This window comes from Hirundo rustica, chromosome 24 (genome assembly GCF_015227805.2).
Source record: "Hirundo rustica isolate bHirRus1 chromosome 24, bHirRus1.pri.v3, whole genome shotgun sequence".
Taxonomy (NCBI): Eukaryota; Metazoa; Chordata; class Aves; order Passeriformes; family Hirundinidae; genus Hirundo; species Hirundo rustica.
The window spans coordinates 3,872,510-4,010,480 of NC_053473.1; the positions used below are offsets into that span (position 1 = coordinate 3,872,510).

Here is a 137,971-nt window from a genome sequence, read left to right on the forward strand (position 1 = left end):
GAGGTGTAAATCTGTCACAAGAGGGGAAAGGCAGGGCTGTGCTGGTGAAGCCTTTGCAGAGCGTTCCCAGGGCTGTTCCCTGCTCCAGCACGTGTCCAGGGCAGGAGGATCCCCAAGGGCACAGCACACATCCCTTGGGGATGGATTTGTGCCACAGAAACCCACTGATGGTGCCACCAAAGTCTCCCCAAATCGGATCCTGCTCTTTCCCGAGCCCGGGGATGGACAGGGCTCCACTGCGGAGCAGCCTCATCTCGTCCTGGGTGACTGTGAAATGATCCAACACAGAAATATCAAAGGGGAAAGGCAGGGCTGTGCTGGTGAAGCCTTTCCAGGGCATTCCCAGGGCTGTTCCCTGCTCCAGCAGGAGGATCCCCAAAGGCACAGCACACATCCCTTGGGGATGGATCTGTGCCACAGAAACCCACTGATGGTGCCGCCAAAGTCTCCCCAAATCGGATCCTGCTCTTTCCCGAGCTCTTCCCATTTTCCCGAGTGGGAAGGACATGGGAGGGGGACGTGCAGGACAGAGCAGCCTCGGCTCAGCCTGGGCGACTGACAAATGATCCGACACAGAAATATCGAGGTGCAAATCCGTGGGAAGAGGGGAAAGGCAGGGCTGTGCTGGAGGAAACCTTTCCAGGGCATTCCCAGAGCTGTTCCCTGCTCCAGCAGGGCAGGAGGGAGCCGAGGGCACACCACACATCCCTTGGGGCGGCCGTGCATGGATTCGTGCCACAGGTGAATCCAGGCTGGCCCCAGCACTGGTGGTGCCCCCAAAGACCTCCCAAACCTGATCCTGCTCTTTCTGCCTCCCTCTCGCTGTCTCCTGCCAAATTTCAGCTTCATCACCACCCAACAAACACCGGGACAGAGAAAGGCTCTTCCCAGCTCCAGGGCAGCCAGGTCCCACAGCCTCGTGCCCAGGAGGGAATGGAAACCTGCTGGGAACCACCTGGGGCAAATCTCACCCCATTTTTTCTCACCTCAGGTCTCCATGTGGATGAATCAGGAAGGAATTGTTGGCTGTGAGGGTGTTGAGGCCCTGGCACAGAGTGCCCAGAGCAGCTGTGGCTGCCCCTGGATCCCTGGAAGTGCCCAGGGATGGGGTTTGGAGCAGCCTGGGATGGTGGAAGGGTCCCTGCCCATGGCAGGGGGTGGCACTGGGTGATCCTCAAGATCCCTTCCCCCCCAAACCATTCCGTGACTCCCTGATCCCTTTCTTTGCCCTAAAGATCAGCAAAGACACAACTTTGAGCCCCAGAACTGCCCCCGTTATTTTTTCCCCTCTTCCCATTTCCTATTCCCCCATCACCAGCAGCATTCCCAGCGTCACACATTCCCAGACCCTCGGGGTTTGACCCTCAGCTTCTCATTCTTCCAGCACATTCGATTCCAAACCATTCCGGGCACACTCCTGCCAAGACATCCAATAACCACGGGATTGGGCTGAAGCCTGGGGGGAGAAACCTCTCCAGCTGAAAATTGTCAAATTTTGTGCTTTTTGCCGGAGCTGCCGGGGGCTGGTGGAGGCAGCAGGAGCTGAGCTCTGCAGCACAGCAGGGCCTGACTCCGATGGAAACCATTCGGGCTCTTTTAGGAGCTGCATCATTCCATGACACAAATTTCCAGTCGCAAATAGCAACAGGCTCAGGGAGAAGATGCAGGTGGCTGGGGCGTGATTAACGAGCGCCGCATCTGTCGCTGGAAACGGGAATTCCGCTGGACCGGGATCCAGGCTGGCTGAAAATCTGCCTCTTGACAGCATTTCCCCCCTCCTCTTTCTTTCTCATCCCACAAAAAATATAATTTCCTTGGGAGCCCAGTAAAAAGAGGAGATTTTCCTGGTTCCTGTTGCAGCAGCGAAATCCCAGCGTGTGAGGAGCCCGCCCTGCTCCTGCCTCCGTGAAATCCAGGTAATGATCCAGAACTGCTGGGAATTAGTGTTTCATTTTTGCCAGCCCTGGCAGACAGCTCCCTAATGGAAATTGATTTCTGGCTTTTCCCTCTGCCATTTCACACGCCCGCGGAACAGCTTCGTGTCACCTGCCAGGGGATTTGGGCCAAAGGGCAGCACAGGCGGCCCCGGGAAGCGCCTGGTTAATTACTGGGGTGTTAATGAGCGCCTGGGGGGCACGGGGACAGGGGGACACCCCATGAGTGTGGCAGGGACACCCATGAGTGTGACAGGGACACCCGTGAGTGCGACAGGGACACTTGTGAGTGTGACAGGGGCACACGGTGATTGTGACAGGGACACCCTGTGGATGTGGCAGGGACACACCATGAATGTGACAGTGACACCCCATGAGTGTGACAGGGACACCCGTGAGTGTGACAGGGACACCATGGGAGGGACACCCTATAATTGTGACAGTGACACCCATGAGTGTGACAGGGACACTTGTGAGTATGACAGGGGCACACGGTGAGTGTGACAGGGACACCCGTGAGTGTGACAGTGACACCCGTGAGTGTGACAGTGACACCATGGGAGGGACACCCTATAATTGTGACAGTGACACCCCAGGAGTGTGACAGGGACACCCGTGAGTGTGGCAGGAGCACATGGTGAGTTTCACAGGGACACCCTGTGGATGTGGCAGGGACACTCGTGAATGTGACAGTGACATCCCATGAGTGTGACAGTGACATCCCATGAGTGTGACAGTGACATCCCATGAGTGTGACAGGGACACCCGTGAGTGTGACAGTGACACCCCATGAGTGTGACAGAGACACTCGTGAGTGTGACAGTGACACCATGGGAGGGACACCCTATAATTGTGACAGTGACACCCATGAGTGTGACAGTGACATCCCATGAGTGTGACAGGGACACCCCATGAGTGTGGCAGTGACATCCCATAAGTGTGACAGTGACATCCCATGAGTGTGACAGTGACACCCCATGAGTGTGACAGTGACATCCCATAAGTGTGACAGTGACACCCCGTGACTGTGCCAGGGACACCCCTGCCCACACCAGGGCCAGGCTCTGGGAAGTTCCCTCAGCTGGGAGCAGCCAGGGCTGGATCCGGGTCCATCCCAGTGGTGACAGCCCCAAAGCCACCGGGCCCTTGCTGGGCCCCACCACCCCAAATTCCCAGGAATTGTCCCAGGGCTCCACCATCCCGAATTCCTGGGGATTGTCCCCAGGTTCTACCGTCCCAAACTCCTGAGATTGTCCCCAGGTTCCACCACCCTGAATTCCCAGCGATTGTCCCCGGGCTGCAGCACCCCAAACTTCCCGTGATTGTCCCTGGGTTCCAGAACCCCAAATTCCTGGTGATTGTCCCAGGTTCCACCACCCCTAATTCCCAGTGATTGTCCCAGGCTCCACCACCCCAAATTCCCAGCATTTGTCCCAGGCTCCACCATTCCGAATTCCCAGCGTTTGTCCCAGGCTCCACCATCCCGAATTCCCAGTGACTGTCCCAGGCTCCACCACCCCTAATTCCCAGCGATTGTCCCAGAGCTCCACCATCCCGAATTCCCAGCGATTCTCCCCAAGTTCCACCATTCCGAATTCCCAGTGATTGTCCCAGGCTCCACCACCCCTAATTCCCAGTGATTGTCCCAAGCTCCACCATTCCGAATTCCCAGCGTTTGCCCCAAGTTCCACCACCCCTAATTCCCAGTGATTGCCCCAGGCTCCACCATCCCGAATTCCCAGCGATTCTCCCCAAGTTCCACCATTCCGAATTCCCAGTGATTGTCCCAGGCTCCACCACCCCTAATTCCCAGTGGTTGTCCCCAAGCTCCACCATCCCAAATTCCCAGCATTTGTCCCAGGCTCCACCATCCCAAATTCCCAGCGTTTGCCCCAGGCTCCACCATCCCAAATTCCCAGTGATTCTCCCCAAGTTCCACCATCCCGAATTCCCAGTGACTGTCCCAGGCTCCTCCACCCCACACTCGGGGGATTGTCCCCAGCGGGAGCTCCCGGTTTAATCTGATCCAGCCCCTCTGCGCCGCCCAGTTTGGGGCTCTTTGGGTAAAACCCGGGAGCCAAGCGCGGCACTCGGGCTTCGCCGCTCCTCCTGGATGTCCCAGCGCTTCCCTCGGCCCGGCGGAGCGCGGCGCTGACCCAGGTAAGACCCGGGAGCGGCAGCTGCCAGGCAAAAGAAGGTTTTTTCAACCCCCCTTCACTTCTGCAGCCGCAAAGGAATTGGGGAAAACCCGCTTTTCCCTCATTCCGTTCCTGTGGGGTGCGTGGGAAGCAGAACTTGGCGGGGCCGGGTGGTGTTTAAAGCAGAACTGGATTTGTCTCGGTTTTCCCGGTTCCGTGGGTGCTTTGAGAGCGCCATAAATCATTTAATTTGTTTCCTGGTTCCATGGGTGCTTTGAGAGCGCCATAAATTGTCAGGTGAGGGAGTTGTTGGTTGAGGGGGTGTGCGGGGTGTTTGCTCCGTGCTGAGGTGGGAATTGGCTCTCACCGCATTCCCAAACACGTTGTGGTGGGGTAACAACAATAACAATTAGCTGAGCGTGCAGCAGAGTGTTAATTGCGGACTGAGACCCCAAGCAGAGCGTGCTCAGGTCAGTCCCATCCTCTGCTCCCGGTTTCCCTGGGCAGTGCTCCGGGCTCCGGGACATTTCCCTGGCTCGGGGACTGCTCCTCCTGCATTCCTGAATCCCAAACTTTCCCAGGTGAATTTGTGCTCGTGCTGACAGCTCAGAACCGCGCGTTCCTGAGGAATGTTAATGGGGGTGTAATTCCTGGATGGATCTGGAGGGAAGGGGAATTTGGGGACATCGGAAGAGTGGCAGGTTCGGAGCTCTGCAGGGGAAGATGCAGGACAGACACTGAATTCTGGATATGTCCTGCTGTTACCCTGCTTTGTGCGGGAGCATTTTTATTATTAAAGCAAATTTCCCTTGGTTTTATACAAAAGGAAATCCGTGAACAAATTGAGAGCCTCAAACTGTGCCTCAGCTCCCCTCTCTGCCGTGGGTTCCTGCAACGCTTCCAGCTGCTGGAAGGATTTTTCTGTCACAGACCTCTTTTAAAATAGAAATTAAAGTAGAAATCCACGGAAGGGATTTCAGGGAAGCCTGAATGGAGTTTGGGTTTTCATCCTCAGGGCAGCAGAAGAGGGGGAGCAGCTCCAGGAGGCAGCTCGGAGCCTGCCAGCCCCAGGAGCAGGGATGGGGACAGCCCTCAGAACCCTCCCACCTGGCAGGAATATTGCAGGGAGCTGGGAAAGGGTGGGAAAATCAGGGGGAAAAACGTCCCAGGCAGGAATAATCCCGATTTCAGAGAGGGGCAGAGAGGGCTGAACACATTAAATCCTTTCCATCTGCAGTGCAACAGGGACTGAGGTGGAGCACGGAATCAGAAGACGGGAGCGGGGAAAGAAACGTCCTTTAAAAGTGATGCCATGATTTCCTTTTTCAACTTAGAGCAGGGAAAAAAAAAAGCGATTCCAAGCCCCCGAGGGAGGATGTGGGCTTACGCCGTGGGCTTCACCGTCCTGCCCCATGTCGGAGGGTTCCTCGGCTGGTTCCTCAACAGGAAGGAAATCCCAGCCTGGTACGAGAAGCTGAAGAAACCTTCGTGGTGCCCGTCCCGGAGAATGTTCCCCGTGGCCTGGACCATGCTGTACACGGGCATGGGGTGAGTGCTGGCACCGCTGCCTCCCGTCCTGCCGCGCCAGGGCTGAGCCTGGCACGGTGCTGGCAGGGACACAGCCAGCCCTGGCACCGGGCACTCAGCTGTGGGCAGGGGAGGTTTGGGATGTGGAATCGTGGAACAGCCCGAGCTGGAAGGGGATCGTCCAATCCAGCTCCTGGCCCTGCAATATCCCACCCTGTGCATCCCTGGCAGCGCTGTCCAAACGCTCCAAGCCGGACTCGGGGCTGTGCCCGTTCCCTGGGGAGCCTGGGCAGTGCCCAGGAGCCTCTGGGGGAAGAACCTTTCCCAAAATCCAACCTAACCCTCCCCAGAGCTGTCACCTTGGCCCTGTCCCTGCTCCCAGAGAGCAGCTCAGCTCCTGGGCTGCGCCGAGAAAAATTTTGTTCACTTTTTGAGTGCGGAGACACGAGAGCACGCAAAACTCGTGAGCCTGCTCCCACTGCCTCAAAGGCCGTCACTAATGGTGTAATTGGCAAAAAGCCCCAGGCAGAACCCGGCAGGTGCAGTGCAAGTGCCTCACCCTGGAGCGTTCCCGTGCCGTTATTAATCAGGAAAGGTTAAAAATAACGGGAATTCCAAAGGATCCTGCCGTGGCACAAAGGGAAAACACTCATGCAGCAGAGACGCTGTCCCTCCCGAGGGTGGGCGCGGGCACTAACGCGTCTCCTTCCTCCCAGCTACGCCTCCTACCTGGTGTGGAACGACCTCGGTGGCTGCAGCAGCAAGGCCATCGTCCCCCTGGGGCTCTACGGGGCTCAGCTGGCGCTCAACTGGGCATGGCCCCCCCTGTTCTTCGGTGCCCGCAACCTCAACATGGTAACGGGGGCTTCCCTGACGGCTTTGGGGCGCTTTGGGGCAGCGCCCAGGGGGTGACGTGGCTGCGCGGGGAGCTGGAGCCCAGCCGCACGCAGACAATGGTATCGGCGCCCCGCAGCCTCGCCCCGCTCCGATAGCCGGGGTGGGGATCCGGGGCTGGGCAGAGCCAGGGCTGCACCCCCCAGTTAAGGGTCCTGCTGGGAGATAAAGCCTTTTGTGGGGTCACACCCTGCGTGACAACAGCGCTGCGGCACCCCTGGGGGGGTGAGCAGCTCCCGGGGCGTTTATCGGGCACAGGCAGGGCGGGGCTGGGGCGCTGCCACACCCGGGCTGGGCCACCCGGCTCTGCCGCAGGTGCCAGGGCCCGAGGTGACGGAGGCACGGACGGGGATTCGCGATGCCACGTGAATTTTGTCACTCTGGGGGTGAGAGGTGTCGTCGGAGAGTTTGTTCAGTGGCCGGGAGCAGGTTGTGTGTCAGCAAAGGGAAAGATCGCCACGAGCAAGGAGCACATTAATTAGTGTCAGCTCGGGGTGTGACACACTCAGATGTCACCGATGGAGCCCAGGGACAACATACTTGGGGTTGGGGTGGCTCCAGTGCCAACAGCCCCATCCCTGCCCCGGATGCCCACCTGCACTGGGATATTTTGGCTGTTGGAGGGTTTGTTCAGTGGCCACGGCCATGAGCAGGTTGTGTGGCAGCAAAGGGAAAGCTCATCACAAGCAAAGAGCACATCAATTAGTGTTGGCGCAGGGTGTGACACAGATGTCACCGATGGAGCCCAGGGACAACGTCCCGGGGGCTGGGGTGGCTCCAGTGCCAACAGCCCCATCCCTGCCCCGGGTCCCCTCTGGTACCACGATATTTTGGCTGTTGAAGGGTTTGTTCAGTGGCCACGGGCGGGAGCAGGTTGCGTGGCAGCAGAGGGGACACTCACCATGAGTAAAGAGCACATTAATTAGTGTTGGCGCAGGGTGTGACACACTCAGATGTCACCGATGGAGCCCAGGGATAACATACTTGCGGCTGGGGTGGCTCCAGTGCCAACAGCCCCATCCCTGCCCCGGGTCCCCTCCGGTACCGGGATATTTTGGCTGTTGGGGAGCTTTGTTCAGTGGCCATGACCATAAACAGGTTCTTGTGTCAGCAGAGGGGACACTCACCAGGAGCAGGGATTCCATAATGAGTAAAGAGCACATTAATTAGTGTCAGCTTGGGGTGTGACACAGATGTCACTGATAGAGGTCGGGGTTGTTTCGGTGCCAACAGCCCCATCCCTGCCCCGGGTCCCCTCCGGTACCGGGATATTTTGGCTGTTGGGGAGCTTTGTTCAGTGGCCACCACCATGAGCAGGTTCTTGTGTCAGCAGAGGGGACACTCGCCAGGAGCAGGGATTCGATAACGAGCAACGAGCACATTAATTAGTGACATTAATTAGTGACACGAACACGGGACACACTCAGATGTCGCCGATGGAGCCCAGGGACAGTGTCCCGAGTGTCGGGGTGTCTCCAGCGCGGACAGCCCCGGGTCCCCGGCTGCACCGGGATATTTTGGCAGCTCGGGGCGGGGCCGTGCCCCTTTCCCGAGCCGGGAGTGACCGAGCTGTGTCTGCCACAGGCGCTGATCGACATCCTGTGCCTGGACGGGCTGGCCGTGGGCACGCTGTGCTCCTGGTACCGCATCAACCGGCTGGCAGCGCTGCTGCTGCTGCCCTACCTGGGCTGGCTGGCCATGGCCACCTGCCTCACCATCCGCATCTGGAAGGACAACCCCGAGCACAAGAGCGACTAAACCGAGGCGTTGGGTGCAGCTAAAGCGTCCCGAGGTGAAGCAAAAGTGTAAAAATTTAGGGGGGGTTCATTTTGGGATTTGCTTCCTCCTCCTCTTCCTCCTCCTCTCACTCTCCGCCGTGAGAGGTTGGCACCGTTCCCCTCCTTTAACCAGGTTTGGGGGGCTCCAGCTGTTCCCTGGCCTTAATGCCACCGGGTCGAATTCCAAATGATCCGGAATAATCCACGCTGGGAACCCCGGGCACCCCTCGCCACTGCCGCCATCCCCCCGGAGCAGAGCTTGGTCACACACGTGGCAAATCCCATCTCCTCTGCTGGGACCGAACCGAAACGGCCTTCACCTCTGCACTGCCAGTTTTTAAAGAACTTACCTGATTTTTTTTTTTTTTAAATAAATGGATATTTTTAAAAGAAATGACTTATTTTTTAAAAGGGATTACTTGTGGTTTTTTAAATTAATTTCTTGATTTTTTTAGAAGAAATTACTTGATTTTTTTAAAAAAGAAATTAATTGATTTTTTTAACAACCTGATTTTTTTTTTTTTGAGATTACTTGATTTTTCAAAAGAAATTACTTGATTTTTTTTTAAAACAAATGACTCGATTTTTTTAAATTTTTTTTTTTTTTTTTTTTTCTTTGTGCTGTTGCTTCGTGTTCCTGTATGCCCTGGTTTGTGCTTTAGCTCTTTATCTGCCGGCAGAGATGGGTTTTGCTCTGCTGGTGGATGCAGATTGGGCTCTGCCTCCTGTTTGGGGAGCATCCCGCTCCTTCCCCTCCCTGCTCCGGGATAAAGCAGCAAATAAACGCTTCTCCCAAAGGGAAATTCCTCTCTTCCACCTCCGTGTGCCATTCCTCAGCAGAACTGAAAAACTCACACCGGCGCCTTTTGAAGAAAACTCTTAATTTTGCTCATTTTTTTTCTCGAGCGCAGAGACACGAGAGCACGTAAAACTCGTGAGCCTGCTCCCACTGCCTGGAATTCCGTAATTAATGGTGTAATTAGCAAAAAGCCCCAGGCAGAACCCGGCAGGCGCAGTGCAAGTGCCTCATCCTGGAGGTTAAAATAACGGGAATTCCAAAGGGGTGGGATGGAGTCAGACACAAGGGGTGCATGGACTCATCCTGGTCTATCCCTTTTCCTAAGAACTTGAGCTCTGGTGTCTCCAGACAGAATTTACGTTACTTTTCATCGCTAAAAGCGTTAAATGTAAAAGAAGGGGCACGTGGATCTTCTTCCTGGCACGGGCTGCAATCGGGGCTGTAATTAATTGGGGTTGTAATTGGGGGTGGGAGGGCTCAGCTGGGGCTGTAACATAAGTTGTATTTGCTTTGAATGAAACAAGCCATTGTGGGGTTTTCTGAGAACAAATAAATAAATCTGAGTTATTCTCGCTGTTCCGGTTGGGGGTGAGGTTCCCAAAAGGGATCGAGGGAAGGGATTTGGGAAGGGCCCAGAGCTGGATTCACTCCTGGGGCAGGCTGGGAGCTCATGGCCGGGTGGGTTTGGAACCCCAAAGGTCCCCAAGGTCCCTCCTTGGGGACATCCCTGGGACGAGCTCCTCTGCCCCACCAGCCCAGCTCCAAGGGGAGCAGGACAATTCCTGGCGCTGGGATCCTCAGACTCACACGCAGCTGGGTTTTGGGAGATGCTGAACGCCCCTGGATCCCGGCTGGGCAGAGCTGGGGGCTCAGCACCACTGAGAAACGGGAGCTGGGAGCAGCTGGAATTCGTAGCTCCTCGTCAAATTGGGTGATTCTGTCATTCTGATCCATCATTTTCCCCCCCTGGCTCAGGACTTCTTTCCCCAGGGCTGTGCTGCCCCCAGGAAAAGCTGCAGGAAAAGGCCTTGGAGCAGCAGCAGCCCCACAGATCCCCGCCAGCGGCACTGGGGACATCAAAAGCTGCTGGGAAAATAAAAATAAAGATAAAAAAAGAGACCCTATAACACTTCAGGGCTTTTTATCCGTGATACCACTGCATTTATTTACAGCTCCTGTGTCGCCCAGGAAGCCCTGAATGCCAATGGACAGGGAAATGTGAATTATTTCTGCCTCAAAGGAAGGTGGGGTCTGGCTGATCTGGGGGAGTTCAGGCTGATTTAGGCTCTGCCCATCCTCTCCTGAGGGGACAGGGATGAGCAGGGCCAGGCAGAGAGGCCAGGAAGGATTAAAGGAGCTTTTATCTCCTTTTGGAAAGGGGAGAGAATTATTTAAATCACATTTAAATTGGTGGCTCTGGATCTGGCTCATACCTGCAACCCTTTAATAACATTTCCAATTAAATAGATGAATGCATATTTGATCAGCTTTCATAAATTGGGTCTATTTCCTCTTCCCACTTTTTTTTTTTTTTTCCTGCAGGCAAAGGAAAATCTGAAATTAAGATTAATAGATTTATTTTTTTTTCCATGTTTGCCCTCCCCATTTTCCCAGCTGCTGGGACTGGCTGCCTCGTTCTTATTTTCTTTCCAATTTCTCCTCCTCCCAAGCAAACCTGTAAGTGCAGAAGGACCTTTTCTTTGCCTCCTGCCTTTTCTCACAGGCAGCAAAAATAGCAAATAATCCTCCCTGTCCTATCCAGAGCAGCTTGAAATCAATTGGGAAAATTAAATTCAGTGAGACACGCTCCTGTATTAATATTTAAAGCATCATTTGGCGCATTTGCTGTTCAAACAGATACACTGAAGCCCCTTGCATAAAAATAACTTTAATGACATTCCAAAGTCATCTGGAGGGTTTCTTGGCCAGGCTGTGCAGGCAGCCCCAAACCAGCCTTGGGTTTACAGAATCCTGGAATGGTTTGGGATGGAAGGGAACTTGAGGATCATCCCACTGTCCCAGGAGGGTCCCAGCCCTGTCCAAGCTCGCGTTTGTCCAGCCCCAACCCCAGATTCGCCTTTGGAATGGGCGCAGTGTCCCAGCCCAGGGTGTGCCCTGACCCCGATGGCTCCCAGGAATGAATCCACTCGGAGCCCAGGGCTGCCTCTGGGGATGCCCCTCACCCCAAACTCCAGCCTCCAGGAGGTGGAGGAATTTCCATTAAACTGAGGGTGCCCCTTGGGCCCAGCGGTCACTCCCTGGCTGCTGCAGCCGCAGGATTTGTGCACAACCAACCCCTTCCCTTCCCTTCCCTTCCCTTCCCTTCCCTTCCCTTCCCTTCCCTTCCCTTCCCTTCCCTTCCCTTCCCTTCCCTTCCCTTCCCTTCCCTTCCCTTCCCTTCCCTTCCCTTCCCTTCCCTTCCCTTCCCTTCCCTTCCCTTCCCTTCCCTTCCCTTCCCTTCCCTTCCCTTCCCTTCCCTTCCCTTCCCTTCCCTTCCCTTCCCTTCCCTTCCCTTCCCTTCCCTTCCCTTCCCTCCTTTTTTTTTTTTTTTTTTCTTTCCCCTTTTTTCCCTTCTCCTTTTTTTCCTTTCCCCCGTTCCCCCGGGTTTTTTCCTTTCCCCTTTTTTCCCTTTCCCCCTTTCTCCCCTTCCCCTCCTCTCACCCCCTGACCCGCAGCAGGACAGAGCTTTCCCTGGCTGCTGCTGCCTGCAGCCCTGTTAAAGCCCCCACAGAGGTGCCAGCCAGGGTTTGTCACCTCCCTGCAGGTGACACGGGTGACACGGGTGACACGGGTGACACGGGTGACACAGGTGACACGGGTGACACAGGTGACACGGGTGACACGGGTGACACAGGTGACACAGGTGACACGGGTGACACGGGTGACACAGGTGACACGGGTGACACGGGTGACACAGGTGACACGGGTGACACGGGTGACACAGGTGTCACAGCCGCTCTGCCAGGCCCTGCCCCAGCTCCGGGTGCTGCAGGACAGGAATTCCTGTGCTTGGAGCAGGGCTGGAGCTCTCTTTTCCCCCAGAGCTGCTTCAGGAAGCCGCAGCAGGAGCTCCAGCCCTACTGGGAGCTGTCGTTAACTCCCAGTTGGGCTCGGAATTAACCGGGGAGGCAGCAGCGCCTGCCAAGGCTCCTCATGTGCCAGGCTGGGAACTGGGCGCCAGGGAGGCTCTGGCTGGGAGGATGAGGCAGGTACAGAGGTGAGAACATCCCTCAGCTGGGGCTCAGCGCAGCTGGAGCATCCCTCAGCAGGATTTGGGCTGGAGCATCTCTCGGCAGGATTTGGGCTGGAGAAGTCTCAGCAGGATTTGGGCTGGAGCATCCCTCAGCCGGATTTGGGCTGGAGCATCTCTCGGCAGGATTTGGGCTGGAGCATCCCTCAGCCGGATTTGGGCTGGAGCATCCCTCGGCAGGATTTGGGCTGGAGCATGTCTCAGAAGGATTTGGGCTGGAGCATCCCTCAGCAGGATTTGGGCTGGAGCATCCCTTGGCAGGATTTGGGCTGGAGCATCTCTCGGCAGGATTTGGGCTGGAGCATCCCTCAGCAGGATTTGGGCTGGAGCATCCCTCAGCAGGATTTGGGCTGGAGCATCCCTTGGCAGGATTTGGGCTGGAGCATCCCTCAGCAGGATTTGGGCTGGAGCACGTCTCAGCAGGATTTGGGCTGGAGCATCCCTCAGCTGGATTTGGGCTGGAGCATCCCTCGGCAGGATTTGGGCTGGAGAATGTCTCAGCTGGATTTGGGCTGGAGCACGTCTCAGCAGGATTTGGGCTGGAGCATCTCTCGGCAGGATTTGGGCGCTGCCCAGCTCGATCCCCTGGCACGGGAGGGTTTCCAGCTCTCCTTGAAACATTTCTGGTCCTGAGGCAGGAGGAGAGGGACAGGTGGGAAGCCCGGGAGGAAGGAAGGGAAGCTGTCAGTGTTTATTTATTTGGATTCGTCCCGTGGTTACAGCTGGAAAAAGCAGGAGGGGGCTGGCTGGCAGGCGGCGTCTCTCGGGAGACGTTTGTTAGTGCCACCAGCTGTCCCCTCGGCATCAGAGCCGTGACTCACCCGGCCAGGCTCTTATTTCACTCTCGCATCTCTCCCAAAATGTTCCTCCGGCCCCACGATGCCATAAAAGCTCCCTTTTCCTGGCACGGCCCGCGGCAGGCAGGTGTGGGTGACAGGAAAGGGAGCAGCCAGGTTAACTCCACGAATTCCTGCCGCAAGGAGAGGGACAGCGCAGGGGACACTGCAGAGATCCCTGTTCGCGGATAAAAGTCATCAGAGGCACCTCTGAAGTCGCTGAAGAAGCTGCTCTGGACTTGGATGGATGCAGAAGCCTCAATATCCAAAATTCCAGCACAGCCTGGAAGCTTCTCCCAGCCCTGGCTGTCCCTCAGCCCTGCCCTGTGTGTCCCCTGTGAGACCACGGACAGGCTCTGAGCGAGGGGCTCAGGGAGCTGGGGAAGGGTCTGGAGAATCCTGAGGGAGCTGGGGAAGGGTCTGGAGAATCCTGAGGGAGCTGGGGAAGGGTCTGGAGAATCCTGAGGGAGCTGGGGAAGGGGCTCAGCCTGGAGAAAAGGAGGCTCAGGGGGAATTCCTGGCTCTGCACAACTCCCTGACAGGAGGGGACAGCCGGGGGGGATTTGGGATCTCATCCCAGGGCACAGGGACAGGAGGAGAGGGAACGGCCTCAGGCTGTGCCAGGGGAGGCTCCGGGGGGACAGCAGCAGGAATTTCCTCATGGAGCCTTGGAAGAGCCCAGGGAGGTTTGGAGTGTCCATCCCTGGAGGTGTCACCTGGAGGTGGCACTAAGTGCTCAGGGTGGGGACAGGGTGGGGGTCAGGCACAGCTTGGACTCGATGATCCCAGAGGGATTTTCCATCCTCAGCAATCCTGGGATTTGATGGACAAATTCAGAGCCAGCTGGATAAAAGATGAAATCCCTGGGGACAGGGACAGGTGGAGGGGGAACCTCAGGACAAACTCTGGTTTGTTATTTTCAAATTCAAAAAGGTGCACAGTCTGGGGACACATTTGGGGCCACCAAAGCCACCAGAGCCCTCACCCAGCCCCAGCTCCAGCGCAGCAGCCCCGTGGTGCCCTTTTATATTTTTGTGGCTGTTCCAAGCACTGCCCTAGAAGGAGCTGGGCAGCAGCTGGGAAAGGCTGGAGAGAGGGGGAACCTCGGTGCCACATTCCCCAGATTAGATTAGAGCTCAGCCCTCGGAGGGGCCAGGCTAAAGCTGCAGCAAAATTGGGACCCCAGCCATGAAGAGCTTCCAAAAATAAAGCAGAGTGGGTCAGAGGGACTGGAGAGGGGCTGAGATGCTGCTTGAAAATATCAGGATTAGGAGGAAATGAGCTGTCAGTCATCGGGAGAGGATTCCCAACCCAAAAGCAGCCCCTGAAATGTCAGAGGTGACAGCAATTGGACAGGGGAGGTGGAATTTGAGTGTTGTCACCACGCAGGAGGCAAAACACCACCCCTGCCCGGCAGGAAAGTATTTTAGGCTTAAAAATAAATAAAATCCTGCACCGTGGAAGGCGTATGTTCCATGGATAGGATGTCTCGGAATTTGTCAAATCCCTGGTTGGGCTGTCACCACTGCCAGCCCTGTCACCTAAACAACACCACCGAAACAACAACTCATCACAGGGGGGCTCTGCCCCCCAAATCTGCTCCAGAGGATATCCAGCACAGCAAGGCAAGGGGGCTGGGAAGAGCAGCCAGAATTAATTATCTGTGATCATTTGTTATTAGTTTTCTCTGATAACAAATTACCTGCCCGATTGTGTGGATTTATTTTGCTTGGTGATGGCGCAGCCTCATCCCATGGCTCCAAAGAGCTGGGTCTGACAGGATACAGAGGCTGGCTCCAGAGCAGATATTCCCACTGATTTGATTTTTATGGAATACCTCTTCTCTTCATCAAACCAAGAGCAGGGTTTTTTCCACTAATACTGACTGAATACTCCATCAAATACAGCTCAATATCCCACATTTCCTCAAAGGCTGCTGCTGGTGGGTTCTGAGCTAAGTGCAGAGCCCACAGTACTGGAGCTTTGATTTCCAGTGTGTTTTGATTCCAAAATCCTGCCCAGCCGTGTTTTTCCCACTTCCTTTGCCCCATGGCATGGCCAGGATTGCTCCCTGGGAAAAGCCTCACCCAGGTTTTTGTTAAACTCGGCTCAGGCAGGATTGATACAAACTGTAAATTATTGAAATGGGGAGTGAGGTGCTGGGATAGTCTCATATAATCCTGAAAGGAACCAAAAATAGAGGAAAAAAACCCCTCCAACCCAGATATATCCCAGTGCCCTGGGAACTTGTGGAACGCTCAGGCAACGGGGAAGAAAATGCAGAACAACGGGAGAAGCAGCGCTGCTTCCCACTGGGAATTCCAGCCGGACTTTCAAATATCTGGGAGAAGGTTCTGGCCTGGATTTCCAGCTCCAACGAGGAGATTTCCCCCTCAGAGCCCTGCATGAGCAGGGTGGGATGAAGAACAGGTCTTCTGCTGGGTTGCTCCAGGTGATCCAGGAAACCAAACGCACCAAACGCAGGGATTTTCCAGCAAAACACCCACGAGCCCTTCCCCTGAGCCAGGCCAGGCCGAGCTGGTCCTTCAAGGTCAGCCATGGAATCCCCTGGCAGAGGAGGCTGTGAGAGCAGGGAGCTGCCCCGTGCCAGCCGCCCGTCAGCCCAGAGGATAAATACACGCTCCAGCTTCCAGGGTTTTCCATCAGGGAAAATGAGGGGCTCATCCCGCCCACCGCCAAGTTGTCACTTGGTTTGAAATTAAAAGGGGAGCAAGAGGGACCGCTGAAAGGGGTTGGAGAGAGCAGGGGAAGGAGGTGACACCCGAGAGCCCTGGGTCACCCAACCCCGTCCAGCCCCTGCGGCCGCTTTGTTCCATATTTAGTTCCCGACAACTGTGCCTGGGGCAGGAGCTCCCAGCTCTGTTTTCCCTCCTCCCTCGGCTCTCAGAGCTCTCAGAAATCGCTCTTTCTCTCTCCCAGTGGCCACGGCTCGGTCCCGGTGTCCTGGGGAAGATGGCAGAGAAGCAGGAGGAGCCCAGCAACGCCCAGAACGGGGAACCCGACAACGCCGAGGAGGGCGAGGGGAAGAAGAAGAAGGTGAAGAGGGAGGACCTGCCACCCTTTGAGATTGTGACAGGGTAAGAGACTGGGATTCACATCTGGGACTGGGCGAGTTCAGAGAGCTCTGTCTCGGCTTTTAGGTCGGGCAGCACAAGCGGCATCTTCTGCCGGCGCGTTTCTGAAGAGTCTGAAATGGTTTGGATTTATTGTGGAGCTTTGCTTTAAGTTTTGCTGACTTTTAGGGGATGGACTCCCAGCAGGCAGGCACAGAAGTGAGCTCGTTTTATAGGAACAGCTCTGTTTCTGCAGCGCTGGTTCCCTCCCAGCCCCGCTGGTGGGATGGGGATGGAGGCGCTGGCTTTGATGAGAGCCCGCTATCGATTTCTTGCTGTGATCAATGGCTCTTGTCCGAGAGTTTCTCCACCTGTGGATCAGGAAAAACACCCCTGCTATGGCTGATTGGCTTGATGGGCCTGAGGGACAGATTTTTCAAGAGACCTAAAGGTTCACATTTTCAAGAGCTCCACAGCCACAGCTGGAGCCTGACTTTCATAAGGAAACCAAAAAGCCCGACTTGCAGGAAGGCTCCAAAACAAGAGGCGGTTTTGAAGGCAGCAGGGCAGCAGGGAGCCTGGCCTTTGGAAAAGAAGGATATCACAGGGATCTGGTGGAAGCTGAACTCAGCCATAATTGACAGCTGCAAGTAGGAAAAGCCCTGGGTGTCTGCTCCCCCCAAAGCTCCCTGTAGGAGCAGCAGGATGAGTCCTTCTCCCATTTCCCTTATCAGCCACCACAGGAGTGTCCCCGCAAATTAACCAAACCCAGGATTTCTTCCAGCTACTTAAAAGTAAAGCTCAGGCCCCCAAAATATCCCCTGGAATCCTTCTGCCTGTGCCACGGGCTCTGCAGGTGGATTTTGGCTGCTTGTTCCCACCAGGATGACTGAGGCAGGACAAGCACCTCTGTCACAAAATTGGGTTCCATTCCTGCCCAGGGGAGGAAAAATCTCCATTTTCTTCTGAAAATGTGACTGGTGTGAAAAAAAGTCCCTTCTTGGGGCAGTCTCTGTCAGGTATAATCATCGAAATCAATGATTGGCTGTGGCTTTTAAGGAAAGAACATCCCTCTGCTAGGAATGGAGCTAAGGCACCTAAAATTGTGGATACGAACCACTGAACATTTAACACGTGTCCTAAAATGGACTTTGATGAGCAAATCGGGCATTCCAGCCTTGGAGCACTCGGCCTGCGGTTGGAAATGCTGAGCAGGATTCCCAAACTTCCCTGCTAAGCCCAAGGCCCTGTGCTGAAAAATTTCCTTAGCACCGTCCTGCAATTAAATCCTTCATTGGAATGCCACGGGTGCTCCGGGATTTGGCAGGATTTCCCACCCTGCAAAGGGGACAGCGAGGAAGTGAAGCACAAAACCTAAAGGACCCCCCAGAGAGGTAAAGAAACCCCAGGGAAATTTTTAACTTTCATTTTAAGGAGGACGCCGGGAGATCAGGCCAGGCCTTGACCTGGGATCACCGCGCGGGTTTTTGCAGCGATTTCCAAATTCCCAGCCAATCAAGGCAGCTTTGGGAGTGATGAGGGAGCGCAACTGCAGCCAGGGAAGAAGCACTTAAACCCAATTATGTTGCATTTCAGCCTTAGCCCTCGGATTAGGGGCATCTCAGGACTCCCAGCCAAGTTCTCACTCTGCTGTTTACAGCTCCAGGAGGAGTCTGGCTTCCAGGAATCACTGGGAAGCCAATTACTCTCTTTAAGAATATTATCCCATTTTTTTCTGGCTGAACACAGCCTGTAATCCCAATCTGGGAGCATTTCCTGCCACATTTATTTCCACTTTCCCTGGGGATAAATGAGGCTCCTTGTAGGAATAATTCCTTGTTACTCTTTTAGATAATCTGCATTTTTATTCCCTCATTAGATGTTTTCCTTCTCTCCTGTGTGACAGTGCCAGGATCACACTGGGTAGCTGCCCTTTGCTCCAGCCCACCTGATTTCAGCAACTTCAACCCCAGAATGAAAATTCTGCCTGAAAATTTCGATATTTTATTTTTTCTTTTAGTCTCAATACGATCTATCACTTTGCTACCCCGGGGAAAAGTGATAAATTAGGTTGGAGCGTTTAGAAATCCCTAAAAAATGCCATTTAAATGATGCTTTTCAGGGAAGGTTTCAATTTTGATCTTTCGTATCCTTAGGTGCTGCCCCAGCCTAGTGTCAGAGCAGGGGTTTATATCAAGAATATTGGGGAATTCAGTGCCTGTGAACAGTTTTTAACTGATTTCCATGAACATTTTCACTCTCCACAACCCCCTGGAGCCAGGTAGGGATCAGCCTCTTCTCCCAGAAAAGAGAGTGAGGAGAAATGGCCTCAAATTGTGCCAGGGGAGGACATCAGGGGGAATTCCTTTACAGAAAGGGTTCCCAGGCATTGGAATGGGCTCTGAGTGTTGTTTCTACTGCTTATTGGATCATTATTAATTGAACAAATGCAGATTCCAAATGGCTGGGAGCAGAGTCGAGGTGAACATCCCAGCTAAGCTCGGGCGCACGCCGAGATAAGCAATAAAATCCATCTGGAAGGGCTGGCTGAATGGAGCTCCCAGTCAATCCATCCTGGAGCAGGTTGCTGCTGCTTCAGCTGTTCCACAAAAACCCAGAGCCAACCTCGTCACCGCTGTGACCCCTCTGCTGTCGGGCAGTTAAATCAGGGATGAAATTCCCTGCGCCTCTGATGTATTTAAAAACCTGATGTTACCGTGAAACCACTCACTGCAGACATCGCTCTGGAATGGGTGTCTCATGTCTGCCCTTCAAAAAATCATCAATTAAAGAATCCTCAGCCAAAGAAGCACTCATTATCCAGGAGACCAAGCAGGAAAAGTGCAGTTCTTGGAAGCACGTGTATTTTTTCCCCACTCTTTTCCATCCCTTTTCCCTTCCCATCTCCAGAGCCATCCCGTGAGATGTTCCATCACGAGGTGATCTTGGAGCCACAGAAGGGAAGACATGGACAATAAATTAAAAGAGAAGGTGAAGTTCATCAGTAGGGACTCCAGCAGGAAATCCACATTTTCACAGCAAAGCTGGATTTGATCCTGGGTGTTTTAGAACCTAAACCTTGGAACAAAGAGAAATCAGGGGAGATGCAGTGATTTGTCCACGGCCCCACACAGGGATGACCCAAGAGGGTGACCAAAGCTTTTTTATTTTTTCTGTTAGAGTTGGGGTTAAATGCTCGAGAGATGGTGTTCATGTTCAGACTCAGATGTTTATTCATTCTTATCTATGCTACAGTCCCACAAGCTGTGAGTTCTGGCTAACAAAGTAGAAAACAGCGCTGTCTCTATCCCTCTGTCAGGCCTTTTAAGAATGAATTGTCCAGTTATGAAATGACACCTGAATTATTTTTACTTTTAACCCAATAACCAACCACCTGTGGCTGGCAATACTGGTTATTGGGTTAAAATAACTTTTCTATCCAATTATAAAACACCACCCAGAGCCATAAGAAGAAGGTGAAAAAGAAGGGCTGGTCTATGCCCTAATTCCTCCACCTTGCTTTATATATATTACTATATATTAAACATTAAAACTCTAAGTTTTGCACCCTGTGATATCACACACTTCTATCCAAACCCCACACCCACAATCCCAGTGCTGTCACTCAATTTTGGGAGCTGTTCCACGGCCTCAGGTCAATGCAGTGTTTGGCTGGGGGTCAGCGGCTCTCAGCACAGAAAGGCTGGAATTCTCAGCGCCCGGGATTCCAGCAGTGACCCTCACCTAAACCCGCCTCTGAGCTTCTTCTCCGCTCTTTCCTCTCCTCTCCCCTCTCAGGGAACGCCTCCCAGCCAACTTCTTCAAATTCCAGTTCAGGAACGTGGAGTACAGCTCGGGCAGGAACAAAACCTTCCTGTGCTACGTGGTGGAGACGCAGGGCAAGGAGGCGGCCACCAGCCGCGGCTACCTGGAGGACGAGCACGCGGCCGCCCACGCCGAGATGGCCTTCTTCAACACCATCCTGCCCACGTGCCAGGCGGGCGCCCGCCACGACGTCACCTGGTACGTGTCCTCCAGCCCCTGCGTCACCTGCGCCCAGAGGATCTGCGAGGCGCTGCGCAAGAACAAGGCGCTGCGCCTCACCATCATGGTGGGCAGGCTCTTCATGTGGGAGGAACCCGAGATGCAGGCGGCCCTCAGGAGCATGAAGGAGGCCGGCTGCAAGCTGAGGATTATGAAGCCTCAAGACTTTGAGTATGTCTGGAAGAACTTTGTGGAGCAGGAGGAAGGGGAGGAGGCCAAGTCCTTCGTGCCCTGGGAGGATATTCAGGAGAATTTCCAGTACTACGAGGAGAAGCTGGCTGAGATCTTGCACTGAGGCTCGGGTGAGTGAGGGGGTCGCTCATTAACTCTCTTAATTGGGGTTCCAGTTTCTCTGTCAGCTGAATATTGGTAACAATCCCAGCCCCTTCCAGGGGCTCCCCCACAGCACATTCCCATGGGATTTAGTGCTTTTCTGTCTTCCCCTCCAGGAATAAAGAATAAAAAAGTTCCAGGGCCACCAGAACACCTCCCTGTCCCCCACAGGGATGATGTTCAGGACAACAGGGAGAGGAATGGAGGTTGAAAGGGATTTTACTCACACCCCAAAGTCTAACCCTAAAAAACACCATTAAAGGAAATCCCAGCTGTTGCAGAACTCCCTTTTCTATGGGGTACTGAAGAGTCACCTCTGAGTCTCTTTTTCCCTCCCCAGGACGAGAAAGGATCCATGAAGAGATGTGACAGACCTGGACACCTGGGACAGTCCCAAAGCTTTGATTCCAGCAGGATGGAGAACCAGCCTCTGGGAGACAAGGCCCTGTGGGACTCTGAACACACACAAACAACACAGACCTCTGGTGTTTGGGGTTTCTTTGGGTGTTTTTTTGTTCCTCCCCCTCCCTGCCCCAACCAAACCCACGCTGTGGTGAAAGGGATGGCAGTGATCCACAGGCAGGCTGTGGGATCACATTCTGGGAATATTTCATGGGAAGAGACCTTAGAACAAAGCTGCTGGTTAAACGCATTAGAAAGGGGAAAAGAAAGGGATTTAAGGTGAAAAATAAATTTTCTCCCTCTGTTCTCCTCAATAGTCAGAGCTGTGATTTAATTCAGGGCCAACAGCTCTCTTCCAAATCATGACGGAGCCCAAGAACTCGATGTCAAACAATGATGTTTGGGATATAAACCTGGGAAAAGCAAAGTGAAATAAAATGGGACGCCACTGCAACAGCCAAAGCACTGTTTATTCCTTCTTCTCTACTTGCAAGAAGTCCTAAATTGAACCTGACAAGTCTGAGTTCAAGGACATCCAGGGACAGCCACACAGGGAATATTTTGTAGCTGGGAAGGGAGAACTAAATGCCTAAAAAATTTCCAGAGTACACACAAGTGTTGGAGAGCAGGATCATTTTCCATGTAAAACAAAGCTCACGGGGATGCCGTAAGGAACCAGAACAAAAACCCAGACACAAATAAGGGGAAGGACTGAATCCATGAGCAGCATCAATGCCTGTTCTGGATCAGCCCTCTGCTCCAAACTCCTCTTTGTCCAAGGTTGGTTTTCCCAGCTACAGCAATCCCCCACCAAACAGGTTTACAAAATACAGGCAAGGGACAGGGAGAGTAAGGATAGGGAAACCTTAAAGACAAACAAGATTTGCAGCAGCAAAAAGCCCCACAGAACCGAGTAACCCAGTCCCTTCACAAGGAAATCCAACTGGGAACCTGCTACAAAATTCCCAACTCTTATGTCCTATTTTTATATTTCTTCAACACACCTGGCACTTTTCTGGGCATTCAGAATGAGAGAAGTAAAAAAAAAAATAAAATAAAACAATTATTGTGGGAGGGTGGGAAACCAAACACAAAGGAAATTCCTGTGGCAGTTCCTCAGTTCTGGAACAAACTCTCCCAAATCAGTTTTCCTGGATCTCAGGAACCACAGGGGTGGTATTTATCTGCCTTTATCTTGGGTGACAAACACCAACCTCTGTGTAACACCTGGCCTACAAATGCAACAAAAAAGTGAAAATCCCACCTTTAACTGCATCCTGTGAGTTTTTAGAGCACATCAGCCCGTTTGGAACCTCACCAAGCGGAGCTCTGCAGACCATGAATTACAGAGCTGCCGTATACAGCACACCCACCAGGTGCATGCACTGCCCTCCAGCACTCCCAGCCTGTCCCCAGAACAGCCACAGGTACCAGTCCAGCAGCAGGGCAGAGTTTATTTAACACCACAGCATGATCCTGAGCGAGCACGACCTCAGCAAACCTAATTAGCGGCCCAAGGGAGAAATGAAACCGTTTCACCTGCGAGGACTGGTGAATGACCCCAGTGCCCGGGGCAAACACAACAAAGCAGAGGCGCCTGGGGCAGCTCAGCAGCACCGAGGCAAACAGAAACCCCGAGGCCCCACGAGGCAGCGGCTCGGTTTCGCTGCGTGGAGCCCCAGTGACACCTGGCGGCTGCAGGGACGCGCTGGGAGGGGTCTGACAGCGCCGCTGCCTCCTGCTAATTAACGGCCCAAATGAACTTCTCTGGAGCTTGCTGCTGCTGGAAACCCCTGTCACTGTCACACGAGTGAGTGACACCCGAGTGCAGGATGTGCTCCCCACACAGGCCCCCCCTCAGTTCACAGGTTCTGCTCCCAAAACTGGGGGGAAGGGGGATCTTTACAGGCTGTAAACTGTGATCTTGATGTCAGTGTTGTCAAACACTTCCTCAAGGATGGCTGACACCTTTTCCCACTGCAGGCCGTCGAGTCCACATCCAATCCTGGAAGATAAAGCACGAAAAGAGCTGTGGGGCCTTGTGCTGCGCCCAAGCAGCCGCCGGCTGAGGCGGCCCTGCCTCAGCTCTCCATAAACCCACAGAACATGAGGAGAACAAGGAAACAACTCAAATGCACTCTGCTATTATTGAAATGCAAATTAGATTTTCCCAGTTGAACAGAGGAGTTGGATAGATGCTTGAATTCTTCTCTTACAGCAGTGCGTCATGCCTCAGACATCCTTCTAGAAACTGAACACCCAAGGATTGGCATCCCAGCTCCTGAGCCCCTCACCTGGGCATGGAGATGTCGGTGACTCCGTTGTTGAGGCAGTGAGCTTTCATGGCTTCCAAACTCTTCTGCATGTTCTCATACGTGGGCTTGTGAGAAACCTTCTGCTTTGTAATCTACAGCAAAACAGAAAAGCTCAGCTGTGCCTCGGGTGTGACCCCTACAAACTTTGTTATAAATAATGTTACAAAACACACATTCCGCAATATCCCAAACTCTGCACCCAGACCTGCCTCTGTGGAAAGACCCCAGCACAGAACTGACATTTCACAGCTTAAAACACAAAATTTAGCTGCCGGTTCTGTCCATGTAAAGGTGAAACGCAGATGCACAGAACAGCTCGGCTGCTCCTCACCAGCAAGGTTTGAGGGCACATCTCTTACTGAGAGGAACATTCCAGAAACTCTCCTCCAGTGCCCAAAATGAGCCAACAAGACAGAGACTATCTGCAAGGGCCTGGAGAGACAGAACAACAGGAACAGCGTCACACTGCTAGAGGGCAGGGTCAGATGGGATACTGGGAAGGAATTGTTCCCTGTAAGGGTGGTGAAGCTCTGGAACAGATTGCCCAAAGCAGCTGTGGCTGTCTCATCCCTGGAAGTGTCCAAGGCCAGGCTGGACATGGCTTGGAACACCCTGGGATAGCAAGTGTTCCTGCTCAGGATGAGACTTAAGGTCCCTTCCCACACAAACCACTCTGTGATTCCCTGATTCCATGAACTTGACCAAACCCACCCAGCTGTTAATGCCTGAAATGTGACAGTTTAGCTCCAGGGAGGTGTCCCAGCGCCACCCCAGCCCTTACCAGGTAGTAAATGTACCGCTCATCCCTCTGCAGAACCGCCACCTCCCCCGTCTTCTTCTCTAAAGCACAAAAATCAAGGCGTTTTATAAAAAACAGCCACACTCCAAAACCCCAATCAGCTCCACCACCCTCCCTGCCGGAAATCAGGAGCTCCTTCAGGCAGCACTCACTTTGATCCAGGAGCTCCTGGACGCCTCCAAACTTCTTCTTGAAGAGCACGGCGATGCCGGCGCCCATGCGGCAATCCTCGCTGATGCAGTGAGCCAGGGCGTCCGTGGCCGGGCACGAGAACAGGTCCCCCTTCACACACCTGATCTGCAGAGCAGGGCAACAAAACCTCCTCAGAGGGCACACAGGGCTCTGGTGAGCGGGGACTGGGCAGCAGGAGGGGCAGGGTTTGAGTTTGCTGTGCAGGGACCAAGTGGTTTGAGTTTACAAACCCAGAGGGAGGGAATTACAAACTCCACACGTGGAATTACAAACCCCGTAGACAGAATTACAAACCACATTGACAGCGTTACAACCCGAACTCACAGAATGACAAACCCAATATAAATAATTACAAACCCACTAGAGAGAACTGCAAACCCACCAGAGAGAATTACACGCCCCATACACAGAATTACAAACCCACTACACATTCTCAACAAGAACATTCATGAGCATCACGTGCCAGCTCAGCAGGTAATCTTACAAAAACAAAATTTAGGAGGGTAATTATGTGACGGAGAGCGCAGCTGGATGAGTGAAACCCCTCCAGCAGCACCAGTCTCGAGGTGCTCAGGCAGGCAGGTGAGCTCTGTGCTGCTGCACAGCACCTGCCCCACTGACATTACACACAACAGGCACACAGAATTCTGGCAGCCCCTCTGCTCCCAAAAGTCGCAGGATGCGGTCAGCACCGTGCTGTCAGGGCTGTAAAGAGGGGACGGCCTCTTGGCACAGACAATAATATCCCACGTAACCCATTTCCTACGCACTCTCTCCTCCTGATCCTTGGAGAAGTGGGTGGCCATGGTAACGTGGGGTATGGAGAAGGCTCCTTTGGCTGGAAAGATGAGAGAAAAACAATTGTTAGGAACCTCAAACTAGGCAAGTAGGAGTGTGTTAGGGGGGGCGAGGATAAGCCTAACTGATTAGTTACAGCGGGACAACCCTGAAGATACCGGTGCCCCTGACCCGGTCCCGTTGTACCTACAGCTCCGGCCCGGGAGGAGGCCCCAGCCCCGGGTCACCGCACAACCGGCACCCGCAGGCTGCCGCCCTCCTCCGCATCACCATTATCGCCCTCCTCGTCCTCCTCCTCCTCCCCCCACCCCTCTGGGCCACTCAGCCGCCGCACCCAAGGGGCGCACAGCGATCAACGGGGCCAGGCCCACGGCCTGCGCCACGCCGAGCCTGCCCAGCACCGCCCACATCGCTCCGGCCGAGCCGCAAGGGCGGCCCCGCCTCACGGCCACACGGTACCGCCTCTGCCGGCACGGCGGCTCCGCCTCAGGGGGACATTGGCGATACCGCCTCAGCCTCAGCGGCCCCGCCTCGCGGCGAAATGGCGGACCCGCCTGGCGGGGAATCGGCGGATCGTCCTCAGCCCACACGGCGGTGTGGCCTCACACAACATGGCGGTACGGCCCCACACAACATGGCGGTAACGGCCCCACACAACATGGCGGTACGGCCCCACACAACATGGCGGTACGGCCCCACACAACATGGCGGCGGCGCCGCTCCGCGCGCGCGGGCGGACCCTCTCCACGGTCCCGGCCCAGAACATTCCGGGCAGGGGGCGGACCCTGGGGCTGGGCGCGTCCCGTCCCGCGCGCGCGCGCCACGGCTCCCGCGCAGGCGCAGCGGCGCCGGGCAGGGCGAGGCGCGCGGTTGGGCGGCCGCGGCCGGGCGGGGCCCCGCCCCTCGCCCCCTTTGTCCGCGGTTGGGCGCCATTTTGCGCGGCGGGCGAGTGCGGGCGCTGATTGGGCTTCGGGGCCCCGCGGCGGAGCCAATCAGCGCGGGGCGCGGACCGGGCAGCGCGGCACGGTGAGCGCGAGCGGCCAATATGGAGCCCCCGCGCGCCGGGATTGGCGGGGCCGCGGCCACTCAGGGGCTGAGGGGGGAACCGGGGCCGGGGCCGCGGGGCGAGCGGGGCCGAGCCGGGCTGCGAGCGGCGGGGTCGGGTGCTCCGCGGCCGGGCCGGGGAGCGGCGCCGAGCGCCGCAGCGGGGCCCGGTCTCTTCCCCCGGTGGAGCCCGCGGCGCCCCGCCCTCCCCGGGAGCCTCCCCGCTGGCAGAGGGGCTCGGGCTGCCCCGTCCGGTCCCGCCGTGCGCGGTGCCGCCTCCCCAGATGTCGCTGCTCGGGGCGGCCAGCGGCTCGAGCGCACCGAGACCCCGGGGCCGGGGCTTCCCGCAGTGAAACGACAGCCCCGGGTCACGCCTAGGCTCCACGAGGAGTCCGCAGCTAAAGCTGCGCTCCACATGTCGCGCTCTGACCGCCCCCGAGTTAAATCCCGCTCGGCGTGTGGGCGGGCGGCTCCGCCGTGTCCTTGGAGCGGCGGGATCCCACGGGAACCGCACCGGCTCTGCCCGTTCAGGGGCTCTGCTCCGGGCTGGGACGCGGTACAAGGGATGCTCTGGGGCTCCCGGGTTGTTCATGGCACTGGTTTGCTCTCGGTGTGGGTTGGTTGTTGAGGAAATTGTTCCTGGTGCAGATACATTTATATAAATTATGTATGCATATATATAAGTATTTGTATATGTTTTTGGAGCTGTCTTGTGCAGGGCTAGGAGTTTGATGAGTCCCGTACAACTCAGTATATTTTTAATATATGTAGTCTTTATATAAATATCTGCTGCTGGAACTGGAACTCCCTCGTTTCCCAGAGCATTCCCGGTGAGGAGGAGCTGCCCATGAGCTCCCTGGGGGAGGAGCTGCCATCCTCTGCCACTGATTGATCCCTGAGCTTTAATGTTTAACTTTGTGTTTAATGAAGGGGGTGAGATAATCCTTTGGAGGGTGCGGATCCAGCACTGGTAGAACCTTGTCCAGAACTTTGGGCAGCTGCTGCAGAGTGTTGGGATTACAGAGCTGTTAATGTTTTAATTAAAGATTTTAATATTAGACAGAAATGAAGTATCCAGTGTAAAATTGAAATGAGAACCTGACAGCAGCATTTTCAGAAAGAATTTTTTTTTTTTTTTTTTTTTTATTCTGGCTGTGAAAAAGTCTCAGGAAGTGGGCAAAGGATGGAGCTCAAACAGCAGCAGTAACCACAGCAACGGGTACAGGGAGTCCATGACTTAATCCAGCCAGCATTCCTTAAAAAATTGACGGAGCCGGAAGTTTTGTTACTTTAGACTTGGAAAATAAAAGTTCCAGGCTGTGTTTTCTTTCAGCAGTGTAACAGGAACTTGTTCAGTCGTGGCATAAATCGAACACCTCACTGCAGTAGGAATTGTGCTGTTGTTGGGCCAGTGAGGAGAGGAGCAGTGGCCGGGAAAAGATGTTTTTATTTCAGCACGGTGCTGTTGATGTGTGCAGGGAAAGGGCCAAGCAGTGAGAGGCAGCGAGAGGGTGGGGGTGCTGGGAAATCTGCTGGTGGTTCCCAAAATACATGAAGGGTATATTTGAGTATATAAATACTTAGAGACCAGATTCCTCCCTGTGAGGGTGGGGAGGCTCTGGATGAGGGTTAGAATTAGCAGCTGTGGCTGCCCCTGGATCCCTGGAAGTGTCCAAGGCCAGGTTGGAGCAGCCTGGGATGGTTGAAGATGTCGCTGCCCATGGCAGGGGGTGGCACTGGATGATCCTCGATGTCCCTTCCCGCCCAAACCATTCCATGAGAGTAGGAGGAGAGGGAAGGAAAGCGAGGAGAGCGTGGTGTGTAGTGGGGGAAGGAGAGAAGCCTTCACGGCTCGGCTGAGTTCTTGAAGTGCAGTTTGGTTTCACACCTAAAGGTTGCATTTCCTGAGGTTTTCCAGCAGTGACATTCCCATGTGTGGGCACCTGGCTGGAGCCCAGCATGTGCAGACTCAGAGAACTGGTGGAGGCTGTGAAATTTGGGACAGAATTGAGGTGGATGTGCTGCTCATTCAGGCTGGATGTGCCTGAAGTGCCAACTCTTTATTGCTGAGATGGAGCAGCTCTGGGAGAGCTCTGCCCTGGGGCAGCTCCAGCTTTGCTGCTGCTGGGGGAGAATGGGAATTCCCCAGCCTGGGGACAGCAGATCGCCTGATTTTTGCTTGTCTTGCAGGGGCTGAGGCACCATGGAGCAGTACACGGCCAACAGCAGCAGCTCCACGGAGCAGATCGTGGTGCAGGCGGGGCAGATCCAGCAGCAGGTACGGAATGGGGGGATGTGGGAGCCCTTTGCACCCCTCAGAGGGGCACAGCAGCACAATCCTGATCCTCCTGGGTACCTGGTCACCTGATTTCTGTCACCTGGGCGCTGGTGGCACCTGCCTGGAAGTCAGAGGAAATGTGGTTTTTAAAATACATTTACTATATCTTAAAAATAAAATTTATAAATTTTTATATAAAATACAGAAAATTACATAAAATTAAATTGCAGGTGTACAAGTGACCAAATTTCGGTGTAGCAGGGAGTTTGCAAAATGGTGGTGACATGGGGAAAGTAAAATGTAAAGATACGTAAAAATATATTTACACATCTCTGAAAATGGAGGAAACAGGATATTAACAGGAACAATCAGCTGTCCACAAGGAAAATTCCCCCAGAGCTGAAATAGGTTTTGTTCAAGCCCATAGAGGTTTCCTCCAGCTTTATCAAATGAACTTTTATAGAGGTTCTTTGTTTCAGGACAACAGGTGGAGCAAAACAAACACACAGAGCAGGAATTAAACCAACTGTGGAGCTTTGGACGAACTCATCCATCCCACAACAAAGTTCATGCTTCCATGTGCAAAATACCAAGGCTGAGTTTTGAGTCCTTACTGATTTTGGCTGTTAAACTTTCCACATTCAGATTTGGGGGATGTGTTTTTCAGCTGCTGCTGAATTTTTGTGGCATCTTCTAGTTCAAGGAGGGTTGATGGTTTGCCGTGCTGAGCCACTGGGTGATGTTTTCAGGGAGATCTACTTTGCTTTCCCTACTTTTCCCTCAGTAGGGACCAAATCCTTCCACTGGGTTTATCTGAAGTTGACTTTTTCAGCCAGAACAAGATTGCACTCGAGATTAAAACATTTTATATTGAGGATTATCCGTATTACCTGTTTGCAGCAGATAACCAAAGATGTCGTTGGTTTATTGACATTTTCTAGGTGAAAAGGAGATAAAACCATCTCTTGGCTTTCATTTGCAGTACAGCTTCTTAAAGCCTGTGTCTGACATGAAACGTTTTGCTAAAATAAGTTGTTTTACCAGGCTGTTGCAGCACTTGGGAGGGAGCTGTCCTTCATCTCCCCATGCTAACACAGTTACTGGGAGTATTTTGGGACTCTTAGCAAAGAGCCTAAAGATAGAAAAGGCTCTGCCTGCTCCTGCAGCTTCTCCAGACTGTCCCTCAGGGTCACTGGTGGGCAGACAGTGACACAGGGGTGGCAGGGATGAGCTCAGACTGTGCTGCAGGAAGGATTTGTTGGGACAAACCATTGTGCCCAAAATCTGGAACCCTTCACATTGCCAAACCTGGGCAGTGAACAGACTAAAACCCTGAAACTGAGCTTGAAAAATTTCCCTCCTGTTCCCTTTGAGTTGGATTATTGAAGCCTGAAATTTCAAAATATAAACCCCTGAAACTTGAGCTTGAAATCCTGCGGAATTTTCCCTCCTGCTCCCTGTGAGTTGGGATATTGAAGCCTGAAATTTCAAAATATAAACCCCTGAAACTTGAGCTTGAAATCCTGCAACATTTTTCCTCCTGTTCCCTGTGAGTTGGGATATTGAAGCCTGAAACTTCAAAATCTAAACCCCTGAAACTTGAGCTTGAAATCCTGCAAAATTTTCCCTCCCGTTCCCTGTGAGTTGGGATATTGAAGCCTGAAATTTCAAAATATAAACCCCTGAAACTTGAGCTTGAAATCCTGCAACATTTTTCCTCCTGTTCCCTGTGAGTTGGGATATTGAAGCCTGAAATTTCAAATATAAACCCCTGAAACTTGAGCTTGAAATCCTGCGAAATGTCCCATCCTGTTCCCTGTGGGTTTGGATGTTGGAGCCTGGCAGTGCCACGTGCAGTTCCAGGGAACTCCATCCTTGGGTTTGCTAAAATTCCCGTTCCTGGAGCAGCGTGTATGAACCCCACCCCCTGTCCCAGCAGTGTGTTGTGCGTTTCCGTGTTTCAAGCTCTCCCTGTTCCTGTTCCCAGCAGCAGGGAGGTGTCACAGCTGTCCAGCTGCAGACTGAGGCCCAGGTGGCATCGGCCTCAGGCCAGCAAGTCCAGACCCTCCAGGTAGTGGTGACCTCTCTGATTGTGTTTCTGAGCACTGCATGACCCTCCCCAGCACCACATATCTAATGCTGTGTTTTCCCAGGGTTCCCAGGAGGAGCAGGGGGATGTGGAGCAGGAATCTCTGCGGGGTGCTGCCTGTAGGGTTTGCCGTGGCGTTGGAGCTGTTCCCAGGCGCATGCCAGGAGTTCTGGAAGGGAATTGGGGGTTCAGTGCGACTTCAAAGTTAAAAGCACCAAAATGAGGAAGTGACAGTTGAGATAAACCCCAAAGATTTCCTGTAATTCTGAGGAAATGAGGGTTCTGAGCTCCTCCTTGAGGAGGGCTCTGCCTTCGCTGCATGAGACAGACCGAGGTGGTGCCAGAGCCTGAGCTTGGACAGTGGAACCTTCTCACCTGGGGCTGAGAGGGCACCTGGGGACAACTGTTGGCCTCTGTGGCACTGAGAGATCCAATTTCTTATTTTACATGTGAACAACACAGGGAAACCCAGGAGCCACGTGAATCCAAGCAGCAAGTACATCCCAGTTTGGAGAGAATCTTGTTTCTGTGTGAAATATTCCCTGTCTTGCAGCCTCCACTTCCTCAACTCAGCCAGGCTTTCCAGGCTGTAGAGCAGTTTTGCACTCAGAATTCTGGTTTGGTTTGGTTTGTAATTCTTCAGAGCAGAGTGGTTCCAGGGGGCTGGGATGGCCCTGCCAGGTGCAGGATTAACACAGCATTTTTTATGTTCCGAGTTCAAATCTCAAACACTTCCTGACTTGGATTGCTGGGCTCACTGGGGCCTCTGGTTGTTGTTATGTTCTACCCACCCTTTATTTCTTTTTTTTTTCCTTCTGTTTTGCCTTGCTCTGATTCATTAACAAAAATCCTGGAATGTCTTGTTTTCCTTTCTGCTTCTTGGATATTGTGCTGCTGCCTGTGCATCTCTGTGCTGACCTGAGCATGCTCCTCCCTGTGTGATCCAGGGGCTGAGGGACAGAGTGGGGACCTGGAAACTCAAATTCCCAGGGCAGGATTTGGCTCCTCGCGCCTCTGGGGTGTGAAACCCAGGAACTGGGTGACTTTAGCACATTGTGATGTTCTTGTTCCTAAACAAATCAGATCGTGTGATTCCCGAGTTCATGAGACTCATTTTGCATTTAGGCCTTGAAGGCAGAGCATTTTCCAAGATGTGTTTGGGGAATTTGGGGACGTGGCAGGTGAGGGGGTTCAGACAGAGAGGTTTTCCTCTTTTTCTTTTCATGGACCTTTTTCCCAGTAACCAGAGAAATATCAGGTCCAAGAGTCCAGGGGTTCTCAGGCCAAAGTTACCACAGAATTCCAGAGTGGTTTGGGTGGGAAGGGACCTTAAAGCTCACCCAGTTCCAATCCCAACACTTTCCACTATCCCAGGGTGCTCCAAGCCCCATCCAGCCTGGCCTTGGACATTTGCAGGGATCCAGGGGCAGCCATAGCTTCTCTGGGCACCCTGTGCCATATTTATATTTATATTTATATTTATATTTATATTTATATTTATATTTATATTTATATTTATATTTCTGGGCTTTTTGGGCCCAGAAGTGGGTGCTGCTCATCCACTTTTGACTTTTCCTCCCTTTTGTGTTGCTCCAGTTACAATTTCCCTTGATAACCATGGAGGGTTTATCTCAGCACATCCCATACTCCGTGTCAGTTTGGAAATGGGAAATGTTGTAGGCATGAAATTGGAGAGAGCTGAAGCCACCTCAGAAACCTCCCTGTCAGGACAGAGCTCTCAGTAGGAACCTCAATTAAAAATCAGTAATTGCGAGGTGAATCCTGAAGGTTTTTATCCCACTTTGCTCTCGGGCTGTGCATGAAGGCAGTTGGCTGGAAAACGTGGTTTTCACGCTTTATAACAACCAGACTGCAAGAGAAGCAGGTCATTCACTAAACCCACGGCACATCCCGGACCCCGGAGCTGGCGCCCGTTTCCCAGCTCCTCTGCCCGCACAGGTGAGCTCCGGGGCTGCTCTGGCGGCGCTTTCATTGTTGCCTTGTTGTTCCCAGGTGCAGGGGCAGCCTCTGATGGTGCAGGTGAGCGGGGGCCAGCTGATCACCTCCACGGGCCAGCCCATCATGGTGCAGGCCGTGCCCGGGGGCCAGGGCCAGACCATCATGCAGGTGCCCGTGTCCGGCACGCAGGGCCTGCAGCAGGTGAGACACCGCGGGGACCCTGCCACTGCCGCCAGCGCTCTGCTCGGCGCCCCGAAACCGGGCAGAGGCGTGGGGCTCGGTGGCTCTGGCGGGCTGGGAATGAGGGAAAGTCCTTTGTGGACTCGGGTTTTGTGTTTTATGGCCTGGTGGGAGACTTTTAGGTCGGTGCTAAAACACGGCTGGGTTGGTTCGGGGTTTTTCATCGTGGAATTGTTTGGGTTGGACGAGACCTTAAAGCTCATCCAGTCGCCCCAGCCCTGCCATAGGCAGGGATGCCTTCCCCTAGAGCAGGATTTCTGTTTGTTGGGATGTTTTATCTGGCCCTTGCAGTGTAGTTGGGGATCTGGTGCCTGTTTAATTTTATGGCTCGGAAAGAGGATTTAAAAAAAAAAAAAAATTATTTAAGAAAGCTTGCGAGTAACTTGTGCTTGAGCCCCTCTAATATGTGATGGCTGAAGGGGAATTTAAACATCCCTGTTGCACAGAAGGCAATAGTGAAGGAGGTATAGAAGATGGATTTTTTTGGAAGTAATTACATGTTTAAAAGACAGTTGGTAAATTTAAGGAGGTGGTTGAAGTGTTCCTGAAAAACAAAGAACTGTAACCATGGCATAATGAAAGTGTCCTGATGATTTAGGATGGGATTTAGGAACCCAGCACAGTCCAGGAAGGCAAATGATGTCTTGGTGTTTTGAGAGGTTTATTTAATATTTCCTTTGTTGAAAACCACTGTAATTTGTATGAGTTTCTTCTTGGTCTGGTTGGTGGAGGGAAATCCATAACTGTGTTATTAAACACAAACTTCAAACCATATTCCAGCTCTTCTTTTTTTAACCTAAGAATGTTCCACAGTGGTGGAAAGACTCTGCAAAGCTGAGGACAACTTTATATATCCCAGAAGTGCTTCTGAGTGCTGGATAATTAACACCCCACAGACGTCTTAAATCTTAGTCCTCCTCTTCCACCTGACTTATCTGTTCCCAGTGGATGTGAATAATTGATTTCTCCTGAGTGATTTATTGTGTAAGCAGTGCAGAACTGCTGGAGCACAGTGACACAGCACGCTGGTCCCTCTGCCCCGTGTGGCTGTGTCACAGGGAGCAACCCATTAAAAAACTCCTCATTTTCAACTGGAAAAAGAGAAGACTCGCTGCTTCCTTTTTCCGTGCAACAGTAAATCACCCTCAGAGATGACTTGGTCATGCTGAGGCCGAGGAGGGAGAAATCAGAGGCATAGTTAATGTTCCTTTCTGACTCTTTCTTCCACAGATTCAGTTGGTCCAGCCAGGTCAGATTCAGATTCAAGGTGGGCAGGCTGTGCAGGTACAGGGGCAGCAGGGCCAGACCCAGCAGATCATTATACAGCAGCCCCAGACTGCAGTTACTGCTGGCCAGACACAGGTAACTGCACCAGCATGAAAGGCTTTTCTGCAGAGGAGCAGGAAGAGAAACTTGACAAATGACTTAAGATGTGGTTAAGTAAAAATAATTTAAAAAAAAAAAAAAAGGAATTATTAATGTTGAGGAGAACTCGAGAATAAGTGTCATGTTTTTGTAGTTTTCCATACATGACTCTGGGGCAGAAAAATTAGATTGCATGTTTTTCTCCATCGTGTTTCTGTATTTTATTGGTTCGTGGTTGTTTTTTGTCTCTTTGTTGAATTTTGAAAACATGAAGCATTGCTAATTCCATACTTGGGCCATTGTGTGCAGTAGTCCAGTCACACCTGGGGTTTCTGCTGATGCTTTTGGTTAGGGCCAAAATTGAATTTTGGAGCAGACCAGTTCTTTCACATCTTCATAGTGAGACAGGAAACCTAGAAATTGGGTTATTTTCATTATTGAACTGTTAGAAAAAGCATCTTACATGTGCTTCAGGTGTTTGATCTCCAGGTATTTGCTCTGTGCTCCAGCCTATTTCTTACCGCTGCTAATGAGGCAGCAGAAATAGACACCTGGAACACCTCAAGCACCATGTGTTCATTCAGGAATTGTAAACGCTGGAAAAAAGAGGCAATTTGTAACGTTTTTGTGCTCTTTGTTTTGTTCAGACCCAGCAGCAGATAGCAGTGCAAGGCCAGCAGGTTGCCCAGGCTGCTGAGGGCCAGACCATCGTGTACCAGCCTGTGAATGCTGATGGCACCATCCTGCAGCAAGGTAGGAGGGCTGGCAGGAGCCAGGGCACCTCTTGGAGAGGCTTTTTATTTATTGAGGTGTTTGTGTGCTCTGCAGGAATTCACTCTCCGGGCTTCTTTCCCCAGAAAAAGAAAAATCTCCTTGTCTCTGGCAAGGGCTGGTAGAATAAAACCCCTTAATTTTGCTTTTTCCACCTCAGGAGTACGTGGTTACTCACAGTGAGGTTACAAATGCAAAAACTAGGAATTCTGATGGAATTTAGTCCCTCACTTCAACACTTTTCCTGACTCTCTGCATGTTTTGGAAGGATGAATGAGTAAAACACAGAAGTGGGACTAATGCTGTTCCCTTCTTTTTGTGTGCGTGTTTTTCTTTCTTTTTTTCTTTTCTTTTCCTTTTTCTTTTTTTTTTTTTTCCCTTTCCTTTCGTGTTCTACCTTCCTTAAAGTTACAGTCCCTGTTACAGGCATGATCACCATTCCTGCAGCCAGCCTGGCTGGAGCCCAGATTGTCCAAACAGGAGCCAACACCAACACCACCAGCAGTGGCCAGGGGACGGTCACGGTGACACTGCCAGTGGCTGGGAACGTGGTCAATTCGGGGGGAATGGTCATGGTAGGTGTGAGATTCCCACTGCAGCCTCTGGAGGCTGAGCTTTAAGGTGTTTGTACTCAAATCCAGCAGGATTTTTCACAAGGGTAGGGATGGGATGGTGGGAATGGCTTTAAGTCGAAGGAAGGGCAGGGTTGGGTGGGATATTGGGAAGGAATTCCTCCCTGGAGGGTGGGGAGGCTCTGGCACAGGTTGCCCAGGGAAGCTGTGGTTGCTCCATCCCTGGAAGTGTCCAAGGCCAGGCTGGAGCAGCCTGGGATGGTGGAAATTGTCCCTGCCCATGGTTGGAATTGGGTGATCCTTAAGATCCCTTCCAACCCAAACCATCCTGTGATTCCATGATAAACTCATCTGAGATTCAGAACCTTGGTCAGGCATCTCTGTAAGTTCCGGTAGTTTATCGTTTAAACAACACGAATTTTCAGCTTCAGAGGTCTGGATCCTGCTGTGATCTTTGCTCTGGATTTTCTCTCTCCCACAGCAGCTCAGAAATCTAGAAACTGAAATTCAAACTGAGATGTGAGCTGATGAGCAACAGTTTGAATAGGTTGAGTCACCTCTGGTTTTCATGAGGATCCCCCCTTAGGATTTGTGTCCATCATTTATAGAGGTTTTCCTGCCAATTCCTATTTCTTTTGAATGTTCTTTTGAGTGTTGTTGGTCCCCACTAGATGTCAGCAGCTCTGCAATGCTGGCTTAGAGATGCTCTGAAATGAACTAATTGAAATAAAAGATAACCCAAAAGAAAGGGAAGCACCAGCCACATCCTGTTTGTTTAATTGTCCGAGAAACAGCAAGGAATTGTATTGAAATTTTACCTTTTATCAGGAAAACCCAGCAGGACTGATAGGGAATTGATTTGTTTGAATTGGTTCTGCAGTTTGAGAACGGCTATATGGCTCCTTTTCATTTAAGTAGCTGCATTACCTGAACAAAGCCCACTTTCTGTTTCAACACTGGGGTTTTTAATGACATTTTTGCGTTCAGTTTGTGTGCTGAGCTGTGAGAACTAAAGCCAGGTTCTCTGCACAGATGGTGCCTGGAGCTGGCTCAGTCCCAGCCATCCAGAGGATCCCTTTGCCTGGAGCAGAGATGCTGGAGGAGGAGCCCCTCTATGTCAATGCCAAGCAGTACCACCGCATCCTGAAGAGGAGGCAGGCACGGGCCAAGCTGGAAGCAGAGGGAAAAATCCCCAAAGAGAGAAGGGTGAGAATAAAACTGGGATCTAACACAGGGTTGCTCTCTGACAAAGGCACGGAATCCCACCTGGGCTGGAAAATAAGGGTTAGAATCTCGGCGTTCCTCAGTTTTACAATGTTTTTCTTCATGAGCTACAATTTTTTAAAGTCCTTTGAGGTTAATTCTACTTCTTTTGTGGTTTTGGGAGTGTCTGGAGCTGTGTGAGTGTGCCCTGACTGTCAGCACGGTGTCTGTGGGGCAGGGGGTGGATGGGGACTGGGAATCACCCCAGGGAAGGCAGTGAGTGGGAAGAGTGGCTGCTCCCTCACCTGCTCCTTCCCTCGCTGCAGAAATACCTGCACGAGTCCCGGCACCGGCACGCCATGGCCAGGAAACGGGGAGAGGGGGGCCGCTTCTTCTCCCCCAAGGAAAAGGACAGCCCTCACATGCAGGTGAGTGGGGTTGGGGGCAAATCCCCTTTGATTTTCCCACCTCAATCCCTTCAGGACACACATCAGAGGTGTCTGTGCTGCTTTGTTTGGGTTTGTGGGCTTGGCTGCTGACCCTTGTCCCTCCCTGCCTTTACATATATTGCAAGCATTGGGAATAAAACCTCCTGGCACTGCTTGTGGAGAGCAGGGGATGTTTGCCCTGAGGAATTAAATGACAGTAATATGGATAGAAGTGTGTTCACTTTGTAGTTTTCAAGATAAATGCACACAAATGTTCTCTGTTTGTAAACCAGCCTTTCTGGCTGGGTACTGGGGTGTTCTTTCAGGATGTGAATTAAAGGTTTATCTTTATCTTTACATCTGATGGAAAATTTGAAAAATGGGAATATCTGATTCTTAGCTGCATCTTGATTTGCATAAAAGGTGCAAGGCATTTTTCAAAGGAAGGGACACAATGGAGTAGAATGAACAGGTTCTGTGGTTGCTCAGTGCTTTAGAGCAGTCCTGTGCCTTTAGGGAGTGTTTCTTATGTTGAGCTAAGATCATTCCTGAATATGAGACCAGTCCTAAGTCTTCCTAAATACCAGAAACAAAAATTTTCTTTGAGGTATTAGGATTTTTGTGTCCCCAGCCTGTAAAACGCAGGAAAAATAGGACATTTTTGGAGATCAAGGAAAGTGCCAGGAGTGTCCTGATAGTTGTGTGTGGTTCTCTCTGCTTCATGGAAAAATGTGGAATTTCCTTTTGCATCTGCAGGATCCAAGTCAAACCAACGAAGAGGCGATGACACAGATGATCAGGGTCTCCTAACCCCTGCTTCCAGGGAAAAACACCTGAAGGGAATTCCCATCCCTCCTGCCAGCCTGTCCTGCCTGCCCAGAGTGTCCAGTGAATCCTGGAGTGGGACAATCTCCATGCCACAGCCTGTCCTTTTCCACAGAGCAAGCACCACGTGTCGAGGACGTGCTTGAGGTTTTAACTCTACAAACAGAACCTTTCAGATTTCCTTGGTGCCCTCTCCTGATCCAGCACAGGGAATCTGGAGTCTGAGCGCTCGTCCCTTTGGTTTTTCCTTCATTTTCCCACCTCAGTCCCTGTAGCTGGTGCAGCTCAGCCCTGTCCAGGGACAGATTCCAGCTCCTCCAGGCAGCTCTGAATGGCTGCACCACAGGGCTGTGTTGCCCAGCAGAGATTTGTTATTCCATCCACTCCTCACCCCTTTGGACTTGGTTTTCCCTGAGCTGGGCACTGCTGTTGCACTTCCGACCCTGGCAGAAACTGAAGGGGATTCTTTTCAATTCCACCTTGTAAATGTGTAAAGAAGCTCTTCTCTGGGAAAGGTTCAGCCATCCAGCCAATGCTAGAAATAGTCAAGATTAATGCAGGACTTGATGTGTTGTGTCTCTGTTACAAGTGGGGTGGGAGATGTGTGGGGAGGGATTGGGTCAGTAAATCGGTCTCTGGGTGATTTTGGATGTTCCTTGCCAGTACTTGTTGCTTTGGAAGAAAACTGGATGCGAGTATAAAAAGGATTGAAACTTTTGAGTGAGTCTCTTCCAAAGGATTTTTTTTTGTTTTTGTTAAGTCTTTCTCACCTGCCAGTGAAGTCCGTGGTTCCTCCAAGAGACGTGGAACCCTCGGTGTCAGAGTGGTGGCACTTGTCCGTTGTTGGGATGGAGTTTCTGATGCCTGAATCAGTTCTGCAGTTCCAGAGTGAGGGACAGCAGCAGCTGGGGCAGTGCAACCTGAGGTACCTGAAGGACTCAGCAGATGAAGGCAGATACTGATGAACCTTTCATGCTTTTTATAAATTAAGCTCTTAAAAACAAAAGTGGCACTTAGTGAAGGAGCAATATTTACATTACGAAAAAACAGGATTTTTCCATGATCTGCAGCTGGCTTTGGGCTGAGCATCTCCACAGAATGGAGCTTTAATTTAGATTGTAATACTGCCCTATTATAATTTGAATTTTGGTGATGGGAGCAGTAGTTGAAAGCATTTAACAGGTGATTTCTCACCATTCCACTCCTGTCCTGTCCCACCTTGATGACTTACACAGCTGCTCTGGGGATCACCCTGATTTTCCAGTTTTTGTGTCCTGTAGTTCAAACTGGATCGCAGCAGTGAAGTTTGGAGTTGGGAATGTTGCTAGGTGAATGTGAACCTGGCCTGGTGAAGCTGAAGAATGAGGAGTTTTTGAGGAAATGCAGCCCAGGATGGGTGAGACAGGGTTAAATTCAGTGAATGCTGATTTCAAGTGACACAAAAATGCAGCTTGAAAATTACCTTTCCCTTCTCCCATGTTTTCCCATTTACACTGGAAGCTTATGGCTAAAGACAAACCAGCAAGTTTTTGAAGACTGGAAGGATACAAAAGAACAGAGCCTGGAAATTTCTATTTCCTTTGGATGGAAGAAAAATACTAACCCTGAAGAGTATGAGAGAGAGAGGAGAGAGAAGTGTCAGATCCTTGTTGTGAGCAGGCAGTCCTGAAGGAAGAAGAAGCTTGTCCAGCTGTAAGGATGCCCTGGGGAGGCAGTGGAAGGACGAGGAGGAGCTGCAGAGGGGGTTTGGATTTGGCAGCTGCATCTCTAAATGCAGCTCAGCTCCTTGGTGTGAATCCCGGTTCCGTGTCCCTCCCCACAGCTGGAGCTGGGAAGGAAACCCAGGGACACCTGCAGGAGGAGCTGGCCTGGCTCCTGGCAGGCAAATAAAGTTACTTTCTTTCAATTTTTGTCCTAAGTTAGACCAGTAATCTGACACTCTGCTCGCAACTCTTAATTAGGATTTATTTCTAATGATTTCAAGGGCATTTTTAACATTCATTGCACCGTCAGGGCCTCTGGTTGCTTCTGCCTTAAATCCTTGCCTGTTCCAGCTGTTTTCCTCACACAGCATTTCCTGGGGTCTCCCCCAGTTCAGGAACTCTCCTTAAGGGATTTTAGTTGGATTTGCAGCATTACTGTAAATAGGGTTTTTTGCAGCATCTGTACATTTTGTTGGTGGAATATTTGTGTGCTGGAGTAAGAGCCTCTCCAGGATGTTTTTTGCTTTTCAGTTGATGGTAAATCTCTGTCCTGCAACACCTTTTTGAGAGCTGGAAGTTTGGGAAGCAAGATTATTGCTCTAACATACTGTTTCATTATTTTTTTTTTTTTTTTAATGAGTAATTAGTTTTCTTAAAGAACTTGTAGAGTTTTTCCCAATATCCCTTCATATCTAGGTTCTCTGATCCACTGTTGTAGGTTGTGTGTGAAGAAATACGGATTTGTGTTCTAGAAAGTCTTATTGTTAATATTTTAAATAGTGATGTGAAAGCCCGAGTGCTCCTGTCATATTTTTATTTGTTTTGTGTTCTGTGTATCACTGCTGAAGGTTTTGTTTATTTGGTGAGGTTGGAGCCAGCAGTCAACACCATGGTACCAAAAATATCTGATTTCTTTTCCCAGGAAATTGTTAAAATTGGAGACATGTCCAGTTCAAACCTCCCTAGTAATTAAATGAGAATTCTTTGTAGATTGGCTACACTTGAGCAAAAACTTGACTTTAGGAGTGAGTTAAAGAGTGGGTGAGGATGAAAGAAGAGGCTTGGGGAGAAATGTGTTTGATTGACCCAGAGCCATGAAGCATCAAACCCATCAAAGCCCAGATTTATAGGAGTGTAAAGAACAGGATTTGGAAAAAAAATGGTCCTCAAGTGATGCTAAATGGCTTTAAGGCCCTGCATGTTAAAAAGAGGGGAAAAATAAACTTGGTGAAGGGGCATGGGAGGGTCCTGAGCTTAACATAATGTCAGGCAAAGTTTGTACATAGTTCAAAGTTTTTAATTTTTTTTATATGATGCATTTTTTCAAGTGTATTTTGGTCTTTAATAGATGCAATTGTAAGTACTGTGTACACTCTCCAGCTAATAAAATTTATAAACTGAGAAGCTTTTGCTCTGTGTTGGGATGTTGTGATGGGGTTTGGGGAGGCCGGGGGGGACTTCGGGTTAGCCAAAGAGCTCCTGCCCCAGGGATGGCCGGAGAGCTCCTGTCCTGACCCAGGGACGGCCGGAGAGCTCCTGTCCTGACCCGGAATGGCCAGAGAGCTCCTGTCCTGACCCAGAGATGGCCGGAGAGCTCCTGTCCTGTCCCAGGGATGGCCGGAGAGCTCCTGTCCTGACCCAGAGATGGCCGGAGAGCTCCTGTCCTGACCCAGAGATGGCCGGAGAGCTCCTGTCCTGACCCAGAGATGGCCAGAGAGCTCCTGTCCTGACCCAGGGATGGCCGGAGAGCTCCTGTCCTGACCCAGGGATGGCCGGAGAGCTCCTGTCCTGACCTGGGATGGCCGGAGAGCTCCTGTCCTGACCCAGGGATGGCCGGAGAGCTCCTGTCCTGACCTAGGGATGGCTGAAGAGCTCCTGTCCTGACCCAGGGACGGCCAGAGAGCTCCTGTCCTGTCCCAGGGATGGCCGGAGAGCTCCTGTCCTGACCCAGAGATGGCCGGAGAGCTCCTGTCCTGTCCCAGGGATGGCCGGAGAGCTCCTGTCCTGACCCAGAGATGGCCGGAGAGCTCCTGTCCTGACCCAGAGATGGCCGGAGAGCTCCTGTCCTGTCCCAGGGATGGCCGGAGAGCTCCTGTCCTGACCCAGAGATGGCCGGAGAGCTCCTGTCCTGACCCAGAGATGGCCGGAGAGCTCCTGTCCTGACCCAGGGACGGCCGGAGAGCTCCTGTCCTGACCCAGGGACGGCCGGAGAGCTCCTGTCCTGACCCAGGGACGGCCGGAGAGCTCCTGTCCTGACCCAGGGACGGCCGGAGAGCTCCTGTCCTGACCCTGGGATGGCTGAAGAGCTCCTGTCCTGACCCAGGGACGGCCGGAGAGCTCCTGTCCTGACCCAGGGACGGCCGGAGTGCTCCTGTCCTGACCCAGGGATGGCTGAAGAGCTCCTGTCCTGACCCAGGGACGGCCGGAGAGCTCCTGTCCTGACCCTCTGCCCTGACCTGATGTGGCTGGACACTCCTTGTCCTTGACCAACATGGCCTGTCCTGGACAGCCCTGTTCTGACCGCAGGGATGGCCGGACAGCCCTTGCCCTGACCTGGTGTGGCCAAACAAAACCCCTGCACCTCCACACCCTAAAAGAGTCGAAACAGCCCCTGCCCTCACCCAGCATGGCTGGACAATCCCTGTCCCTTTCAAGGTGGCCGGACAATCCCTGTCCCGTTCAAGGTGGCCGGACCCCCCCTGCCCTCACCCCATGCCCTGTGGGACCAGCACGGCCATTTTGCCTCCCCTCAGCCCCATCGCACCCTATTGCTGCCCACGGGTGCTGCTCCTGCGGCCCCAGGGTCGGGCTGTGGGTGCTGAGGGGATGGAGGGACAGCGGGGTGTCCCCTCGGAGGTGCTCCTGCTGTGGGGGTTCCCTGGGAGCAGGATCCTCCGTCCTGGCCTGCGGTTCTGCCTTGGGGATGAGGCGGTGCCTCAAGATGGCGGCGTGTGGGGAGAGGGGAGGGCTCAGAGCAAGGCCCTCAGAGAGCTGGGGAAGGAAGAAAATAGAAAGGAAAGAAAGAAAAGAGGGAGAAAGAAAAGGAAGACAGAAGATAAATAAGATGGGCTTGAAGGGAGGTGGGAAGAAGAGAAAAGATGGGAAGGTGAGGCTGCACCTCAAGCGCTGTGTCCAGTTCTGTCCCCTCAGTTTAGGGAGGACTTTGAGACGCTTGAGCGCGTCCAGAGGAGGGAACGAGGCTGGTGAGGGGCTGGGAACACAAACCCTGTGAGGAACAGCTGAGGGAGCTGGGGGTGTTCAGCCTGGAGAAAAGGAGATTCAGAGACCTTATCACTCTCTACAGCCTCCTGGAAAGTGGTTGTGGTCAGCTGGGGTTGGTCTCTTTCACCAGGCAGCACTGACAGAACGAGAGGACACAGTCTTTAGCTGCAGCAAGGAAAATATAGGTTGGATATTGGGAAAAAGTTTTTACAGAAAGGGTGATAAAGTACTGGAGTTTTCTGCCCCGGGAGGTGGTGGAGTCACCATCCCTGGATTGTTTAAAGAAAGACTGAATGTGACGCTCGGTGCCGTGGTTTAGTTGAGGTGTTAGGGTTGGGTTGGACTCGATCTTGAAGGCCTCTTCCAACCTGGTGATTCTGTGAAAAGAGGAAGGAAGGAAGGAAGGAAGGAAGGAAGGAAGGAAGGAAGGAAGGAAGGAAGGAAGGAAGGAAGGAAGGAAGGAAGGAAGGAAGGAAGGAAGGAAGGAAGGAAGGAAGGAAGGAAGGAAGGAAGGAAGGAAGGAAGGAAGGAAGGAAGGAAGGAAGGAAGGAAGGAAGGAAGGAAAGGAAGGAAAGAAAGGAAAGGAAGGCAGGAAAGAAGGAAAGGAAGGCCAGTGTAGCTCCATGTGTCCCTTGAGAGTGGGACAAACACCTGCTGGGTGTGGGATGGGCAGGAAGAAGCTGTGCCACTATTCCCACTTGGAAGAGAACCGGAATTGTGACTGGCAGTGGCTCCATGTCCTGGCAGAGCTGTGGGCACAGCACTCATGGAGATGCTCCATTACCTCCTGCAGGATTTGTTGTGCTCTGTAATTATCCCTGAAGTCACCTGGAAGCTGTGCCAGAGCACCAGGAGTGTCCATGGAAGTGGTGTTGGAATCTCTACCTGTACTACTCCATCCTCATGTGCCCAACTGCCCTTCTCTCCAAGATTTAATTCCCTTATATTCCAAGTTAGCTCCCAGGAAGGTGATTCCTCCTCATCCCCAACTCACAGGGATCCTGTCATTATCTTTTTTAGCCCAAACACGGCTGAATGAAGACCCTCAGAATTAATTTCTGTGTTTTGGCACAAAAAGAGATTTCCTCTTAGGAGGACTGGGTGGGCTTTGAAAGCTTTAAGACACAGCAAATTTCCCAGTTTCCTGTAATCCCTCTGGGTGTGCTGCTCTTCCCAGGATTGGAACTGCACACTCACTGCAATATCAGAAGTAATTAATGGTACAAACTCCACGCCACCATTTCGGCATTTCAAAACCCCCAGAGTATAAAGCTGGCAGTCATGAATTCTTTCCGGAATTGGTCAATACAGTGACGATCACCAAAAAAACCCCAAACCAACCAAACAAACAAAAAAAGAAGGAAATGACCGTATGTAAGGTTGGAGAGTGGGAAGCTGGGCCAGAAAATGAGGAGAACAATCATGCGAGCCTGCTTAGGAAGTCAGAAATCAGCTATTATGATGTCATTTTCTAGCTTTTTTCTCCCCCCCAGACAATTTGCAGTAGAATAATAAAATCATCTCAGATATAATGGTAAAATAACAGGTATTGCGTAGCCACATCAAAGCAGTCAACAGAATTTACTTTTCTCTCTCACCCTCACCTTCAGAACTGCGTAAGCACTCACAGAGCAGAGTTTATCCAATCCATGGATGTATTCCTTGCTTTTCCACCTTCCTGCCCTCCCCTGCCACCCAGAATCCAGGCTGGAGTCTTCCTGCAATCCTGATATCCAAAAATTTAACCCATTTCTGTTTCCTGTTCAGCATCCTCGGTCTCCAGCTCACGGAATTAAGAGGAAAATCTCAGTCAGCTGAATTTGGGGGTTTATCCACAATCCCTGAGGGATGCTTGCTCATATCACCTCGATCCCAGGATTCTGTAGTTGGATCAACAGGGGTGTAATTTGTAATAAAGTCAAGCTAGATTTATCCGGGAGCACGGGTGTGTGTTAATAAACAACAAACAGGGAAATACAGAGTTATTTCTTTGTAAAACAAATCCATGCCTTGGAGTGTAAATTCCAGCTCAGCAGCTCAAGCTGATGACAGTTTATACTATAAAGCAGACAAATATTTTCCAAGAAGCGCCTTGTTTATCAGAACACGTCAAGTGCATTGCTTGTCTCTCTGAAGCCCAGGAAAAAGCTCATAGGTTTAAAATAAAGCAGATTTTTAGCACTTTGCTGCATCTTATCAGACTGGGCAGTAATTAATACTTTTTTTTTTTGGTGAATATTTAAGTCCAGAGGAAGCAGCTCACTTGGCCTGGCTGTGGTGCTGTATCAGCTGCTGCCAGACACAACCAGTTTCCTGTATTTGGGGTTAAAAGCAAATGCAGCACAGCTTTCCTCTGGCTTTGCCCACCAAGGTGCTGTGCTGTTAGAAAAGTGCAGTTATTTTTCAGGGAAATTGTGCATCCAGGTGTGCCCGTTCCCTCACCCCACCACCACCCTCAGCAGCCGGGTTCAAACGGAGCTGGGTGGTTTTAAATGCAGCGGTTTTGGCTTCTGAATCAGCCTCGGTTTATGTACAGCTGCAAATATTTCCTCCTTTCTCGTGAAATTGGGGAAGAGCAGAGTGGTTGTGTGGCAAAAGGGAGTGTGAGCTCAGAGATGTTTAGCAAACTTGCACAAACCACACTTCCTAAGGGGCAGAGTCAGCACATGGAGTATTTGGGGTGATTGCAGGTAGCAAAGTTTTCCTTCAATGAAGATTTGATGTTGTTCCTGCAGATTCAAGGGCAGTTAAGGACCCACATTGTGTGTTTTTGTGATTACCGCGAGCAGAAAGAAGCAGAAGGGCTGGGACTTCCTCAAACCAATGAAGTGGTTTGTGTCTGCCTTGCAAGAAAGTGTGAGACAACCAACAAATCCAGGGAGCTCGAGGAGAGAACCCCACTAGGGTTCAGGGACATCCCTCAGGAGCTTGGATTCCCATCCTGAGCACCACCAGGGGTCACAGACATCCCTCAGGAGCTTGGATTCCCTTCCTGAGCACCACCAGGGTTCACAGACATCCCTCAGGAGCTTGGATTCCCTTCCTGAGCACCACCAGGGTTCACAGACATCCCTCAGGAGCTCGGATTCCCTTCCTGCAGTGCCACCAGAGTTCAAGGACATCCCTCAGGAGCTTGGACTCCCTTCCTGAGCACCACCAAGGTTCACAGACATCCCTCACTGGGATGCACTGGCCCTCCTCAGGGTCTGTCTTTGATCTTCCCCTTGGAAAACAACAACAGTGACAAAGAGCAGGTGATTTTCCCACATAAATCCATCCCTGGGGACTTCTCCTACTGAAAAATCAGTGACTTTTCCTCCTGCAAAGATTCAGATTGTTCAGAGCCTGTTCCATCTGCTGGTGTAAATATAAAATTTCATTTGTCAATGAAGCCAAGCCAGGTCCCTCCCTCCACGAGTCGGCTCCAATTTGTTTATCCCATTAGCACGTATCAAAAATCTACTAAAAAAAAGAAAAAAGAAAAAATTCAAGGATTATCTGTGTCTCAGGAAATTTCCAGACTCTGAAGAGAGTTCTTTAGCACTGACCTATAATCTTTCTTGTCAAGTGGTAAGAAATTGCTGACTTTTAAAAGACCATTAATTCTTTGATTAACTCACCCCAAACTTCCAGCTTGATGCTGTTCCTTAGTTTGTTTCTCCCCTGGAAATGGCTCCCGAGATGATCTTCTCCCGAGTCATTAAGCTGGAGCTTTCTCAGCTGCACTCTAATCATATTCCATGAGAACTCATTCATCATCCCAGTCCCTCCTGCTTTAATGAGACTTTGATCAGAGTTACCTTGAATTTGGGGCAGCATTTTGCACCAAACACAGGGCTGGAGTTTCCTGTTGGCTCTCACAGGATGGGAGCACTGGGGGACAGGGAGTTCCTTTATTTTTATTTTTTTTTTTTTGCAAACAGCCTCAAAAATTCTGATGAACCTCGAGCCGTGATTCATTTTGGGGGAAAACAGGAAAAAACAATGCCTGTGGTGTGTCTGGGTCACCCAGCACAGGAACAGAGCCAACGTCAGCACCGAGGGAACGGGGAAGAGAAGGACAGAACCAGCCCCTGAAATATTTCTGTCCCAAACCCATTTGGTTTTGATTAATAAAATCCTACCAAAGTACATTCATTGTTTTTGATGGTAATCAGTAAATTATTGATTGATTTCTTTGTGTTTCCTTGGAGGCATTTTATTTCAGATGGCAGATTCCTCTCTGTGGATGCAGTCAGACAGCAGGTCGCCTGTCTGGACCAGGAGAGAGCAGCAAACACAGATTTTCTTCCCCAAAAGTTGCTGATTTAAGATTGAGAACCTCACAGTGGCAGGAGGACAAAGGTTGCCAGATGTCTCACCATGGACTTCAATTTCTGGACAAAACAGAGAACTACTCTAAAAATGAGAACCCAGAAGGGTAATTAAAATAAGCAAATTTCAGTCATTGCTCCTGTGGGCAGTGATGGGTTGGGCTCTGAGCTGCTGTTCCTGCACGGAGCTGGCTCTGGATGTTCCAGCCTGTCTCGCTGGTTCTGAGTGTTCCTGGATGTTCTGAACACTCCCGGGTGTCCCAAGCACCACCTCTGCTCTGGGACACGGCTGTGACCTGGCGTCCTGCAGGAATCCACACCAAGCCAGAGAATCAGCTGGGGTTTATTTAGTTTTGCAGGGAGAAAGAAATGTGAGTGCCCATGGGTTTGGAGCCTGGGAGAGCTGAGTGCAGCCTCACAGTGGGGAGGGATGAGCAACCATCACATGGGAGAGAAAACACAGGGAGAACAACAGAGAGGCACTTCCTGTGCTCACAAAGTCCCTCCAGAGAGGAAGAAGCTGGCTCAGAGCTGCAAGAAGACCACATCCCTTTCCTGGCATGTCCTGCAGTTCCTTACGCCTTTCCACAGGGATTTTCTCCAAGCATCCCCACTGTCCAAAGCAGCTTTTGGGAGCTGCTCTTCCTCACCTTGGAGAGGCAGAATCTGTCACCTGGCTGTACCCTGAGGTGACAGGAATTTGATGGGTGCAAGTTCAGACTGTGATGGAGTGGTCCCGGGAATAATGTCTGGAATAACTGCCTGGGGATCAGGTGCCAAGGGGAAGAGGTGATGCAGAAGATGGGAATGTTCCCTCTCCAGAGTGACAGGTTCTTCCAGACCTGTGTTTAGTAGCGATCCTTTTCTTATGGCAGGCGGCAAACGGCTGATTTTCCTTTTCCATGGATTCCCTTAGGCTTGGCTCACGCAGAGCTCTCCCAGGAGAGGCCGATTCCATCATGTCCAAGGTCAGCAGGGAACGGGAGCACCTGCTGCTCACCCAGGCCTGGGTTCTGCCCTCTGTCCCTGTTCTTCCTGCTGAGGGCAACACCACAAACCAGCACAGCCACCAGGAACTTGGCCACCAGGAATCCAGCGAGGATGTAGAAAACAGTGAAATCCACATCAGGAGGAGACCTGTGGGGAACCAGAAACGCAACCATGAAGGAGATGGTCCAACCTTGAAAAAAATCTCTTGTAGTGCTGCCTTAGTCCTAGGAATATTAGAGATCTCAGCATGAGGAGTTTTGGGCTCACCTGGAGATGCTCTGCACAGCTCTGGGCTCCTCTGGCACGTGGGTCACCAGGTCAGCTGCTGATGGAAACACAACAGTTTAGTCTGTAGATGTTTCTGGGTGAAGTTCAGCTGGGCAGGTAACCCAGGTGAGACTGGGAGCAATAAGGGGGTGACACGTCAGATACCCTCTGACACTGAGGTCACACCGCTGTCAATCAGGAATAAAAACAGGCAGTGAAGCACAGAACCTCCTGAGAGTGAGACAAAAGGAGATGTTGACTCAAGTGGGCCCTTGGCAGCTGCAGACACCCATGAAATTCCAAGAGGAACCTGTGAAATTCCAAGAGGAACCCGTGAAATTCCAAGAGGAACCCGTGAAATTCCAAGAGGAACCTGTGAAATTCCAAGAGGAACCCATGAAATTCCAATAGGAACCTGTGAAATTCCAAGAGGAACCTGTGAAATTCCAATAGGAACCTGTGAAATTCCAATAGCAGCCCATGAAATTCCATCGGGAACCCTCGAAATTCCAGCAGGAACCCTCCAAACTCGGAGGCCCCCAGGACGTACCTGCCAGCACTGTTCCACCCGCACCTTCCTCAGGCTCTTTGTTTGTCCCGGAAATCCGTTCTGCACTGGTACAAAGCCCCCGCGTCCTCCTTGCGGAGGTGCCTCAGGGGTACCGTCAGGAGCCCGGCGCGGGCGTCGTCCCTGATGGAGGTGCTGCCTCTCCTGTTCCTGGGCAAGGGCAGCCACACGGGCGGGGCGCTCACCACGTGCTGGCACCGGCTCTGGTCCAGCTGCCGGCACCAGCTCTTCTCCCGCCACCACTGCCGCGGGTCGTAGGAGCAGTTGACAGAAATGGTGTCCCCCTCCATGGCGACCACCACGGTGACGTTCTCCGCAGCACAGGACACTGCGAGGGACACAGGGACAGAGGGACACAGGGACAGAGGGACACAGGGACAGAGGGACACAGGGACAGAGGGAGGCGTGAGCCAAGGCTCTTCCAGGTCTGTCCTTCATTGTGGGGATGCTGAACGTCATTTTCATCCTCTGGTGATGTCACCCGTAGGGCTGTCACCCACAGGGCTGACACCTATAGGACTGTTACCCGTAGGGCTGTCACCCATAGGGTTATCACTATGGGACTGTCATCCGTAGGGCTGTCACCCACGGGATGTCACCTGTCCAATTCCCCCATGACCAACCCAGTGTTCTCGGATCTTCTGGATATTCTGGGATTTGTCCCAGTGACACCTCCAAACCAGTGCCCTGCTCACGGGTTCCTTCTGAATCTCACTCCCAGTTTTCCAATCTGGTTTAACTTTTTTTTTTTTCCCCCACCCTATATTTTAATATCGTACTAATTTTAACCATGTTGACAACTGGTCTTTGTCTGCTTGGCTTTTTTTTTTGTATTGTCTTGGTTCCTCATTTCTAATTTCCATTCCTCTTTGTGACAGGCAGAGGCAGAGGGGACAGTCTGAGCTATTAATACTTCCAGGAGAAATGCAGTGTGGTATTTGTGGAAATCTCTATTTCTAGTGAAAAAAAAGTCACAGGAAAAGGCTTCTGCGAGACCATAAGTAATAATAAAACAAAAGTAAATTTAAAAATAGGCTCTTGTGAGGACTTTGTGCTAGCTGGGCTTTTTAATAACACTTCTTACAAACATTTCAACAATTCTAAGTGAATTGTAAACTAAAAAATATGAAGTTCTTTCAGGTTGACTAGAAGAAGACCTAAAATGGATCTGTGCTCTGCCCGTATCCAACACCTAAAGGGCTCCACTTGGGTGCTCCAGTCAGGGTTTACCCCAGGGAATGTGCAGTCCAGTCCTGTTCAATCCCTCCAAAACTCTTTAACTGCTTCTCCTGTTTCCCCTTCCTTCCTCCAGCTCTGCCCCCTCAGCCCCAGAATTCCCACAGCATCGCAAAGAATCTCTCAAACAGAATCATTGAAAGATTCCCTGATGTCCCTCTGGAAAATGTTGTGTCATTCTCTTTTCAACCAATTCTGCTGATGGATCGTAAACTATTGGTGCTCCTTCTCCCTTCCTAGGTGCCAGTGAGCAAAGTACACTGAACTTTTTCCAAACTCATCCCAATTTTTGGGATAGGTTCCTGTGCTCCCACAGCCTGAGTCTGTTACCTTTCCCTGCACTGCTGTGAGGATCTGGGATCCTCAAAGCGCTGCAGAGAGCCCCAGCCCTGTACCTCGGTTCTCATTTCAGATGGACATTCCTTTCCAAGCGGGAAAACCCAGGTGTCTGGGATTTCCGAGCTGGGCCTTTCACTGGGTTTTACTTCCCTCCCCCTGAGCCCCACCTGTGGTCATTTGCATCTATGTAAATCCCATTTGCTAATGCAAACAACCCAGGATTTTGCAATTTCACATTGCACTTCTCTCATCAGTGGTTCCTGTTCTGACTCAAAAGGGTCCCTGTGAGGAAATCTGGGAGCACTGGGATCACCCTTTGACGGGTAGCTCTTTGGGAAATGAAGGGAAAAGCGAAAACTCTGAGGATGGGGCCTTCAGACAGAGACAAAGCTTTGCCCCAAACCTTCACCCTTTACTTGACCCCAAAGCCACCACATGTGGTTCTTACCTGACAGGAAGACCAAGGTGAGGTGCAGGAGCTTCTCCATGGAGCTGAGCAGAGAAGGGAGGGGAGAGGAGGCTGGAGAGGAGCGACGCTGGCACTGCCCATGGGCAGCTCCTCTCCCCCTCCTTGCTGTGCCGGAAGGAAGGAGCACGGGAACTTGGCATCTTTTTTCATCCCGCACATTGAGCAATTCTCCAGGGACAGGCGTTGCTCTCGTGGGCTGAAAATTCAGGCATCAGCATTGCCCAGTCCCAGTCCCAGCTCAGTCAGCTTGGAAGGGAGCAGCACGTGGTGTCCTGAAGCCACAGGCCTGGGTGTCTGCTCCCACTGGAGCAGGAATTCACGGAATCATGGAATCACAGAATGGTTTGGATTGGAGGGACCTTAAAGCTCATCCAGCTCCATCCCTGCCATGGGCAGGGACACCTTCCCCTACCCCAGGCTGCTCCAATCCTCATCCAGCCTGGCCTTGGACACTTCCAGGGATCCAGAGGCAGCCACAGCTTCTCTGGGAGCCCTGTGCCAACGCCTCACCACCCTCACAGGGAAGAATTCCTTCCCAGTATCCCTGTGGAAGTGGGAAGCCATCCCCTTGTGCTGGCACTCCAAGCACAATGGTGATAAATTATGATAAATTATTTACAGGAGCTGTGCATGGGGAAATTTCTGGAAAGCTGAAAGGGAGGCTCTCATGGTAGCTCCAGCAGCACCCCGAGGGTGAAGGAGGACAAGGACATCATGCCCTGGGTTTTCAGGAGAAAGAAGAGCCTCTGAATGGAGAATCTTTGTCTGGAATCCAACCACACACAGCAGGGCAGGGGCACTGCTCTGGGAGAAGCTGTGGGTGCTTTAAACAAGCCCAACACCCACCTGTGTTCTGTCCCTGGCCCAAAGGACACAGGATCTCTGCTGGGGACACTGATTCCGAGCCAGCCAATGCCAGAGTGCTGGAGGGGCTCAGGAATGCAGCCATGGACCCCTCAGAACATCAGCAAACTGCTGGGAGTGGGCTGCTGGCTTTTCATTTTTGAGCTGATTTATTTACTTGGAGGTTTTCCATGAAAGTACAAATAGACCCGGGCTTCTAAAACGGTGTGGTGCCAAACCTGCAGGCCTGGCCATTCCTAAATGTGCATTTCCTCGAGTTAGTGGTTAAGAAAATGGTCCCTCATAGTGAACAGAAATTCTCTATCAGGTGGCTGATTGCAGTTCTTGTTCCTTCTTGTTCCAGTGAGCACAAATCTGGATTCTCTTTGAGAATCTTCCTGAAAATGCCTCTCTTCCACTCCATTGGTTTTTTTGCTATTACTCTTCCACAGCTTGACCCAGTGCAATTGCACGAAGAGCAAATTGTTAGGGGAATGTTGGGCTGAATGAACCATTTCCAGAACCATTTTCTTTTTCTTTCTGTCAGGTCAAGTCTGAAAATCTCAAAAAATTTCCATCAGCCCCCCTGCTGCAGCCCTGGCAAGAGGAGCCTGTAGGATGTGACGGGCCTGGGAATGAGGGCTGGTTCAGGCCCCTTCGGTCTGTCACCTCCAGCAGAGCTTGGGGCAAGGAAATCAGGAGCCAGAGCTCCTGGAGAAATGGAACTGAACTCCATAAACTCATTTCATGTTACTCCTCACATGACTGCTAAATAAAACATGTCATTTGCAGCGTTTCCAACAGAGACAGGGAAGTGCAGGAGTTGGTTCTGCTTCTTCTCAGAACCCAGCACTGGCATGCCCAACCCGTTCCATGAAAAATGAACCCAGCCACAGCAAGGCTCCAGTTTGATCCCTGCAGCAATGGAATGAGTTTGCTTGGCCACAGCAGCTGAATTCTTGGGATTGGGGCAGGATTTGTACGGGGACACAGCTGGAATACCACACCCAGCCATGTCCAGAGTGCTGCTTTGCACAAGGCCAGGCCTCTCCACACTCTGCACTTTAATGGAATTGGAAAAGCAGATGCACAAGAGATCCTGGGAATTCCCCCACAGCTCTGCCTGACCCGAGGGAATGTGCCACAAGTGTGGCAAAACCTCTGCTTGGCCCTAAAACAGGAGGGAGGGCTGAAAATGCTCAGGCAACGCCACACACACGGCAGCAAAACTCAGCTTATCCGTCCACACACCCCCCACACCTCATTCCCACTCTGTATTCCAGTTCCTTTCTCCCATTTCGGGTTGTTTGGGATTCTGTGCCTCATTCCCTGACGCTCCTTGGGGACTGGTTGAAGGCGATGATGGCGTATTCCACATGTTGGGGGTTCCTGTGAGCCTGACTCGGCTCCACGTTGCAGTAAAGAGGATCCTCGGGGCTGGGGTGGGATTGCTCATCCAGGTGGATGTATGCTGGCCCTTTGCTGTCTTCCTGAGAGCCTTCCCTCCTCCCAGTGCTGCCAGGCTGGGAAAAGAAAGGGAAAGCACTCCTTAGCATGAGTCAGTGCCAGGCGACAGCTGCTGCCAAGGAGAACGAGATTTTCCCACAAGGAAAGGAGAAACCATGTCAAAATTTGCCTTTGGTCCTGACAGAGGTGAAAGAACAGAGAATTCTTTTCGTCACCACCTCTCCTGGATACAGGTGACAACCTCATGCTCTGACCCTGCTTGCTGCTCCTTCTCAGGGGTTCCTAGAATTCGCTCCACTGGGTTTGTTCCTACTGGAGCTTTCTTGCATTAATTACCCCCCTCTCTCTCCAGCTAGGAATATTCCTCTCTCTGCTGACATTAAACACCATTTCTCTCCTGTTTATAACCAAACTGAGCTCCAAAGTCCTCACCAGCTGGGTCTGACAGCTCCTCCCAGACTGTTGGTCAGGGATTTGGCACCGTGTGGGAAATGTTTCACTTTCCTTACCTGTGCTGTGCCCTCTGGTCTGTCACTGGTGTCCTCTGCTTCTCTGTTACCTTTGGAATGAGGCAAAATCAGAGGGTTTAGATGTAGAGGAACCCATGAAAGCTCTGTGCCTGAGGAGGTTTGGCAGGGCTGTGGGACTGCCCAGTGATGGGATGTGCCTCTGTCTGGGCCTGGGGAACGCTTTGCTCTCTTTACTCCTGCTCTGAGGTGTTTGCACCCCTGTGCAGGCTCTGGAGGAACCTGGGCTCGATTTATGGTGAGGGGAGGCAGAGAGCAGCCTGCCTTGAGGCCTCCCTGACCTCCCCAGGGCACTGGCAAGGAGCTCCCCTGCTGGAACCAGGGCACTGAGAATTCCAGCCTTTCTGTGCTGAGAGCCGCTGACCCCCAGCCAAACACTGCACTGACCTGAGGCCATGGAGCAGCTCCCAAAATTGAGTGACAGCACTGGGATTGTGGGTGTGGGGTTTGGATAGAAGTGTGTGATATCACAGGGCGCATAACTGAGAGTTTAAGGGTTTAGAATATAGTAATATATATAAAGCAAGATGGAGGAATTAGGGAGGAGGCCAGTCCTTCCTTTAATGCCTTTCTTCTGATCTCTGCCCAGCTGGTAAGATTTGGCATGTCTCCTGAAGGATCTTTTGTACTATTATTTGAGATGACTCCTAGAACAGGAGGAAACAGGACTAACTCTCTGTTTGTATTCTGCGGGTTTGTGTCCTGCACAGATGCTCCTTCTTCAGGCTTCGAGGCTGCATCCCCTCACCTGGGGAAGGCCCTGCCTGGGACAACCCCAGCCCCACGTACCTGTCCTCCCCAGGAGCTTGTAGTGCCTGACACCCAGCGCTGCGGAGGTGACGAGGGCCAGGAGGAGCAGGATGAGCAGCACCACGGTCAGGACGAGGAAGGTGTTCCCACCGGAGCTGGAGGAGAGGGAGGAGTTGCCAGTGTGGGATGGTTCAAACAGCGACCAAAAGAGGGACAGGAGCAGGTTTTATGTGCTCAGTTCAAGCACTTGGGAGAAGGGTCTGGTTCTCCTGTAAGATCTCCTGCAAGATCTCCTGCAGATCCTGCAGGATCCTCCCTCTATGAGGCTGGGCAAGTCCCTGCTGATCCAGAAGGGAATAAGAAGCACTGGGGACCTTCCCTGGTTCCTGATTTTGATTTTTATACTTGGTTGTATCTTCTGAGCTTTTCCTAAACCTTACTCCAGGCTTTAGAAGCAAGCCACTGTTCAAAGCTCCGAGCACAATTCCAGGCTCTCTGGAGCAGGGATGGTTCTGCTCTTAGGTGCTGCTGTAGCATTGATGACAGCAGATGTACAGAGAGGGGAAAATCCTTTACATTTAACTAGTAAATGGGAATAATAGCAGCCAAGGACTGTCCCATTGTTAAATACTCAGGCAGGAGGGAGCAGAGTCGAGGCTGAGGGGCAGAATCTGGGGGTTCTGTTCATGTGAATTGCAGAGCCCAAAGAGAGAAGGATAAAGAAGTAGAGAGGCACCTGCAGAAGGCTGCGACATGATTTTAACAATCTTCCTCTTCCTTTGGAATTGGGTTTGGGGCAGGAGCTGGAGGAGGAGAGGCCACCTTTGGTGAGGATCCCGTCATATCCAATTCCTCTACAGGCAGGAGCCAGAGTTCCCAGGGCCCGCCTGCCCCAGGTGTACAACACAAATAACTTGTGTGTGCTCGGGCTCAGAGACTTTCTTAGGCCTTACCTGGGTTCTGGGCTGTCTCCGAAAAGAATTTCATTACTTCTGCTTTCAGGGTCTGAAAAACCTCCTGGAGGCAATGCTGCAATCACAGACATGAGGAGAGGAATGGTCGCTGTGGGGCTGCTCTGCATTCAGCAGTGAAACCTCTGCCCCTGCTGCTCCCGTGCCCAGGGCCCTGATCCCGTGAGTTCGTCCAGAGCATCCCAATGTCCCCTCTCATCGTCTGCACTGCTTGTTCTCAGTTCTGCAAGGGCCAGGCTGCAGCCTGGTGCCACTCTGCCATGACCAGGGGCCTCAGTGCCTTCCCTTACCATTAAAACATTGTCTGAAAGAGAACCCAGAAGTCACAGATCTGTAAAATCCAAGTCTAAAGTTGTCCCCTTGACAACCCAACGGAAGGCCTTTGAAAGCCAAAGGACGAATCACTCTAAAGGGGCTAAAAAGTCACTCTAAAGAACTGATATCAAACACTGAGTGACAGAAACCCTTCTCAGGACAGCCAAAGCTGCTCCCAGGTTAAGGAGGAGCAGCACAGCACCGCCGTGGATCTGCTCCCATCCCTGCTGCTATTCCACAGCACAAGAAGATGCCGAGCTGTGGGGTTTGGGCAGGCAAACACAGGCAAGGTGAGAAGTGGGGTAAGCTGAGCAGTACAGAAAGAGAGAACAGGGCAGGGAGTCTGGAATGTACAAACGTGTCCCGGCAGATCCATACCCACCCTTGGAAACCTTGAGCGTGATCTCCTCCATGCGGGACAGACCGGAGCTCTCCTGCAGCGCGCACCAGTACACGCCCGAGTCCTGCACCTGCAGCTGCTCCATGGTGACGGTGACAATGCCCTGCTGGGTGTCATCCTGGATCCTGACGCCTTCCTGAGCCGGGCTGTGTCCCACTGGAGGCTTTGTGCTGGTGGTGACCAGCACCTTACACATTTCCCCCTCTTCCTTTTTGCACCAGGCTTTGCTGACAGCCCTGTAGTTTTTGATCTTATAGTGACACTGGACAGAGACGTTGCCTGACTCCTCGGCTGTGCGCTGCTGGGTCTCTGGAAAACACCCGGGATGTGTGCTGAGACCCCAGAGTGGGATCCCACAGCACTGGAACACCCTGGAGCTGCATCCTCCACACATCCACCTTCACCTCCACCTCCCCAAGCAGAAGGGGACTGCACCCAGATTCTCCACACAGAGGTGTCATAAATTTGGGGGTCCTGCCCGCCTCCTCTGGTTCCCTCAGGGTGGGACACTCAGCCCATAGGGTCAGGAAGGGTTGGTGGCTGTGGGGTCAGAGCAAGAGCAGTGCCTGGCATTGGGGAGGCTCCCAGCAGCACCCAGTGGGAACCAGAGCAGGAGCGACCTGTCTGGCCCTGTGGGAATCAGTTGGGATGAACACGTGGGACTCACAGGAGCCTCCCCTGAGCCTCTGCTGGGAGCAGACACAGCACCAAGGGCCAAAGATCCTATGGATAAGTTGCCACTGTGTGTGCTGGAGGGATGGGCAGGGGGAGAGACGGGTGTCACCTGGGCTGAGACCTGCCCACATCCACACCTGGCTGCCAGGAGGGGGGCTCACTCTTGGGCAGTGAGAGTGCAGCAGGAACTCACTCTTGGACGCTGAGTGCAGCAGGAACCCACCCCTGGACGCTGAGAACATGGCAGGTACTCACTCTTGGACACAGAGAGCATGACGTCTGTTATCCGCTCAGAGCCCAGTGCACACCAGTACACACCAGAGTCCCAGCTCTGCAGCTTCTCCATGGTGACAGCGAGAATCCCTTCACTATTGTACTTGACCGATGCTCTGTCTTGCAGGGATTCCATCGCACTCTGCGTTGAAGATGTTTGTCTCTGCACCGGGACTACGCAGTCAGTCTGCTCCCTCCGGCACCAGGCCATGCCGTTCCTGTTCGGGCACTGCACTGACACAGTGTCCAGCTCCCACTTGAGCAGCTCTGTGAAACACCAAAGGTGGGCACTGCCCGGTCAGTGCTGGGCACACGGGCACCTGGGACAGACCATGCCCTGGGACAACTCCCACTCATCAGGGCAGGGGGGAGCTGGGAGCCAGCAGAACCAGCCAGGTCTGTGGGGCTCCTTCACGCCCTGTGGGGCAGGGAAAGCAGGGAGCGAGGCTGGGGAGGGGGCTGGGGGGATCAGGAATGATGTCGCTTCCTGACAAGTCTTGGCTTTGGGTGGGGTACAGGTACTCACCCTTGAAAACATTCAGTGAGATCGTCCTTCGAGGTACATGGGCATTTGGGTAAATAGCATAGATATATGTGCCTGAGTCCTCTGCCTTGAGGTCAGTCATGGTGATGGACACAGTCTTTTTAGTGGGGTCATCCTTTATTGTAGTTCTCCTGTCACTGGACTGCGAGCTGCGTCCGTGGGATGTTTGCGCTACTGTCTCATATCCTCTGTCTGTCAGGAGGCGCCAGTATTTTGTGTGCCAGTATTCAGTCTGTGCTGTATAAGGACACACGATATGCAGAGTGTTCCCTTCCAGTAGTTTCTGGGCTTCAGGGGTTTGGCCTTGGAGACCTGGAAGGATCAGATGAGGGAGAGGGGAGCTGATCACAGAACCACAGAACCACAGAACCACAGAATCACAGCATGACAGAATAACAGAATCAAAGAATCACACAAGCACAGAATCAAAGAATCACACAAGCACAGAATCAACAAGGTTGGAAAAGACTTTTGAGATCACCAAGTCCAACCCATGTCCTAACATCACCCTGTCACCCAGACCACGGCACTCAGTGCCACATCCAGTCTTTCCTTAAACACCTCCGGGGACGGTGACTCCATCACCCCCCAGGGCAGCCCCTTCCAGTGCCCAGTCACACTTTCTGTGAAGGTGCAGGGCTGCCCACAGCCTCTCGAGGGACGCAGGGAAACTCTGCCTCCAGCCTTTCCCCTGGTGGCTGGAAGAACTCCAAACCCCCAACCCCCTTCCCCGTGCTGAATTCACCTGCTTGGAAATGGGAAGGGCAGTGTTGGGATTTGGGCTGGGGGCTGCAGCTGTGGATTGAAGCCCACAGACAAGCACAGGGTGCGCCAGGTGCTGAGCCTCCCAGCCATGTGTGGCACGGTGTCTGCAGCTGTCCCCTCGTCCCTGCCGGGAGATGAGGGCCATCCCCTGCCCACACCAGAGCCAGGGGCTCTGTTGGGGTGCTGGGAAGGGGCAGAGGGAAGCAGCCAGGGCAGGGAAGCAGCTCCCTCGTGCCACGTCCCCAGCGATGCCAGCGGCTCCTGGCTGCGCTGGCTGCGGGTTCCTTCCCCAGCTCGCCACGTGCTGGGAGCTTTGTTCTCTCTGCAGGGCTGCTGAGGGACAGGAGGTGCCCTGGACACTGCCCTGAGCCAGCACTGCCATCAGAAGAGCTGAGCAGGGCCGGCGTGCTGGGAAAGGCCGACTGGGAGAGGCTCTGTGCTCCCAGCACGGATCATCCCGGCAACCCGGCGGAGCCGGGGCTGTGCGGTGGGAACTGGGGTGTGCGGTGGGAATTGGGGCTGCCCTTCCCTCCCACCCTGCAGCTGCCCAGGTCACAGCCCAGCTGGTGCTGGAGGAGCTCCCCGGGCAGCAGGAAGTGGGGAAGGTTGTCCCTGTCCCCAGGGACGCGCCGAGCCCTTCTCCTACCTGGGAAGCAGAGTGGCAGCAGGAACAGGGCTCTCAGCTCCATGGCCATGGTCAGGCCCCGGGAAGGGGCATCGCTGGGGGCTGCCCGGCGTGTCCTGTGCCAGTGTGGGTGCCCCGTGACCCCTTCTGCCTGGCAGTGACACAGCTGGGGGAAGTGCCAAGCTCTTGCCTCAAGCGGAAACACCTCCCCACGTTTTGTTATAACATGAATATGAAGATACTCTCAGGGTGCTTTTGGGGAAGTGGCTGAGCTCAGAGCACGGCCTGTCCTGGTGACAAAGGCTGTCACTGTTCTTGCCTGGCTGGTGGCATTTGTTTTGTCACCTTCCTGTCCGCCCAGCCTGTGGGGAGGTCGACCCACCTGGCTCCTCTTCCTTCTGGTAGGTAGGAGAGAAATGTCTCAGGTTTTGGTGTCACATAAACTTCCCCGTAGCTGATTCTGCACCCAGGTTCTCTGCAGGGCTAACAGAGGGAATGGGGAACGGCTTCTGTCTCTTTTGCCCTCCTTTCCCTCAGCCTCTCTGAGGGACTCTGCCTCCTGCAGATCCACACGATGCCAGTGCTCCAGGCAAATCCTCCCGTGGAATCCTCCAGGTCGGTCCTGGAGCTGCTGTGAGTGCACCCCACAACCTAATTCCCCTTTGGTGACAGCTGTCCCAGCTCCGGGGGGGACTCCCTCGTGATCTTCCGCACCTGGGGCTGTCCCAAACAGCTGCTCTGGGAAGCAGCAGCAGGGTCAGGCCTCGAGGCCAATCCTCTCCGGCCTTTCTCTGGGTGCTGTAAGGATGCTGGAGAAACCCGTGCTCCGCTCTGCTCCCAGACACCGCGTGCTGCCCGCGCTGGGAATGGTGTCCCTCATCAGCAGGACTTGGCTGAGCCCCTTCTGCCTCCCCCTCACCTCCCCGTGTCCTTCCCTGCCCTTGAAGGCAGCGAGAGCAGAGCAGGGAGCTGCAGTGCCAGCACGACGTCCCCTGGGCCGCTACCTGCCCCGCTCCAGCAGAGCGGCACACACACACTCCACCGACACCCCGGCTTGCAAATAATTTCCAATTATATGAATAAGCAGCTTATTAACAATACATTCTGGCTAATCATTTTGTGCTAGATATCTCCGCATTGTCTTGTCCCCAAATCCCTCTCTCATCAGGCACTTGATGCGCGGTAACGAGAAGGGGGAACACGCTCGGGCTCCGGCGAACAAATCCCAGGAGTCTGCAATTAGTTCGGTTGCTGCAACCGGTTGCCTCCAAACTGAGCCAAGAGCTGCTCCTCAGCCCTTCCCACGGCGTTTGCTGCACCCGTGGGAGGTCCTGGCCGAGGGGAGAGGCTCTGTGGGGCAGGACAGGCCGCGAGGAGACGCCTGCCCAGGGCCTGGCATCTCGCAGCAGCGGGAATGTAATGAAGTTGGTCCTTCTGCCGCATCTCCGACAGAGGATCGATATGATTTTAATTATAGAATCGCAGGAAAGAAGATGAATGTTCTCTCAGGAGGTCGCTTAATCCGGGCCAGTGACACAGCAGGATCAGGCCTGTCCGTGGCATTGCTAGAGACCTCTTTAACCAGTTGAGGTTGCAGCGTTCTCCTGTTCCAGTGCTGCACCAGCCCCACCTGAACGCTCCTCCCAGCTCTGCTTCTCCCTGCTCTTTATTACCCTGCTCCACTTTAATGCCGTTGTACCTGCTGTGACCTCGCAGATCAGATCATTCCCATTCTCCATTCCCATTCTCCATTCCTCCCTTCAGTCCTCGCACTCCAGACCGACTCCAGACTCTAGCATCCCAAATATTCTGATTTTCCCTCCTCAGCTGTGTTCCTCAGATCATCTCCCCCCCTTTCTCTGAACTGTATTATCAATCCACCTCTTCCCTGACTGTCTCCTTGGATTCCCCAAAGCTCCGTTGGAGCTCAAGGATGGAGCCATCCCCTTCCTGCTGCCTTCCTGGAAACCCTGCAATTACAGCTGATTGCCGTTGATTGGCTCTGGCTGCTGTCGCACCCACAGAAGTTTCTCTGCGTTAGACTTTATGAAAATATCGGGGTTTGGGCGGGGGGGCGTTAGGGGTTTGGGGCGGTTTTAGGGTTTTGGGGGGATTTTGAGGTTTTGGGAGGATTTTGAGGTTTTTGGAGCAGATGAGGCTGCAGTTGCGAGGCGAGGCCGCCAGGGGGCGCAGGAGGCTCAGGAATGAGCCCAGGTGACACCGAGCCCCCAGTGCCACCCTGCCATGGGAGGGACACCTGCCACCGCCCCCAGTGCCACCCTGCCATGGGAGGGACACCTGCCACCGCCCCCAGTGCCACCCTGCCATGGGAGGGACACCTGCCACAGCCCCCAGTGCCACCCTGCCATGGGAGGGACACCTGCCACAGCCCCCAGTGCCACCCTGCCATGGGAGGGACACCTGCCACCGCCCCCAGTGCCACCCTGCCACAGCCCCCAGTGCCACCCTGCCATGGGAGGGACACCTGCCACAGCCCCCAGTGCCACCCTGCCATGGGAGGGACACCTGCCACAGCCCCCAGTGCCACCCTGCCATGGGAGGGACATCTGCCACAGCCCCCAGTGCCACCCTGCCATGGGAGGGACACCTGCCACAGCACCCAGTGCCACCCTGCCACAGCCCCCAGTGCCACCCTGCCATGGGAGGGACACCTGCCACAGCGCCCAGTGCCACCCGTGCCACGGCAGGGACATCTCCCACAGCCCAGGTGGCTCCAAGCTTTGTCCAGCGTGGCCTGGGACACCTCCAGGGCTCCAGGGGCGGCCCCAGCCCCTGTCACACTCTCAGTGTCGGTGTGACACTCATGTGGCTTTGCGACACTCCCCGTGCTCCACGTGAGCACGAGCGGCTCTGTCCCTGTCACCTGCTCCCTGCAGGGAGGTCCCCAGACACCGCAGCTGCCCACCTGAGCCCGGCTCATCCACGCTGCAAAGTTCGGAGAGGAGGTGGATGGGAATCCCTGTGGGACACCAGAGCAGCTGTGGCTGCCCCTGGATCCCTGGAAATGCCCGAGGCCAGGTTGGACGGGGCTTGGAGCGCCCTGGGATGGTGGAAGTGTCCCTGCTCACGGCAGGGGTGGCACTGGGTGATCTTTCACATCCCTTCCAACCCAAACCTTCCCACGATTCAAAGATATCCTTGCCTCACCTGCAGCAGGTTTCAACAAACGCTTCTTCCCAAAAGACTGCAGGCTCAACACCTGACTGCTCAGCTGGTGGAGCCCACCAGGCCGTCCCTGACACATCACCACGAGCTGCAGCCTCAGCACACCGACACAGAGCAGCCCCTCGCCCTCAGCCAGGGACCAGAGGCCGCGGGGAATCCATCCCAAACAACCCCAGGAACGGAGGATGGGGGAGAAGGGAGGGACTCTGGGAATGAAGTGGTAAAAGATGGCTCAGGAAAGAGCAGGAGCAGTGAGAGGGAAGCAGGGCAGGGGGAGGCCGGCAAAGCTGGGACCCCCAGGCTGGGTGTGGAGGAGCTGCCGGACCCTCGGAGAGCCGGACACGGGCTGAGGGCTCGGCTCTGGAGGAGAAGAGGCCCCACAGCAGCAGCTTAGTGAGAGGCCTGGTGTTTGGTCTGTTCCACATCAATGGGGCGTCCAGCTGCGGCTGAGGATGAAAGCAAGCGAGAGAGAGAGGATTAAAGGCTCCCAGGGTCTCCTCTAACCCGCCTAAGACTCGCCAAGAGGGCAGTGTGCGGCTTCGGGAAGGCTTCTTCATATGGAAAATATTATGGGAGGGAGAGAAAGAGGAGGGGGAAGGGAGCAGGGAGAGAGGGAGATTGTCCAGAGAGCGCTGGGGCAGGACTGACCACTGAAAGGTTTTGGAGGCTCGGCCCGAGCCACAAGAGAAAGTGCTGAGCGCTGCTGGTGGGGCACAGGTGAGATGAGTTTGGGAGGCCTGGAGGAGGGAGAGACACGAAAAGAAAGGGATGAAAGGAGAGGGAAAGTGGAGAACGGGAGCCAAAGGGAGGAGAGAGGGGAGAGCTGGCGAAAGGGAAGGCGGTGAAAGGCGGGCTGGGGGCTGGCAGGGGGTCACAGGCGGCTCCCTGCTGCGGTGGCCAGGTGGCCACCTCATTCCATTCCTCATGGAACGAGTGATTTTAACGGGAGAAATCACTTCTCCCTCCTCCCTAGAAATTCTTTCCCGGACCAGTTGAGGAAGGGCTGCTTGAGTTTGCTTTCCAGAGGAAAGCACCCCATTCGGATGCTTTCTCCCAAATTTCCCCCAAACCGCCGCCTGCTGCTCTGCTCCCAGGAACATTCCGAGGATGGGGAACAAATTTCCACCAGGAGCCAATGGTTCTGCGCCGAGCACCAGCGGGTTTGCAGCGCGAGGTTTCCTGCAGCCGGGCCGGGGGGGTGTGGAGCCCTCCCGGGAGTTAACACCCGGCCCTGCTCATGGCCACGACGAGTGACCTTTCCTGCCTCCTGTTCTGCCTGCCACCGTTTCCCTGCTCCCGTCCCTGGGATTTTCTGCTTCCCCCACATGTGGCATCGCCGGCCTCCTCCCCCAGCACCTCCCACGGCTGAGATCTCCCTGGCATCCACGGGCTCCCACCGCACTCCCCTCCTTGATTTATCCCGAATGACCTTCCTCGCCCTCACTCCCAGGAGTGTGAGCACGCAGGGGGAGGGCAGGCTGCCCCTCCCTCGCTGTCCTGCTCTGCCCACACCAGCCTGCGTGTCCAGCACCCCAACCTGCGGCCGTTCCCTGCACACCGGGGTCTGGGATATTGCAAGATTTGGGTTGGAAAACACAGCTTTTCCAGTTCCATCCCACCATCCCCGACTGCTCCAGCCTGGCCTTGGACACTTCCAGGGATCCAAGGGCAGCCAGAGCCGCTCTGGGCACCCTGTGCCAGGGTCTGCCCACCCTCACAAGGAGAAATTTCCAGCCTGGCCTGGGTTGCCGTGTTCTTGGCCATCGCTGCAGGAGCAGAAGACAATCCAGATGATCCAAAAATTCAAAATGCAGAGCTGGGAGCTGTGCCTTGACCCCCCAGCATGGATACACCTGCCAGGTGAGGGGATTTCTATGACCACAAATGTCCTGGTGCCTTGTGACTCCTCACGGAACGAGTGATTTATAACAGGGGAGAAATCGTTTCTCCCTCCTCCCTAGAAAACACTTCTCAATCTCTGCTCCAGGGTCTGAGGAGTTTCAGATGAAAGTCTCAAGGTCTGAAGTGTCAGGGGAGCAGCCAACCCCAAAGGTGCTGCGGGATTTTGGGACAGCAGCTCAGCTCTGATCCCGTTCGGGCACTCGGCTGGACCCACCCCCGCTCCCCGACATCCCAAAGCTGAGTCCCTTCCACACTTTCCCTAAATCGTTGGCAAAGCGTTTTGCCCCCTTCCCTCGCCCAGCAGGGAAGAAATCCCTTTGCCCCCAGTCTGGAAATCTGCCTTCCTGTCCCTCCCTTCCTGGGGAGCCGGCGTGGATGCGGTGCTGCCGGCTTGCCTGTCTGAGCTGCTTAGTTAAGAATAATAAACAAATTCCTAAATGGAAGGATATTCTTTAAACCTGCCTTGTGCTGCCTGCCAGGGAATGCAGAGCCCACCTCCTGTCCCCCTGCAGCCCCGGCTCCAGGCTCTCCTGAAACCTGAGCTGCTCTGCTTGGAGCTGCACCGTGGCCTCTGCGTGCACCTTCCCCCCTGACCCCGTCTGGATTCTCCTGTCCTTTTCCTGACACGCTCCCAGCCAGCTCCTGGCTCACACTCACAGCTGGGCACACCATGGGTTCACACGGGGAATCACGGAATCGTGGAAGGGGTTGGGTTGGAGGGACCTCAAAGCCCATCCAGTGCCACCCCTGCCGTGGCAGCGACACCTTCCACCATCCCAGGGTGATCCAAGCCTGTCCAGCCTGGCCTTGGACACTTCCAGGGAGCTAGGGGCATCCAGAGCTTCTCTGGGAATTCTGTGCCAGGGCCTCCCCAGCCTCACAGGGAACAATTCCTTCCCAACATCCCATGTGACCCTGCCCTCTGTCCCACTGTCCCACTGTCCCACTGTCCCACTGTCCCACTGTCCCACTGTCCCACTGTCCCATTGTCCTTTTCCCTTGTCAGAAGTCCCTCTGAAGCACAGCCCTTTCCCGAGCTCCCCTCTTCTCCTTCCCCACTCCGCTCCCTGCAGCTCCTCCGACACAGGGATGTCTTTCCCTTCCTCCCCGTGTTGCCCCTGCACCTTTTACTGATGAAAAGATCTCTTTTATTGGGATATTTTTCCACCTTGTCCTGCTCCTTCCCCCACCCAGCCCTCACAGCTTCCCGTCTCTCCTTCTTGGTGGCCCATTTTCCTCATCCCGGCACTCCCAGCCTGCAGGAAGCCGATGTCAGTTGGAGGCTGAGCAGTCCCCGGGACCCTCTGGCCCTGCCACACTTTTCAACCCACTTCTCATTTTTCTTCTTCTCCTCCTGTAATTTATTGTTTTCGGCTCTCCTCCTCCTCAGTTCCAGCTGAAGGGAACTCATCCCCTGCCTCTTCCCTCTGTTTTCATCTTGAGAAACGGGGAAAAACCCATTTTGCTCTTTCCCCAGCTCCAATTCCCCTTCCACCCCCACAGCCTCCCACCTCCCTTCCCAGCCCTGAAACCTTTCCCTGGTAGTGTTGCTGTAACTGTTCAATTAAAGGAGCAATTACAAAATCAATCAAACCAAACCAGAGCCGAGCACCGAGGGGGGCCTGGCTGGGGACAGGGACGGTGCCAGAGCCCGGGGGCAGCTCTGCTCCACTGCTGGGGACACCGAGGACAGGGTGGCCCTGGCACCACCAGCTTCAGAATTCCCCTCCTGAGAAAATCCTGGAAAAGCTGCTGGTTTGGATCAGCCGTTCCACGATTTTAGCAGGATAAATCCACACGTGAGCGGGTTTATCTGCGATTTCTCGGGGTTTCTCCTGCTGATTCCCTTTCCCCTTTGGATGGGTGTTCCCGGAATCAGTGTCCCCTTTGTCACACGCCGTCCTCTCCCCAGGTGACACTCACAGTGTCTCACTCCCCGCTGTCCCAGTCTCCTCGGAGCTCCATCCGGGATTTTCACTGCTGGAATTCCCTCCCAGCACCTGCAGCCCTCTTGGTGCTGTCACAGCCAGTCTGTCCCTGGCAGAGAGGGACAAATCCTCCCAAACTCACCCCAAACAAGGCAAGATGAGCTGGAAAATGGCTTGGATTAAGAGGAAGTTGTACAAAGCAGATGAGTTTGGGCTCATGTGTGGGCACAATCCTGGCAGCTTTCCCCAGAGAATCCAGCTTTGGCACAAGGATTTTTCCAAGGAGACTCAGATCCTGCTCCTGGCTACGCCAGGGAAACCCCCATCAGCTCCTCATCCCTGGAAAGGATTTTTAGGGATTTTTGGGATTTCCATTTGGGATGGAAAGGATGGGAAAGGCTTTGTTGTCTTCTTGGGAAGACATCCGTGAAAGGAACAGCTCCTGGGAGCCCTCTGCCTTGGGATGATCCATCAGGAGCACGCCTCGGTCTCACTGCTGGGTCCTGGCTCCGGATGCGAGGGAAGCGGGACTGGAGCCATTTAATGAGGAGCTCTGACCCCACACTCGGCCCTGATCCCGCACAGTCAGAGAAGCAGCATCCCAAAGGTTTATCATTCCTCTCAGAGCAGGAATCTGGCAGAATTCCTGGGGCAGGAGTCCAGTTTGGCTTGAGTAATCCCAAAAGCCCAATCACCCTGCGGGTCCCAGGGCTGTGCTGACTCTTCCCAGTGTGCCACGAGGGACAAATCCATTTGCCAGGATGCTTTAAGGAGATCCCCATCCCTGTTTTGGGGGGCTTTTTTTAAAGTTTGGTCACCCCTCCAGCTCACCAGAGGTTGGTATCTATTAAATATTGAAGATAAGCACACACCTTCCCCCCGTTCCCAAGCTCCCATATCTGACGTTCAGCGATGCTCCGAAACTCCTCGATTTCCCCACCCACCTGGAAACTCGGGATGAGGAGGGCTGGAAAGGCAGGAATTCGGCACAGGGGTGGGTTGGTTTTCCTGCCCCTTATCAGGCTGGTGCCAGGTTATCTTGGATTGTGCTGACACCATTCAGGGTGGATTTACTGGGCGTGCCCGCGGCCTTGGGGTTTGTATAAATCCAAGGAAATCAGGGGCTGTTTCCAAGCACTTTAAAGCCTGAAACATCAGCCCAGCTGTGCAGGTGATACAAGTCTGCAGGTGCTGCTGGATTGGCACTGTTTGATCTTCAACAAATTTGGGAAAATCCCCAAGGTTCTGCCCTTTGTCTCTCAGTCCTAAATAGATTTTAACTTTCACACAGGTCCCATCCCTGGCAGCCTTTGGTTGGAAGGATCAGCTGAGAGCCTGGATGAGATTCCCGTTTCTCCTGGGAGAGGAATCATTCTGGGGATGATCTCCAATGCCAGGTGGGACAGGGAGGGATGTTATTTCTCAAGCCTCTTGTCCCAAAGCCACAAATCCGTCACCCTCCCCTGGCTGTGCATTGAGGCACGGCTGGGAAGGAGCAGATCCCAGTTTAGGAGGGAGGAAAAACCCACGTGGCTCTTTGAACAAGCAGCAGACAAAGGCTCCAAACACTCTGCTGGGCTGGGAGATCCCAATTCCCATTCCCACTTTGCTGGGCTGGGCTGGAGGTGGATAATGGACCTGAGCACGCTCCCACTCCGTTTCTGGCAGGTGGGAAAACGCCGTCTCCAGGGAATTGACTCATGATCTGTGGGGGTCTCGCTCCTGACTCGCAGCAGGATGAATAATGGGAATTTTTTTTACAGTGAGGCCCTGGCACGGGTTGTCCCTGGAAGCTGTGGCTGCCCCTGGATCCCTGGGAGTGCCCAAGGCCGGGTTGGACATTGGGGCTTGGAGCACCCTGGGATGGTGGAAGTGTCCCTGCCCATGGGATAAAATGATTTTTAAGGTGCCAACCCATCCTGTGATCCCCAAAACACCCAAATCCTGTGCTCCCAGATCCCAGCACTCCCGGCTTTGCTCCCAGCCCGTGTCCCTGTGGAGTGACAGGGGTGTGTGGGGACACGGCCACGTGCCCGGGTGGTGGCACCGTGGCCGAGCCTCTGGCCATGTCCAGCCGCCCGTTTGCCATCTATATTTGGTCAAAAAATGACTGGGAATTGTTTGTTTGTGGCTCCTTGGAAACACCCCCCGTGGAAATGGCTCCTTTTGTTTGGTTACTTGGGAAAAATATTTTCCTCTCCTTCTTTTCTCTGTTTTGAAACACGAAGAAAGCCAAGCTTTAAAAAGCCCAGGAATATCCTGGAGTGTCACCAGGCTCCGGCTCTGCCCGTGGCCCCGCGGGCTCTGTCTGTCCCTGACGCTCTGCTCCACCTTCCTGCACATCCTGACAATGGAAACACCATTTAAATGTCCTCCAAGTTTCTCTTCCCATTGAAAGAGGGGATTTATTCTCCTTTTTTTTTTTTTTTTTTTAAATCAGAATTAATGTGATTCTAATGTGTTCCTTTTGATCTTCAGGGGATTTTTTACACTGATGATCCCTAATTTCGAAATTTTTTTTTTCCTCCCTCTCTCTCCTTTTTTTTTTTTTTTTTTTTTTTTTTGGGTTTTAATTGTTTTAAAAAGCTTCAGCGAAAAGGGGGAGAGAGAGAGAAAAAAAAAAAAAAAAGAAATCCATCCTCCTTCTTTGGCACATCTTTAACCTTTAAGTACCTCTGGAAAAAAAAAAATGTTTAAAATATATTATACATTTTTAAAGAGGGCGCGTTTGACAGGTCAGTCTCAAACCTCTCTCTCTTTCCTTGCGCTGTGTTGGAATAAGACAATTTTGCAGCTTGGATTTTTCTGACAGTTAAATTGCAATGTAGGCAGAGGGTGGAATAGGGATCCTGTCTCTTTAACTCTCGAACTAGACAAAGACTTTTCCCCTCTGAGAGCTGAGCCCGGGATCAGAACTGTCAGATGATCTCGTAGCACTTGGGAGAGTTTGCAAAGTCATAATTATATCTTTTAACCTGTCTTGCTCTTTGCAAAAGAAAGGTCCTATTATATTGAAATGAGATTATTAGCCATCAAATACTTTCTTTCTTGGGATTCTTCTTTCCTTAAAAAAAAAAAAATACATATATATATATTAAAAATTCAAATACCTTAACTACTTTGCAATTGAATTTTCATAAGATTTACTTTTTGCTAAATAAATGTTCGTGAGCAGCTGATTTTTTTTTCTGAAAGTGTTTTTAAAAGAGTGTTTTCAATATGCAGATGCAAAAAAAAAAAAAAAAAATCAGACTCAATGTCTGAAATGTCACCTGGATAATTAAAGGAAGGTAAAGTTTCAGAGCTCAGTTCAGGTTTTTTTTTGCTAACCCTGGTGCTTTTACTCATTTCAATGCCAAAAATATATTTTCCTCCAAAACCCAATCATTTTCACCCTTCCATTTTCTCTTTATTACTTTTTTTTTTCCCCCCTGTATTTTTTCTTCCTGAAAAAAACCCATGAAAATGAAACCCCAAATAACTGGAAAGGTTTGGTTTTTTTCTCAATCCCCACAGTTAAAATCCCCACACTTGCAGTGTCAGTGTGGGCTGGAACAAAAGAGGATGAGGGCTTTAAAGGAATCAAGGTGTCACCAAAATCGCAGGAAAATCCCATCCCGAATTCGAGGAAAAGCCTCTTCGAGGAGCTCATCCAGCTCCAGCTGGCACAACAGTTACACCCAGGCAAAATTCGAAATTTGACATTGGGAAGCGGCAGATACCTGGCCCATTTTAAAATAACTGGCTGAATAAGGATCGAAAGGACATAAAGCAGTTGAGATCCGTAGAAAATCTGATCCCAAGATCCCTGAAGCCAACGAGGATCCTTCCACCTGCTCCAGCACCCTTTGCTGGGAGGGACTGGTGGCTTTAATGGGGCGATTAAAGCGCTGTCATTCATGGCTGTGTAATTTAGATTGTGTCACCCTGTCCTTTATAAACTCCTTTTTCAGGCCTGGGTGCTGTTGTGGTTATAAAATCCCATCCTGAGATTAAATTCGGATCTAACAAAGAGCTCGTTCCTGGTGCAAGCTCCCGGGGCGACAGGAGCTCACTGCTGCTTTATGGGGATTTTTAAGGCATCACAAAATTAAATTTTTTTTAAAATGCTCTGTAGGGTCCTGCAGGTCTCCATCACTTCAGCAGTGTTGAGTAGTTTAAGACGAGGGGAACTGCTACCATGAGTAAAGTTACTCCCAGGTTATGTCTTTGCTCCTAGTCTGGTGTGTGTTTGGTGCACACCTCAGTTTGGAGTCTCCTTTTCTGTTGACCAAATTCTGCTTTTTTTAAATCCCAAAACCTAAGAACAAAGCCCATTCTTTAACCCCTGATTAACCAGAGAGGTGTCCTCACACACAGCCCAGGCGAGTGACAGACCAATCCCACCAAGCCCGTGTCACACCAGGCCCCGATTCGGAACCAAACCACCTCAGGAAAGGTTTTCTTCATGGAAAGAACATTTTTCAGGACAGGAAAGTTTGGGATTCACTGAGCTGCACATCAGCATCTGCTGAATATTCCAGAAACCAGGGCACCTGCTCAGGGTTTCTCTGTCTCCAGAGCTCCCTCCTGCTCCTTTGCTATTGAAACCTCTCCCGCCTCACCTGCTTTTAATACTCACAAACTAAACCTACTTGAGCCGGTTTCAAACTGAAACCACATATTTTTCCCTGGTTTATAGAACAAAACATCCAAGGAAATTACTGGACACACTCAGCAGGTGTTCTCTGTCCCTCCAGCTTTTGGTTTTCCTGCCGAAGCTGCAGCTCCGAGTTCAAGGCAGGAGCAAATGTCTGCTTTCACTCCTGCATTTTTTCCCTTCTATTTCTTTTCCAAGGGGATGACTTCAGAGCAGAGAGTGGCAGATATTCATGGAGTGCCTGCCTGAGCTGCCTTTAATTGTCCCTGCGTGCCGGGGAGCCAGGAGATAAGAGCAGAGAGCCACTTCAACCTGTGTGAATTGGCACTGGCCCCCTGGCTCACTGGAGCAGCCTCGGTTTGCGCCACCGAGGATCTGACTTGGAATTTCAAGGCTTTTCCAGTTGCTATCATAAATATCTCTTCTTTTTCTTGGCAATGGAGTAATCTAGAGATCGGTTCCAAAATATTAAAAGAAGCTGTTGGCAGATGTGTCTATTAGTTTGAGCTGGAGGATTTTGGCTTTTTTGGAGGTTCAGACGTGGTGTAGCCTGGAGGCTCCTGGACGTCCACAGTAGCTTTACCTTTGGCTGGGCTGTTGTTCCTGGAGGAATGGGATTTGTTGAGGTAGAGGAGAGCTTTAAATGAGAGATCTGGGAAATGGGGAACGGGAAGAATTCCAGAGCTGCTGCCTTGTCTCACGGATGACCCCAGTGGAGGCCTGAGTCCCGGGGATGAACGTGTGTCAGGCCATGTAAGCACGAGGTGATATCCAACTCCGCCTGGTTAAAACACAAACCCCAGCGCCTTTCCCAAGGGCAGACTCCTCTTTCTTCCAGCAGAAAACGCTCTCAGCTTCCTGGGAGCAGAATTCCTCGGCGTGGTTGTGCTGGAGAAGCCGGGCAGAGCCAGGCCTGTCGCTGCCGTGGCGTGGGGCTGGCACCGCTGTGTGTGTGGGTATAAACATGAGCCAGGTGTGCCCAAATCATCCAGGTGTGCCCAAACCAGCCAGGTGTGCCCAAACCATCCACGTGTGCCCAAACCAGCCAGGAGTACCCAAACCATCCACGTGTGCCCAAACCAGCCAGGTGTGCCAAACCAACCAGGTGTGCCAAAACCAGCCAGGTGTGCCAAAACCAGTCAAGTGTGCCCAAACCAGCCAGGTGTGCCCAAACCAGCCAGGTGTGCCAAAACCAGCCAGGAGTGCCCAAACCAACCAGGAGTGCCCAAACCAGCCAGGTGTGCCCAAACCAGCCAGGAGTGCCCAAACCATCCACGTGTGCCCAAACCAGCCAGGTGTGCCCAAACCAGCCAGGAGTGCCCAAACCAGCCAGGTGTGCCCAAACCAGCCACGTGTGCCCAAACCAGCCAGGTGTGCCCAAAACCAGCCAGGTGTGCCCAAACCAGCCAGGAGTGCCAAAACCAGCCACGTGTGCCCAAACCATCCAGGTGTGCCAAGCCCAGCACACCCTGGCTGTGCTGTGCCGGGGCCGTGCTCCTCCGCAGCCTCTCCAGAGTGATCCGTGATCCCCTCCTGCTTCCAGGGGGATGTGGAAGCTGCCGTGTTTGCTCTCCTTTGGCAGCCCTTGAGGGCTTCCTCGAAGTTGAGAGTGGCTTTGCAGAGCAGGGCTGGGAAAAAAAACGAGGCTGTGTTTTGGAGAAAGGAGGTCTCGGTTGGTGGAGCTCACCCCAGAGGGGCCCACGCGTGTCCTGCTGATCCTGTCTTCAGCCTGGGCTCACATCACCGACACAAATCAAGGTGACACTCTGTATGAATTCCCAGCTGGAGCTGAAATTGCCTGGATTTTATAATTCGGCGCTGGGACTCATCCAGGAAAAACATCAAAGCCTTGTGCTCCATCACTGGTGCTGAGTTACAGTGACTTTGGGGGCTCAGCTGACCACGCTCCCTGGAAAGCAGAGCAGGGCACGAACGCCCACGTGCTGCTCTCTTGGATTGTGCCAGCCAGGAACCAAAGCCAAAATCCCAGTGCTCCTTGTGGTGTCACCTTTCCTGATGGGAATCACTGTGTGTGGGAGCAGCAGCTCCTGTGAGGGGAGCAAGGACCGCCTGTGGGCATCATTCCCCTTGTCACATCTCCGTGGTGGCCCGGTGTGGGCCCAGAGAGCAGCACAGGCAGGATTTGCGTTGGTGTGGCCTTTTTGGGCAATACCAGCTCCCCAAACTTTGCTAAGTGGAGCATTTTTCCGAAAGCAGCTCCGTTTCTTGCTGCCAAGACAGTCCTATCACCTCCAGATACTCAGCACTTTCCGGGCTGGATCAATGGGCAATTGTTCCAGAAGCACATGGAACTCCCCCAGCCAGCCTCTCTCCTTCTGTTGTCTCGTGTTTTCGTTGGGGTTTTTTTTTGGTTTTTTTTCCCCCGAAAATTTTATTTCAACCTTTAACAAAACCCCCAGAGATCCCAGCAAAAAATAGCACGAATAAGAAAACAAATTCTATCATAATTTTTCTCCAGGCCAGGGAAATAATTGCCCGGCGTGCTCTGCTCCTCCTTCCCAGCCCCAGGAAGGTTTTACGAGCTGGAGCAGCCGCTCTCTCAGGAGGTGCTTGAGAGGGAAAGGAGCCCGCGAAGCCGGGGCCGTGTTTTCCATCTGCTGTTTCCCTGTGGAAGCCAGGCCGCGGCTCAGCCCAGCCCAGGCGGTGACAAACCCCTCGGATCGTGGTCAGGGAGCTGAGCTGACGCCTGGTCCCGCCGCAGTGACCGTTCCAGGGGGGCTGGACGCGCCTCCATCCCGCGGTTCGGTTTTCCAGGCCCCGCACAATAATCACCTCTTAACTCCCCCCCTCCCTCCTCGGCTCTCGGCGCTGAGCAACAGCAGACGGGAGATTTCATGTGCCATAAATATTTAGATTGTGCCTGTGTGTTTATAACACTTGCTCGGGGTGGGACTGGAGCAGCTCACACTCTGCAGCAACACCTGATGCCGGGGAAAGTTTTCCATCACCTCACGGGGACCGCGTTACCCAGATCCGCGGGGAGCTGGGTTGTCCTCCCCTGTCCTGCTGCTGGAAAACAGCAACAGGAACGACGTGAGGGGGATTTCATGGAGCTGCTGCCCCAGAGGAGCCGGGGGGGGGGAAAAGAAACGGTTGTGGCTGGGATGGAATAGGGAAATTTTTGCAGTGTTACCAGGGGAAACAGGCCCCAGCGGTTCCAGGCCTCGCCAACACGGAAGGGATCTTAAAGGGGATGGAATTGGGACAATTTGCAGTGTTATCGGGGAAACAGGTCCCCGTGTGCCCCAGAGGTTCCAACATGGAATCCCAACCTGGTCTGGGTTGGAAGGGACCTTCAATCCCATCTCATTCCACCCCCTGCCATGGGCACGGACCCCTTCCGCTATCCCAGCTTGCTCCAAGCCCCTCCGACCCGTCCCACGGCACGGCTCCCTGTAAAAGGTGGAATGACTAAAGGGATAACCTGAGGGCAGGTTCGAGGACGTGAAAGGGGATTTTTGGGAGCGCAGGAACAGCCCAGCTCCTCCATAAGGATGGGGCCAGGCTGCGCTGTGCTGGTGGCCCTGGGTGGGTTGGACTGGGCAGACTGGGCAGGTCCCGTGCCCAGCCCCGCACTCCCCAGCACCGGGGCTCTGAAGTGTGATGGAATTTTTGGGGCTTTAATAAATGTGTTCTTACGAATGTTTCTTTTGGGGAAAATATTTTTCTTTTGTTTCTCTGCGTAGCCTCTTTAGGACTTGCTGTGGAAATGCAGCCAATACTTTGAGCTCTGGCTCTTTTTTTCCCCCCTGTCCTGTGCTTTTTTTTTTTTTTTCCCTCTCTTTTTTGGTGGATTTTTTTGTTTTTTGGGTTTTGGGGTTTTTTGGGGTTTTTTTTTTTGAGAAGAAATAAATCTCAGGTTTTAGTCCCTTCCCTTGCTGCTATTCCATCTACCTGGATTCTGTTCTGTGGATTTAGAAACAGGAAAAATGACTCCATGGCAAACCTGGGAAGGGTTTTCCTCCCTGGGCAGGAGGTTTGGTTTTCAGTCTTTGCTCCAACCTTTTTCCTGGAGCCTTTAATGCTTATCATGGTCAGAGATAAGACATCACCTAAGATGGATAATAAGGGATGCCCAGTTTAGAGACTGTTGGTCCCTCTTTAAATTTTGAGTTTGGTGCAGTGAGGACTGGAATGAAGAAGGAAAAAAAAAAAAACCAATCAGAGAAAAAGAGTGAGAAAACCCTTCCTCATCTTGTTTTAGAATCAGCAGATGGAAAGGAAACATAAACTCAATTTTATGTGGATTATAAGGCACCTATAAAGAGTCATATGAACTGAGACACTTGGCTCTGGTACCCCAGTGATACCTATGGAACAATATGTGAAACCTATTACACTCTCCTGGCCGCATGCGTGTGTATATATTTATATATATGGACAGAGAATGAGCGAGGGGGACGGAATATGGGGCCTTTATTTTTATTGGCTTCTGCGAAGAATAAATTACACAGCGAGGGCAAGGTTAAATTATTGTAAATGTCTGTATGAAAGGCATCACTTAATTATTAACAGTCTGCTACAAATAAAAGGTACAGATGCTAAAATGGCCTGACCTGCTGGACTGGGGGGGGTTGTTTAAAGTTGGTGCTGAGGCCCGCAGCTGACTTGTTCTGTCAGACAGGCTGGAAAAAGAGGCAGGGTAAGGTTTCACTGCAGGGTGGCTTCGAGCCCTCTTTGCCAGATGGCAAGAGAAGGCTTGGAAAATGGGGCAGGGGGAGGTGGGAGCATTCTGAAATCAAGGGGAGACCCCTGCGAGGAGAGACGATGCTTGGAACCACCTGGATGGGGAAAAGATGGAAGCTCCAGGATTGGAACCCCCTGTAAATCTTGTCTCGCAGTTCCTCTCCCTCAGAGGGGAAATCCGCAGTGGGTATGAGTTTCTTAGAGTGGAATTAGGAAACTCACCCCTGTCCCAGGTAGGAAAAGGTCAGAACCCCTTTAAAGAGGGGGCTGCACCTCCCTGAGCAGTCTGCAAAAGACAAAACCATTCCAGCACGGAATTTTCACAGGGAAACTTGGAGGCTGCACCAAGTTGGGAGGGAAAAAAAAAAAATCAAACCTGAAACTCCACCAGTCTATAGGAATGAAAGAACTCTGTGGAAAGCTCTCCTTTGCACTCACCAAATTAAAGCTGCTTTTGGCAGGGAATGTCCGTGATTCCATGTTCAGCCTTGGGGCCAGACGGAATCCCCCGGAGCAGCTGGGCTCACCCCCTGTCCTCCTAGAGAGAGACATCCAGCCTTGTTTTAAGATCCCCAAATCCCTGAGAATTTGCTGCCTCCCCCCTCGCTAAGCCCTTCCAAAGGCTCCATGTGCCAACACCACCGTCTGCTCATGTGGAAAAGCAGGATGCCGAAGGAAACACTTGGTGTGAGCTCGATCCCGATGGATTTTGAAGCAGGTAGACACCTGAGGGGATGGGACAAAGAGGAGGAACCCAGATAATCTCCCTCCAGCGGTCTCTACACCCAGGTTTAGGTGCAGGGCATCCCCACCTCTGTCTTTGACACAGGGTTGTATAAAGCCACATCCCGTTATTGCCCTGAGCTTTCACCTCCTGACTTCCATAACACGAAGACACAACCAAAAATACGCCAATTTCATCTTCCATGTCACTGAAATTCCCATCAGTGGCTGTGTCTCTGCTTCCTCTTCATCCCCTTGGCTCTGGCTGCTCCCTGCAGGAACAGGCCTGGGGGCTCCTCAATGGGAGCGGGACGTCCTCGCCCTTGTTCGGGTTTGTGGAGAAGGTGTTGAAGAAATTACCCCAAAAAAGGGAATTTAGGTGTGGTTTCCCATCACCTCAGACTTCTCCATGAAGATTTGGAAATATGAGCCTTGAGCTGGGGAAATTTGAAGTCCAGGTGGAGACTGGTTGGATGGAATTAGTGACAGGTAAATTCTCCTCTCCGCAGGATCCCTCCCATCTCTGTGGATGTTTTCCCACAAAGCCCTCGATGACAGCAGAGCAGGAAAACACTTAACCCACTGCTTCTTTGACTTGTGGTGCTGTAGGAAAGAGGAGCAGAGGGTTTTCCCTGCTCCTGGCAGACAGGGATGGAATTCCTGCCGGGAAAAAGCCGCCTCCACAGGAGGTACATCTCGAACAAGGGGGAAGCGTGTCGTGACCAGGCTCCAACAGTAGCGCAGCCTGCTCCAGACCCCATGGGCTGCTGAGAATCCCGATCCCTCACATCTCATGGACTGCCTTGGCCCCTCTCCAAAGGCCCTTGGCAGCCGTTCAAGGCCTCGCAAGGTGCTGAACACGCCGACGTTCCTTTTGTCTCCGGCGTGTTCGTGTGTGGGGATGGATTACCCCAGCTTCCCTGCCGGAATGGGGCTGGGATTTGGCTGGAATAGCCGGCTAGAGCTGCAGGTGAAGGGTTTGTAAGGTGCCTTCACCTTGCCTGGGAGCTCCAGCTGTTTCCCCGAAGGTTTCTGATGGGCGATCTCGGCGGCTGTGGCGCGGCAGGGCTCTGGGGAGAGTTTTGGCAAAGCCTCAGGAATGTTGCTGAGATCAATCCAGAGCAGGACAGGGACGGAGATGTTGTTGGAAGCTCCTTTTGTGCAGCTGCCGAGTGGCCACTGCTTGGGGCTGTAGTTGCAAAAGGGATCCGTGGTGGTTGGCTGAATGGGGCGGAGGAATTTTTATTGTTGGGATTCAGTGGGAAGGGTGGGGAACAGCAGAACTGCCACCAGGAGCTGGGATGGGAAGGAGTCCTGGGAGATTCCGAGCTCTCCAAAGGTTTTGGAGCAGGGCAAGGACAGGGACAGGTGTGTGGGGAGGGGGGGCTGCTGTCCCATTCCCACACCCCCTTCTCCCAACCAGTCCTGAGGGGAGCAGTGGCTGGGGGTGAAGCTTCCAGAGGCTGTAAAACCCGGGATCTCCACGGAAAGGGAAAAAGTGACAGGGGGAAAAGCCAGGCTGGCCCCACCTCGCTCGCAGGGTCCGGCTGGAATGTGTTTGCTCTGGGGGGGGAGCGGTGCCGGTGTTGGGTTTGTAACGTGAACCCTCTGCAAATACCTCCGGGGCAGACAGGTCCCTTTCGGGCTGTGTTTATTTAATAAAGAGCCAGTGAAGTAACTGCAATTTCATTGTCAATTTACTAATGCGTTACAGTTATGTTTCTGAACCTCATTGTTTGGGCTCAGGAGCTCGCAGTGCCTGGCCAAAACTTTCCTTTTTTTTCTCCCCCTTATTCCTCCCCTCAAGTGTAAAACACGTTTTATTATGACTAGAATGTCTTCTATTTATCAAAAACTAGGATTAAAACCCTTGACTCCCCCCTTCCACGCACATATCCAACTTGGCAGCAGGTCGGTGATTAACCTCCTGAAAGCCTCACTTGCTCGCTCATTTTTTTTTTAAAGCCTTCTTTTATTATTTATAAGAGAGGTAAAACCACGCACGTTTGCGCACACACTGACACATAACGCACACATGCACACGTTTTAAAAGTTCATCTGGGAAGAATACAATGGAAACTCTGGCTGGAAAAGCCACGGAGCCGTGCGTCTTTGTGGTCTGGGAAGTCTGACTACGGCCTCCTACTCTTTTGGATGGAAATCTGGGGTTTGAAACATGATTGCACGTTCTCAATACTAATAATAAAAAAAACCCCAACAGCCACCCAGCCTTCCCCAACAGGGAGTGGAAAAGAGAAATGAGGTTTTTGGATGGAGAGGGGGAGAAGGTGGCAGAACAGCTGCTGAGCTGTTTTGGGTTTGAGCCTCAGCAGGTCCTTCCTGCAGTGGGAAGGGGTGGAGAGCAGCGGGGTCGCTCTCAGCTGAGGTTGGGTCCATCCCCTGCCCCACACTGATTTATTTTCACCGAGGATCCTTGTAGGACAGGACTTCCCTCCTCTCAAAGCTGTGGGAAGAGCTTTGGGTTCACCAAGTCTGACTTCAGGGCTGCTGTGGTGCAGGGGGATGTGGGAGCAGGGTGGGACATTTGGTTCCAGACAGGACACCGGGACCTTTTTGGGTTCCACCCAGGTGATGTTTTTGCTCTGGAACATTGCAAACTTCCCTATCCCACATTCCCAGGCACTTGAGGAGTTTGGGAGCAGCTCTGCCTGTGTGTCCACATCCCCATCAGCAATGGGGGACATCCACAGGCAAAGCTCCAGCCTGTTTGATATTTTGTCAAAGGATTTGGGGTTTCATTCTGCCCAGGACACTCCAGGTGTTGCTCCTTGGGACAGAGCTGCACCAAGGCTGTCCCACTCAGATGATGGAGCTGCCCAAGGATGTCTCAGAGTTGTTGGAGCTGGGTTTGTCTCTCTCTCGGAGCCATTTGAGCCGGGGTTTCTCTCTCCCTTTTGGGACTGAGCTGCATTTGTCTCTTCCTTTTGAAGCCCTCTGAGCACATTTTGTCTCTCCCTCTCAGGGCTGTTTTAGCAATGTCTTTTCTCTCCCTTTTGGGGCTGTTCGAGCCAAGTTTTGTCTCTCCCTTCTGAGGCTGTTTGAGCCGGGTCTGCCTCTCCCTTTTGGGGCTGTTTGAGCTGGGTTTGTCCCTCCCTTTTGGGGCTGTTTGAGCTGGGTTTGTCCCTCCCTTTTGGGACTTTAGAGCAGATTTGGTCTCTCTCTCTCGGAACTGTTTGAGCTGGGTTTGTCCCTCACTTTTAGGGCTGTTGGAGCCAGGTTTGTCTCCCCATTCAGGGCTGTTCAAGATGGGTTCCTCTTTCCCTTTTGAGGCTGTTTGAGCAGATTTTGTCACTCCCTTTTGAGGCTGTTTGAGCAGATTTTGTCACTCCCTCTCGGAACCGTTTGAGCTGTGCTCATCTCTCCTCTCGGGGCTGTTCGAGCCAGTTCTCTCTCTCTTTCGGGATGATTTGAGCAGAGTTTCTCCCTCCCCGCTGCTCACAGCACCGCTGGAGCCCAGCGCTTTCCCCGGAGCCCGTCAGACGCTGCCCAGGCTCCGGCAGCTGCGGCGCAGCCCGGGGCCGTGACCCTGCGGCGGCTCCGGGCTCTGCCCTCAAAGGCTCCCACCGACCCCTTCACGCCGGATCAGCTCTCGGGGCCCTCCGCAACACAGTCGTGACAAATTACATGGGGTGGCTTCAGCGGGGACCCCTCGGGCTCCCCGGGCTTTGAAGCGGCGCTGGGAGCGCGGCTCGGAGCGGGGGCTCTTTGTGCGCCCGGGCGCGGCGCAGCGAGCGCGGCGCGCTCCGTAATGAGAGCGAGGGTTTCTGCTAATCTCCTCCTAAATGAGGGGCTAATTCCTCCAGCAGAAACTTGTCAGCTGCTTGTTAACAGCCTCTCGGACCGCGCTCACGTGGCCTTCATTATTTTTAGGAGCTTTTTTTTTTTTTTTTTTTTTTTTTTTTTTTTTTTTTTTTTTCTGGTTTGGAGCAGAAGCCTGAACTTTGCTTAAACGGAGCTCGTTTAACAACCCCCGGCTTAAATCCGATGCTTTGGGAGAGAAATCCGGCAAGAAATCCAGCAGCACTGCTGGTGGGGGACTTTTCATATTGAATTTTCCTCCTTTTTTTTTTTTTTTTTCCCCTTTCTTTTTCCTTTCTTCCTTTTTTTTTTTTTTCGTTTTGAAATGTGGAAACTTTTAGGCACAATCCCGGCCCTGTGTTTAAGTCATTAAAACATCTTTAAGCATTTTCTGGTTTGAGTTTTCTTAGCAGCAGTCCTTTTTCCTGGAATGTATTTTATTTTTCTTTTAAGTTGACGAAAAAAAAAAAGTAAAAAAAAAAAATAAAATAAAAATAAAATAAAAACCCGCCCCTTGTATTTCCAGGCAATTTTTATTTTTTTTTTTAAGGGGAGTGAGGAGAGGGGGGCGGGGGAGGTTGTGGGATGAGGAAAGTGAGAGAACAGGGCCCTTTCTGTGCTTTATTTCTAATCCGCAGGAATCCATTTTAGCCTTTTACGGCTGTTGCACTTGCTGACAGGATTTACATTCTCCGTATGTTATCTGAAACATCACAATCTGCGGCTCTGGGATTGTTTCATGCCTGGGTTAAAAACACGCTGGTGCTTCTGGGAGGCTGCGGGGAGGGAGAGGGAAAGCTTTTAGAAAAGGGGGAAAAAGAGAGGGGGAAAGGGAGAGCCGAGCACTCGGCGGCAGAGTTCACGGCCCAGACAAACTGATGTTCAAGGGAAGCAGGGAGGGTTTTAGATCCCTTTGATTCCGGCCCTGTTGGAGCCGGGAAAGCAGCGATGGAAAAATCCGCCCTGAGCTGTCTCTGTCTGAAGCCCCTCCGTGTTGAGCTGGGCTGGAATCACTGAAAAGTTCTTCCAGTCCCACCCCCCAAAATATTCCCCTGTCCCAGGCTGTTTCACGCCGCTTCCAGCCTGGCCTTGGACGCTTCCAGGGATGGGGCAGCCGCAGCTCGTTTGGATAACCAGTGCCAGGTCCTCCCCACCCTCACGGGGACATCCGTGCATTTAAATTCCCCTTTTTTCAGTTTGTCAGTCATTCCCCGCTGTCCTGTCACCACAGCACCCTGGGGATGGATGGATGGATGGATGGATGGATGGATGGATGGATGGATGGATGGATGGATGGACAACCCCCATACAAAAATTTTCTTCTGGCCTGCTCATCAAGAGCTCCTGGGAATAAAACTTAATTTTGGTAGAAACCGAACTAAATGCCATTAAAACCCAATTTTGCCAAGTGTTTGTTGAGAAAGGAGCGAACGCTGAGGACGTGGTAACAACTTTCCAACAGCCTCGAATGTTGCTGTGCCCATCCAGGGTCTCCATCAGTGATCCCAAACACTCATCTCTCCCTCTGCCTCAGCCTGGAGACCCCAAAACTCCCCAGGCTGGGCTGTTCTCTGCATCCCCTGCTCTTCCCCAGCAAGTCTGGGCTGTGTCCCTGAATGCACAAGGAGGTGCCACTCCACGGCGTTGGTTTTCTGCTCCTGACCAAGCTCTAAGCTCTTAAGGTAGGGACTTCAGCTTTTTAATAAGTCACAGGAGAACCCAGGGAAAACGTAAGTTTTATGGAGTCTAGAGAATATTTTTAAAGGATTTAGATGTCTGGAAAAAGTGTCTTAGGAGGTTTAACTGCTTTGCAGTGGGGAAAAAAAAAAAATTAACAAATATTCTTATTTCTTTGTTAGTCCCTTTTGGGGCAGAGCAGCCGCCACATGTTCCGGGCAGGGCTGTGATCCCAAGGCTCTGGGCCAAATCCCAAATCCGTGCGAGGCAGCACAGTCCAGGTAGGGTGGGCTGGAGCTTGGTCCCGTGTGTGTTTGCAGGGTGAAAGCTCTGTAATCACTGGGGATCTGAGAGATGATTACATTTGGGGTGGTGTAAAACTCTCTGGGCTGTGAAAAGCTCCGTGTTGGAGAATCAAGGCAACGTTATCCGGGATCCTAATTCAAACAAAGGGGGATTTGGGCTCGCCAGGCTCTTCTTGTGCCCCCCTCTCTGTGCTCCATGCTGGTTTATCCTCTTAGCTGGGATGGAGCCGCCTCTCCAGGAGCTGGATCTCAGCTGGGCACCAGCTGGGGCTTTGTGCCAAAGCAGGAGGTGGTTTCAGGTCGGTCTGTGGCACTCGGGAAAAGTGAATTTCCCAGCGTGGCACTGGCACAGCCCGCTCCACACACCGCTGATCCTGTTTGGGGTGGGCTCCACCTGGGATAAATGCACAATTTCCTCATGGAAAGCGTGGTCAGGTAACGGCAGGGGCTGCCCAGGGAGGTTTGGAGTCCCCATCCCTGGAGGTGTCCAAGGAAGGACTGAGTGTCACACTCAGAGCTCTGGGCTGGTGACAATGTAGGGTCAGGCACAGCTTGGTCAGCCTTGAAGAGCTTTTCCAGCCTCGGGGTTTGGGATTCAGTGGGACACACCGTGAGCCTTGGTGTCCCTGCTTGTGTGTGTTGCCAGTGCCCTACACACTGATCCCTCCCCGGATTTGACCTGGAACTCAGCTCCTCCCAGATAAGGAGAGCAGGTTTGGATCAGATATAGGGAAGGAATTCCTCCCTGTGAGGGTGGTGAGGCCCTGGGATTGCCCAGGGGAGCTGTGGCTGCCCCTGGATCCCGGGAAGTGCCCAAGGCCAGGTTGGACAGGGCTTGGAGCAGCCTGGAATGGTGGAAGGTGGACAGGGAATGGAATGGGATGATCCAGCTCCCTTCCAACCAACCCATTCCACGATTCTGTGAACTTCAGCACCCTGCCTGGCCATTCCCGTCCCCCCAACAGCCACGTGGAGATCCTGGTGTCACTTCCACCCCTCTCCCGGTGACCCACCCGTGGGGCACCCCCAGCCCGGGGCCGAGCAGGAGCTGCGTTCCTCCCCCCGATCCCGGCGAGTGAAAGAACCCACCTGTGTCTGCGGGGCCTGTTTGGGATTCCTGGGAAACTTTAACCTCTATTAATACCGCTGAATTATTCCTTCATATGGCAAAGCACTTATGTAAACCGATCTCCTCCCGCCTCGGAGGAGGCAGGCGCTGCTCAGATGGATCTACCTGCTCTCAGGGGGCTCCCAAACCCTCCACATTCCTCCACGGCGCTGCTTTTTTTCCCCCCCCCTCCTTGCAGGAGGACGTGCGTGTGCTGGGAGCGGGCACGTGATGGGAAAAGGGGGAGAGAGGAGAAGGAAGGGAGAAGTGAGATCACCGGGATAATTGGCTCCGAGGCCTCCGGAACGGCGGCAGGTTGGGGAGCACATTTGTCTGTCTCTCCGTCAAGTTTTTGCCGTGCCGGTGTCTGGGTCAGACCTCCCCAGAGCTGGAGTAAATTAGGAGGAGGCTGGCTGGGGTCAAGTGGGCTTAGCTGTCATTTACACCGACACCTTTTTATGTCGCAGCGGCTCGCGGCGTGGCCGGAGCGCCGGGAAGGGAATCCATGGAAATGAGAACCAGGCCCAGGAGGTTCCTTTGAGCAGTGGCAGCACCAGGGATTCCCAGCCACCGGCGCTCGGCAGCTGTGGAGTCACGGGGCTGTCCTGAAATTCCTCCGTCTGATCGTTTCGCTTTATTTCTTGGGGTTTACGGCTTCTGCCCTTGGCTGCAAAGGATCGGAGGGGGACTTTTGGAACAGGAACAAATGAGGGAAAGATCAAACGTGTCACCAAATTGTGGGACTCCAGCAGATGGGGCTCAAAGAAAAGAATGCCAAAATAGCTCTGGCCTGGCAGTGCTGCTGGGTGTCCCTGGGGCAGAATCAGACCTGTCCTGGGGGACAGGAGTTCCAGGGGGAAAGGTTTCTGCCTTCCTCCTGTAGGGAACTCCCAAAATCACGGAATGGTTTGGGTTGGGAGAGACCTTAAAGTTCCTCTTGTTCCATGGCAGGGACATGGGGACACCTTCCCCTATCCCAGTGCTCCCAGCCCTGTCCAGCCTGGCCTTGGGCACTTCCAGGGATCCAGGGGCAGCCACAGCTCGTCTGGGCACCCTGTGCCAGGGCCTGCCCACCCTCACAATTCCATCCCAATATCCCATCAAACTGCCTCTGGCAGTTTGAAGCCATTCCCTGTGTCCTGTCCCTCCAGGCCCTTGTAAATATTCCCTCTCTGTCTTTCCTGTCCACTGGAAGGCCACAGTCAGGTCAGCCTGAAGCTTCCCTCCTCCAGATTGAGCAATCCCACTGGTCAAACTCCATTTGAACCTCTCAGGGCATTGCTAAAGCAAGAATCCCTGGATGCCAGCTGCAGCTGCCAGGATCCAAAGTTGGCCTGGTGGGAAGCTCATGGTCACAAATGATCCCGAGCTCTCCTAGAGACTTTGGCTTTTCCAACCCGAGAACAGAACAAGTTGGAAAAAGAGGAGTGGGAAGCTCTGCAGTGTTTCACCCCTCTGCTCCCCAACAGATGTTTTGTTCGGGGTTTGCTGGTTTGGGTTTTTTTTTGCGAGCAGAGCTGAGGTTTGAAATTCCACCCACGTTGGGAAATTCAAAATCCATTTTCCGTCTCTCCAGTCGCCCTCCCTGCATGGCTGAGGAAAAGGGATTTTGGAAGACTTTTTGCTTTGTTAGGACCTGGTTAGAATTCAGCCTTTGGTCTGCTGTGAGAAGAGAGAAATGTCTGCACCCCCAAAATTCAGCTGTGCAGGATTTTCTGTCCACACTCGGATTGAGTTAACCTCAGGTGAGGCAGCAAACACAGCAGTGCTAAAGAAAGGCTGGGAAATGAGGCTTCTCTTGGCCTCCACAACCGGCCTTGTCCCCTCGTGCTGGTGACATTCCTGGCTGGCTCTGTCCTCTCTCTCCAGCACCAAGCACAGCAGGGACCTGGTTTCATCTGAAGCTCTGAGATGCCACCATCAAGCCAGGCTGTCCCAGGAGTGTCCGGATCTCCCCCTGTGACTGCTCCAGGTGATGCTGCACTGGAAGAGCTGCCCCAGGGCCCGGAGATTCCCGTGGTTCCATGGCTTTGGATGGAGCCAGCCTTTCTGGAAAGGGTGTTCTGGTCACTGCAGGGGATTGGGTTAAGTCTGGACAAAAGGAGACAAAGGAATTACCGAGCAAAATGTCCTGGCCTGTCTTCTGCAGGAGGTCACCGAGATGATCTGTTCGTCCCTTCTGGCCTTTAAATCCACTAATCTATTTTCCCTTCCAGGAACTGGGACTGTATTCTGAGAACAGCCCCTTAGGAAAAGAGAAAAAAAGCAGGCAAAGGAGGCCTTTGAAAAACAACAGCAAAGCAAAACCCCCTCCAACTACAAAATAAACTGAGGTACAAGGTGCAATTAACAATGTGCCAACAGCAGAGCCTGGAATGTAAATTGTATTTAAATAGGGCTGTGAAGAATGTTTCAGTCCCCTAAATGGCTTCTCTCTCCTGCTGCCTTGAACCTCCAATCAAGCCCTGCCTGGGAGTAATTTGGGGCTGGAAATTGTTGCCACACGAACAGCTGAAGGCTGGCAGGGTCACCGGCCCCCCGTGTCACACCCTGTCATTTCAGATTAAGATATGCAAAGGCGACGCGGCTGCGAACTTTCCCTGGGCTGTGTCCATCCCTTGGCTGCGAGGAGAGGAAGGCGTAATTGGAGTCAACTGCTTGATTATGATAATTGCTACTGTCTGGGGGAAGAAATAGCCGAGGCCTGAGCCGTGCTGCACCTTTGGGGCGCTTGCCAGCAGATGGGTTTGGCACAAAATGCCCTTTTCGGCCCCGTTTCGGCCCCTTGACCTCTGCTTGACCACTTGTTGACTCCGCGACTCCGGGCAGGGTCACGGGGTTTGCTGCTCCTTCTCTGCTTCCCACCGGAGGATTGGGCCTGAAGGATTTATCCCCTCCCAGGGAAAAGGGGCTTTTTAAAATTTATCCCCGCGGCACAAGCGGGAGGTGAGGTGCCGTCTATTTCCCGCTGGGATATTTATCGGTTTCCATTGTAGGGCCCGGCGGCAATCTGTGGGAAACCCATCCAGGAAGCTCTGCTGGTCAATCTGTCACAGCCTGCACATTTCCATTCGCTGAGAGGGCAGGGATGGTCCTGGAGGTCACAGCGCCGGGGTGGGAACGAGGGGCAGGCACTGGGAATTCAGCGCTTCCAGCAAAATCCGACGGGACCTTGTGGGGTTCCCTCGTTAATGAGAAGCAGCAACGACCCCTTCTCGTCATCGGTTTTATTGTCAAGGCTTTTAAATGGTTTTGAGGTCCTGGAAGGATCTCAGGGTGAGATCCTGAGGAAATGTTGTTTTATTCCCAAATCCAGCCCAGGTTTGGGCTCTGAGGCTGAAGCCATTGGCATTTCCAGTGGGAGTCAAGCACTTCCATACCCCTGGGAAGCTTGGCAGCGATTTCCTTCAGCTCCTCAGCCCAGGAGTGATGTTAGGCAGGGAAAGGCCCAGGAATGGAGATCACATCCATAATTAAGGAATTATTGTGAATTCCTGGCTAGTATTTATTAATATCAGCCCTCACTGCAAAGCTGCTGCCGTGGAGCAATAAGCACAGCCAGAGCTCCAATAATAAATAACGACAAATCCATTGGATGATTGTTTCCTCGGTGTCATAAAAGTTGACTAAAATTGTGAGGTTTAACGTTAAAAAAGCGGAGATCCCCGAGGAAGGCGTCAGGATACCTGGATTTCGGGAGCAGAAAAATGGGATAAGAGGATCCATCTGTCCCTGTGCAATCTCCAGGAGTGCCCAGCCCCAGCTGCTCCAGGACAGGGCGCTCGTGCCCCCGTAGCACTTAAGGCAATGACTCGGGACCCTGTGGCTGAGGGCTGTGACACCATTGATTCCATTAATTTATGGGATAACCCAATCCTTTGGGACAGGTTCTTCCTAATCTCCATTAGCTCAAAACTGCTTCATCCCTTTGTAGTGAGGAATTTTGCGTCCGTTTCCTCCGTGAGCTTTCTTAAAACTCCATCCCCGTCATTCTGGGGATCATTTATTTCAATTCCCGTGGTTTTGTTTTCTTTGGGTTTTCTCCCCAACTCCTCGGGAATCGCTCGGGGAATGAGCAGAGCGAGGCCTGTAGGTGAACTCTGCTTCTCCATAGAGATCCAGATCTTTCTGACAGCTTTGTTTTGCTGCACCAAAAAATTGCCAAAATACACTCAGGGCCTGTTCTCTCACTCCATTTTCAGTTTCGATAGGAAACTCCGAGAGCAGCTGACAAAACCCCTTTCACACTCTCCCGATTTTCTTTTACCAAACCCTGAGTCCTCCCTGGCTGCCAGCAATTCCTCCTCTTTCCTCCAGGAGCTGGAGCTGCTCTGCTGGAGCTGCAGGGGTGGGGTGAGGAGCAGGATGGGGACCTGAGGCTCTGTCCAGGTGTCCAGCACAGGTTTGGGTCTGCACAACCCCGGCCGTGTTCCCGGAGGAGCGGCTGGAAGCGGCTCTCTGGAAGCTGGTTTGTGCCAGGGGGAGAAGTTTTGCAGGGAGAGCACGACAGCCCCTGGCTGAGCTGACAGCGAGGGATGGGGACCCCCCGCACCCCCTGAGCTGGGTCTGACCTCCCCTCATGTGCTGGGCATTAAATAGAGCCATGGCCTCAGGGAGAGGAGGATCCAAGCCCTGGGCACTCGGGAATGTGCTGGGATGAAGGATGCAGGGATTATGGGATGGATGCAGGGACTGGTGGGATGCAGGAATCTCTCATTTCTCATGGCCACCACAAGCAACGGGAGTCTGGAAATGTTAACCAGGAGGTGACAAAACATTGGCTTTTCTGGAGCTTTCCTCACAAGGGCCAAAGCAAACCCTGAGCCCGGGAATGCGACTGTTCTTCATTCTTTGATCACAGGTCAAACATGAAGGAAAAGTTTCAGAACCCTTCAGCACTCAGAGGTTGTCTCTGGTGCTGGAGGCAGTAAAACAAACACCCCCTCCCCAGGCCAGCCCTCGCCGCGGGAGGGAAGCAGCATCACGGAATCCTGGAATGCTTTGGGTTGGAATGGGACCTCAAGGATCCCCTGGCCTGTGGATGGTTTGGGAAACAGAGCTCTGCCCTCCCCTGCGGGAGGTGCCCTCACCTGAGGCTAAGGAGCTTTCCCCCTCCCTTTGGAGGATGGCAGCCTGCTCTGTGGGACGCTGGGAAGTTTGGGAATACCAAATCCTCGTCGCTTATTCCTGCTGCCCTGCGGCACACAGGGAGCTCGGCTCCATGTCCCCATCCCGCTGTCCCGTGTCCTCCTCCAGCTGCAAGGGCTGGGCTGATGTGACGCTCTCCATCGATTAAAATCCTGCCTCAGGAGGAGATCTGAGCTTGCTGTTATCCCAGTATGGAGCGGCTGGTGCTGGAAGTGCCAGCAGCGGTTTTGGGACGCGTTTGCCCCGTGGCTGGGAGAGCCGGGGCTGTGGTGGCACCCACGGTGACACCCCGGGGTGCTCAGCCGGCCTGCAGAGGTGCTGCTTTCGTGTAGGCGGGTGCTAAACCGAGGTGCTTTAAAGCAGCTTTGCCTAAATCCCCGTCCGAGGCGGACACGGAACTTCCCCGGGCGGCTTTGATGTGCTCGGGGCCTCTCGCCCGAGCTGTGATGTTTGTCGAGAGCTGCTTCCTGAATCGGGAAGGGACGGGAAGGGAAGGGAAGGGAAGGGAAGGGAAGGGAAGGGAAGGGAAGGGAAGGGAAGGGAAGGGAAGGGAAGGGAAGGGAAGGGAAGGGAAGGGAAGGGAAGGGAAGGGAAGGGAAGGGAGGCCTGGCTGCCTGGGGAAGCACAGACGGAGCCCAGCTCTCCTGAGAGCCCAGCCAGGCTTAATCCAGAGCCCACCAGGGCATCCTGCAAAGCCCAGCTCCTATAGCCCGTGGCAGGAGAGGCTGCAGCTCCATCTCCCACCTCCTCCCGTCGCCTCCCTCCTTCCCTCCCGGCTGTGCCCGGTGTGAGGGACACGCACAGAGCTCAGGTGTCTTTGGAGCATCACCTCCGAAAAGGTGGCAGGGCGGGGAGGAGGCGTCTTTTTCAAAGAGAGCCAAAATAAAAGAAAAAGGAAAAGAAGAAGGAAAAAAAAAAAAAAAAAAAAAAAAAAAAAAAAAAAGAAACAGTAAACGCATCAAATAATAATAAAAACCCACCCTTTTCTTTGAGCCTCAATGTATGCTGGTGCAGTGCTTAGGGGATTAATCTCTTAAAAAATAAGTGCCATGTGAGTAGACAGGCAGTGATTAAGGTTTTAACTGATCAGTCTGCGTCTGACAGTGAACCAGCTATTATCTTAACGGAATCAAACGAACATTCAGAGCCTCCGCTCAGCCCCAAACATGAAAGGAGATGTCATCTGCTGGCAGTTGGCAAAGCCGCAGGGGAAGGGGGAGAGGGAGAAAGGAGGGAAGGCGAGGAAAGCAAAACAAGGGTGAGAAAAAGGGGGGAAAGGAGGGGAAAGAGGGAGAAGGGCAGAGAAAGGATGGAGGGGTAAATAAAACAGAGCGAGGGAGGGAAGGGGACAAAAGGGAGGGCAGGAGAGGTTTGAAGGAGCGCTCTGCCCTGGTGTTCCTTCCCTTCCTGCTCTCCTGAGTGGTTTGGAAGCTGCTCCCTGAGCAATGTGGGCCTTTGGAGCCCTCTCCAACCCTTGCCCTGCCTTTTCCCACAGCGGCCGCCAAGGTCTGCCCTAAACCAGGGAGGTCTGGCACTCTTGAACCTGAGGTCAACAACGAGAGGGAGGAGAAGAATGGCCTTCAGGCCAGAGGCAGAAACCAGGGCAACCGGGCTCTTATCGGGATAAAAGGGCTTTATCTCGGAGCACTTACACAAAACACACAACCCTGAGAGAAGAGGCTCTGTCAAGTGTCCGGCGGGGCCACGCGGGAGACGGCAAATCCCTGCGGGATAGAGGGGTTCATTCCTTAGGGAGTATCCCAAATCCCTATGGGATAGAGGGGTTCATTCCTTAGGGAACACCCCAAATCCCTATGGGATAGAGGGGTTCATTCCTTAGGGAACACCCAAATCCCTATGGGATAGAGGGGTTCATTCCTTAGGGAATACCCCAAATCCCTGCGGGATAGAGGGGTTCAGTCCTTAGGGAACACCCAAATCCCTATGGGATAGAGGGGTTCATTCCTTAGGGAATACCCCAAATCCCTGCGGGATAGAGGGGTTCATTCCTTAGGGAACACCCCAAATCCCTGCGGGATAGAGGGGTTCATTCCTTAGGGAACACCCCAAATCCCTGTGGGATAGAGGGGTTCATTCCTTAGGGAACACCCCAAATCCCTGCGGGATAGAGGGGTTCATTCCTTAGGGAATACCCCAAATCCCTATGGGATAGAGGGGTTCAGTCCTTAGGGAACACCCAAATCCCTATGGGATAGAGGGGTTCATTCCTTAGGGAATACCCCAAATCCCTGCGGGATAGAGGGGTTCATTCCTTAGGGAATACCCCAAATCCCTGTGGGATAGAGGGGTTCATTCCTTAGGGAACACCCCAAATCCCTGCGGGATAGAGGGGTTCATTCCTTAGGGAATACCCCAAATCCCTGCGGGATAGAGGGGTTCATTCCTTAGGGAATACCCCAAATCCCTATGGGATAGAGGGGTTCATTCCTTAGGGAACACCCAAATCCCTATGGGATAGAGGGGTTCATTCCTTAGGGAATACCCCAAATCCCTATGGGATAGAGGGGTTCAGTCCTTAGGGAATACCCCAAATCCCTGCGGGATAGTGTGGTTCATTCCTTAGGGAATATCCCAAATCCCTACAGGGCAGAGGGGTTCATTCCTTAGGGAACACCCAAATCCCTGCGGGATAGAGGGGTTCATTCCTTAGGGAATACCCCAAATCCCTACAGGACAGAGGGGTTCATTCCTTAGGGAATACCCCAAATCCCTATGGGATAGAGGGGTTCATTCCTTAGGGAATACCCAAATCCCTATGGGATAGAGGGGTTCATTCCTTAGGGAACACCCCAAATCCCTATGGGATAGAGGGGTTCATTCCTTAGGGAATACCCCAAATCCCTGCAGGACAGAGCAGCTGGTTCTTTACGCTGTGCAAATCCCAGAGCTGAGGCTGGGGCAGATTTTGGGCCCTGGGGTTGGAAGGCAGGTGAGATTTTCCTCGGAATTTCCCCTGGGATGTGCTGGGAGACTGAAATGGAGCAGTTGCAGTCCCCAGTGTGGGAGAGGCTGCCTGGCCGAGGGGCAGGAGCTGCCTGGTCATGTTTGCATGGTCACTTCACATCAAGGGAATGCCAGGATTTATGGACTCGAGGGTGCAGGAGGAGCTGGGACTGGAGGAGGATGGGAGAGGTGGAACAATGGGGGTTTGTGCACCCAGGGCTGTGGGACTGGGACCAAACAGGGGGAAGCCAAGGAGCTGGAGAGGAGCTGGAGGAGCCCTGGAGCTGGCTGGGGTTCCTGTAAAAGGTTACAGCGGGATTTTGGCACGGAGCGGGGAGGATGGGTGCTGGGTTCCGTGGGAAGGGCTGGGATCCACACTGGGGAAAGGCAGCAGGGCTGGAGGTGCCAGTGCCCGACATCCCATGGACCTGCAGCCCCCTGGATGCCCTTTGGATGCCCTTTGGATGCCCTTTGGATGCCCCTTGGAGCAGCAGCCCCTGGCACAGATCCACATTCACAGGGTACAGGCAGGGCCCTGCCAGACCCCAGCGCCCCTGGGTGTCCAGGCTGCAAATCCCACCCAGTGATCCCCCTTTCCAGAGGGGCTGGCACAGCTGAACTCCTCCTGGCTCCCTGCTCCAAGGCCTGGATTTCTGCTTGATCCCTTTGGGACTCAGCCCTGTCCCTCCCCATTCCCTCCCCACCACCTTTCACTCATGGAAAACACCCCGTGCCAGAAACCCCCTTTTTGGGGGGAATATCCTGCTCTCCACCTGCCTGCCCAGCTCCCCTCTTTGCTCCCCGAGCTCTGACCTGGGGCAAAGCCCCTCAGCGGAGCTCAGACCCTGGTGGCACCTCAGGTGTCCTTCCCCACGGATCCCACACCTGCACCACGGCCTTGGAGCATCCCAACCATGAATTTCCCTGGGTGCAGCCCCCTCTGCCAGGCTGTTTTTGCTCCGTGCCGTCCCTGCCGGCTCCATCCACCCTCCTGGTGCTGCTGCTCCGTGCCAGGAGGGCTCCGGGAGCGCCAGGGTCACGGCTGCCCCATTACGGGGCGAGATTTATCCTTGGCAGGTGTGCTGCGGGATGCTATATTATCCAGGATTATGAACTGTAACAGGATAATCTCTCTAATGTAATTCAAGCTCTCGACATGGCTTATGGCTCCTTAATGTACCTCAGACTGAAGAATTACAAGAACATTTTCCCCCCTCCCTGCCTTGTCAGCTCCTAAATGATTTAGGCAATCGCCTGAAGCCAGATCTTGGCCTCCAGTCATAACTCAGAGCAGTTCAGTAAATATGATGGGGAAGGAGTTTTCCGGGCTTTGCTCTTTCTTCCTTCCAACTCTGCTCAGCCCTTGGTGAGCTGGGGAATGAGCAGGGAGAGCTGAGACTCCCAGGGAATGAGCAGGGAGAGCTGGAACTCGGAGGGAATGATTTGGGACTCCCAGGGAATGATTTCGGACTCTCAGGGAATGAGCAGCGTACCTGGGGATGCCCAGGGAGTGAGCAGGGAGAGGTGAGACTCAGAGAATGAGCAGGGAGAGCTGGGATGCCCAGGGAGTGACTTGGGATTCCCAGGGGATGAACAGGGAGGGCTGGGGTGCACAGGGAATGAGCTGGGAATGCTGAGACTCACAGGGGATGAGTTGGGACTCCCAGAGAATGAGCAGGGAGAGGCTGGGATGCCCAGAGAGTGAGTTGGGACTCACAAGGAATGAACAGAGAGAGCTGGAACTCAGAGGGAACGATTTGGGACTCCCAGGGAATGACCAGAGAGAGCTGGAACTCACAGAGAATCAGCTGGGACTCCCAGGGAATGATTTGGGACTCCCAGAGAATGAGCAGGGAGGGCTGGGATGCCCAGGGTGTGAGCTAGGGGTTCGTTCCTTAGGGAATGAGTGAGTTAGGACTCACAGGGAATGAGCAGGGAGGGCTGGAACTCAGAGGGAATGATTTGGGACTCCCAGGAAATGAGCAGGGGGAGCTGAGACTCACAGGGAGTGAGCAGGGAGAGCTGGGGCGCACAAGGATTGAGCTGGGAATGCTGAGACTCCCAGGGAATGAGCAGAGGGAGCTGGAGCTCACAGAGAATCAGTTGGGACTCCCAAGGAATGATTTGGGACTCCCAGGGGATGAGCAGGGAGAGCCAGGACGCTCAGCCCTCACCTCCCCATCATCCCCTGGCCTTCCTCCCTTCCTGCCTCAGCTCCCAGGATGGATTGCTGCCGCCCACCCCCTCGGGCACTCAGCAGGGAGGGCTGTGCCTGTGTCACCCCAGCACCGTCCCCCTCGGGACACCCCCGCTGCCAGGCTCAGCAGCAGCGTGGGAGAGCGGGAGATTTCCCCAGGAAAATCCTCTCCTGCGCCTGGAACACGGCACTGAGCCGCAAACTCAGCCCCTTCCCAAGGTTCTGCCACATCCTGGGAGAGGAGACCCTCCCGAGTGCAGAGTGGCGGGATCAGATCTCTGCTCTCAGCAGCAAGACGGATTTCCAGCCACCTGAAGGAGGATTTTTTTTTTTTCCCCCTATTTCTTTTTTTTTTTTTTTCCTTTCCCTGGAAGCTTCTGCAAGACAGAGCCTCATAAATCTCACCTCCCAAACCCCTCAGGCGGCCGGGTGTCTGCGTCCTCTCCATCTTCATTTCTTCTCCCTGCTTTGATGCGCTGCGAGGCGGATGTGCCGTGCCAGGGGCCCGAGGTGGGAGATGCCATCCTCCGTGTCCCCGCCGTGCCACGTCCCTGCCGCGACCTTGGTGGCACCTGGGGTGAGACCGCGTGGCTGTCCTGGATTTGCCAGAGCCTGCTGTGATTCAGGTGGCTCAGAGCCCCTCAAACCGCTGGGAATTCTGCTGTGTTCCCTGTCGGGGTTCTTGTTGGGATAATCCGGCATTAATCGGTGCTTTGGTGTAAAATCACCCCAAATTCTGTTGTGTTCCCTGTTGGGATTCCCTGTTGGGATTCCCTGTGGGATAACTCGGCAGTAATCAGTGCTTGGGTGTAAAATCCCCCCAAATTCTGCTGTGTTCCCTGTCGGGATTCCCTATTGGGATAACCTGGCAGTAATCATTGTTTGGTGTAAAATCCCCCCAAATTCTGCTGTGTTCCCTGTCGGGATTCCGTGTTGGGATTCCCTGTGGGATAATCCAGCAGTAATCATTGCTTTGGTGTAAAATCACCCCAAATTCGGCTGTGTTTCCTGTTGGGATTCCCTCTTGGGATAACTCAGCAGTAATCATTGTTTGGTGCCAAATCCCCCCCAAATTCTGCTGTGTTCCCTGTCGGGATTCCCTGTTGGGATTCCCTGTGGGATAATCCAGCAGTAATCATTGCTTTGGTGTAAAATCCCCCCAAATTCTGCTGTGTTCCCGGTTGGGATTCCCTGTTGGGATAACTCGGCAGTAATCACTCTTTGGTGTAAAATCCCCCCCAAATTCTGCTGTGTTCCCTGTCGGGATTCCTTGTTGGGATTCCCTGTGGGATAATCCAGCAGTAATCGGTGCTTTGGCGTAAAATCACCCCAAATTCTGTTGTGTTCCCTGTTGGGATTCCCTATTGGGATTCCCTGTGGGATAACTCGGCAGTAATCAGTGCTTGGGTGTAAAATCCCCCCAAATTCTGCTGTGTTCCCTGTCGGGATTCCGTGTTGGGATTCCCTGTGGGATAATCCAGCAGTAATCGGTGCTTTGGTGTAAAATCACCCCAAATTCTGCTGTGTTCCCTGTTGGGATTCCCTGTGGGATAACTCAGCAGTAATCGGTGCTTTGGTGTAAAATCCCCCCAAATTCTGCTGTGTTCCCTGTCGGGATTCCCTGTTGGGATTCCCTGTGGGATAATCCAGCAGTAATCGGTGCTTTGGTGTAAAATCCCCCCAAATTCTGCTGTGTTCCCGGTTGGGATTCCCTGTTGGGATAACTCGGCAGTAATCACTCTTTGGTGTAAAATCCCCCCAAATTCTGCTGTGTTCCCTGTTGGGATTCCCTGTGGGATAACTCAGCAGTAATCAGTGCTTTGGTGTAAAATCCCCCCAAGTTCTGCGGTGTTTGGTTGTTCCTGGGCAGCTCGTCTGCCTTTCATCTGGCCCTGCTTCCCCAGCGGCGCGGGGACGCGCAGCCTCTCGCTCCCGCTCACATCCAACCACCTCCGCTGCACCTCGGGCACTGGGATCTGCAGCACCCACCCCAAATCCCCTCCCGGGACGCAGGGAAGATGGATTTCGGGATCCCAAAGGTTTCTATTCCCTGCACACCTCAAGCCTGGCATCCAGGGAGCAGGAAAATGCACAGAGGGAGGGGATGGAGGGAGATTTCCCAGGGGTGGAGTGCCAGGACAAAGGGGAGTGGATTCCCAGTGCCAGAGGGCAGGGATAGATGGGGTTTGGGGAAGGAATTCCTCCCTGGAGGGTGGCACAGGGTGCCCAGAGCAGCTGTGGCTGTCCCTGGATCCCTGGGAGTGTCCAAGGCCAGGCTGGAGCAGCCTGGGGCAGTGGGAGCTGTCCCTGCCCATGGAGGGGTGGCACTGGATGAGCTTTAATGTCCAAGCTCGCTCCATAATGCCCAGGCCCTCCTGCTAAGCCAAGAGGAAGAGTTCCCATCTTTTCCACGATTGTCCACCCCTGTTCATCGTTTTGATTTCACGGCAGATTTTGTGGTGCCGGTTTTAGAGTGGAATGAGGATCATTCCCGAGGAAAGGAGAATTCAGGCAGCTCCTCCATCCCAACAATCTCCTGGGCTGGGGAGCAGCAGGATCCCAGCTGGGACCTGCCAGGAATCCTCCCCTGGAGTCGCTGTCCCTGCTCAGCTCTTCCCTCTCTCCCGGGAGCTTCCCCAGTGTCAGTTTTCTCCCAGTCCCACCTCGATCCCTCCTGCTGCTGCCTCAGTGACCCCGATGACAAAAATCAGCGCTGTAAACGGGATGGGAGGGGAGGAAAGAAAGCAGAAGAGGCGAAAAACAAAACAAAACAAAAGAAAAAAAGCAGTGATTAAGGACAGGAACTGCGGGGATACAAATTCCGCCCGGCCACCAGACTTCAAATAAACACCAGAACTGCAGATGATGTGGAAAAAAAGCGATCCTGGGAGAAAAAAAAGAAAAAAGAAAAAAAGAAAAAAGCTCTTCCTTCAGCATTCCCGGTGTGAGGCCGCGTTACCTGTTGCTCGTGTGAGCCTGGCAGGTGTGCGAAGAGCCGGAGGGGAGAGGAAATGGGGAACGCGCAAAAAGGAGGAAGAGGAGGAGAGAGGAGATGCAGCCTCAGGCTGGGGGATGGCCGAGCTTTTCCTGGGAGAGGGGACAGAGATTCCCGGTGAGCACATCCCTGCCTGCCCGCCGGGATCCTGCCCGGAGCCTCGCCAAGGACCCGCTCCGTGCCCATCCCCGCGGCTGAAAACGCCAGTGTGCACAGGCTCGGGAGAGGAAAACAGCCCTGGAGAGAGGGAGAGCAGAGGGATGAAAGAGAGGAGCAGGGGAGGGTGAGGCGCTTCAAAGAGCGGCGAGCTGAGCTCGGTGGCTCCTCCAAAGGACACGTCCGGGAGCTGCGGGTGCCCGAGCGGGGATGGCAGGGGCAGGACAAGAAAGCGGAGTGTCCCCTGGCGCGGCGGTGGCAGCGGGAGGTGGCGGTCCCCGCGGGCAGGGCAGCTGTATTTACTGTTGCTGTTTGTTGTCGCCCTGGCAGCCTCCGTAATGTGAATTTTCTGTGTCACTGGCTGAGAGGATTCCAGGCAGGTTTTTGATAATGTGGGGTTTTTGTAAACCAGGGGAGGGAGAGGGGGGGGGGGGGAAAGAAGCCACAGGCTGGAAACTGCTGGGCACAGAGATTTTAACTCCTTCGGCACCCGGTGGGTTTGGCTGGAGTTTGTGATTCTCAAAACCCAAGGATTTGGGGCGGGTTTGGATCCGTAAATTTGATGGTTCCGCCACACTTCCCTTCACAGCAGCCTCAGCCCGTCCTCAGTTCTTCATCAAAGAGCGAACCCCGCCCCGTTCAGCAGCTCCCCCCATCCCCGCACCCCCCTCCCGTGTCCCTTCCCCATCCACTGCTCGGGATTTATGTGCCAAATCCCTCCGTGCCTCAGTTTCCCCTGCTGGGAAAGGGGCAGAACGAAATCGCCGACCAAAAGCAGTGCCCAGCTCATGCCATCGGCGCTGGGGGTGGCCACAGGCAGGCGCCCACCCGGCCGTCAGGGGCCGCATCCCCTCAGCCCGAGGCTTTTGCCACTTGAAAGCCAGACGAGGAAATTGCAGCGGGTTTGATCTCTCCACAAACAAACCGGGAATCCGAGTGTAATCTTCTGCTCCTTTGTTTTCGGGCAAACAGAGCGGCAGCATCTGTCCCCTCCCGGCCCTGCTGCCGGAGCCCTCAGCCCGCGCTGAAAGGCGGCTCCGGAATCCCTCCTTTCTTCCTTTCTTCCTTTCTTCCTTTTTTTCCCTTTTTTTCCCTTCTCTTTCTGTGCCCTGGGGGTGGTGGGTGCAGCGCGGAGAGGAGCTGGGCACAGGAAGGAAAAGCTGTTTGCGCGGTGGAGGGACTGGCAAAGCATCCTCAGGCCCGGCTCTGCCCCCCAGGTGGCACCTCCGGCTTAACCTCTTCCTTCCTGCGACACAAAAGGGGCCCTCGGCCGGCCTTTGCCACCCCCTCCCAAAAGGCTGCCTGGGATTAACCCTTCGCTCGCTCACCCGCGGGAGAAACACGGACTTTCCTTCTCGTCCGGTCCCTCGTTCCCAAGCGCCTGTTGCTGTGACCCCGGGACAAAGAATGAGCCTGGAATTCCTGCGGCTGGACAAACACGGGATTTCCAGGCCTGGATTTCTGTGTTTTCCACCAGCTGCGCTCCCCTGGGGTCCCTCTGGTCACCTCCATCCCTGAAGGGAAACTGAGGCACCGAATTCCCTGGGACCGAGCAGCGGTCGGGTCCAGCTCCAGCCCCGCTTCCCCCACACCTCGTGGGGTCTCAGGGCTCCCTCAGCCCCCTCGGAAGCTCGGGTCACCTCTGCATTCCCAGCGCTGGGATTTCAGCTCCCCTCACCCGGGCAGGAGCCGCCTGAGCCCCTGACTGACACTTGATTGACAGAGCCAATTAGCCAAACGAAGCCAGCTGCATTCAGCCCGCAGCGGGCCGGGGGAGGAGGGGGGAACCAGAGGGGAAGCCAGAATCCAATTCCTCTCCCATCAGGCGTGATTGCCGGTTTTGTTTTATTCTCAGCCCGGTGTTAGGGTTTTTTTTTGTTGTTTTCCCGGAGCCGCTGCCTGCGGATGCCATTCAAACGGGGCTCCAGTCCTCCCCCGGGGCTGCCGGGGAGCTCGGGGGGCGTTGGCATCACCTGGGCACGTTCTCGCAGCTCTGGGATTTCCCCAGGTGAAGCGGGGGAACTCCTCGTGCCCCGACACGTCCCAGATGAAAGCGCGATCCCATCCTGGCACCGGGGCACGGGGGATGCCCGGGGCGGGCAGGGCTCAGGTGGGCACAGAGGGAGCTCCCAGCTGCGGCTCCCTGGGATTTGTTCCCTTCTGCGCGTCCCTGGAGGAGCCGGGGACAGGCTGTGCATGGAGCTCGTCTCTCCGGAGATCTGCGTTTCTTCTCCCCCGATGTCTCTTGACTCATTTCCTCGGCTCGAAGGCAGGGAGATATTTACTTAACCCCACGGCTGCCGAGTTCGGGGGTGCGGGCGCTCTCCCCGGTGACACGTGGGGACTCCCACGCTCCTCGGGGACACACGCGCGGGCGGCAGGGTGCCCGCGGAGGTGGCACCCGGCTGCCAGGGCGCAGCATCGCAGGGTGCAGTGACAGCCGCGGTGGCAGTCCTGTCACACACAGCGCGGACAGGTGTCCCCATGCCAAGCCCAGCTGGGGCAGGTGACAAATCCCCCAGCGTTCGGTGCCCCCTGCACGCCCAAGGTGCCATCACGGATTTGAGTGCTCCTGCCTTCGTCCGCCAGCACTGGGATTTTTGTCACCTCCCTCGTGCTGGGGACGCTCCAGCAAGGCTGGGGCACTGCAGAGGAAGGAGCTGAGGCTCTTGGGGTGGCCAAGGCCCTTCTGTGACCTGGCCCAGCCCTTTCCCTTCCCAGCTGGTTTTCCCAGCCCGGCCTGAAGCCGTTCTCCCTCAAAGCCCTCCTTGTGCTGCAGTTCTGGGAGCCAAAGCCTCTTTGATGGGGTGGAGAGCCGGCCCTCGCTGACCACCACCAGGCTCTGGACAGATCCCAAAGCTTTTCCAGCTTGTGACCGCTGCTGAAAGCATTCATTTCTTCCCCTAATGAGATGCAGCCCTGGCTGGGGGCACCGCAGCATCTGCTCAGCAGCTCGGAGCTGCCAGGCTGAACAGTCTGGGCGAGGGACAGCCAGGAGCAGTTTCAGCCGGGCCAGGGGGGTCACAGAGCCCTTCCTGCAGCACTTCCCTGGCTCCTGCAAGAGAAATCCCACCCCAGGGAGCTCTGGGAATGGCAGCACTCGGATGGGGTGGGCGTGGGTGCGGGGAGGAAGCTGCAGGGAGCTCAGGGTTGGCACGGCCTGGGTGCCCCAGGAGCGGCACTGGCTCAGGGGGAGCGCCCAGCTGTGTGCCCTGTCCCCATCCTGCAGAGCCAGCGCTGTCCCTGTCCCAGCCACCGTCACCTGAGCTCAGGACTGTGCACGTGCACAGCTGGCTTGGCGTGCAGACAGCTTCCTCCTCATCATCCTCTTCCTCCTGCTCTGCTGGCAGCTTCCCGAGGGCAGGGAGCTGGCAGGAATTCCAGCGGGCCGGGCAGGAGCTGCGTGTGAGCCTCCAGCTGGGAGAGGCGCATGGAAACACACCGGGAGCTTCCCCGCAGCCAATTCGTGCCCCAGCTCAGTGCACATGAAAAAGTCATTCAAGGAGCCACTTGAAAACAGCCCCGAGCTCCCCTGGGCACACTCGGGGTGTCAAATGATTCCCAATCATCCAAGAAAGTCTGATCAGCCTTGGATGGATGGAAAGAATCCGGCTGACTTAGTGAGCTTTGGATGCAGCCCGAGGTTTTTAGGAAGTAGCTCTCAAAGCCTGCAGCAGGCAGCTGAGAGAAGTGAAACTCTACCCAGGTGTTAGAGATCCTTAAACTGGGAAGGAATTTTTCTTCCCCTTGGCTCTGGAACAACAACAACAGCACCTTTTTTTTTTTTTTTTTTTTTTTTTAAATTTTTTTTTCCCCTTCTAGCCTATTTCAGAGCAGAGCAGGAGTGCACTTCTCCTCCTCCTCCTCTTCCTCCTCCTCCTCCTCGCTGGGGCTGTCTGCAGCTGTTTGAAGGCAGGAGTGGGGGCTGTGCCAAGGGTTTGCCCCTCTGCCGTGCCCTGGGGCAGTTCCACCTCGGAGCTGCAGGAAGCAGGAACGCTGAATTCACCCCACAGCCCGGCCTCTGCCAAGGGGACTGTGCGGACAAGGAGGAAACTGGCAGCGGTCCTGGAAATTTCAAGCCCTTCCACTGCCCGCTGCTTTAAAATAAAAATTGTTTGTGATAAATGAATGGATTCGTATCGCTCTGCCTCCCTGAGTCATCCCAGTCGCTCTCCCTCTCCGGGGATGAGAATCCATGGAAGCAACCCCATGGATAAACACAGCTCTGGGCCTCGCTGCCCGAGAGCGCGGGGAGAGTAATTCCCCTAATTCCCCTGCTCCCAGTAACACGTCCTGGAGGGGCTGTGCCTGCCAGGGGGGTTCTTTTGACTGTCAGAGGGGTTCTTTTGGCCACCAGGGAGGTTCCCTGCCTGCCAGCGGGGTTCTTTGGCTGCCAGGGAGGCTCTTTGGCTGCTAGGGTGTTCTGTGGTTGTCAGGGGGGTTCTTTTGGCTGCCAGGGGTGTTCTCTGCCTCTCAGGAAGGTTCTCTGCCTGCCAGGGGGGTTCTTTGGCTGCCATGGAGGTTCTGTGGCTCCCAGGGTGTTCTCTGCCTACCATGGAGGTTCTGTGGCTCCCAGGGGTGTTCTCTGCCTGTCAGGGGTGTTCTTTTGGCTGCCAGGGGGTTCCTGCGCCGCGCTCGGGCTCCGCTGGCTCGTGCAGCCCCTTCCCGGAACCCGCCTGCCCGGCTCGAGCGTTTCTGGGAATGAGGTCCCAGCGCTGTTGGTTTGGGGAGCCTGCCAGGATTGGGGGGGATTGGGGGGAACAGCGAGGGGCCCCTGCCTCCCTTAACCCCTTCCCCGCCGGCACCAGCCTTGGGGATTTCCACGGGGACGGGCCCAGCGGACAGACGGACGCGGCCTCTGTCCGCACCGGGGAGGAGCGTCGGGAGCCTCGCGCGTCCGTCCCCCGTCCGTGTCCGGCCATGCCGGCGGGTGTCCGGCTGGAAAAGGGAGGGAGAGGAGGAACTTCCTTGGCCGGAGCCAAGTCTGAGCCTCGCAAATCCCGGCCTATCCCTCACGGGTTAAGCGAGCCCAGGGCTGCGAGCGCTAAGGTCAACACGGGCTGCACCTGCCCACGGGCTCCTGTGCAGGCAGCACAATTGACGGCTTGTTCCTTTCAGGGTTGCCGTTGGAGCGCGGTGCCCAGGCCCTGGGCCAGCCTGCTGATCGCATAAAATATTATTTGTGTTTAAAAATTCCAGTAATTGACTATGCACCGGTTTTTTCCGAGCCTTCTGCCAAGGGCAGTAAAAAAATCAAAATCCGTCCCAGGTTATTTTCATCATGCAAATTCCCATTTCTGTAAACAGGAGTGCGGCGCTGGGAGCCGGGGCCGGCGGCCGGGCTGGAGGCCAGCGAGTGCCGGGGCTGGAGCACCGGGAGGGACACGGAGAGGGACAGGGACAGGGACAGGAGCATGGACAGGGACAGGGACAGGGACAGGGACAGGGACAGGGAAAGGAGCAGGGACAGGGACAGGGACAGGGACAGGGACAGGGACCGGGACAGGGAGAGGGACAGGGACCGGGACAGGGACAGGGACAGGGACAGGGACAGGGACAGGGAAAGGAGCATGGACAGGGACAGGAGCAGGGACAGGGACAGGAGTGAGAACACGGACAGGGACCGGGACAGGGAGAGGGACAGAGACAGGGACAGGAGCAGGGACAGGGACAGGAGCAGGGACAGGGACAGGAGCAGGGGCAGGATCAGGGACAGGATCGGGGACAGGATCGGGGACAGGAATGGGGACAGGAGCAGGGACAGGGAGAGGGACAAGAGCAGGAACAGGGACAGGAGCAGGGACAGGATTGGGGACAGGAATGGGGACAGGGACAGGGACAGGGAGTGGAGCAGGGACAGGGTCAGAGACAGGGATAGGGACAGGGACAGGGACAGGGACAGGGACAGGAGCAGGGGCAGGATCAGGGACAGGATCAGGGACAGGATCGGGGACAGGAATGGGGACAGGAGCAGGGACAGGGAGAGGGACAAGAGCAGGAACAGGGACAGGGACAGGAGCAGGGACAGGATTGGGGACAGGAATGGGGACAGGGACAGGGACAGGGAGAGGAGCAGGGACAGGGACAGAGACAGGGACAGGGACAGGCGTGAGAACAGGGACAGGGACAGGAATGGGGGCAGGATGAGGGACAGAAGCAGGGACAGGAGCAGCCCAGCCGTGCCAGGTGCAGCCACTGAGAGCTGCCCCAGCCCGGCTCTTCCTGTCCCACAGGGCTCGGAGCTCCCCTGGTCCCTGCTGCGTGTTCCATTCCTGTGTTTTCCCCGTTTCCCTGTTTCCCAAGCTGGTCCCTCTGCGGGATCTTTCTCCTGGGGCTCAGCATCTCCGTGCCTGCTGCTGACTCCGAGCTGCTCAGCCCTTGGGATGCCCCAATCCCAGGGATCTGCCCAGTCCTCACCTGCCCTGGATCAGCCAGGCTGGGAGAAGGGAGCGTCCCTGAGAGGGGAACTCGGCGTTTCCTCACGGAAAGCCCTCGCAGCTCTCCGGAGATGGTGTGAGGGAGGTTTTGGCTGCCTCGCGGGGTGGAGGGAAAGCGCTGGGCAGTCCCAGCTGGATCCCCCCAGCTTCTCACCCGCCCAATTCCGGCACTTTTGTGCGCAGAAACCCCTCGGGGCTGGCCCAGGATGCTCCAGTGATGATTTGCAGCCGTCCGTGGGCACCACAGGGGCTGTCCCAAAGCTGGATTCAGGCCCCCACACCCCCCCGGGAGCCTCTTTAGCCAAAGCCGAGTGTTGCAGGGCAGGATCGGTGCTCTCCAGGCTCTGGGATGTGACAGGGAGATCTGCAGGCAATCCCAGTTATTTGCAGTTTCTAGAGACTTTGAGGTTTTGAGGTCAGGGTTGAGAAGTCTAGAAAGCATCACCAGAAACCCCAAAACTTCTGAAGTTGCATTAGAGATAATAACAAGCTCCGAGTGTGCCTCGGAGCGTGCACCAGCACCAGGCTGAGGCTGGGGCCATCAGCTGGATGAATTATCCCATTCTCCCTCCTTATGAGACCTCTTTGTACCCATTTTGGAAACTTGTGGGAACAGCTGAGGTTTGGGGTGGGACTCGGGGCCACACGAGCCCCTGACCTACTTGGAAATGGCATTTTTGGAGTTCCTTTGGGCCTTTTGGGTTTGCACACATCAGCGGAGATGACATTTTCTCCTCTTTAAGGAGAGGGGCGGGAGCCCTCGCGAAGAATTCACATCTGTTTTGGAAACAAGTCAGCGCAGGAAAAGTGCCCACATGGAGCAGAAATGTGGTTTTGATTGCGCTGCACTCTCCAGAAAGGAGGGCTCGCATTTTAAACTCTATTAGACAGAATAATAACAGCTCACAGCTCGTCTGCCTTTCATCTGGCCCTGCTTCCCCAGCGGCGCGGGGACGCGCAGCCTCTCGCTCCCGCTCACATCCAACCACCTCCACTGCACCTCGGGCACTGGGATCTGCAGCACCCACCCCAAATCCCCTCTGGGGACGCAGGGAAGATGGATTTCGGGATCCCAAAGGTTTCTATTCCCTGCACACCTCAAGCCTGGCATCCAGGAAGAGGAAAATGCACAAAGGGAGGGGATGGAGGGAGATTTCCCAGGGGTGGAGTGCCAGGACAAAGGGGAGTGGATTCCCAGTGCCAGAGGGCAGGGATAGATGGGGTTTGGGGAAGGAATTCCTCCCTGGAGGGTGGCACAGGGTGCCCAGAGCAGCTGCGGCTGTCCCTGGATCCCTGGGAGTGTCCAAGGCCAGGCTGGAGCAGCCTGGGGCAGTGGAAGGTGTCCCTGCCTGTGGAGGGGTGGCACTGGATGAGCTTTAACGTCCCTCCAACCCGAACCATTCCAGGATTCTCTGATTCTCTGAAGGGCTACAGGGAGGCCCCGCATTATTCCCGGTGCAGGGATGGAGGAGCCCAACCCAAGCCCCAGGGAGGTGGAGGAGCTCAAGGAAAGACCCATCTGTTCCCCAGGCCTCTTCCAACGCTTCCTTGGAGCCCCAAACCCATCACCTGCGTTGGATTTTTTGGATCTGGAGTTTGGGTGTTGGAGGGGGAGAGGGCAGCTTGGTCTGGATCCGTGCTGGTTTTCCAGCAAGTGTTGGCCCATGGGCTGTTTTTGCTTCAAAGAGAAGAATAAATCCAGGCATCATTCTTTATTTTAAGGTGATCCCTGCAGTCTAACTCTTGGCTAATTACTTTGGCTCCACCGAAAACGTGGCGTGATTAATAGCCACGGATGTGTGTTTAACTGAAACCTCTCACGTTTGGAGGGAATAATAACAATAATAACTTTTTCCATCCATGGAGATCTGGACCACTTATGATAATTAAAATTGCACGACACTGCCAGTGAGGGTCTTGAGCTACTTTCCAGTTACCCAGGTAATCCTTCCCTGCCTCCCTTATTGCTCCAGGGATCTCAAGTGGATACTGGAATTTTATGTCATTTTTCCCTTGTCCTCCTGGACCGCTGCATTGCTCTGTCATGGAGCTGATGGCTCCTTGTGCTGTGGCACGGCCTGCAGAGGCATTTTTGGGTGCATTTGGTGCGGATAAACCACTCCCGGCAGCGCGGGATCCTCCCGGAATCCCACTGGGATGGAGCAGGGTGGGTGCGCTCGGAATCCGCTGGAATTGGAGGCAGCAGAGGGGCACAGAAGCAGCTCCAGGAGCAGCTCCAGCTGCGTTTGAGCATTTCCTGGGGTGTGACCGGCCCGGGCTGTGACTCAGGCCGTGGAGGGGCTCTGGGGCTCACGGCTCAGCCGCTGTTTATCCGCTGGCAGGGATGAACCGGCTCCGCTCGGGAATCGCGGGAGGCTTTGTACAAACAAGGAGAGGAGAGGCAGAGGCAGGGCTCGGGGCTGGAAACACCGGCTGTAAACACGACACGTTTCACGCCAGGACAACCTGGAGCTGGGTGATCCAAAGTCACGGCCGTGGGGCGAGCGGAGCGACAGGGAGGGCGCCGCGCGCCCGCGTGGAGCGGAGCTTTCACAATAAATGATTAAAGCATGGTTCAGATCCCGTCAAATGGAACGGTGCTAATCTAATCACAATCCATCTGGCACTGCCACATCTGTCCCAACACCTCCACCTCTTCATTTTCAATCAGCCTTAAATAGTACATAATTATTAATGTCTCCCCGCCTGTCAGACGGCGCGGGGGATTCACTTATCTCTCGCGATCGGCGAGACAGGGACGGATCCAGCGCCAGGCTCGGGGGCCGAGGAGCCTTTTGCCCTTGGGTTCATCCTCCCCTGGCGCTGTCGGTGTGGGGATGGGCGGCAGCGTCACACGTGGCACCGGCTGGGGCTGGCACCAGCCCTGGCAGCTGGCGGGGAACGGCGCCCGTGGCGCTCAGCGTGGTCAGGGAGGGAGGCTCAGGCTGGGAAAGGCCAGGAGATGCTCCCAGCTGCAGGAGAATTCCCCCGGTGCAGGGGAATATCCCACCTGAGCAGCCCAGGCTGGCTCCTGCCCTGACCTGCTGGGGACCCGGCGTCTGCTCAGGAAAACCTCACAGACAATTCACCCGAAACTTCCCGGGCTGCAATTCCCAAATGCGGAGCTCGCTGGCGTTCACAGAGGCTCCTGCAATGGCTTTTTGCAGCCCTTCCAAGACCCAAGGCAGCACCAAAGCCCCAGCTGCAAACAGGTCCCGTGTCTCGGATAAAACCGGGGCTCAGAGCTCTCCGTGTGGGCTCCTCGAAGTTCTGGGCCACACTGAGCGGCCAAACTAAGCAGCCCAAGGTTTTACCAATCCTCGGGATTTTTCTGGTGAGTCTTCCTAAATCTGGAGATGTTTAAAGCCTCAGGAATCATGTGGTTATGTGAAAATCTCGTCTGTTTCCTCTTTTATAAAAAAAATATTTTCTTGTCCTTGTGGCTGAGATAAAGCTCAAAAATATGAACCGGAGCAACGCGAAACCCGGAAAGTAAACACGGGGTTTTCTTCAGGGTTTTCAAGCTCATTCCCTCAGGTGGTGGAGGTGGGGGGGGGGGAAGGCAGGAGCTGCAATTTCCTGATGGTCAGGATTAAATCCTCCTTCACACCAGGCAGTCAAACCTCTGCCCCCACCCAAAAACCTGCTTGGCTGAGCTCAGCTGAGCCTGAGCAGGGCTGCACGGGCAGCGCTCAGAACCTGGAGGAAGCAGAGCCCAGAGCAAATACCCCGTGCGAGCTGAGTGAGCCGGGCCTGGCTGTTTACAGAATAAGTTACCAAATAACCAGTGTCTTGGGGATGACTGGTGAGCCCTTGAAACAAATATTCCCTTTTTCTGCCGGGCGCGATCGATGTGCGGCGGGCGCGCGGCGCTTTAGGCGGATTTGGAGGTTGAAAGCGCGCTCGGTCGCAGTTCACAGTTTGTTCACAGACAAATCCTGCTGCTCGGGTTGTTTGCAGCTCTTTCTTCTCGGAGAGAGCCTGCTCAGCATGTCCAGGTGAGGCAGAGCTCTCGCATCACCCCGGGCATCTAAAGCAGGGAGTTAAAGGCAGAGCTGACGGGGGAGAGCTGAGCTGTGACAAGGATGCTCCTCTCATCCCTGTTCCGCACGGCTTCAAAGCATTTGGGTCCAAATTATTCCTGGTGCAGGGATGGAGGAGCCCAACCCAAGCCCCAGGGAGGTGGAGGAGCTCAAGGAAAGACCCATGTGTTCTCCAGGCCTCTGCCAACGCTTCCTTGGAGCCCCAAACCCATCGCCTGCGTTGGATTTTTGGATGTGGATTTGGGATATTGGAGGGGAGAGGGCAGCTTGGTCTGGATCCACGCTGGTTTTCCAGCAAGTGTTGGCCCATGGGCTGTTTTGATTAAAAAATAGGAATAAATCCATGGCCTCTCTTGGCTCGGGTGCAGAAGTTTGGGAAAGGCGATTTCCAGGACTTGGGTTATTTCAGGAGTTGTTGAGGTCTGGGGGTAAACGGGGAGGAAAACACCAAATACCAGCTGGAACCAAAGGACGTGGCTTGGGTGTGGGCCAGGTGCTCCATTTGGGGATCCTTCCTGTGTCCTTGAGCCTCTGGGATGATTTTGGGGACGGTTTTTGTCCCCACTCTAGAAAGGTGTCCATGAAGGGGGAAAGAGCTCTGCTCTGCTCTGCTGCCCTGGAAACTTCGGTGGGTTTTGGGTACAAATGTGGCAGCAGCAAGTGGACAAAGGAGTGACAGGACAGGGGGAGTGATTTCCCACTGCCAGAGGCAGGGCTGGATGGGGCATTGGGAAGGGATTCCCCCCTGGGAGGGTGGGAAGGCCCTGGAAAGGCTTTTCCAGAGCTGCTGTGGCTGCCCCGTCCCTGGGAGTGTCCAAGGCCAGGCTGTTCGGGGCTTGGATCAACCCAGGACAGTGGAAGGTGTCCCTGCCACGGCAGGGGTGGCACTGGACGGGCTTTAAGGTCCCTTCCAACCCAAACCATTCCACGATTCTGGAATCTCCAGCGCGGAGACCCTGGGGCTGCGGGTTTGGGTTCCTCTCCTGTTTCTGCTCCTTGTCCCAGGCTCAGCCGTGCCCGTGCTGCACCAGGGGGCACAAACAGGAGCCACGGCCCCTCGCTGTCACCCGTGGGCTCGGGACAAGCCGGGACAACCCCTCGGACGGGAGGGAATTCCCTTGAGGATTGCGGAATGGGACGCAGCGGGATGGAGCGTGGGGCGAGATTCTGCCCCGGCTCCGCTGCCTCTCGTTCCCCGCGCTCTTCCCGATCCCCCCGATCCCGGGGGCCGCCGCCAGCAGAGGGCACGGTCCGGCCTGCGGAGCGCCCGCTCCCGGCTCCCGGCGCTCCCGGGGCTTCCCGTCCTCCGCTGCCTTGCCCCGCTCAGCCCGCGGCCCTTCCTCCCTTCCCTCACCCTTTCTTCCCTTTTATTGTCTTCATCATCTCTGGACACCGCTTTCACTTTGATCTCCAGAAACTTTGGCATCGCTCCCGAAACAAATATGTGTGTTTTAGGAGGGGAGAGGGGGGGAGAAAAGGGAAGAAGAGCAAAGCCGAGCCTTTGTTCCCGCAGCTGCTGCCGTGCTGCAGCAAAGCTCGCACAGGTATGGAACGCTCCCATCCGCCCAGCAGCCGGGCGTTCCCTGCCCGTGCCGGGTTATTTACACCGGGAATAATTCCGTGCCTCAGGTCTCGCCTGAGTTCAGGAGAAACGAAATGGAAGCAGAGCGAGGAGCTGGAAGAGGCGCTGCTGCCCCAGACAGCGCGGAGGGACACGGGCCGGGCCGGGAGCAGCGTGAGGTGCCACGAATTCCTGGGATGGGAATGGCAGGGATCCTTCCCCATGGATACCCTGGGAACAATCGGCCCTCGGCACCCCCAGCCCCGCAGCCTCCTCAGCCCCAGCGGCCCGGGGCTGTGCCAGGGGAGCTGGGACATCCCGAGAGGGCACGGGGGAGTCCCGGCGCTGCCCAAAGGGACGGGAGCATCCCTCGCTCCCCCGGGGTATCCTTCACTCCTCTGGGGTATCCCTCACTCCTCTGGGGTATCCCTCACTCCTCCAGGGCATCCCTCGCTCCCCCGGGGTATCCTTCACTCCTTCAGGGTATCCTTGACTCCTCTGGGGTATCCTTCACTCCTCTGGGGTATCGTTCACTCCTCTGGGGTATCCATTGCTCCTCTGGGGTATTCCTCACTCCTCCAGGGCATCCTTCACTCCTCTGGAGTATCCTTGACTCCTCTGGGGTACTCCTCACTCCCTCCTGGCTACTCCTCACTCCTCTGGGGTATTTCTCACCCCTCCAGGGTATCCCTCATTCCTCTGGGGTATCCCTCACTGGGATCCCCTTTCTGGGGTATCCTTTGCTGCTCTGGGGTATTCCTCACTCCTCCAGGGCATCCTTCACTCCTCTGGAGTATCCTCGACTCCTCTGGGATATCCCCTCACTCCCCCCGGGTACTCCTCACTCCTCTGAGGTATCTTTCACTCCCCTCCAGGGTATCCCTCACTCCTTGCTCCGGTGGCAGGAGGTCTGCGGTGGCACAGGGCGGAGCTGCTGCCCTCTGTGCCAGCGGGACCATCCCTGCCCAGCCGCGGGCACCGCCCGGGCCTGAGGCGATGGAGCTCGGCCCGCGGGTACCGCAGAGGGATGAGGGGGAGAAGCCGGGGCACGGTCTGGCTCCCACATGTGCCGAGGCTGTTAGGAAGATTTATAGGGCCGAACGCGGGGCTTTTTCTCTTTGGCTTTATAATAATACATTAGGCTTTTAACCTCTGACCGGCGGCTCTGCGAAGGGGATGATCCAGGCGGCACCGGGCGGCTCCGGCCCCGCGGGGACGGAGGGGTTAACGCGGCGCGGAGGAATGTGAGAGTTTAGCGAGAGGCGTCGGCTGTCTTGAGGTCACCTGTGAGGGATTAGCCGGGCAGGCAGACAGTTGTTGTTTGAGGACTGTCTGAGGCCGGGGAAGGGGCGGCTCGGGGGCTGTGCGGCCCCGCGGGTGGGATCTGCTCGTCCTGGCCTTGGGGAGAGCCCGGCTGGGACCTGGCCGTCCTCTGTGTCCAGGGAATAAATCCATCCATCCATCCATCCATCCATCCATCCATCCATCCATCCATCCATCCATCCATCCATCCATCCATCCATCCACCATCCATCCACCCATCCATCCATCCATCCCTCCATCCCCCTCCTCGGGGAGGAGAAGGTGGGATATCCCCCAGCCGCGGTGTGCCAGACCCTGCCAGAGCCCAGGTGGGCGGCAGGGATGCTGAGGAGGGATTGAAATGTTCCAGGATCCATGGGGGCCCTGCACATCTGGGCTCCTTCCCACAGAGCTCCAGAGAGGACGCTCAGCCCAGCCCGTGCTGGCCGGGGGTTTCCCAAAAGGAGCCTTGGCCCTGTGGGACTGCCCGACAAAATCCTCTTTTCCCTGTGCTTGAGCTGAGCCTTCGCTCCCCGTGTTTGAGCTGCTGGAAGCACAGAATTGGATGGGCAGGGTGTCCGTGGGGCCTCGATGGACCAACAGGCTCAGGAGGCTGGAGTGGGAACAGCTCTGTCCATCCAAGGCTGCCCCGTGGCACTTCCCAAGCGTTTCAGAGCCAAACCTGCAGGAGTTTCTCGGGTGTTCCCACCCCTGCTGGGCTCACAGGGTGGACAGGACATGCGTGGGGCAGAGGAGGAATCTCTGCCTGGAGCTCCAGGCAGGATCCAGCTGGGGCTTTTTACGCCTTCACATCATCAAAACAAATCCCAAGGCTCGGTTTTGGTCGTGGGACCTCATTCCTGCCTCGATAGCTGTCCCACCATGGAGTTCTCTGCCCTCTTTGGAGCAAGATCAGGGAATCAAACCAACAATTCCAATTCCTTGGGATTCAAACCAACAGGGAACTTCCCCCAGCACCTCTGGCTCCGAGGTCCTTCCGTGCCTCTGCAGATGAAAGGTATTTTATGAGGATAAATTCTTAATCATCACAATAATCAATCATTCTTTACTTATAATTTAGTGGAAATTAATCCAGCGGATGAGCAGAGGGCCAAATGCTAATCTGTGTCCTGGGTGTCTTTATTGACTGGGAAAGGAGAGAATCTTCCCTGGAAATAAAGAGGAGAGGCTTGAAAAAGTGCACCCAGAAGTTTTGCATTTGGAAAGGAAGCAGAGACAAAACGAGGAAAAACCTCATGGAAACTCTAAGAATTGCACTTTAAAAACTGTAAGAACTTTAAAAACTCTACTTTAGAAACCTCCACACTTCAATACTCTTATGCTTTAAAAGAAATCCTCATTTTTTTGAGTCAAGTCCCTGGGCTGGGACTGGATGTGAGTCAGGGTTTGAAATGCTGGAGGGAGAGTTTGGGGCTGCCAGGAGCAGGGAACACCCGGAGCTCACCTGCCGGAGCTTTATTCTCGTGGTTCATGGGAATAAAGGAGCCCAGGTTCCATTTCTGGGCTTGTAGCTGCCCTCACACCTGGGTGGACGTCAAGGAGAGCAGGTTTGGGATGGAGCAGGTTTGGGATGGAGATTTGGGACAGAGCAGGGCTCCTGCCCAGTTCCAATCAGGAAACTTTCTCCTGTAGGGAGAGGCTCCCCGGGACTAAAGGAGGCTTTTATTGCCCCGACGCTGCAATAAAACACAAAATAAAGCAATTTTATTGAAATTAAAATGTAAATGGAAGATTTGTCTCACACCCCACCCCTGCCTGCAGCTGGATCCGTGTCTGGGGCAGGTGAGAGTCTCAGCTCCATCCGAGATTCCATGGGCTCAGGCCTGGGAATGGCGCTGATCCTGCACAGCCCCAGCACATCCCAGCAGGTCAGGGCTGGGCAGGAGGGGGAGATCATTCCTGGGGAGTTGGGGAGATCGTTCCTGGGGAGTTGGGAGATCATTCCTGGGGAATTGGGGAGATCATTCCTGGGGAGTTGGGGAGATCATTCCTGGGGAATTGGGGAGATCATTCCTGGGGAGTTGGGGAGATCATTCCTGGGATATTGGGGAGATCATTCCTGGGGTATTGGAGAGATCATTCCTGGGGATTTGGGGAGATCGTTCCTGGGGAGCTGGGGAGATATTCCTCTGGAGTTGGGGAGATCATTCCTGGAGAGTTGGGGAGATCATTCCTGGGGTATTGGAGAGATCATTCCTGAAGAGTTGGGGAGATCATTCCTGGGGAGCTGGGGAGATCATTCCTGGGGAGTTGGGGAGATCATTCCTGGAGAATTGGGGAGATCATTCCTGGGGAGTTGGGGAGATCATTCCTGGGGAGTTGGGGAGATCATTCCTGGGGAGTTGAGGAGATCATTCCTGGGGAGTTGGGGAGATCATTCCTGGGGAATTGGGGAGATCATTCCTGGGGAGTTGGAGAGATCATTCCTGAGGAATTGGAGAGATCGTTCCTGAGGAGTTGGGGAGATCATTCCTGAGGAATTGGAGAGATCGTTCCTGAGGAGTTGGGGAGATCATTCCTGAGGAATTGGAGAGATCATTCCTGGGGAATTGGAGAGATCGTTCCTGAGGAGTTGGGGAGATATTCCTCTGGAGTTGGGGAGCTGGGCCAGGACAGGACCATGGAAGGGGCTCCTGCTTCCTGGGAAACCACTCTGGGATCGCTTGGATCTCCCTGCTGGGGGAATATTCGTAGCACTCAGCTTTCATCTCCTGATGCTCCTCCTGTAGTCGATGAACAGGAAGATTTTTGTTTTTTTCCAAAGGGGATGCAGAGCACCCAAAGGAGTAGGAGGGAGGTGACAGGGCGGGTCTGGGGGGCAGCAATTCCCGCTGGATGCGGGGACAGCCGGGATGGAGCAGCTCCCGACTCCTCAGCTCTGGCCCAAGCCCCGGGGAGCAGCTGCCAGGACACACCCGGAGGTGGGGACGGTCCCCTCGAGGTCTCTGTGCCTCGGGGTGGCTGCCACAGCTCCTCCAGACACAGGGGACTCCCCAGGGAACGCTCAGAGAGGCTTCGGGGCCATCCCGTGGGAGCTCCCATCGCCTCTGGGAAGGGTCTGGACGGCAGGAACCGCCCGGCGCTGTCCCCGAGGAGCAGCCACCCCCTGGCAGAGGCGGCAGAGCTGTCCCTGCCCCAACGCGTCCCAGCTGCGGCTGAAGCAAACGCTCCCCGAGCCGGCCCGGGGATTCTGGTAGCGGCTGAGCGACGGGATAATAAAACAGGAAAAAATTAACATGTAAGAAAACAGAGCTGCACCTGAAGCAACAGAGGCAGAGAGAGTCCAGGCAGCTCCCCTGAACGCCAGAAAGGAACCGCGAGGAGGGGAGCGGCCCCGAGCCCCCCTCCCCTCCCTCCTTCCCTCCCTCCGCTCCCGCTCACTCCGATTTCAAAGGAGCACAAACAACACCCGGCACTGTGTGGCATCTCCACTCCTAAATCTTCCTGTCCTCGGGTTTGTGTAACGTGAGCCGAGGGCAGGATCTGACCCTCCCGGGGCACAGCCTCGGCTCTGCGGAGCAATCCCCGCCGCGGATCCCCCGCAGCCCCGGGACAAGGCGGAATGTGCCCTCCCGGGCGGGCAGCTGCTGCCGGGCGCGGCCGAGCCCCGCATCCCGAAGCTCTGCTGGGGCTGGGTTCAGCTCCCGGCACCTGCAGGGCGCAGGGACAGCCCCACACTGCCCTGAGTCCTCCCGGGGTGGGGCTGATCCCACACACCCCCAGATCCTCTGGGCTCTGCTGCACCGTGCGTGCTCAGCCTGTGCTCACACGGAGCATGGCTTCCCAAATGTTTGGCCCTAATGTTGGATTTGGGGGAGAAGTGGGCAAAGATGGAGCTGGGGGAACCATCCTGGAGATCCATCCTGGGTGTCCATCCTGGGGATCCACCCTGGGGATCCATCCTGGGTGATCCATCCTGGGTATCCATCCCAGGGATCCATCCTGGAGATCCATCCTGGGTATCCATCCCAGGGATCCATCCTGGAGATCCATCCTGGGTGTCCATCCCAGGGATCCATCCTGGGTGTCCATCCCAGGGATCCATCCTGGGTTTCCATCCTGGGTGATCCATCCTGGGTGTCCATCCTGGGTATCCATCCCAGGGATCCATCCTGGGTATCCATCCCAGGGATCCACCCTGGAGATCCATCCTGGCTCCATGAGGATCCGCCCAGCCCCGGGCTGGCAGGAGCAGTCCCAGCACACCTCAGTTTTGTCTCCTTGTTGCTGTCACCCCCAGAATGGGCTTGGGAAGGGGTCAATGAGCACCCACCCGTTCAGACACCCCCAGACTCACGGGGTGACCTCAGAGGGTGGCACGGCACCGTCCCCACTGCCGTCCTTGTCACTGGCCCCACCTGGCCAGGGCTGTTCTCTGTGTTGGGACAGCCTGGAAAGGGAGTGGGAGCTGGGCTGGGGATGGCTCTGGATGGAGCAGAGCTGGGGCTCCCTGGGAAACCACCAAACCATCTCCTGTGAGTGCTGTTTGTGTGGGGCCTGGCTCTGGGTGACCAGGAGGGGACACGTCACAGGTTGGACTCACTGATCTTGGAGGTGTTTTCTGACCTAAATGATTCTGTGCTTTTGTTCTTCCTTCCTTCCTTCCTTCCTTCCTTCCTTCCTTCCTTCCTTCCTTCCTTCCTTCCTTCCTTCCTTCCTTCCTTCCTTCCTTCCTTCCTTCCTTCCTTCCTTCCTTCCTTCCTTCCTTCCTTCCTTCCTTCCTTCCTTCCTTCCTTCCTTCCTTCCTTCCTTCCTTCCTTCCTTCCTTCCTTCCTTCCTTCCCTTCTTTGCTTCGTTATTTCCTTCCCTTTCTTTCCCTCTTTCCCCCTTTCCCTCTCTTTCCCCTTTTCCCCTCTTTCTTTCCCTTTTCCTCTTTCCCTGTTTCTCTCTCTTTCCCCTTTTTTCTCTCTCTTTCCCCCTTTTTCTCTCTCTCCCTTTTTCTCTCTCCCCCTTTTTGTCTCTTTCCCCCTTTTTCTCTCTCTCTTCCTTTCTTTTGCAGAAGACACCCTCTCTCCCCCCTTCCCTCTCTCTCTCGGTGAGAGCTGATGCAGTTAATTGGAGCTTCTTGTAAGTGAACATTAACACAGGCAGAGCCGAGACGACGTCTTGGCAGCAAAATATCATTATCAGTTCTTGAGCTCCAGCCAAAATCCCCTTGCGGTCAAAACACAATTCTTTAAACTAAACAATTAAAGATTTGTGCGAGTGTCGCTGCCATGAGTTATCAAGGACGGGGAGGGGCCCGGGGCTGGTGTCAGCGCGGGGGGACAGCGCTGCTGCCTGGCAGGGACACAGGTGACACGGGCCAGCACCGCCGAGGGGCCCCGGCAAAGGTTCCCGCCGCTGCACCCGCGGAGCTTTGTCCCAGCCAGGTAAAAATATCATTTCTTGCGCTCTGCCTGCCCCGGCCGGGCTCTGGAAGCGCTCGGCGCTGCCCGGGGTCGGTCCCGTGCCACCTGTTCCTATGGAGAAGGTTTTTTATCACAAACACTTGGTAAACAGCTGCCGCCGGAGCCCCTTTCCTGCCTGCCCGGCGTTTATTCCGAGAGAGTCAATAAGGAAAAACAAACATTCCTGGTCCTTGTGCACACACGGCCCCGGGCCGCCGGCGCTGGCCGGCTGTGCCTGGCAGACCCGAGGCTCCCAGATGGTGCCCGGAGCCGGGGCCGGCGGGCACGGCCCCAAGCCCGGCTGTGGGGCAGCTGGGAAGCCAAGGAGGACACAAAAACTGCTGCAAAGGGATTTTCGCTTTTCTTTTCCCTTTTTTTCCCCCTTTCCCTTCCACAGCGCCAGGACTTTTCCACCAGCACAAATCCGGCAGGGCCAGAGCCGAAATTCAAAGTTAGTGCTTCTCCTCCCAAGCCCAGCGAGCTCTGAGGGTTACAAAGTTGAGCTCTGAATCCTCCCTTTGCCTCTTTCCCTCTCCCACGGGAGCTTCCCGAGGAGGGGGAGAGGGCAGAGAGGATCCCTCACTCCGACAGGCGCTGGTGGAGCCGGGAATTAACGTGCTCAGGCTGTAATTAGGGCTTCAGCACCGTGACACCTGCACAAGCGTCTTTATTTCAGAGCAGGTAAATTGGAGCCTTCCAGACTGGGAGGGAGGCGATGCTGCTGGGGAGGGGACGAGGCAGGGGGGAATTATTTTTAGTGGCTTCTTTCTGTGACAGGGGGGATCACGGCCTGGGTGATGGGCGGGAGATGCTGAACTTGAAGGAAGTTGCTGGGCTGGTGGGAGGTGCCCTTGCCCATGGTGTGCTTTGGGTCTGGATGAGATTTAAGGTCCTGTCTGTGTTTCCATGGAGCCAGAGGTGTTTGTGTAGGTCCTGCGTTTGTCCCTCTGACCCCGTGGGTCTGAGCCCCCCACTGAGCTCATCCCAGGTCCTGCCCCGTTCCATCCTCCTGCTCCTGCTTGGCCTCTGCCCTCTTCACCAGCAACCAGAATGGGTGATCCTGCTGGGAAGGGACGCCCAGGCAGGAAGGGGGCAGGAATGGGGCAGAACGGGTCAGGAATGGGGCAGGGATAGGGGCTGGAGCAGGGATGGAACAGAGACAGGAACAGGGACTGGAGCAGGAATGGGGCAGGAATGGGGCAGGAACAGGGACTGGAACAGAAGTGGGGCAGGAATGGAGCAGGAACAGGGACTGGAGCAGGAATGGAGCAAGAACAGGGAGTGGAGCAGGAATGGGGCTGAGGCTGGAGCAGGAATGCGACAGGGACAGGGGCTGGCACAGGAACAGGACAGAGACAGGGACAGAGCCTCCTGCCCATCCCTGCCCTGAGCCAGGGCATCCCTCCCTCTCTTCTCCTGCTCCAAACCTTCCAGCCCAGCTGCTTCCAGAGCCAACTTCAGCGTTTGGATCAAGCCGATAACAGCAGAAGCCTCAAAGTTCAGGATATTCAGATCTAGACCAATCTAGAGGCTTTTTTTTTTTTTTTTCTTTCTTTTTGACAGCTGCTGCCTCTACTTTAGGCAAGGACATTAGCGCTGGGAGGAAAAAAAAAATTTGATTTTAATGCAAGCCCCAGTAATCAGCTATTTGTGATGGAATTTTATCTGTCCTGGTCTCTAAGGGATGAGAAGCAAGCAGAGAGGAAAGAAGGGTCAGAAATTAGTATGCAGAAATATCTGATCAGCCAAAGTAATTTTCTTTAATAATCGTATTCATACTGGCTGCTCTCCGCTCACTAGAAGAATTAAGTATTTAATAGTAATATATTTCATCTGGCAGCAGTTCCGTTTCGTTAGGAGCTGTGATGCCTCGCCGGGGTGGGGGTGGGCAGCGGAGGCAGCCCCGGCTCGGGGCGACCTGGCGGGGACACCGAGCTGCCACCGGCGTGTCCCCGCGGGCGCTGCCAGCCCTCCCCGCTGCCCACGGCCAGGGCGAGCTCGTTAGGGAGCTCTAATTAACCGGGGATGCGCTCGCCTCGCGGGGACGGGGGAAGGACCCGCGGGGTTCCCGTCGGGAATCCTGGGCTGCATCCCCGAGGTGGCACCGGCGAGAGCGAGGGTTTCACCGCGGCCTTAAACCCACGGCTCCGTAATTACCGGGAGAGGCGCTAATTATCGTCATTGGCATCCACTCCGGCGAGCGTTTAAGCGGGTGCTCAACTTCAGCATATCCATAAAATCCAATTGACTCTGATGGGACTTAAACGGGTTTTCAAATTCTGCCCGGAATGCTGATGTTTCCCCCAAAAAAACCCTGATGTTTCCCCAAAATACCCCTGATGTTTTTCCAAAAAACCCCTGATGTTTCCCCAAACAAACGTGATGTTTTCCCAAAAAGCCCCCGTTGTTTTCCCAAAAAGCCCCCGTTGTTTTCCCAAATCGGCGATTATCCACAACAATCCCGCGGCAAGAGAGAGCTCAGCCCGGCTCCGGCCCTGTGGCTGCGGGGTCCCCTCGGTCACCCCGGGATCTGCAGCGCCTTCCTGCCCTTCCCAGCTCCAGAGGAGAGGGAAACTGGGGCGGCAACCACTCTTTGTGAATGCAGGATCGTCCTTCCAAGGGCTGGATGGGGAAAACATCCCCTCTCCTCTGCCTCACCTCCATCGGGGCTCCACCCAAACCGAGGGAATGGGATCTGCACAGGTGGGGTGAGAAATTCCACGGAGAAATCAATCCCTGCTCGCTCCAAGAGGAGACAGAAATTCAAGTGTGAGCTGGGAGCCTCTCTGTTCCCTCAAAAGCTGGGCAGGGATGGTGGGAGGGCAGGTCTGGGATGGAATACCTGGGGTTTAATGGGTTAAATGGACAGCTCTGAGGGCAGGGGCAAGGAGACAGCCAAGGATTTCGGGGTGCCTCAGTGGAACTTGGGGATGAACTGCCTCGGGGCGGTGGGAAATGAACTCGTCCTGCTCTGGAGAGGTGGGGAATGCATCCCCATGGGCCTGACTCCTCCAGAACCACCAGCAGAGAACCAGTGTCACAAACCCTTGTGCTGCTATTCCCCTCTGGACTCATCACCGATGGCAAGGAGTTCCTGTGTTGATTGATTCAAGGGGGCAGATCCACTCTCTCCCTCCCTTTCTTCGCCTCCGAAAGTTTTGTTGTAGCTCATTTCCCCACCTTTGCCGAGCTGCAGAAAGCAGCGCCCCTTCCCTCTGCTGCCCTCGCCTCGCTCCATCCCTCCCAGCTCGGGTGTCCTGGGCTCTGCAGCACGACCAGGAGCTGAGGTGCAGAGAAGGAACAGCTCAATCGAGCTTGCAAATGCCAGGAAAGGCTGTTCCGTGGAGGAGCCGGGAGCTGGGGCTCGGCTCCTGTGGCGGATGGACCGTGGGGTGGGAATAGTGAGTAAATAAATAGCGCAGCAGAGGCTGAGAGTCCTCTCGCCGCCAAAATAGGGAATGTTTTGGGGGGTGAGGGAGCTGAAGTGATGGAAGACTGGTGGTGGGCTCTGGATAAAGCAGGCAGACGCTGCAGAGCTGGTGTGATTGTGCACTTGGGGATGGGGGCTTGTCCAGGACACGAACTGAGGGACAGGGAACAACCGGGAAGCGTTTCTGGGGTTCGGGTGTTCCTCAGTGCTCAGCCGGCCAAACCTCGGCCTCCTCTGCTCCCTGTTCAGACAGACCCCGTGTGTGGCTGAGGGAGGGGGGCACGTCTGCCCGCGCCCCTGCTGTGCCTGTCCCCACCGCCCCGGGGACGGTGACACGGCCAGGGGCAGCAGCCACAGCTCGGTGTGAGCAGGAGCAGGTGGATGCAGGATCAAGCCCTGCATTCCCTGTTTTCCATGGTACCCCAGGGTGTCCCTCAGTGAGCAGGGGGTGCAGAATGAGTGGGATTCAGGATCAAGCCCTGCATTCCCTGTTTTCCACGGCACCCCAGGGTGTCCCTCAGTGAGCAGGGGGTGCAGAGTGAGTGGGATTCAGGATCAAGCCCTGCATTCCCTGTTTTCCGTGGTACCCCAGGGTGTCCCTCAGTGAGCAGAGGATGCAGAGTGAGTGGGATGCAGGATCAAGCCCTGCATTCCCTGTTTTCCATGGTACCCCAGGGTGCCCCTCAGTGAGCAGAGGATGCAGAGTGAGTGGGATGCAGGATCAAGCCCTGCATTCCCTGTTTTCTGTGGTACCCTGGGACGCCCCTCAGTGAGCAGTGGGTGCACAGTGGGTGGGATTCAGGATCAAGCCCTGAATTCCCTGTTTTCCACAGCACCACGGGATGTACCTCGATGAGCAGAGGATGCAGAGTGAGTGGGATTCAGGATCAAGCCCTGCATTCCCTGTTTTCCACGGCACCCTGGGGTATCCCTCAATGAGTAGTGAGTGTTGTCTCCGCTTCTCCAGCGGCACTGGAGCTCCCTCGCCGTGCAGGAGGAGCCCTGTCCTGTCCTGGATTGGTGACCCTGGCCACCCGTCCCGTGCACGTCCCGTCCCCTTCCTTCCTCCCCGGGCTCCCCATCCTCCTCCTCCTCCTCCTCCCCAAAGCACGCGTGTTTGTGAGCTCACAGGGAACGGCGGGACACGGGCCTTTCTCTCAGCTCTAATGAAACCCTTTAATCATATTCAAATAGGTTACTGTTCAGGGGGAAAATAGAAATATGGATTTGATAGCAATAAATTTCCCTGGCTGGCTAAGCCCAGTTCTTAATTGTCCTGTCCCAGGGCTCGCACATTTCATTGTTCGTTAGGTGCTTAAGTCCCTGCTCTCATTTTGTGGCGGTGACATTACCGCTGATGGCTCTAATACTCTCATAATTTGAAAGGGGATTTGCATGATAGAACGCAGAGTATTAAAAGAAAAAGAAAAAAAGGAGAGTTAAAAAAAAAAAAAAAAAAGAGGGAGGGGGCGAAGAAGGAGTGTGCGGGGGGGGGGCAGGGGAGCGGATTCCGCTTTCACTTAAAAAAAAAAAAAAAAAAAGTCACTTTCTTCAAAGTCAAATCATTGTTTTCATTAAAGTGAGGGGGAGAAAAAAAAAAAAAAAAAGTGTCTCTTCTGCACAGTCAGTCCGGCCTGGCGCTGGTATTATCCTTATTGTTGCTAATGGTTATTAATTATTATTATCCTGCTACGCGGAGCACTGCGGACGTGATGTCCCCAATGTCCTTGGGACAAAGAGGAAAAAAAAAAAAGCGGCGGGTGTCCGAGCCGGGGCGGCTCCGGCGGCGGGGGAAGCCAGAGGGGTTTGCCATTGTCTCGGTTCTCCAGGGTTTTGGCAGGAGCCCTGGCAGGGATCCGCTGCCAGCCGGGATCCGCTGGCTTTGATCCCGGGGCGCCTCCGGGCGCTGCCACCGCTGCCCGCGCCTGGGGCACGGGGTTATCTGGGGAGAAAACTCACATTTAAACTGGCCCTGGTTAAAACTGGCCCTGGTTAAAACTGGCCCTGGTTAAAACTCGCCCTGCTGCCTCTCTCCCCAAACCTCCGGGGAGGTTTAGGGCCCAAACAGAGAATCGCAGGATCATGGAATGTCCTGAGCTGAAGAAACCAAAAAGAATCACGGGAGGTGAAGCCAAATCGCTGCTCCTCGATGTGGAGAGAGACCCAGACCCGAGTGCAGCTCCCAGTGCTCCCAGTGCTCCCAGTGCTCCCAGGAGAGCCTGGCCAGGTCCTCACTGCACCCCCTGAGTGGGGAAACCAGACCTGATCCAGAGCTGAGCGTTCCCAATCGCTGGGAAAAGCGATTTTATTTCAGATCTGGGAAAAGAACCCTTAGGATCGTCTGAGCCGAGAGCACCTGGGGCCTCAGAAATCCTGATGAGGATTTTATCACGGCAAACCTGTCTGCGCAGGAGCAGCGGGGCACGAGTCCCCAGGCTGTCGTTTTGGGGACATAAAGCTTGTGGGGAATATAAGAAATTCATCCCAATCCCTTTTCCCCCCTCTTTATAGGATATCCCAATTATATTCTGTGCTGAGTCTGAAACTGAACGCTGCTGAGCAGCCACTCGCTGCAGTGTTCCCGTGCTCCGGGTCACGGCAGTCTCTGGGAAGGCTTTATCCATCAGCTGTTTATTTTCCTGCAATGAAGTGGCAGTCAGGGATGTATTAATTAGGGCTGTAGTGTCTGAAGCTGGTGCAGGATTCATATTTTGGTTGCTCTTCTCTTATTAGGTGATTTTAGCACCACTCAAGGTGAGAAGGGCTCAGGGAATGAAATCCAGTGAAATCAGGCCGGGTCTGTTGATCCCAGCAGGTCTGGAGTCGTTTCCCCCAGCTCAGGATGCTGCTGTCACACTTCCCCATCCCCTTTTTTCCCTGTTACTCCATCCCAGAGACACCAGCAACGGCCCAAGCCGTGATTTCAGACGCTTCCCTGATTTCTCTCCCTTTGCTTGGGCTCTTTCCATTTTTTTTTTTTTTTTTTTTGAGTGGGAAGGATTCCCTGGCAGCTCCTGGAGCTGACTTTAGCCCCAGAGCTACACACGGAGCTCCCACCACAAGAGAGGCTCCGATGTCGCTGTGCTCATCTTGGCCCAGCTCACCCAGCGTGGACAGGGAATATTCATGGAAATATCCATCCCGGGAACGAATACTGCTGTCTGTGCCCTCCACCAGCCATTCCTGGGAATTCCACCGTCCCTGATGCCCGTGGGAAGAGCCCCAGAGGGCTCCCGGAGAGCAGCGGGGTTTTTGTGCTGCCCCCACCGCTGACACCCCAGCCAGGCTCGGCCCCTGCGCTCAGTCCGGTTCCCAAATTCAGATGGAATTCCAGCCCCATCCCCAGCTCCTGGCCCTGTCCTTGCTGCCAGCAAATCCTCTGACAAAAGCACAGCCAGGATTGCTTTCCTGGCTCGCCCAGGCCTGGAGCGAGAGACAGGGATGAGCCACCGGAGCGCGGAAAGAGCCCAAATCCTGCCGGAGGGGCCAGGAGCTGCCAGCGCCCGCGGGGAGAGGGATGGGGATCCACATCCTTAGATGTCTAAATCCAGGGAGATCCTTCAGGAGGGTGCAGGAGCCACTTAGCTGTGCCTCCAGGGAAAGATCCCGGTGAAAACAGGCTCAACCCCGTCCCTCTCCTGCTCTCTTTTCCCACTTCCCGCGCCCGTATTTACGCGGCGAGGAGGTGACTGCCGTCTGCCTCCTCTTCATTAAAACACCCCAGGATTTTCCCCCACGAGCCGGCGCCCTTGGGAACGGCGAGGAAAGGATGTCAGCGAGCTGGAGGGAGGGCTGGGAAGTGGGTCACACCCTTCAGGAGCGCTCGCAGCCCCTCGAACTGGGGCACGCCGCGAGCCTGGGGACGCGGCACCGCCGGCCCGGCCCGTGCGCGGCGCATCCCGCATCCCGCATCCCGCATCCCGCATCCTGCATCCCGCATCCCGCACCCCGCATCCCGGCGTGGTTCGTGCCTGGAGCTGCCCTTCCGAACGGTGCCGTGAGCGCTGCCAGCCCCCATCGAGCAGCAACTTGTTCCCCCGGTTACGTCACCCCCGGATAAAAGGGAATTATTCAGGCCCTGGTTTCAGCTGAAACAATACAGCGAATTAAGTGAACGCTAGTGAGTGTGTGTGTGTGTGTGTGTGTGCTCCGAGCCCCCCGCCCGCCCAGCTCCCAAACCGGGGCGGTCCGGAGCTCAGGGGGTTAAGGCACTCAGGAAGGTTTTGTGGGGGTTAGAAAATGCCCGTTTCCTTTGGAAAAAAAAAAGGAGGAAAAACCCTAAAAGGGGTTTTGAGCAGGTCCCCCAGCAGCCGTGGCTGCAGCTGCCGGGCACGGGGAGGGTCTGGGCTCTGCTCCCAGAGCTGTGCCCACCCTGGCTGGGCATGGCCAGGCCCTTGGCCCCCCTCCTGCTGTCCCTCATCCCCATCTCCAGCCATCCCCTGCCTTTGGGTCCGTCCAGTCGTCCCCACCAAACCCTCAGCGGCCTCCACCACCGAGGAGGTGCCCTCACATCACCGCCCCAGTGCCCTGTGCAGCTCTCAGGGGGTCCAAACCACCCCTAAATCATCCCTGGCACCCCCAAATCGCCCCCAACTCATCCCCTGTGCTGCAGAGCAGTGTCCCCACTGCTCTCAGGTGGACAGTGGGACATGGGACACGTCCTGAGCTCATCCCGAGCCCCGAGAAGGCGCCGGAGCCAAAGTGGAGCTTAAATATTTTTGTTCTCTCATTCACTTGGGGGTGGGGGGAGAAACGGAGGGGGGAGAAGGCAGAAGAAGGGGAGGGGGACAAAGGGGGTTTAATAGGCTCCGGTGACAGCACAATGTCCACATTGGGAAAAGATTAATGACGAAAATTAATCGCATGACCTTTCTTTCGAGGAGCTGGAGGTGAGGCGAGCCATTAAAGCCTCTTATGTTGTAATTAACGTTTGAGGGGAGAAAAGACTGGCTTTGGAATGGATGCGATCATTTAATTAGGGTTATGCGTCAGTGCCACAACAGGTTCAGAGAAGTCATAATTTAACTATAGCTTTAAATTACCCAGTCAGAGCGCGGCTGGCAGGGTTTAATGGCAGGGAAACGCCGCCACCAGGAGCAGGGACAACAATTCAATAAACACCTCGGGACGGCAGGGGGACAGGGGACACTGCCCCGGGGGCGAGGAGGGTGTCCTGGGCAGGACACTCGGGGTTCTCGGGGTGGGGATGCTGTGAAATCAGAGCGGGACAGAGCCTGAGCTGCCTCCAGGCAGATTTGCACCTCGTGTGTTCTCCCTGAGCGAGATTCCCCGGCTCGGAGTTCACCCACCAGCCCTGATTTCCCCCTTGGTCAAGGGGACAACACGGGTTGTGACTCGAGAGGCGTTGGGGGCAGTGACCCAGAAATTTCAGCAGAAATTCATTTTTGGTGCTTCTGGGCGGGAAACTCGGGGTGGTTTGAGTGGGAATGTTGTGGAATCAGAGCAGGACAGACCCCGAGCCAGCTTTACACCATCCTGAATTCTCCCTGAACAAAATTCCCAGCCTGTAATTCACCCACCAGCCCTGATTCCCGCTTTTTCCACCCTGCTGGACGCAGGTTGTGACCCAAATCATGCCGGGCACTGTGACCCAAGGAGCTGCCTCAGCAAAATCTCATTTTTGATGCTTCTGAGCCTCACCAGCAACCACTCCAAGGAGCAAAATCGAGGTGTCTTTACACATAAAAATTCAGAAAAGGAGCCAGGAATTATTTTTTCCCTTCCAGAGGAAGAATTCACCAAAAAAAAAAAAAAAAAAAAAAGAAAATCCAGTAAACCACTGTTTATTTCCCTTATTCTGAGTGGAAACCTCCCCTTGGTGCGAGCAGGAAGCTTTGTCACTTTGGATGGTGACAAGGAACCCACCCTGGGGGTCTTTGGGAGGTGATTCCAATGGCAAAAGTTGGATTCTGTTTGATTTTGGCACGGGGAAGAGGTTTGGAGCAGAGCTGAAGGTGGCTGCGTGGAGCCTGGCAAAAAGCTACGTGAGAAATGAGTGTCACGATCAAGTGCTGCGCTTTGGATGGATTATTAAGGTTCAAAATTAAAACATATACAATATTGCCGATGCCAAGAGCTGTCTAATCATAAATCAGCTCCCCTGACCCCTTCATAATCATGAGATTGCCCTAAAGAGCAAGAGATTTTACATAATAATAAATGGGAAAGGGTTTTTGCCTTTTTAATTGGCCTGCTGGTTTCCTGAGCCTGCAGTGGTTCCGTTCCCAAAGTTGTCTTGGCCAGTGAAAGGATTTTATTTGGTTTGGGTGGGATTGGTTTGGTTTTGCTTTGTGAAATTGCTCTTTGGGGGGAAAAAAAATAGACTGGGGGAAAAAAAAGAAAAGAAATAAAAGAAAAAACAGTCCCTTCTTCGGCAGCACAACGCAGAGGTGAGGAGCTGGAAGTCTCAGATCCCAGAGCTGATGGATTGGGATGGGGTGGATTTAAGTATGGGGAATCAGAGCTCTTGAACTCAGGGTAAATCTCAAACAGCTCTGCTGCCTTCATCAAGGCAGAAATCTGTGGATCTGAATCGATCCAGCTGCCCCAAATCAGCGCAATATTCCTGATAAAGGCATGGAATTCTCACATTCCCCTTTCCTGTCCTCCTTCCCTGTGCCTCCCCTCTTGCTTTGGCTCGCTGAGGGTGGTTCCCACTAATCTGAGCCTCTCACGTCACTTTTTTTCACAGAAGTCTCTCCTGTCCCCTCCTTGTGACATCAGGTTTGGGCTGTGACCCCTGGCTGCTCCTTGGGGACAATCCCTGAAATCCCTGCAGCCCTCCCCAGTCAGGAGGGAGCCTCCAAACCCTCCCACGCTCTCACCCGTGAGCTCTGCGCCCTCCTCTCCCTGCCCACGCTCCCCAAGTGCCTCTGGGTGCGCCGGTGCCACCCCTGTGTCACTACCACGGTCACCCGCAGCTCCTCCTGGCCCCACGAGGATCAGCTCTGGAATTTTAGTCCTGGTGGGTTTTTACTCCCAGGTGGGGCTGAGCAGTCAGGAAGGGAAAAGGAGAGTCCACAGCCTCGCTGCATTTCACAGGACAGTCCCCAGGCTGTGCTGGGCGCTGTCACTGTCCCCATTTGGGTGCAAAATCGTGGATTTTTCCACCCTCGCTGCGCTTCTGCAAGCACAGCCACGCTCCTGCTCCACGTGATTCAGCTGCCCAGGAGGGTCTCAGCCTCATCACCCATTCCGTGGCAAAGCCACCGCCTCACCTCTCCCTAAATACCTCTCTCGGCAGGAAAACTTGGGGTTGGGGAAGAGCCAAGTGCCAAGAAACAGCTTCAGCCACTCCGAGATGATTTTATTGGGAGCCCCATCCTGGGGGATGCGCTGGGGCCCTGGGACCCCATCCCTGGGACCACAGTGACCCCCTGCCCTGGGCCCTGCCCTCCCAGGGGACGTGGTGGCCACGGGGCTCGTCAATCCCAGCTCCTGGCTGCCCCATAAACCCCTGGGAAGAGAGGGAAAATGGAAATGACTCCTCTCCTTCACGGAGGTCTCGTGGCCTTAAAACTTAATAGTCTCTCAAATGCCGTAATGCAAGAGGGGACTTTTATGGACTCGACCAGGGATAATATTATTAAGGTGTGTTATTATATTAATTCCAATATTTCATGACATGGGGCGGGGGGAGAGGGGGGAAGGATAAAACCTTTCCCTGGGGAGCTCTGGGGTGGGTTATCCCTCCCCAAGGATGCTCAGAGTGGCCACAGAGGCTGATGGGGCAACACAAGGCCTGGCCAAGCTCGGTGGTTTTCCAGAGGGGACAGCAAATGTCCAGGGATTTCCCTGTCCAGTCCCACAGGCAATCCCAGAGACCTCCATCCCCTCAACTCCTTCTCTTCCCAGACAAGTGCCGCGCCATTGTTCCATGGCCTAACCCCACCTCTTCCTCCTGCATTCCCTAGTTCCATTTCCCCTTCTTTTTCCCTCTTTCTGCCTCTCTTCCCCGGCCAATCCCAAGCTCCTGCTGGGATTTTGGAGCCCAGCCACTGCCCAGCTCTCACCGTGTGTGGGCAACGCCAAACAAACAGTGTGTAAATAAAATCCCCCCGCCTCGTCTCGCACACATTTTCCCCATTACCTCCCCTAATACTGTCTTTCTTCCCTTCTTGAGTTCAATGTTGGTTTTTGTCTCTCCCAAACCCCTCCTCCTCCTCCTCCCTGCAATTTATTCCAGCTGTGCAAACCTCGCCGCCGTGCCCGCTGCCACACGGGCGGGATAGGTGAGTGGCAGCGGGAGAAGCCCCTCGGAGCCGCTGTGGATAATCGATCCCACATGCGGGGCTTGGCGCCCGGCCCGGCCGGACTGCGTGGCTCCGGCGGGATCAGCCCGGCCCTTCCCGGGATCCGGGATGCCTCTGGGGCTTTTCTGCGCCTTCCCCTGCTCCGCTTGAGGCCGAAAGGGCGATGGGGGAAGCCCGCAGGGTCGCCGTGAGGAGCGCATCCCGATATCCGCGATGCCGATCCCAACACCTCCGGGCAGCGCTTCCCGCTCCGAAATCCACATGGAATGTGACGGGCTGTTGGAACCCTGGAGGCACTGATCCTCAAGCAAGCGCCGCGTTTGACCTGAGGCCGTGGAACAGGCTCCCGAAATTGAGTGATAGCGCCGGGGCTGTGGGTGTGGGGTTTGAATAGAAGTGCGTGATTTCACAGGGTGGAAAACTTAGATTTAGGGGTTTGGTATACAAGGGGCAAGATGGAGGATTTGGGGTGTTGGCTAAGTCGTTCTTCACCTTCATCTTCATGGTTTTGGGTGTTTTTCTCTTACTGAGTGCATTGTGGACCTTGGGCGCTCAATTATTGTGTCAAAAGTATAAATGATACAGGCGTCATCTCGTTATTGGGTAATTATCACTTAAAGGACCTTGGAAAGAGTTAGAGGCACCGCCATTTCCTACCGTGTTAGAGCTCACAACTCGTGAGGCTGCACTTCAGATAAGAATTTATAAACATCTGAGTCCGAACACGAAAACTGCGTCCCCTGCATTAATCCCGGCTCTAACACGAAGAAAAGACGAGAAGAATCCTCACAAGGGACCGTCCTCTCCATGGGATTCCATGGGTGACTTGTCCCACTTCCCCTGCCCCATCCCACGTCCCCAGGCTCAAAGCCACCACCTCATTTTCCTCTGAGCACCTCTCTGCAGGAAAACCTGGGATTCACCTCCACGAGCTGGGGAAAGGCACCAGGAGCCGTCACATCCCAGCCGGGTGCACTGAACACCTCAGATCCAGCGCTTTCGGATCCCTGGGCCGCTGCTGGAGACAAACCCAGAGTAAACCCCGTGCATTATTCCCGTCCCGCGGCGCTGCCTTATCCGCAACCCATCCTTGTGCCGAAGCGTAAAGAGCTCAGAGCACCAAATCCTCCCATCTCACTGTTGTTCTATTTCCTTTTTTTTAATATATATATTTTTTTATTATTATTATTTTTAATAAACACGCGTCCAGCCTTCTGCCAAACCCAGCAGGGCTGCGAGCTCGGGGCTCGGTGTGCGAGGCAGAGCTCGGTGCTGCTGCCAGCTCCGTGTGTCTGTCACCCGCAGTGACACCCAGGGGACAGCGGAGCCCCAGCCCTGGGGATGGGGGGAAGAGCCTCGCTAAACCCTTAAAGACCACTCGATTTAGCAGGCGGCTTTAGCTAAGCAGTGGCTCCTGCTGGGCTGTTTTTCCTGGTTCCCCTGTGGTCTCAAATAGAGGAATTCCCATCGGGAATTCCCGTCACAGCGCGGGGAAGTGGCGGAGAGAGGTGGACTCGTGGTTTTCAGGCGGGTTTGAGGCACAAGTGGGACATTCTCGTTGTCCCTTTGTGCCCTTTGTCGTCCTCAGGGCTCCCCGGGGTCACATCTGTCTGACCACATGGCCTGGCCGGGTTTTAGGCTGATGAGGGTCTCCATCTGCCACTTTCCCCACTTTTCCCACTTTTCCCATCCCAGGCAGCTTCTCCTTGCCCAGCCTGTGTCACCACCCACACCGGGGAGCAGGAAAATTCTGGAGGAGGCCACGTCCTGCTGGTGACACCAGCTCGGGCTGGAGACCTGGAGAAATAAGCTCAGCTGAGGGTGCCCATCCAAAATCGATGTTCACTGGCTCTTCCACCTCCTAGAAAATCCAAATCCACCAAGTGCAGGCAGCATTCCGTGACCTCCACACAGCTCTGTCACCCTCAGAACACAACTTAGCTCTGCCCAAAAAAAAAAGAAATTTAGGTCATCAATCAGCCCATACCCCCCAAATCTTCTCAAAAAAACCCCAAAGAATTGGAGGAGCAGAGTGTGGGTGAGCTCCATCCCACCACGAGGAGTTGATGAACCTCAGATATTAAATACCAATTTTAAATGGGCAGGAGGTTGTGAAACAAATAGATGGGAGCTGCTCTCCTGTCCCTGAGGCAGAGCAGAGGGTTGGGACTGCTGCATTCCCTAAATGCTGCAATCCCGGGATCAGAAAGATCCTGGCTCCTCCAGAGGGAACATCTGCTCTGTCGATGTTGTCTCCCACTTGATGGAATCCGCTGGGAAAGGCGAGGATTTGTTCCAGATGGGGAGCCCTGGTCTGAATTGAACCCAAAAATCTGAGCTCTGATCCCTGCTGAGGGATTGGATCGTCTTCCTGCTGCTTCCCAGCAGGAGGCAATGCCAAAAATCAGAGTGCAGCGAGAAGGTGCAGGGATAAAGCGCCAGCTCCTGCTCCCTCCCGCCTCCTGTGCCTCTTCCCTGCTCTCCTCATCCTCATCCTCATCCCTCTCCTGCTCTGTAAAACCGGGGTGGGGGTGCTGAGATCCCGTTGTGGGACATTCCTGGTCCTTCCAAAGGGTGAGGAAAGGATGGAAATCGGGTTAAACCCCAGGGAGACAGGGAGCGAGGACAGGACTCTGGGATGGAGCAGGGCAGGAACGCGGGGATGGGAGCAGGGCTGCCCGGTAACTCCTGGGCTGCGTCCTTGTGGGACACAAGGGTGGGGAGAAGAAAGGGGAGGAATGGCCCTGGATTTCCCCCAGATGTGTGGCGGGCCGGGATGATTGATGGCATCTGTCTCTCGCTTTATTAAACTTGTGCAGCCGTGTTCAGCCAGGGATTTGCAGGCGGCTTAATGAGCATTAGGGAGGAATCTCCTGGCAGGACAGGCAGATTTCAGGGGTTTGCTGAGCCACTGGCAGGAAATGTCCTGCAGGACAGGGGCAGGGACGGTGGAGTTTGGGGTGGCTGTCACCCTGCCCCGGCACGGCGGCACGCCCCGCCGAGGGGACACGGGGGTGGCAGCAGGGGAGGGCTGGTGCTGGCTGAGGAGAGCACGCCTCTGTGCGCAGCCAGGAGGGGATTTTGGCAGGAATGGGCGCCAGCAGCCTCGCCGTGCCGTCTGCAGCCTGCGCCAGGCTCAGAGCCCCGATGGGAACATCCTGAGTGACAGATCGCCGGCGTGCTCGGGGACAAGCGTGACAGTCCCTTTCGGCGGGGACCGAAGGCTTTCTGAGAGACACCCCGCGTCTGTCCTGGCCTCTGCCAGCCCTCTCCTGTGCAGCCTTTTCTTCCCCTTTTCCTCGTGGGTAAGGAATTTCAGGGTGCCGAGGCCTGTGTCAGACACCTGCTATTCCTGCACACAGTGGGGCAAATATAATCCTAAATACAATGACATAAACATTTCAATAATAGAAAAATAATCCCAAATATATCCGATATTTGTGCTCGCCTGTGGGCAGCCTGGGGCAGGCTGGCACACAGCTTTTCACCGAATATTTGCAACTTCAAATCCTGACGAAACAGAGAAGTTTCTCAGCTGCAGAAGAGCACGGTGCCTTCCCTCCCCATGAGCCCCGGCCCAGGAAAACAGGATATTCCCAGGTGGATTCTCCACCAGCACCGTGTGAGGCAGCTCCTGCGTGGGCTGTGCCTGGGAAGGGCCCAGGTGAAGGGGAAGGCAGGGAAATGTTCTCTTTCCTCTGCCCCGAGCGCTGGGAACACGCAGTGCCTGGTTCCTCCCAGCCCTGCAGGTCACATTCCCTTCATCCTGAGCCTTGCCTGCATCACTTCAAAGCCTTTTTGTGATGGAAGACACCCCTGGATGAGCCACAGGAAACAGTTTGCCTTTCCCTCTGCCAATCTCTCCTCTAATCCCTCACCTACGTCACTCCCGGCTCCATCCACACCCTCCACCCCGGGCACGTCACCATCGCAAGTCCCTGCACAAACTCCGGCCTCTGACGCACGAGCAGCAGTTTCAGATGGGGGCACTTGGGTTTCTTTGCGATCAAATCCAAATTTTTCACTTTGTGGGGTTTGGGGTTATTGTTTTTGCAAACCCTCTGTCTCGGTCACGCCAGCTCAAGGCTTTGGTTTGTGTTTTAAAAATGAAGCCGGGGTGTTGCTGCCGCAGGGCTCGGGCTAAAGGATTCCTGGACAGATTTAAAATTATTAAGAAAGGGGATTTGGGGAGAAAGTGGACGTGGGGCTGCAGGATCCCCGTGAATCCTGGCTGTGCTCCCCCCGGGGCTGCCCAGGGAGGTGATTCCCTTCACCAAGGAGCAAAGCCCACAGTTCCAGCCCAGCCCCACTCGGGAACGTGCCCTCTGGCCTCCCATCCCTGCTTCCTCCCTGCAGCCTCCACACTCCCTCCTTCCCCCGAGCCTCCCCTCCTCTCTCCTGCCTTCTCTGCAGCTCTCCGCTTGTTTTTCTTATTTTAATTCCACCCCCCCCTTTTTTTTTTTTTTTTTTTTTTTTTTTTTTTTTTGGCAGAGGGTTTTTTTTAATTTATTTTTTTTTATTTCTTTTTTTTTTTTTTTTTTCGGTGCCTCTCTTTGTCAGAATTAGTCAGGGCTGAACTGCCTGCGCTCCCCAAGGAGACCCTATTTCACCCTGCCTAAAGTTCACCGCCTTGTCAAACCGAGCTAATCTCCTGCCGGGGAAGGAAAAAGGCTCATTTCAAACTGCTGCACATTCGGGGAGCGGCTGGGGGAGGGAGGAGGTCTTCCTGGCTCCAGCCTGAAAAGACCCCGGACAATAATACCCCTTTTGTTCCAGGACAGTGGGAGGGGGCTCGGCGGTAGGAATGAAAGATGGGGGATATTAAAGGAGCAGGTGAAAGACATGAGTCTTCAACAGGCCCAGATAAGAGCCCGACCCCCTTCTAATCTGGCTGGGAGCTTATTATCTCCCCGCCACAGTCATTACCATTAATATTAAATATGAAAAAAAAAAAAAGAAAACTGCACCAGACAACAACCCCAAAGAGGCGGCTTGGAGGCAGCGGCGGCGGAGGGACCGCCAGCACTCCGGCCAGACCCGCAGCCAGGCTCAGGAGGGAGGCCTGGGATCCTCAGGGATGCTCCAGCCTGCTCTGGCTGTGAGCGTCCCTTTGGGCCACAGCGTTTGATGCGCAGAAGCGGCTGAGCCAGAGGCTCTTCTTGCTCTTTTTTGAGTAAAAAGCAGCAAAACTGGGGGTTCTGGGCAAGTGCAGAGTCTTGCACAGCCCAGCCCAGTGAGGGAAGGGGGTCCAGGGAAAAGCTGGCACAGTTCTGCCTTCCCCCTGCACCCGTCCAAGGTGTCCCCGAGCCCACCCTGAGTCACCTGGGCTCAGCCTCTGAGCGTCCCCCAGCCCCGTCCCTGCCACAGGTGGCCTTGGCGGGAGCACTTTGGTGTCTCTTTGTCCCCTCTGCCTGCCCGTGAAGGTTTCCTTTGTTCCAGGAGCTCTCCGGGCGGGGATGCTCGGAGCTGTTTGCTCAGCGCTCGCCCCAGCAGCCCCTCGGCCTCGGTAAATACCAGCCGGCCCCGCTCCCTCCAGCAGTGCTGGGTGAGCAGCAGAGGAGCAAATTCCCTTCCCAGCACGCAGACAGGAGCTTCCAGCTGAGCACGGCGCTTGGCTCTGCTGCACTTTGACAGACCCCGCGGGTTCTGATGCTTTTTGTCCACGCAGGAAAAGGCGTGGATTTGGGAATCGGGGGTTCCCGATGTCAGCTGAGCATCCCTTGTGCCCCAGCCCGTGGAGTGATGCTCCCAGACTTCCTCAGGGGCTGAGCTGCTCTCAGGCAGGGCCGAATTCCCTCCCCAGATTCCCCCGGGGCTCAGCCCCGCTTCCAGAAGGGGCTCTGTGCGGCAGCCGGAGCCGGGCCGGCAGGGCCGGGATGTTTGCTCTCCCTCTGACCCCTCCGGCCGCCTCCTGCCCGCCCTGGCAGCTCCTCCTCGGCTCGGCGGGGACGGGCAGCGGCTCCTGCCAGATGTGTGGGGGTTTCCCTGCTGGAAAGCCCCAGGGGGGCCCCGGCTGCCCCCAGGAAGGGAAGTTGAGGTTGGGCGGCAGCGCTCGGCTCCTGGTGTTTCATTAACCGCGATGAGGCAGGAAAACCCCCCCCAGGAGAGGGACTGGCTGATAATTTGGGAAGGGAGCTGTGGGGTACAACCCCCTGATGTGCAGCGTGAGGGCGTGAAAGGATTGGGGTCAAGCTCCCGTCTGGAGAATCCCAGGAAGGCGTTGGTGTGGTCAGGCTCCATCCAAAGCCCGATCCCGAATCCCCCAAACCTCATGGCCCTAAAAGATTCCCCAAAAGCGCCACCAAGGCCCCGTCCCCTGTGGCTGCACCTGCAGCGGGGCCGGGCGCTGTTCCCAGCCGCCGTTCCCAGCCCTGCCCGGCACGGCGGGAGCGATCCCGGCCGGCTGAGGCAGCGACAGGGATGTTTGGGAATGTTTCCCCGCAGTAAACATGAACGGGTGACCCCGGAGCGCCAGGATGGGAATGGGAACGGGAACGGGAATGGGAACGGGAATGGGAACGGTCTGGCTGTGCACTGCAGAGCTGTGGGAATGCGGCTGGAGATCCATCGGGAATGGGAATGGGAATGGGAAAGGGAATGGGAATGGGAATGGGAAAGGGAACGGGAAGGGGAACGGGAATGGGAATGGGAATGGGAATGGGAATGGAAATGGGAACAGGAATGGGAATGAGAACGGGAATGGGAATGGGAATGGGAACGGGAATGGGAATGGGAATGGGAATGGGAATGGAAACAGGAATGGGAATGGGAATGGGAATGGAAACAGGAATGGGAATGGGAAGGGGAACGGGAAGGGGAACGGGAAGGGGAATGGGAAAAGGAAAAGGAAAGGGAAAGGGAAAGGAAAAGGGAAAGGGAACGGGTACGAGAATGGAAATGGGAAAGGGAACGGGTATGAGAATGGGAATGAGAACAAGAATGAGAATGGGAACGGGAACGGGAATGGGAATGGGAACAGGAATTGGAACGGGAACGGCAAGGGGAACGAGAACGAGAACGAGAACGAGAACAGGAACGGGAACGGGAATGGGAATGGGAATGGGAATGGGAAGACAAGCTTGTGGAAAGAAATTGGGAAAATCCTTGCTGGGAAACAGCTCCAAACTTTGCAAAAGTTTGCTGGGTTAGAGCAAAACAGAAAATATTCCTGGGCAGAACAAATAGGGTTCTTCTGTTAAGACTTTGATCCTGGTTTGGGGGTTTTTTGGAGGGGGCCCAAAGTATCTGGAATGTTTTTCCACCCTTTACACCCAAAGCAGATGGGGACAGGAGCCCGGGGGGGTCATGCAGGGGGTGGCACTTTGGTGGCACGTTGGTGGCACGTTGGTGGCACGTTGGTGACACATTGGTGACACGTTGGTGGCACGTTGGTGGCACATTGGTGGCACATTGGTGACACGTTGGTGGCACGTTGGTGACACGTTGGTGGCACGTTGGTGACATGTTGGTGACACGTTGGTGACACCACCACACGTGCACCAAGGGAGGCCAAACCCACTGAGCCACCCCTGTTTGGGCTCAGAGATAAGAGGTGGGGACCAAACCGCCGGTGTGGGAGGGACCCTGTGGGCAGAGCCACCTCCAGAGGGAAAGGCCTGGCTGTCATCCCATGGAATCCTCATCCCACCCAGTCGTGTCCCTCTGCCCTCCTACCGACAGGGAAAATCCATCCTGTTGCTGCCGTGGCCCCACTGCTGTCCATGAAATCCTAAATACTGCAGCCCTGACCCTGCATTCGGCCCTTCTGCCCCAAAAGGGCTTCAGGGATCACACAGGGAAGGGGGATTTGTTCCTCGGTGTCGTGTTTTCACGGAATTCACCCTGGGATGGAGGTATCACCCATCCTGGCAACTTCCCACTCCCGTTTTTTTCCCAGCTCCATCCTTTCTTTTTTTCTGCTCAACCAGCCTGGGTTAGATTAGATAAGATTAGATAAAATTAGATCAAAAGCTCCTTATCTAACCTGGGCTCGATGTGTGTGCCAGACAAGGAATGTGGCCTGTGCCACATTGGAACCCCGGCATTCCAGGAAAAGCCAGGAATCCTTCGGGCACTTCCCAACCTCGCAGGGCTTTTTCTCTGCTGATCTCGAAGCCCTCAGCTCGTTATTTAACTAATTCTCTTTTAAAAACCAGCCTCAAGGCTTGAGACAGGCCTTTGACACACACACAAAACCCACATCAAGTGCAGGGAACCAGACAGCCCCAAAAATAACCCAAATTCCCAGGGCTGCTTCCACGTCCAGGCAGTTCCGGAGATGTTGCTTATTCCGGTCTTAACAAATATTAATTAAACCTCCGAGGAGGGATGTTTGTTGTCTCTTTTGCTCTTGACACAACAAAAACAAGCTGAGGAATGAGCTCCAAGAGCAGCAGAGAATGGTGTCTGCTAAATATGGGCAAATTCCCTGCTCCAGCTGGATTTTCTGGGAAGTTCTTCCCTCCTATCCCCATCACAGCGGTGGAAAATTCAACAGAAAATGGGGTTTCGCACCTTAATTTTAAATAAAATCACGCTGGGACAACCCAGCCTTCTCACGAGAGCCCCAAATCCCTCATTTTTTGGGGACGAAACAGCTCCAGCGGCCAAATTTTTCCCGTTTGGGCTGATGAACCCATGGGAATGGTCGGGATCCCGGAGCTCCTGGGGGATGGGATGAGCTGTGGTGGCGGCTGCGGTCGGGGTTATCATCACCAGCCCCCAAAAGGCCGGCGGGGGCTCCGGAGCTCGTCGGAAGGAAGAGCCTCGCCCCAAGGACAGGGAAATCTGCCGCTGGAATTCGCTGTGGGGATGCCAGGCGAACACACGGCCGCACATTTGCACCGCAATAGGGCAGGAAATGGGGGTTTCTCGGCTGGAAATGGGAGTTTTTTTCTCCAGGGAAAATGAGGGATCGGCCCCAAGGCTCCTCCAAAATGCGCGGAGGAATGGATGAGCCCGGATCATCCCCGGAGTTCCCTTTTTTTTTTTTTTTGGAAGAGAAGGGAATGCCCACCCCTGGTGTAATTTGTTTTTTCCATGAAAGGTTGAGTTATTCCTGGAGAAAAAGGCACGGGAATGTGTGGGGAGGAAGGGAAGGGATGCAAATCCCACCAGCACTGGATCTTTTCTGGGATTTGGGGCAGGCTGGGTGAAAATTGGGTAAGAATTCAGGGGGTTCCCCCATGTGGTTGTGGGCACCCAGGAGCGCTGGGACACCAGATTTTCCAAAATGAAAAAAAAAAAAAAAAAAAAAAAAAAAAAAAAAAAAAAAAAAAAAAGAGGGGGGAGAGGAATCAGGAGGGGGAGGGAAAGCGAAATTAATAAAAGAACAGGAATAAAAAATAAAAATAAAATAAAATAAAGGAGAAGAAACTTTCCTTAAACAGAACAAAAGGAGAAGGTGCTTCACAAAGTGACACTTAATTCCAAGCTTTTCCTTTGGCTCTCCCACCTCGGAAGCATGAAAGCAGCTAAATTAGCAAAACAGAAGTAAACTGTTGACTGCTTCATTGCAGGATTAAGTGTGATAAATGGAGGTTTTGTTCAGCCTCTGTCCAGATGTTGTGTCTACCGCTGGGTGTTTTTTCTTCTTTCTTTTTTTTTTTTTTCCCCCCCTTCTTCTCCTCCTTTTTTTAAATTTTTTTTTTATTTTTTTTTATTTTATTTTTTACATTCTTGGCCCCAGTCCCATATATATTTTGGATACTGCAGGGAGTATATAATATCATTGGAAAATGATGTGGTCTGGTAACTTTTTAAATAACATTTCCTCCCTCCTCTCTTTTTCTAACAGTTTGTTTTTCTTTCCATGTTTGCCTTTTATTGGGGGGAATTTTGCTCGGAAATTAATGAGGCCGAGGTTTTTGAAAACAAACCAAACAAACAACCCCCCATAAGAAAAAAAAAAGCCCAAACCCCACGATTTTCCCTCTCCGTTTAGAGGGGGGGAAAAGAGTTAAGGGACTTGTAAGGGCGCAGGCCAAGGATGTGTTTGGGACTTTTTTTTTTCCCTCTGTCTAGAAAACCTTCCTGATTATTTTTTAAAATTCCCAGCGCACTCAGCCCAGGAGCCGGGCTGGGCTTGGGGCAGCACTTTCAGTTCCTTGCTCTGTTTGTGTTGCTGGAGCCCAACCCCGACCCCAAAAGCAAATTTTTTTGGCCTTGTTTTTCATGGATCAGAAGAACCTGTCGCTCCTGGAAGCGCTGGACTGGTTTTGCTGAATTTTTCCAGCGTCCAGGGGGAACCCAGACCCCCGGTTTTGGGGACAGTGGTGAAGCCAGATCCCAGCGGAGGTGCCCAACCCTTTCCCCACAGCCAGGCAGCATTCCCTGGGATTTTATCACCCCCTCCAAAAATAGAAAACCTTTCATTTTTTTTACATCCGAATGTTTTGGAAATGGCCAGGAGCTGCCAGGAGCGGGTTCTGTGCTCCAGCTCCGTGCTTCCCTCATCCCTCCCGTGCTCTCCATGGGGCTCTGGGATTTTTTTTTTTTTTTTTCCAGAGTCTACCTTAAAATCCCATCCTGGCGGCGGCTGTGCCTCCCTTGGCTCGGGAGCCTTCGGGAGACGAGCCCGGCCCAGGCTAAAATTGCGCTGTTGAGTCACCGAGCGCTGGCATAGCCGGGGCTGGCACCCCTGGCAGGGCGGGGAGGGGAGAATTTGGGGTCTCACCCCACAGCTGGGTGCGGAAAGGAGAATTTGGGGTCTCACCCCACAGCTGGGTGAGGAAAGGAGAATTTGGGGTCTGGCAGGGCGGGTAAAGGAGTATTTGAGGTCTCACCCCGTGGCAGAGTGAGGAAAAGAGAATTTGGGGTCTCACCCCCTGGAAGGGTGGGGAGAGGAGAATTTGGGGTCTCACCCCACAGCTGGGGGAGGACTGGAGAATTTGGGGTCTGACAGGGTGAGTA

The 137,971-nt window shown here is 54.2% G+C and overlaps 5 protein-coding genes across 20 annotated transcripts; 2 read left to right on the top strand and 3 right to left on the bottom strand.

The window, feature by feature from the left end:
- The first annotated feature begins 5,430 nt into the window (after positions 1-5,430).
- APOBEC2 (apolipoprotein B mRNA editing enzyme catalytic subunit 2) lies at positions 5,431-21,465 on the top strand. The gene is made up of 5 exons (XM_040085716.2): positions 5,431-5,620; positions 6,316-6,454; positions 16,097-16,254; positions 20,029-20,576; positions 20,948-21,465. Exons 1-4 carry the CDS (start codon positions 5,448-5,450, stop codon positions 20,567-20,569), a joined length of 1,011 nt encoding a protein of 336 aa, XP_039941650.1. The 5' UTR covers positions 5,431-5,447; the 3' UTR covers positions 20,570-20,576; positions 20,948-21,465.
- OARD1 (O-acyl-ADP-ribose deacylase 1) lies at positions 21,459-25,722 on the bottom strand. 3 transcript variants are annotated; one of them, XM_040085714.2, is made up of 6 exons: positions 25,573-25,722; positions 25,086-25,153; positions 24,276-24,420; positions 24,106-24,164; positions 23,304-23,416; positions 21,459-23,014 (listed from the first exon to the last, which is right to left on the bottom strand). In XM_040085714.2, exons 2-6 carry the CDS (start codon positions 25,119-25,121, stop codon positions 22,912-22,914), a joined length of 456 nt encoding a protein of 151 aa, XP_039941648.1. In that variant the 5' UTR covers positions 25,122-25,153; positions 25,573-25,722; the 3' UTR covers positions 21,459-22,911. The 3 variants fall into 3 exon arrangements, with proteins under 3 accessions (XP_039941648.1, XP_039941647.1, XP_039941649.1); XM_040085713.2 differs by lacking the exon at positions 25,573-25,722 and adding an exon at positions 25,448-25,571; XM_040085715.2 differs by lacking the exon at positions 25,573-25,722 and adding an exon at positions 25,300-25,375.
- Positions 25,723-26,023: 301 nt separating this feature from the next.
- Positions 26,024-40,994, top strand: NFYA (nuclear transcription factor Y subunit alpha). 14 transcript variants are annotated; one of them, XM_040085472.1, is made up of 10 exons: positions 26,024-26,139; positions 28,348-28,435; positions 30,423-30,509; positions 32,538-32,684; positions 33,954-34,085; positions 34,736-34,841; positions 35,268-35,434; positions 36,464-36,637; positions 36,961-37,062; positions 37,819-40,994. In XM_040085472.1, exons 2-10 carry the CDS (start codon positions 28,361-28,363, stop codon positions 37,870-37,872), a joined length of 1,044 nt encoding a protein of 347 aa, XP_039941406.1. In that variant the 5' UTR covers positions 26,024-26,139; positions 28,348-28,360; the 3' UTR covers positions 37,873-40,994. The 14 variants fall into 14 exon arrangements, with proteins under 14 accessions (XP_039941406.1, XP_039941409.1, XP_039941418.1 ...); XM_040085475.1 differs by having other exon boundaries at positions 30,426-30,509; XM_040085473.2 differs by lacking the exon at positions 26,024-26,139 and adding an exon at positions 26,492-26,713.
- A 5,753-nt stretch (positions 40,995-46,747) lies between these two features.
- Positions 46,748-51,028, bottom strand: LOC120762767 (CMRF35-like molecule 2). The gene is given in 5 exon segments (XM_040085522.2): positions 46,748-48,262; positions 48,383-48,440; positions 48,929-48,982; positions 48,985-49,278; positions 50,974-51,028. Coding segments are annotated over 5 exon segments (660 nt in total). The 5' UTR covers positions 51,014-51,028; the 3' UTR covers positions 46,748-48,048.
- Positions 51,029-52,744: 1,716 nt separating this feature from the next.
- LOC120762766 (uncharacterized) lies at positions 52,745-59,414 on the bottom strand. Its single transcript, XM_040085521.2, has 8 exons — positions 59,171-59,414; positions 57,742-58,071; positions 57,198-57,482; positions 56,250-56,576; positions 55,535-55,610; positions 54,621-54,736; positions 53,814-53,863; positions 52,745-53,360 (listed from the first exon to the last, which is right to left on the bottom strand). The coding sequence occupies exons 1-8, from the start codon at positions 59,217-59,219 to the stop codon at positions 53,160-53,162; spliced, it is 1,434 nt and encodes a 477-aa protein (XP_039941455.1). The 5' UTR covers positions 59,220-59,414; the 3' UTR covers positions 52,745-53,159.
- Positions 59,415-137,971: the final 78,557 nt, after the last annotated feature.

What these genes read in the sequence shown, in the direction of transcription:
- NFYA (XM_040085472.1), top strand. Translation starts at nt 28,361, where the DNA reads ATGGAGCAGTACACGGCCAACAGCAGCAGCTCCACGGAGCAGATCGTG. An exon ending in TTACTGCTGGCCAGACACAG is followed by an intron (nt 34,086 to 34,735) that starts GTAACTGCACCA and finishes TGTTTTGTTCAG; the next exon opens with ACCCAGCAGCAGATAGCAGT. An exon ending in TGGCACCATCCTGCAGCAAG is followed by an intron (nt 34,842 to 35,267) that starts GTAGGAGGGCTG and finishes CCTTCCTTAAAG; the next exon opens with TTACAGTCCCTGTTACAGGC.
- LOC120762766 (XM_040085521.2), bottom strand. Translation starts at nt 59,219, where the DNA reads ATGGCCATGGAGCTGAGAGCCCTGTTCCTGCTGCCACTCTGCTTCCCA. An exon ending in CATGCTCTCTGTGTCCAAGA is followed by an intron (nt 56,577 to 57,197) that starts GTGAGTACCTGC and finishes GGTGTTTTCCAG; the next exon opens with AGACCCAGCAGCGCACAGCC. An exon ending in GACCAGAGGGCACAGCACAG is followed by an intron (nt 53,361 to 53,813) that starts GTAAGGAAAGTG and finishes TTCTTTTCCCAG; the next exon opens with CCTGGCAGCACTGGGAGGAG.
- OARD1 (XM_040085713.2), bottom strand. Translation starts at nt 25,523, where the DNA reads ATGTGGGCGGTGCTGGGCAGGCTCGGCGTGGCGCAGGCCGTGGGCCTG. An exon ending in GATCGCTGTGCGCCCCTTGG is followed by an intron (nt 25,154 to 25,447) that starts GTGCGGCGGCTG and finishes TCATCTTTCCAG; the next exon opens with CCAAAGGAGCCTTCTCCATA. An exon ending in CCAGGAGCTCCTGGATCAAA is followed by an intron (nt 24,165 to 24,275) that starts GTGAGTGCTGCC and finishes TTTGTGCTTTAG; the next exon opens with AGAAGAAGACGGGGGAGGTG.
- APOBEC2 (XM_040085716.2), top strand. Translation starts at nt 5,448, where the DNA reads ATGTGGGCTTACGCCGTGGGCTTCACCGTCCTGCCCCATGTCGGAGGG. An exon ending in GTGCCCGCAACCTCAACATG is followed by an intron (nt 6,455 to 16,096) that starts GTAACGGGGGCT and finishes TCTCTCTCCCAG; the next exon opens with TGGCCACGGCTCGGTCCCGG. An exon ending in CCCTTTGAGATTGTGACAGG is followed by an intron (nt 16,255 to 20,028) that starts GTAAGAGACTGG and finishes CTCCCCTCTCAG; the next exon opens with GGAACGCCTCCCAGCCAACT.